The 144,179-nt window shown below is 38.7% G+C and overlaps 2 protein-coding genes across 2 annotated transcripts; one reads left to right on the forward strand and one right to left on the reverse strand.

Moving 5' to 3' along the window:
- Positions 1-8,116: 8,116 nt before the first annotated feature.
- LOC149275702 (harmonin-like) lies at positions 8,117-39,341 on the reverse strand. Its single transcript, XM_089504405.1, has 27 exons — positions 39,306-39,341; positions 34,614-34,681; positions 32,925-33,068; positions 32,270-32,408; positions 28,945-29,053; positions 28,825-28,849; positions 28,230-28,287; positions 26,734-26,837; positions 25,563-25,647; positions 25,280-25,339; positions 25,040-25,096; positions 24,562-24,704; positions 24,208-24,273; positions 23,664-23,788; positions 19,607-19,656; positions 18,373-18,525; positions 17,608-17,724; positions 16,424-16,556; positions 15,385-15,573; positions 13,451-13,566; positions 12,071-12,190; positions 11,571-11,633; positions 10,596-10,637; positions 9,191-9,244; positions 8,637-8,736; positions 8,290-8,399; positions 8,117-8,176 (listed from the first exon to the last, which is right to left on the reverse strand). Exons 1-27 carry the CDS (start codon positions 39,339-39,341, stop codon positions 8,117-8,119), a joined length of 2,526 nt encoding a protein of 841 aa, XP_089360531.1.
- A 3,715-nt stretch (positions 39,342-43,056) lies between these two features.
- Positions 43,057-106,175, forward strand: LOC149275703 (otogelin-like). The gene is made up of 54 exons (XM_089504406.1): positions 43,057-43,126; positions 43,438-43,495; positions 49,251-49,416; positions 51,230-51,308; positions 52,765-52,857; positions 52,947-53,101; positions 53,361-53,482; positions 53,988-54,193; positions 54,346-54,476; positions 54,918-55,024; positions 55,237-55,346; positions 55,746-55,871; positions 56,393-56,501; positions 56,920-56,966; positions 57,179-57,324; positions 60,020-60,152; positions 60,381-60,558; positions 61,068-61,192; positions 61,562-61,774; positions 62,018-62,183; positions 62,341-62,415; positions 63,074-63,117; positions 63,448-63,601; positions 64,721-64,828; positions 66,882-67,020; positions 67,484-67,615; positions 67,733-67,879; positions 68,324-68,443; positions 69,784-69,900; positions 70,570-70,726; positions 71,213-71,239; positions 72,498-72,665; positions 73,368-73,646; positions 80,229-80,343; positions 81,873-81,952; positions 82,447-86,447; positions 86,922-87,090; positions 87,454-87,599; positions 88,033-88,126; positions 89,329-89,508; positions 93,542-93,762; positions 94,136-94,274; positions 94,509-94,703; positions 96,206-96,316; positions 96,648-96,749; positions 97,095-97,193; positions 98,786-98,826; positions 98,926-99,001; positions 99,733-99,911; positions 101,069-101,173; positions 102,274-102,393; positions 103,735-103,780; positions 104,786-104,865; positions 105,975-106,175. Exons 1-54 carry the CDS (start codon positions 43,057-43,059, stop codon positions 106,173-106,175), a joined length of 10,707 nt encoding a protein of 3,568 aa, XP_089360532.1.
- The last annotated feature ends 38,004 nt before the right edge of the window (positions 106,176-144,179 follow it).

Consider the following 144,179-nt stretch of genomic DNA (forward strand, 5'->3'; position numbering starts at 1 on the left):
ACTTCCGACATGACTTCCATTATCTAAAATATCTGCTTTTACTTAACAAAAAATGGATATTTACATATTGCACCCAAAGAAAGTATTTGTTTTTTTTATTGGACCTGCTCTTAAATGTAGCCCCACCCATACAAATCTAGACTCTGCCCCTTTTGACTAGGCCCCTCCTTTCCCCTTCATTCTTACTTATGACTCTAATACCAAGCCTATCGTTTTACAGCATGGTGGAGCCGTTTGGTCCCCGGATTTTTCGGGCGGTCGTGCTTATCCATCAACTTGGATTAAAAAAAGAATTTTGTTCCATTTTTTCCAAATATATCATTTTTTTCAATGACAATTTTTGAGTTACAACCTTTTGAACAAATAAATCCCCCCCCTGAAAAATATAAAAAAACATGATACAATAATTCTGTGTCTACCTGTCTATAATATGGGTTAAATGTTGTATTAATATATATTGTATTTAATTATTTAGCAATTGCATTTCTTTTGTTTTGTATTATTAACAAAAACAATATATATTTTTTATATTTTTAAAATATTCCATCATAAAATGGTTTTACCAAGGAAGCTGCCTGTGGGCAAATACAGACCAGTTTCAGATGTAAAATATCAATAAATAAATAAAAATGTGAATCCGGGCGGCCTCCAATCAATACCCCTTCTCTACACCCCCCACGGGCAGTAAAACCACCCCGTCTACTTGTGTGTTGTTCTGAAAGCCGAACGTCTCATTATATCTCTGCCATTATTGGTTGGGATTTCTCCATTCTTCGAAGTTGAGAAATTAAGATGAGATTCTGTAAATTGACAATTTAAAGCCCAAATTAGATAATTCTGGTGCCGGGCAGAAGAAGGTGACACACGGCGTCTGTATCCCATGACAGAACGCTCTGATACTGTACATGTAATCGCAGATACATGCCTTAGAATACATTGTCACAATCACGGGGGCTGTAAATCTTAAGAATTCATTCAGGGTTATGACATCGAGAAGGAAGCCGGCTATTTGCTGTGGAATTCGTAGCATTGCGGCTTGCCGGATAAAATAAATGGCTACAAAGGTTTTATCATCATTCAGTTTTTATTTCCAGTAGACAGAATGAAACATTTACTTTTATGGGCTTTAAAAAAATAGCGGGCGGGTAATACGAACTGCGGACTTTGAAGAATAACAAGATATGGTTACAAGATAATTGGGAACATAAGTCCGCGGAACCCCCTGAAATCTGCCCCCGATCTCATTGATTTATTCGTTTTCATTGGTTTCGTTAAAATATTGAGTTGCAATCGAGCAGAACGTTGAGACACAGCTGGTGGAGGTTGGCGCATGTTCTAAGTATTTAGAGTCATTAAGTATTTAATTAATAAGGTATTTCATTAGCGGAATTGAATATGTGTCTGGCCCTGATGGACGGTGTGGAATTTGTGTAGTCCTCTTAGTATATAAGTATCTGGCGTGAGTTCCTCCACATTATCCAATAGGTCAAATATATTACCGTATTAATATTTTATATACTTTTATTATCTACCTTTTATAAATCTTTAATATGTTTTGCAGGCATCTTGAAAGCTATATTAGAAAAAAAATGCTGTCCTTCCAAAAGACGGAAACAAAAATGGAATTATTATATGTTTTTAGGGACTTCTTAATTCTGGTGTGTAGTCACATGACAAAAGGAACACATTCTTAACGGAAACACTCCATAGCAGAAGTTACATTTTTAGAAGAAGGCCTCTTTGTAGATATGATTCTCATCTGGAAATTCAGATACCCCATGATATTGGCGAGTCGCCTATGCAGACTTTCTGCCTTCCTCTTAATTTTCTGCCACAATAAAACAAAAAAAGTGAGAGAATGAAAACCCACTTATTCTGACTTTTTCTCATTTTTTGGTCAGTTGGTTCCTTGATTCATTTGGTGGTTAAACGAGTGACTTATTGCTCATTGTCGAGATTTGGCGATGATCGTGGTGACTTTATTGGGTCTTTGTTTCTATATTTAAAACTGTTTTCTAGTATAGTTGTATATTATTTTTCTTTATTATTATTATTATTATATTATTATTATTATTATTTCTTTATTAATTTCTTTATGTATTTATTTACCTATTTTGGTTGAGAATCCAAATTTCTGTTTTCAGTGGTCAGTTTTAAAATCATAGTCAAAGTCAAAAATCAAGGTTAAAATCATATTCTGTTGTACTTTCTGTGACTCAATCATCATAACACGCACTTTTTTTTATTTTTTATGTAACATAGAGAAATTATTATTTTTAATTATAAAGTGCCTATATTATCCAACCAGAAAGTACAGTGTCTGCTTCCAACACACACAGATTACATCAATATTGTTAGAACAAGAGGTCACAGCAAAAAACGACAGGGTCAGAGGCTTAGATGGAATGGAGGGCGGTTCCTGATACATGGAACAGCCTCCCAGCAGAAGTGGTAGAGGGTAATACAGTGAGGGTATTAAACATGCATGGGATAGACATACGGCTCCTGAATCTAAGACGAGACCAACGACTGATCTGCCAGCAGTTTCTATATTTCTAGGCACTGGTGCTTTTGAAATACATGAATAAAGAGTATTATTTTAGTTATTCTGTAATGAGGACGTTCGTGTTTAGCATGATAAAAACATTAAATTATAAGAGGTTATTATGAAGCCGTGTCTCGAAACACTTTTGCTTTATTATCTCAGTGATTTCATTCTAGCACAAATAACCATCTCGGTCATTGTGATCCTTGGAAGTGTTTTTTTTTTTTTTTTTTAACTAAACATTTAGTTAAACCGAGTTTCCTCCAATATCTTCCAAATCCCTAAAGGAATTGTGGATTATTGACAGCCCTGGGAAATCATGACACCAGAACATCTCATGGAGAGCGGGAAGCCGTACGCGGGTTTACTAAAACAAAGTCCTTCCAGAACGTGAGTTGTTCCCACAGAGGTTTTTAACAACAAAGGGTAAAAATAATATATACAAAAACCCTTTTATTGGATACTGGAAACATTGTAGTTCTCGTATCCTTTCAATCTAAACATTTTCTAAAATTGGGTGTGAAAGACAAACTTTGTCTCCTACAAACCGAGATAGAAAAATCTGATCAAGCGTTTTGGATCTGATCGTGGAATCATACATAATGAAAAAGATGGGATGACAAATAGTTGAATTATTCGTGTTAAATGCTTTCTTCATTAGATATGATGCTTACTGGTATTTAATGGTTTTCTTGTAGTCCTTGTGGTCTTTAAAGCAATTTAGTATGCTGGTAGTCCTCTAGGGAGGTGGGATTTGTATATAATCATTTAGAAAAGCCGTTAAGTATCTCTCTTTGAAATAATGTTTCTATTCTTTAGTGATAATGACATCATAACTCAACTCCCAGGGTGCTGTGCATTTTAGGCACATACAGAAGAAGAGAGATTTTGGGGGGATCATGTCTTTTTGGCTCTGGTCATCCAAAAAGTACACCAGATCGCTAGTAACGCCGCTCCATGCATAGCAGTCTATTCTATAAGACTTTTAGAATCTCTATTAGACTTTTATTAGACCGTTAGAGGTCTCGCTGCCAATGCCGGGCAGAGGCTGGAGGTCCACAGGGAGTCCAGTATAAATGGTGTTCTGGGGTGTGCTGTATCACGGCATTACTGTTAAGTATGATTAACCCCTTAAGGACAATTGGCGGTCCCTAAACCCATTGAGAACAATGCATTTTGAGCCCGTACATGTACGGGCTTTGTCATTAAGGGGTTAATATCCCTAAGAACATGTGTTGGAGGTATATGTATAATATTAGTACAGCCAACGATACAATGTTTCAGAGAAGGCGTTCAACCAAAGGGTTCCAAACAAAACGTATGTGAAGCATAAGCTTCTTGTGATAATAAAAATAACAATAATAATAATAAATTCCAGGCAGCACAGCGGAGATGGCCAGTGATATAATGTCCTGTTGACTCTTCACCTCTTGTTTCGTTCCAATTCCCGGTGGAAGGACCTTGTTGTTTGTCGTCTGCAGAACATCTGCTGACATCTGCGTAGCTGCGCATATCAGGGGACTGCAGCTCAACACAAAGGGTCATTAGACTAATTGTGTGGGAAAATGCGCACGGAACATCATCGCACCTGATCTTTAGAGTTTTTCCATGACTAGGACCATACGTTGTGCAGTCTGGCTGCCTTAAGAGTTGGTTACAGGGTCTGGAGTAACCTGATTTCCAATGGCTTCCAGATGTCCTGCATAAACCCATCACATTCATCCAATTCATTGGCCAACAATCAATGGGGCCACCTCCAATGTAACAAGATCATCGTGACATTCTAAAGTGTAACCAGCACTTATACGTTCCATGCATTGACCTCTTTATGGGGAACCAAGACTCCAGAAATATACATTTACCTATACATGATTCCCTAAAGAAAAAAAGCAAGAACATTATCCAAAATTTGAAAAAAAAGGAATTTATTCATTTTCAGGAGATGCTTTTGGGTTATGACATCACTGCTGACATCACCATCTTGAGAAATCCTGAGTTTTGACTACAACCAGTTAGTCTTCATGGCAAAGCCCCTGTCATTCATGTTTAACATTAATTAGTATTTTTTTAAATAAATACTATTGCATCTTTTTTAAACTATTGTAAACATGCGTAGAATGCAAGTTTTGATCAGACTAATATATATATATATATATATATAAAAAAAAACAATCACAATCTGTACTGTTTGCTGTGATTATGTTGATTTCCTCTAGAACAGTTCTAGACTCTCTTATCACTACAGGGTTATCTTTTAATTTGATTTGTTCAGCTGCATTGTTGGACGACAGCTGTGTTCATCCGTCTACAGACCCCTCTGTTTTCAATGGTGTTTCTTTAGTTTTCCTCTTTTCCACTTTTTTTTAGAATAGAGTCCTAAAAAATAAATTAAAAAAATCATCATAAATAAAAAAATATTTAATACTTATTTCTAAGCATTAGAATTAGCAGAATCAAAAACAAAAGTGGCCAGAGAGTCCCGTTCGATTATTTCCTTATCTATAAGTCAGGTTAGCTGTATAAATACATTGTATTTTCATTATTTCTACATTTTAAACAAAATAATGTTAACCCACAATGCGCTGGACGCAGCCAATGAGCATTGCGGTACATAAGCGCATGATCAGCTGATCATCTCCAAACCCGCAGGAAGTAGTAGAATTCTATCTGTCTAATTATAGCAACACACATTATTTGTTAATATGCCCTTAAAGGTCAGAATACTTTAAAAATGTACCATTTAATTGACAAAAATAACCTTCGGCTTCAAGTTCTATACAATTCTTTTGTCGTCTACAGCAAAGGCTAAGGAGTTCTATGATGTGTTTGCGGCGGATGAACAATCCATTAGCCGGGATATTCGTACAAATGTCGTATCGTCTGCCCGAGGCTTTGACTAAATGCACCGTTGTGCTGGAAACCAGTTTTATTATGACTGATAGAGGCGCGTGGAAAGCCCCAGACCTTCTCAAATATAGAAATCTAGGTTTACAATCTACCTATTGTGCTCGGAAGGCAAATTATGCCTTTTTTTTCGCTTGCGTCACAAGCTTTTCCCTAGCAGGAAAACATAGATTAAAACCAATAAATAATTATTACCCAGCGGGCAGGCGATATTTACATTTCTGGCGGGTGCTAAGTGGGTTGGAGTAAATGGAAGAGGCCTCGATACGAATACATGAACATCATTTGGAAAATGTTACCAGAATACATCATTTTTATTCGTTCTAGCGCATGATGATAATTGTTTCATTCTTCTAATAATTCTCATCTAACTTAAAATTAAATATAAAAATTAACAATTAATGTTTTTGAAGCATAGGTGTGTTTAACAAAAAACCCCCCCAAAACCCCCATGCAATCTATAATTAGTTCTTTGGATTGTTTTATTTATTATTATTTTTATTATTATTTTATTAATATTTAAGGCTGCAAATATAGGTCTAAAAATAGGCTGCAAATATAAAATGTACTTCCGTCCCGTATTAATCTTGCAGTAAATTGCTCATAACAAATAAATATTAAAAACTCATAATAATATTTTTTACACTAACTGAGTCATTGGACGGTTGGGTGGGTGTCTGGGTAGCTCCCTTGGGTGAAGCCTATGGCAGCGCCCAGTCCCAATATGCCATTGATCTTATTCTTCTGGAATCTCAACTCTTTAACAGCATTGGGAAATATGAGAAAACCCTCCCCAAAAACATACCGGCTAATGGGGGGTGGGTGGCCCATGAATTGCTGCGCTTTACCATAAAGCAGTCATCGGGAAGGTGGTTTTTGGGAGGTGGAGGCAACACCAAAATATCACATAATAACCTAAAATTGCAGCTCAGAGCAAAAATGTCTTCAAGAGAAATAGCCGATACATGTAACGCTGGGAGACAACAATGTTTGCTCTGACTTGATTAACAAAAGTACAATTAATAACACAAACTGAAGTAAAAACGGCATCATTTCATTTCTGCCAGGAATAAAATCATCCCCACGCTATTCAATCAGTTTAATTCCATTTCCAGCGACTTGGATAAAAATGGACGGCTTTCAAATTGAATGTTTACAGCCGGCGTTGACTTTTCTTGCCTTATCTCAGTGATTAATTTGTTACTTGGAATTAACCCAGAAATTGAATCGCTTAGTTAGGTTGTACAAAAACTGGAAAAAGATTATTTTATTTTGGTTAAAAACATGCTATTATTTATTGTAAAATCTGGGCTTCTCATCTTTCTCTCTTTTTTTTCTTCTTAATATTTTTTTTTTAGTTTAAAATAAATGTAATTTCTGTTTTTTCACATTATCCCCCATGTAATGTATTTGGAATAAGGGTGGAAGAATGTTTAAAATGTTTTAAAAAAAAATTAAATAAGAATGTACGGAACTGTGAGGATTCCAAATATCGACAAATTTGCGTAGTTACAGGCACATAAAACTGTTGAAAGAGTCGATTGTTATTCTAGAGATTCTAGAACATATAGGTAGACGACATCAATCAATTTATCAATATTGCCAAGTTAAATATTACTATGGATTTTTAGCACTGTAGAGTCCGCCATTGCTCTATTAACCCCTTAAGGACAATGGCTGTCCATTAACCCGTTGAAAAAAATGCATTTTGAGCCTGTACATGTACGAGCTTTGTCATTAAGGGGTTAATAAAAGTAACTTCTTTCATGGTTGTGTAACGTGCAGCCCTGAGTGTTTACGAGGCAGAAAATAGATTCTGCGTTATCATAAGAGTTAGGAAACAGTCCAAAGAACCATGTTCTGCTTGTCACACCGAGCCGTGCGTTAGCTACGGAGACGCATGCTTCACACAGACGCCGTAGCGCAGAAACCTGGTCTCTCTCTCTGCGGTCCTCGGTGGGTTATTGCTCGGGTTATTGCAGTTGCATGAGAAACCCTTGCCTGTACACAGAGTCGCCGTTACCAAACGGCGTTGTGTCTGGTGTGATGCGGACCTTGGTAAGGGGGCTAAAAAAAAAAAAAAAAAAAAAGGATATAGAGAAAAGGGAAAAGGTCGGTAAGTCTATGGCCAGTACTGGCAGAGGATGCCGCCGAGATGTCCACTCTATGACATCGTAACGTAGACCATGACACCGGGCAACCAATATAAACATAAAGGAATATATAGAAAAATTCAGGTTGCTACAATGGTATTGAAGACAATGGTATTTGAAAAGCCAGAGGCACACAAGTTAGACGTCCTCCTGATCTTGTCTGGGTCAACGTATTGCCCCCGGTGTGACGGTTAAGGACAAAGGAAAGAATTTTAGAGCCTACCGACATTCAGAAATGTCATTGACTTGGCCTAACCCCTTTTTACCAGTAGAACCTTGAGATTCATACCCAAGAACGTTTCCATCTTGTATGACTTTTCTTTAGAACAGAAGAACTAGAGAACTACGCGGAAATGGTCAACAACCTTGTTGGGGCTCAACATAAAAATGGTAATTAATACATTATAAATAAATATATGTTGTTCTGGGCTATTGGAGGAGTAGATTCAGAATAACGTAAATGGAATACGTTTGGTTTTAGCAATAACCAGCAACCGACGATGTATTAAAATACTTACACTTCGTCATCGTACTGTTTGGGTGGGGATACGGCAATGACTAGGTCTATCCAGTCCTGTAAAGAATAATAAATATACAAACAATAAGAGGAACGTATCAACCTTGAAACATCACGATAAAAGCTGCCTTGGGTAGATGGGGCCGTTGGCCGGGGCGCTAGGCACGTACCCCTCCGATGTTCCAAGCTTTCGCTAGCGTTGCTTGAGCTTCGGTGAGGGTCACATCTGTTAATATCTTTCCGTTCACAGCCAGGATCTCATCCCCTTTCACAATTCCACCTACAAGACAGAAAAAATATGCATTCTATGCCTTTTCTAGAAGACATTTTGGTCAATGCAGTCAAAAGTATTCTAGAAAAGTCATTGGATACAACGGTGCAGAAGCTTGTCTTGATCCCACCAAAAGAACGTATTAATATATATTTTAATATCAATTCATTTATGTTTTTCAGTTGTTATAAAAAAATATAGTAAACTAAGTCTATTTAAATGTCTGTAATTAGTAAACATTCTCACCGTGGCTGTCAGCCGCCCCACCGTCATAAATTGCAGATACCACTATTTTCCCGATCGGAGAATCGATGCCGCCCTCAACCGCAAGGTCCAAAGATCCCTCCTGCGTTAAATACGTTGTTTTTTTAAAAAAAACCATGTTTTTGCAATAAATTCTAAAGCACATTTTACTTGGGACTCTGTTTTCAAACATATTGACTTGGTAAAAAACATCAACAGTTTGGGGAAAAAGACCATTTCTATAATGGACTAATCACATGATAATAATAATAATAATAATAATAATAATAAATAATGAGTCTATATTACTTGCAAATTTTATGTTTTAGCCATTTTAGATAATTATAGTAAAATATTTTTAATTACGAAAGAAAGAAATTATTTAATGAGGGGTAATATATACAATGTTCTATAAAAAGCTACAAAAAATAAAATGTGCAGCCAATCAGGAGGAGGATGACAGCGGCAAGTAAAATTTTGTTAAAAATGTAATAAAGGATGAACTGTTCCAAAGAGAACTAAACTATTAACATCCTTTCAATCGCTACTATATTTACCTTTTTTATCCTGAGTAGGCGGACGTCCTTCCCGGCAATTTGTTCGGGAGTAAACTAAAAACCAAACGTGGTCCAGAAAAACATTTATAAAAAATACAGGGAAAAAAAAAGATCTATAATAATGTCATCATCTACATGATCTACACGAAATCTAAAGTTCTAGAGTTTACAAACCAACTTCCATATAGAATAAAAAGTTCATAAAAAGATCTAATATATTCTTTAGGACTTAAAATACAAAAAAAAAAAATACACAAGGAGGTTTTATAGAGGCCCTCAAAAAATTCAACCAAAGTGGTTTGAGTTCTTCTCGCGTTTATGAGATCAGAGGAGTCCGTTCCGGACAAAGATTGGATTTGTTGGCCAAATAAATGAGATAAGAGTCGCGCCGCTCCGCAGCTTGTCATCTGTCACCGAAGGAAAAGCTAAAACTTATGTTCGGCGTCAGCAACCTCAACGGTTTAATGGCTTTTAAGTCGGGTGTCTGAATGATAAGACGGCTTTGTACATCTGTTAACTCTTTTTGGGTAGAATGAAGAGGTTCCTCGTTACATTTCAGAATATTGGACAACAATCCAACCACCAAGGACTGAGATAAAAAGAGCTCGACGGCCTATGGTATTATGATACATAGACCATACGCATAAACATTATTCAACTACAATTTACTAACACCTCACCCGAGGACAAACTGCCACTTAAACATTTAGGGGGGGAAATAGAATGAATGGGAATTTTTACAAGGAATGCCACATTTCTCTTTAAAAAAAAATTGATGTTTTGGCCTATTTCAAACGGGATAAGAAAATAAATAATGAAACTGTCACATGATGTAGGATGTGCTCCTCCCCTCGCTGGGTTTGGGAAATGAAACAATGGGGTTTAAGTAAAAAAAAAAATTGGTTTGTGTTTTCACAAATTTCTGGTTTTAATAGAACATTCTGCATACCATGCTCATCTCTAAAAAAAATCTTTAAATCGAAGTGATCAGAGTGAAATGTATGGATGGTAATGATCTAAAGGCTAACCCAGAGCAAGTAATAATAATAATAATAATAATAATAATAATAATAGAAAAATAATAATAATAATAGAAAAATAATAATAATAGAATAATAATAATAATAATAATAATAGAAAAATAGAAAAATATTAATAATAATAATAATAATAATAATAATAGAAATAATAATAATAATAATAATAATAATAGAAAAAAATAAATAAATAAATAATAATAATAATAATATACAACCCTTCCCAAGTTTTATTTAACAAGACAGGCATATTGAGATGAAATAGTCTTGGCATTTTCCTTCTCTATTAAACACCAATGTATTTCTTGTGATTGTCTCCTAGCTGATACATATAAAGCACTTTAAAATAATCGATAGTTTGCTCTTACCATTGTGTACTGGTCAAAGTCCTCTACATACTTCTGGAAGCCCTCAAAACAAATGACACTAAAATCAGACACAAGCTCACGTTTGGCAGATCGGAGAGAACACCAAGAAATCGGGAAAGGAAATTAAAGTTAAAAGTAGAAAAAAATAAAAAAACGAAGGATAAAATCAGACGCGTCCTCCTGACAGCCAGAAATAATTTATCCATTTCATGAAAAATGACGATTTAATGATTTTTCTGTTTTCGGAAGGGGTTACAAGATTGTTATGATGGTTTGATGGTTTCTTCTGGATTCCGAGGTGGATTACATTTATTTGGAATGTTCGTATTAAGGTGAACATAATAAGATATAAATATATCCTTACATCCTCATGATCTTGGATGCATGTGATGTATTTAGTCGACCACCTAAAATTTTAAGTAAGCTTGGAAATCCCCAGTTGAGTTAGAATATGAAATAATTTTTTTTCTTTAAAATGTAAACAACAGTAACAACTTAAATAAGGAACTCACGGTCCCAATGTGGTTCTTGCCTGGCGCAATGCCAACCAAAAACCAAATTGGGACCCTGAGTTCCTTATTTAAGTTGTCCAAGGAACCCATCATTTATGACGAGAGGCCAGGGCACGCAACTTTTTCATTCATCTTCCACTTTAATGTAAAAAAATAATAAATAAATAAATAAAAAACACCAAGAGAAACCATTAAAGAAAACAAAGTGAGATGAGCCAAATGGTTCCTGCAAGTTTGAAATTAATATGAATTCTGCTGTTTTTCGGGATTCAATATTTCTAGTAAAAAAAAAAATGTTTTCGCCTATTACGAGCAGGATTAGAAAATAAAGAAGGTGATCATGTGATGTTGGATGTGCTCCAATTACAATGTGTTTTTGTTGTAGGTTTTCAGAAATCTTTGACGATTTTGGTTAAAACATTTCGCTCATCTCTAGAAAAGATTATCGCTCGTAGGTGGTTACTTGTTTTCGGCTTCCGCTAAATGGAGTGTTGTACACAACCATCCGTTTTAACATCTCCGGCGGCTATAAGTAAAAAAAAAAAAAAAACAACAACCTGGGAATTAAAACGGAGTTTCATTTGTAGCACAAGCAGACCGTATATAATAATATCTTAAAATATCTTATTATAGTAAAGTAAACCTGCATGGTGTTTCAGACTAATTGGCGAGCTAGACTGCCCATTCCTTATCTAGAAAAACACAAGCTCTAGAACGCACGTTCCTGATTGAATATCCCCGATAAGTTATCGCACATGCTGGCTCTTCAGGGTATTTCTTCCCCCACAAACGTAACTATCGATAACAATCAATGGTCGAAGTTTCTGTCTGATATCAGCTTGATCACAAGATGGAAAGCATCGGCTGATCTATAGGGTTTATTGTTAGGTGTAATAAGCAATGATTTCTCCCGGGCAGGTGGACGCCCTACGAGACTCCGAAAATTAGAAATAAGGTTCTCACCAGGGGGTCCGGCTTCACCGCTGGTCTGAGCATAAAATTAGACTCAGCAGACAGCATGACCGGCTTCGAAGGAATCGGGGCGACAGGACGTCGGTGGGTAGGTGGACTTGGAGCAAACTGCTACATTAGAGACAACAGTGGGTTTTATGTATTGTAACACAATCCAAAGCACTGCAAACAAGCATGCAGAAAAATCTCCCACTCCCAAGTGTCCCTGTTCAGAAGGGCCAGTCCCTCATTGGGACATTTGGGCATTGCAGTACATACCTAAGCTTTAGCAGATTACAATGTTAAATGGAATGTAATGAAGATTTACTTTACTAAGATGGTGGTAGTTAAGCGGAACAGCCTCCCAGCAGAAGTGTAGAGGGTAAACATGCATGGGATAGACATAGGGCTCCTGAATCTAAGACGAGACCAACGGCTGATTAAGGTTTGAGTCTTTAGAGCAGGAGAAAGGGGGAAGACTAGATGGGGCCGAATTGGGCCGATCTGCCGGCGGGTTCTATGTTTCTGATTAAAAGACACGGCAGCTTTTGTAATAACCAGCATTTAATAAAATCACAAGTGCTTTAAAGCAACAGACGAGTCTTATGGACAGGGCCGGCCCTATAATGGGGCAGACTGGGGCAATTGCCCCAGGCGGCACTTTAGAAGGGGCGGCACTTTGCCGCCCCAAGCGCTTTTTTTTTTTTGAAGCGGAGGAGAGAGAGAGGGGCACCGAGTGGTTTTAGCTTACCCGCTCGGCGCCCCTCTCTCTCTCTCCTCTGCGGCGAGTCTCCCTGTTCGGTCCCGGTGCCGGCTTGTAATGCAGAGCGCCGGAAGTGACGTCAATTTCCGGCGCTCAGCATTACAAGCCGGCACCGTGGCAGAGCAGGGAGACTCGCCGCAGGACTGTTTAAAGGTAAGTACCGGGGGGGGGGGGTCGTAGATTATGCCGTCGGCGAAGTTTAAAATGCCGCCCCCCCCCCCCCCGGCGTCGGCGGGGGGGGGGGGGCGGCGTTTTAAACTTCGCCCCCCCCCCCGGCGTCGGCGGGGGGGGGGGGGGCGGCGTTTTAAACTTCGCCCCAGGCGGCGTTAAGTCTTCGGCCGGCCCTGCTTATGGATCTCATTAATGTCCTTCATTCCGGTCCTGGGATTTCTCATTCAGTAACATAAACTATTTTAATGTGAGCGCTGGCACCGGCAGCCCAAATATCCCGCAATAAAAAATCTATGTCCAATTTGTCAGCGCCGTGACCTTTCCGCGCCCAACGATACTAATAACAAAGGAACCATTTAAATGTCTCCAAAGGGGGATTTCAGAAGCAAGCAGCCGATATACATGCGGACATACTGTGTGCTTACGGCAGAAGAAATCTGTGTTCCCCAAAACGTTACTTTCCCGCCAGCATGCACTAAGAATTCCCAAACCGTGCACGAGACGGGACGGGACGTACCAACGCGGAGCCGGAGGAAGACGAGATCTTGCTGACATTTGACGTATTTCTGACGACCTGTGAGATGGAACCTTCAGAATGACTGATTTAACGACTGACAGATACAGTTTATCGCCGTCAGGCTGGCTGACGTTTTCCCGTCTTGGAGGAAAGGGTCGGAATAACTGCATTGAAATACGGCTACGGAAACAACAATACTGTCGGGGTATGAAAGTACGGCAAACTAAGGTTTGAGTCCAGACTAGATGGGGGCCGAATTGGGCCGATCTGCTGAATGGGGCCATATGTATGTTTCTGTGGGTCCAAGAAAGATTTGCAATTTTAACCCACAAGGAGGCAGCCTTAGATTTCGCTCCCTACGGTGTTATCACAACTCCCCGCAAGTCCCTAGCTGAGCATGATGGGAGTTCTAAATCACCAATTCTAGTATAAGATTGCCAATCCAATAATTCTTAAAATCAGAAGAGAACCATCAGCCATCTATCTATCTATCTATCTATCTATCTATCTATCTATCTATCTCTGCAGTATATCTGTCTGTCTGTCCGTGTTCCAGGCTCATTGTAATGTAATGACGGTGGCTGACGTGTAACAATGTTTCCAGATATTTAGGGTTTTCTTTTCACAGACACAATAAATAAATAAACTGAAATCCCGTATCGAGGATCCCTCTGTCCCGACACGTACTCCAACATCCTGCGTGCGGCCAACATTCCGCGTTCCTCATTCTGTGATGGTTACCACGCTTTCATTATTATTAATTATTATTATTATTATTATTATTATTATTATAATTTCCCCTCTTAAGTAACACGTTCTGAAAATCGCATCACACACTTAAAATCTATTTTTTTCTTTTGCGCTGCGGGATCGTTTCCAGAACGTGTTACTTGGCTCGGACGGCGACTCGTCACAACACGTCCCAGCGGAAAGTTTCTCTACAAATATTCTTCAGCTGCAGCATAATAAACAGCCGCGTTCACATGGCTTAAATGTCACGGGGCGAGAAAATCCCTGTTTATGGAAATGAAAGATGGACGGCCCCCTTCACAACTAAACGTATTTATTAAAATCGCCTGTGGCTACTGTCGAGTTTATCAATCACCGTAACTGTCTTGCATATAGTTAAACACTATGAGACTGGTGGCAGCCCGTGGCAGAGCCAGGACTTATGATCAATTTCCTAAACTCTCTCCTTTCTCCTCCCTACAAAGGCTGCCTGAGCCAATCAGCATCAATCAGTAAATAAACAATAGCTGGGGAGGAATAACTATTCCGATCTCAATATCTCAACTATTCACACAAAGTAGGTTTGAAACGCACTTATTTTATTCTGTAGACACCATTGCCACCAAGAGTCAGTTGACAATCTTCCCCTGTTTTCAACAATTATTGTTTATTATTTATATAGCACCATCATATGCCACGGCGCTGCACAATGGATAAATCTCATGGTATCATTATATGTGAAATAAAAAAAAATTGCTAAGATTTGGGCAAAATTTGGGCAAATTCCGTGGAATATTTCAAACAAATATATTGTTGTAGTTATTCGTTGTAAGTGAACAAAGCAAAACACCCCGCGTTATATAAATATCGCAAAATCCTACTTTTCATACCCAAAACGTTCTTTATTCTGATATATTCTAGAATAAAGGCGTATCTTCTACATATTCCATGACCTGTATATAATATGTCACCGCGACATTCTACGTCATCAAAAACAACGTAACATGTCGAGAGCGGAGCACTTATCTAATTTCCACCCGATCGACTCCGATCATCAATCTTGTCGTTTAAACATTAAAAAAAACAAATGACAAAGCGCTTTAATCGCAATGTTTAGAACACAAAGCAAATTAATGAATTACAGACCGAGGTCGGAGTCGCCGGCCACCTGCTCTAAAATGTACAATACGAGAATGAAGCGGATTGCACCGTTACGCACGCTTACACCGATAATGTCATTGGGTGACTCTTCTGGACCCGTTTGTTGAGAGACATTCTGAACACAGAATGTATCTGCCGTGTCATCAGCGACCGCTGGCTTCCCGTTTACAATAACTTACAGGCCACAAGAATAAATTAGGAGTCACAGCAGGTAGAGTCCTGTTTGCTTAATCATGAAAGCAGCTCTGGGGTGTGAAACTGCGTGATTATCGTGATTATAGAATTCCTTTTGTGGATATTTATTTCTAGGCAACCAGGCATTCACTTATGGAAGATTTAATCAATTTTTCTTTTCCATTTTCAGGTTTCTTTTTTTTCTTTTTTTTTTTTTTTTTTTCTAAGTTTAATAAATGGATAAGAATCTCAAAAAAAGATGATTAAATATGATACGAAAGTACAATTTTAACACTCTTTCCAAGGCGGATGTTTAAATGATAAAATAAATGACAGGGCATATTGGAAGATATTAGTAGATTGTAAGCTCCCTTCTTCTACTTGTTGTCTTAACGTGTATTAATCTTTTTTGTTCATTGTTCATTTTAATGTTATTGTTCATTTTCACTCTTTATTATAATAGCGCTACAGAATCTGCTGGAGCTCTATAAATAGAATGTTGTCTAATACCAAGAATGCCCGATAGACCATACCTTTGGGCTTGGAGGATAAGAAGGTTCTGGGTTTGAAGACCTCAAAGCTGGCCGTCCCCGGTAATTTCTCAGCTCATCGGAAAATGGGAGTGGTGGACGTCCGGCTACCATGGATGGAGAGGGAGCTGGAGACGGTGAAGAAGGCAAGTGCATCCAGGATGGCTGCATAGGAGAAGATTTGGAGGGACCAGGCGGAGCTGGTGGGGCACTTCTCCTCATTAAGGTAATGTTAGGTGATGGTGACTGGTGGGATGAGGACGATGAAGGCAACATGCGCGGTGAGGGAGGAGGGGGAGCCATCCTTTTAACAGGGCGACTTGCTTCGTCTAAGTTGAGGTCATCCAAGTCTGTAGTGTGAAGCTGCAGCCCGCCGGCAAACCTGCGCATGGCAGTGGCGGGAGATACCGCTGCAGGAGGAGAAGGAGCAGCAGGTGGACGCCCGCTGGACGCCTACGCAAATATCATAGAACGGTTTCAGCAGCTACTAAGGAGTTAACATTAGGATGTATAGAACTGGAAAACATGAAACAAAAAGCAACAGCACATCTACATGCCACAGTTACACATTATAATATATATATATATATATATATAGAGAGAGAGAATATATTATATGGAATATATATATATATATATATATCATAGAGAATATAATATATGGTATATATATATATATATATATATATATATATATAATCTCAAAGTAAAGACAGCACTCACGGTCTTCAATAATGCTTCATTTATATTATATGGAATATATATATATATTTATTATATGGATAATATATATATATAATATATCAATAACAGCCATTCATTCAAGAATGAGAAATAAAAATATCACTTGGGTCCTTTGGGAACTCTAGAACATGTAGTTAGGGAGTTTAATGAACTCACTATTGAGAAGGAGAAGTTTTAGTAAAGGCGCTTTTGGTTTTCTTACAAAATCTAATAACACTTTGAGCTTCCTTGGCAATTTTTCTCTTTTATTTTGCACTTTATCTCGCCTGTTCCGGGCGCTGGACCGTAGTGAGCAGAATGACGAAGCCTTTAACGTACTGTGATCATCACAAAAAGTAATAGAAAGAAACTATGTTTCTATGTACTTTGTTTAAAAATGTGAAAACTGGTTTGAGGCTACAGAGCATTACAATGTGTCTTGTCTTGGAGTGCCCTATCAATTTTTAACAAGTGTCTCAAGCAGGACCCTTTGTTGGCTCCTTCTATAATACACCTCGTGTTCTGGACTTTTTGCACTAAAGCCTAAAAATGTCGTATTAATTAAAGCATAAAAGCTTTTGATTTTCTATGGCTGAAAATGTTATTGTAAATAAAAATGTTTCTCGGACGTGGCGAGGACACATGGCGAAGGGAAAAGTAGATTTGTCTTACATTGATAGTTATTGACTACATTTGGCACAAAAGCCACACAACCACAGCACACCCCGCCAAGATGCAACATGTCTTGTGATTAGGCGGACATCCACGGCACTCTGCATACCTCGTGGGTATCGTTCTCTGCTGATGAGATTTGCTCCAGCCTCGTCTGACAGAGCCTTTCCACCCAATGCTGGACCTTTTCTGATTCCTCTAGATCTTCTCGTTCCGTTTCTGACACCTTGACCAGGTCACCGATGCATAACAGGTTAGAAGAGCGATTAAGTGCATGAGACAACCCCATTTTGAGGCAGAGGTGTGTTAGATTTTAGACCCTTGATATATTGCAGGACAGATTCTTTGCAGGCTTTAGGAATATCTCTAGAGTGCTGCTCACTAATTTGGCCAGTTCTTCTTTGCTCCACGAATCCCCATCCTCCTCTCTCCTCCCTTCATGCTCCTTTCTCTTCCCTTGATGCTCCTCTCTTCTCCCTTGATGCCCCTCTCTCCTCCCTTGATGCCCCTTCCTTGAGGCCCCTCTCTCCTCCTTTGATGCTCCTCCCTTGATGCCCCTCTCTCCTCCATTGATGCTCCTCTCTCCTCCATTGATGCTCCTTTCTCATTCCTTGATGCTCCTCTCTCCTCCCTTGATGCTCCTCTCTCTCCTCCCTTGATGCCCCTCTCCCCCTCACCCCATGAAGCCCTCTGTTCTAGGTTCTCAGAATGTTGGGTATGAGGGTATCACAAAGTTCTACAGCCCAAAAAGACACAATAAAGTAACTCCTGCTTTCCTGATCTCCTCTCCTGGCTACTCCCTGGTGAAGGGCTATCAGGTCCTCTAACCCACCTGCCGGACCGGCCGTCTCCCCACGCCCAGGCAAAGCCGTACCTCTTGGACCAGACGGTTGATCTTGAGCTGTTTTTCTTTTTCAAGCATCCCTTCTTTTTCTTTTGCGAGTTTTTTTTCAAACTCCACCTCCTTTTTATTCTTCTTTTGTTCAAACAGACTCTCCACTTTCGATTTCTTTTTCTCTTTCCCTTTCTAAGCGTAGACAAAGCTTTCACGTAAAAACAGTTTCCCAAAAATGTTTCAGAAACACATGCAGTGTCGCATCGCGTGGTAAGGCACACACCGCATAACACCGCACCCCTCCAGAAAAATAAAAGGGTAATAACGACTTAAGGACAGGCGGCGGCCAATATAAGCTATAAACATGAACAAAAAGTATGACTACAAGCTGAGCACAGAAGGATACAGCGTATATAATCTGTGCTACCGGTCCACGTATAGAACAAAAGGAAGATTGTGGGAAATGTGTCCCTTTCTCTATTGTGAGGCCCGCCTATAGCCCCCTGTGAAACTACATTTTACATTTTATGATAAATGAAACAGCCTCCAAGCAGAGGTGGTAGAGGGTAATACAGTGAGGGTAATAAACATGCATGGGATAGACAGGGCCGGCCCAAGGCAAAATGCCACCTGGGGCGAATTTTAAAATGCCGCCCCCCCCCTTATCTACCCTTCCTCTCCCTCCGTCCCTGCCTCCCTCCCCTTATCTACCCTTCCTCTCCCTCCGTCCCTGCCGCCCCCCTATTATCTACCCCCCCCCCCTTGTACTTACCTTTCAGAAGTCCTGCGGTGAGTCTCCCTGTTCGGTCTCGGTGCCGGCTTGTAATGCTGAGCACCGAGACCGAACAGGGAGACTCGCCGCAGAGGAGAGAGAGAGGGGCGCCGAGCGGGTACTGACAGCTTGGTAAGCGAAAACCACTCGGCGCCCCTTTCTCTCTCTTTCGCTTTAAAATAAAAAAAGGGCTTGGGGCGGCAAAGTGCCGCCCCTTCAAAAGTGCCGCCTGGAGCGGTTGCCCCACTCGGCTCCATTGTCGGGCCGGCCCTGGGGATAGACATACGGCTCCTGAATCTAAGACGAGACCAACGACTGATTAAAGTTTGAGTCTTTACAGCAGGAAAACTAGACAGGGGCCAAATGGGGCCGATCTGCCGTCAGATTCTATGTTTCTATGTTACATAAAACGATTATTTGTAACGCTGGTAAAAAGTAACAAGGAGTGAAACACCCAGAAAAACCACACAGGGAGAAGCCAACACACCAAACACACCGTACCTTTCTAAGAGTTGGAAATTTCCCATCATATCGATAAAACCAGCCAAATGCTAATTATAAAGAGAGACAAATCTCTGAATGAACTCATCCTTGGGTTAGAGAACCTTTATGAAACATAGTTACAACAGATCCCAATGTTACAACAGATCCCAATGTTACAACAGATCCCAATGTTACAACAGATCCCAATGTTACAACAGATCCCAATGTTACAACAGATCCCGACGTTACAACAGATCCCGACGTTACAAACTATCCCGATGTTACAGACTATCCCGATGTTACAGACTATCCCGATGTTACAGACTATCCCGATGTCACAGAGTATCCTGATGTTACAAACTATCCCGATGTTACAAACTATCCCGATGTTACAGAGTATCCCGATGTTACAGACTATCCCGATGTTACAGACTATCCCGATGTTACAGAGTATCCCGATGTTACAGAGTATCCCGATGTTACAGACTATCCCGATGTTACAGAGTATCCCGATGTTACAGACTATCCCGATGTTACAGAGTATCCCGATGTTACAAACTATCCCGATGTTACAAACTATCCCGATGTTACAGAGTATCCTAAAGTTACAAACTATCCCAAAGTTACAAACTACGTCGCAGCCTATCAGCCCCCAATTGGATGTGAAAGGCACAAAAGCGAAGAACATTTTGTGTTCTGGGTAAACATGGTTTTTCTCAACAAATAGTTACAAAAAACTCCAGCTTTGCTATAAAGTTTTTAAAAAAACAAACAAAAGTTTTCTAATTGAAAGCAATACCGTCCTCACGCAATTGATAATGGAGAAAACAAATTCAATTTTCACCTTGAGACACCATTTTTTAAAGTTCTTTTTAACAAAATATAGTTGAAAATCAAATTTCTAAGCCACGGACAAATCTTGTTTACTCGAGAACATTTCTGAAACGCCACAATAAACCAGTTTAAAAAACAATATCATCAAATCAATGATTCGGTCAGTGACGGGGTATTTGGGTTTTTTTAAATGGCTTTTTAAAAAGCATTTTATTTCTAAAAATGTTTAGAATCCTTTTTAAATGAGCTCAATAATTATATATTATTTGTTAAATAGTTTCATTCTACACTTGATACATTGTATATTTCTTATATGAAAAAAAAATATTTTCACGACCAGAGAAAAAAAATCTCTATGATGATTTAAGAACATAATAATTCAGGAGTTTACGTATTTACAGCTGGAAGAAATTTGAAATTTTTTTCCCGCAGGAATTACAGCCGAAACCATGCAATTTCGGTAACTTCCATGGGAACAAAGCCTCCTGCATACTGTCAGCGTGACATGAATGCAATGAAGGATAAAAGAAATAAAATAAAATATAAAAATAACAAAGGATAAAATAATGGAGTATTTTTATATGCAACAAAAATTTAATAAATACATTTTTTGGAAAAAAATTATTACTTCTGGCTGTCAGGAGGTAAAATAAGAAGAAAGAGTAACATAGAAAATACTTGATTTAATAAGGAAATTATTGCATTTAATAAGGAATATATTGGAATTAATAAGGAAAAAAATTTAATTAATAAGGGAAATATTGGATTCAATAAAGAAAATACTTGATTTATTAAGGAAAATTTTGTAATTAATAAGGAAAATATTGTAATTAATAAGGAAAATATTGGAATTAATAAGGAAAATATTGGAATTAATAAGGAAAATATTGGAATTAATAAGCGGACGGAAAGTAGAATTGCAAACCTGCTTGATCTGACTTCCGGCAGCAGCAGCTGCAGCCTCCTCTGTGAGTTGATGTTTTTCATCAACTAGGAACAAAAACGTGGAAAATTGTGAAAATGTAGCAACTGCTAAACAGAGACTAAGATGAACCATGAATTTTGGGAAAAGGACAGTAAAACAGATCTTAATTTTATATTAAATTCACTCGGTGTATAGACTGCCCCCGGTACCAGATATCTGTTATATAGTTATATCGTTTTATTTGAGTCACTAATAATCTGACATTTCAGTTACAGAAAAAATGACCAAATTCTAGAATCCTGTGAGAGACGCCTGTTTCCGTTATAAAAAAAAATAGTGGGAGTTTTCTGCTTTCTATCCGCCTTAATAGAATAAACACATTTTATTTTTTTTTCTAAGTATTTTTTTTTCTTTACATGGACAAACTGTAGAAAAATCCAATTGAATTATTTTTATTTGTTTCGTAATTCATATGTCTCTGCTTTCCCACGCTCTGTTTTTAGTTGGATTACAGCTCTGGGGGGGGGGAAAGGGTGGATTTGACCAATGGGTAAGCAATCAAGTAGCGATTTACAGAGAAAACAGCGGCTGATACGACCGCTGTCATAAAGTAACGAGAAATAATATTTATAGGAGCTTTATGACATTATTCGGTATTGTTAGAAATGGTACAAAATGATTTCGTGAAATGGAAGGCAGTGATAAAAATTGTTCTTGGGTTGTTTACCATCTAGAACCTTAAGGATTGTTCTTGATACATGCGGTGAAGAAGAAGACAAGCTTCTCAATAGTAAAAACATTATAGAAATTCTAGTAAGTCTAGTAAAGTATTAAAAGTAATAAGCACTTTTTCTAATCGGCTTCTTAAGGATGATGGGAGTTGTAACCCCATATAACTGCGTAAACCCCGGTGCTCACAAATAATTTGGTTACATATGTTACAATCCAGATTCTGAATATGGGTGTTTTATAGAAGCCAAAAAAATGTAACTAGAAAAAATATTTCTATCTATTCTGCAAATAATGGTATTTTTGGTAAAAGCGTAAAAGTGAAAAGGAATAAAAGTGGCCGGTTCCAAGTGAGATATCGCTAATAACAAGAAGGCTCATTATCAGCACTGGCCAACGACAGGCAGTCAAGGCTCCTGGTTCTTTTGGCATGAATGGGACAGCGCTGCGGACTATGTTGGCGCTACATAACACAATAAATAATAATAGGAAGGTATCCTTAATCTATCAGGATAAAAGGAGAATGATCCCTATGGCTAATTAAAGCCCAGCACGGGATATGTACATTGCTGACTATTCATTGCTGAAACCCAGCAGATATAAAGCGGTGGTCCTCTCCTTCTCTCATAGACTATTAGCTACACACGCTTACACCTAATAGTCAGCCGCCCTTGTTTAATATTCACCGCACATGATCTAACGTACTTGGCCAACGTGCATGAGGAATGAGGACGTCTCCCACTGAACATGCGCGGGGGCGGGGCAGCAGCTAACACTACACCCCAATAAGGTAACAATGTATCAAAATGCTGAAAACCTGCTTTAGCTGTAGGTGACGCAAGTGGGGCCAACGCCGTAGGAATGGTGACGGCACAGAGCATGCTGTGCTTCTCATGGAACGCGTGAAACGGGTCATACAGTGGTGACGTGAGATGATATTCACTAAATTCACTAATGGGGTGGCGGAAAACTCGTTATTTACCCTTCCTTTGGAACAACTGTAGACATAGCAAGTTGTACACCCCGTTACACTGGGAGTAACGTTCAGAGATCCAAGCTACAGCGTGCGGAAGACAAAGTACTGTTAAAATGGTGCTGAACCGTGAGCTATGTGATCAGAAACAGCTTTAGCCACATTAGACTTAGGTAGAAAGATACATTTTTGGTGCAAAGCGGCAATAAAATTCCCATGGAAACCAATTAAAAATATTCTACAGCTTGTGGATAAAATTCCATATACATAACCCTCTTTGATTCTGTTATCCCAGAAGAAGATATCAAAAGTGCTGAAACTAAAAATAAAAGTCTGGATCAGCCTTCCAGCAGAAATGGCAGAGGCTAATACAGTGAGGGTATTAAACATGCGCGGGATAGACATACGGCTCCTGAATCTAAGACGAGACCAACGACTGATTAAGGTCTGAGTCTTTAAAGCAGGAGAAACGGGAGACTAGACGGGGGCCGAATGTGGCCGATCTGCAAGCAAATACTTCTGTCCTTAAAATGCCAGCAGTCTGGTGGTGACCATAACACAGACTCTTAATGTGCGTCTCCCACGTCCAGCTCCAACTCGTACAAAGTACTTACTTTTGTGCTTAGATGGGGGACTGTGACGCGGTTGGGACGTCTGAGGTGGGGGGCTTTTTGGCTGCTCCTTTTGCCCCCAGTCTTCCTCCCAGTTTTTCTTTATTTTTTGTTCTTCGACCGATATCCTCAAACACAAAATTAAAAAAATAAGACAGTGTGAGTGTTTCCTCTACCACGGCCGCTTGGGCTCGATGTACTAACTCCATACCAAGACGGTTACTTTTCTCTAGGAAGAAGCAAACAATTTGCTTGCTCTGCCCAGTTCGGTGTGAATTTGCCTCCTCGATTTTGTCGAGTCGGGACTGTATTTCAACTCAACTGGCAACTCGACTCAGCCCATATTACTGGGACTCAATGAGTTCCAATGATTTGTAACTGAAAGAAAGTTGGGCATGACGTGGTCTTGAAACTTGGCCGACTGGAACTGGAAGAAGAATCGAATAAATGGAGAATTCTCAAGACCCGAAGTCAGCAAAGACTCTACTCTACCCTGTCTTACGTTTGAACGCTCCCGGCAATCAAAAGGTTAATGAATGTCCATTACTTTTCCATCTCCTTGCGGTATCTTTCTTCTTCCTCCACGACCTTCTGAGAGATTTCCACTTTCCTTCTGTTAAAACACAAACGCGTTGGAATAATCTATAACTGCAGACCTTCCGATGGAAGTCAGAGTATCCAGATTTCCATTCCAGCTTCTGAATGTTAAGTTAAATGTAACAAATGCACAGAAAACGGTTCATTGAGAACGCAATTGCCTACGGTGATCAGAACAGAAGTTAAGTGGATAGAGAAGGTTTCATAGAAACAAAACTATTTCTATGTTGGGTAAAAAAACTATATATATATTCCTATAGAAACATTTGGACTATGAAGGGCATACAGCAGGGCTGACTCTTACTGTCTTTCTTTCTCTTGTTGCTCTTTTAAGATTTTATTGGTCTCCATCGCCATCCTTTTTTGCCGCAGAAGTTCCTGGCGCTCCAGTTCTCGCTGTCTCTGTTCTATCAGTTTTTCGTCTTCGGTCATAAACAGCTCTCGACCCTTTGAGCAGGAAACAGGTCAACGTAAATCAACTGGTGTTTCCCATCAACCAACACGGGGTATGTCCCATTAAATGTAGAAGAACTTTCAAAATGGCACCCATTATGGTCAAATACATAGTACTCGATGAGTCAAAGGGAAAGCATCCCACCGCATTCTCTTTTACCATTCCATTCATCAATATACTGGTATGTAAGTGTAGAATTAAATTATGACCCAAACATTAGCGATCAGATGGTCAACATTTGAGATTCATCAACTATCTTGGCTGCGTTTCTCTGGAGAGAAGCCTGCATGGGTTTTTTTACTCTGTGTTGAATGTTCTCGATACTTACAGCCCCCGATATGATGGTGAAAGTCAAACTTCGACTGCTTTTTAAGACTTTCACTGCCTGGTCAAAGAGAGAAAGGGGTTACACACAGCACTCACATGCTGATGAGATAAGAGTAGCTTATTATATGCGCTGCAAAATGATATCCAACAAGTATAAGATCACTTTGAAGACATCACAATGCTGATACGTCAAAAAAACATTGGTTTTTAACCAGATAGTTCCGAACATGTAGGAATTTACCTCTTTATGATCTATATTTGAGAAATCCACTCCATTCACTTCCACGATCTGATCCCCCACCTAAGACAGCAAAGGTGATCAATTAATATAACTTTTTTAGTCATTTCCAGCCATATTTCATAACATTTTATATGTTTAGGCGGTGGCATGGATATTATAAATGTATTATCGTCCGTCCACTGATTTACAGTACAGCTCCACAAAATAAATAGCAGCTTTATTTATATTTCCATGATATAGCTGCATATATATAATATATATAATATATACATATAAAACACACCTCTAATCCGACTTCAGCAGAGAGGGAGCGGGGTTTCACATTGCTGATGAAGATCCCTGGTTTCTGAGAAGGTCCACTGGAAATACTAAATATAAGAATATCTGGTTTGTGTCAATGAATGACCCTGAAAACCCCCATCTATACATGCAAAAAAAAATAACTAATGATAATAATAATAATAAAAAAATAAAAAATAAAAAATAATAAAATAATAAATAATAATAATAGTAATAATAAAATCCCCATCTGTACATGCCAAAATGAATAACTAATGATAATAATAACAAATAAATGTAATAAAATAATAAATAATAATAATAAAAATAAAACCCCCATCTGTACATGCCAAAATGAATAACTAATGATAATAATAATAATAATAAAATATATATATATATAATAAAAAATTAAATAATAATAATAATAATAATAAAACCCCCATCTGTACATGCAAAAATAAATAACTAATAATAATAATAATAATAATAATAGTAATAAAATAATATTAATAATAAAATATAATAAAATAATAAATATAATAATAATAATAATAATAATAATAATAACAAAATAAGCAAGTTTTATAGCCCAAAATTGACTGCCTTTGTAAAACACATCCAGAGCATTTATTGGATTTTTGAGACTTTGTATGGTCGTCTAAGCTCGTTATCCTTTGCTTTACACTCACCACACGATACATTAGTTAGAATATACAATGTATTGAATTTTTTAAAAAATGCACGTTGAATATTAGGAGATACGGAGTTAAATTCGAATGAAATGGATACGTATCCCAGTTCATTCCAAAAATTGTCCACTAGATGTCATACGAGTTTCACTATCAAAGGGGGTAGTTTTTAAATGTTAGTGGGGAAAAAATATCCCCTTACCTAATATATATATATATACCGGTATATATACATATTTATATATATTCTATGTGGATTTTAGGTGCATTTTAACCGTTGTGACCATAATTTGAAAACCGGCTAGTAATGAAATGAAAGAGTTAACCAATCGCAAAAATGTATCACATGCGTTGGCGTAAGAAGGACCTGAAGGTGGATACAGTTACATTTAATCCAAATAGTTTTAATTCTAGTCTTTGATTAATTTAATCTTTTTTTTTGCTACATGGAAGGATCAGGGAGGGGGGGGGGGTTATACAGACCTACATCCTAAGCCTGTCGTTCCAACTAGACTGATAAATACTTTCTTCTCCTTAATGTCTCTCCCTCCAGCCGACGCCAGACCCGCAACGCTGCTTTTTCCATCCTGCAAAATAGATACAATTGTAGCTATAACAGGATCCGCTTTAAATATTATTATTTTTTCTATATGGCGCCAACTATTCCCGCAGCGCTTCTTACAGTCCCTACATTTAAAGGGTCTGACCAAACTAGAATTGACGAGATATTAGGTAAAGAGGTCTCGTTTCGCAATCTTTTAAATACATGGTACGTTATATATGTCATCCTATGAGTTTGATTAATATCCCTTGGCAATATTTAACCCCTTAAGGACAATGGGTTGTCCTTAAACCCATTAAAAACAATGCATTGTGAGCCGGTACATGTACAGGCTTGGTCATTTCTCTTTGTGCTCTAGTTGAGTCCCATTGAGAAGACTAGAAGACCCTGAAATTTAAATATTAAGAACAAAGCATGAACTTGTAGGGTGTCATATAATGGGGAATACTTAGCACCTTGTTTAATAAACTAAAGAATGGCACTTTGAGACCTTTAATTAATGCGTTCTTCTCACTATAAGGGCCTTCTCCTACCACCGTATTGAGAATGATGAAAACTAGGCAGCTCAATGCCAGGCAGCAGCCATACAGCCGGCATACCTGGCATTAAAGAGGTTATTGACGTGCATTTAGTTTTAATTTTGTGATTTGTAGGATTCTGGTTACTGTTTGGCTCCCATGCCACGCTTCTGAGCACTTTTATTTTCTTTGGCATAAGACATCTAACGAGCCAGTCGCTTACGTGACCCATCGCCTTGAAAAGCCAACTAAAAAAAAAAAAATAACGAGCGGAGGATACGTTGGAGAAAGGCGTTTGAAAATGATACGAGCAGCCGCCTGCGTATTACTGAATTTCTGGCATCTGCAGAGGACAAAAGAAGAAATCAAAAAATACTAGAGCTTTGGGAGAGCTTATAAGATTTAAAGAGCTGGGGTTTCAGACATGCAAACTGTTACGTGAAGACTTAGCGTGTATCCCCTGAGCTGCAGAAAGCACTGTACATAAAGGCAATAAAGCCTGACCGCTGATGCATGTCCAACATTTTAAACGGGGAACAATGTATTAAATGTGAGATACCCGATAAACCCAGTTTTCTGGCAAGAATCCACCTAAATGTGTACAACGGCGCTTTGTTTGTTGCGAGGGTGCCGAAGGGGTTAATTAAGCACATGGCTGTTATAGCGTCTCTGATCATTAAAGCTGAATTTTCACATTTTCCCAGATTCTCATTATTATATCTATTTGCGTTTTAGTTATATGTTATTTTTCCCATAAATATTATCATTTCCCATTGTGCCGCCATCTTGGTTAACGCTCAATTTTTCTCCAATCCCATAATCAAGGTGTGACTTTCTTGGAGCCGTCAAACTCTGCGATCGCTCGCGAGTCACAGGATGCGGACGCGAAATTCACTTACTTCTGTCTCCGACACGAATTGATCGGCAAACTGCCACTTCAAAGGCTCCTCCGCCAAACTGCGGGGAAAGAGCAACATTTTTGCAGATTTTTGTAAAAAATTCTCATGACGAATATATATATATATATTAGGTAGTTTATGTAGCAAGCATTACTTAATCAAACTCAAGATTAATTCCTTCAGCAGCCTCAGTATACAGGTATGTACCACGGGCGGAAACTATGGAAACGTTTTCTATGGGTCTGCCTATGCTTGAAGTGAAATTAACACTTTTAAGACATTATTAGGAATGTCTGAAGATAGTAATGGATGTTGCCGAATTACAATGAGTTGGGACACAGCTTGACCCAGAGCAGCGCCCCAGCCGCCCCTTTACTACTTACCTTTGTGGCCGCCATCTACCAAGCTGAGCTCCGGCGGATGACGTCATATGATGTCATTATGGAGGTTGTGCCGGTTAGGAAAAGCACTCCATTGTGTGTTTGGATTGGTTACAAAGGAGGGCTCTAATCACCCATTAGGACAATTAGACACCTGATTATACAGCAGACCCCCCAGGAACTGTTACCCCAATCGCAGCATTGGTATTTATTACCTTTTAACGGGGATCATTCCGACATCTGTAAAAATAACGAATGAATGTGATGTCAGACTAGCAGCCACCTCAACGTCATCAAGTAATCTTATTGTCTCCGATTACAGAAGGAAGACTTACGTCTGACTTTGATGGACACAATCTTTTTTGTCCGGATGAGGTTGATTACTTCCTCGTGGGTGCAGGAAGATATGGAGTAACCGTTTATCCGTACGATCTCATCACCGATCTTCAAGGAAACAGACAAGCGACATTGGGAATTAATGAATAAAGTCAAGCGTATCCATTCGGCCCCCGTCTAGTCGCCCGTTTCTCCTGCTGTAAAGACTCAAACCTTAATCAGTCGTTGGTCTCGTCTTAGATTCAGGAGTCGTATGTCTATCCCATGCATGTTTAATACCTCACTGTATTACCCTCTACCACTTCTGCTGGGAGTCTCTCTCTCATTACCCTTGTTGCCCCACGTCCGAGGAAGAGAAGAAAGAAAAGAGAATAAAGAGAGAGAGATCCTGCTGCGGATTGTCAGCCTCTAACGTATTTTGTTAGGGGTTATTTTAACTGTAAATTATAAATAATTGTAACTTAATAATGATTAATTATACAGCAAACATTATATTAAAAACTAAAAATGAAAACTAAGAAAGTAGAAAAAATATATAAAAATCGAAAAACGATATTCACATGGATGGGAGTTCTGGGCGTTTGTTTAGCGAGACACGTGAGAGATTCAGCCTTTTGATAAATAAAAGTCTTCCTTGTTGTGAAAATGGTATGATCCAACTTTTACCCGACAGCAGCCATTGTTTTGGTATAATGGAAAAAATTCACCGGACGGACAAAAACACGATGGTATCACGATGCTTAATCATCGCCATTAAAGGAAACAGGACAGGGAAAGAAAAGATTCCGCGATTGGAACTCCTCAGTAATGCTGGTTCCATTTTATTTCGAATGGTAACCACATTATCCTCCTGCCTTGATGTTCTAAGAACAGAAAGGAAATTGAGAAGACGTTATTCCGCTGGGGGTTTTACAAAAGGTAGTGAATAGCGAAATTTTAGCATGATCTATAACAAAAAGGGCTGAAGACTAAAAACGAGAGACCCCCGACGAGATATAATTGCCATGGGAATCCAATTACGACAAAGAAGAATGAAATTATATTAAAGCCCGAGAATCCCGAGAACGATGTTACAAGAAAAAAGTGGTTATTTTCTTCTTCTTCTTCTTCTTTTTCTTCTTCTTCCATTTTTATCTATATTTGAGGGTTTAAAGACCCGTAGAGAAATTATTACGTTAGCCGGGTGGAATTTCAGCACTAGCTGGATTTACCGTTAAGAATGTTTTAGAACAATGGAGTGTCAGTTCACTTTCTTAGGAAGGCTTAGAAAGGACTGATTATTGTCTGTTGTGAAGTTACCTAAAGCCGTTTCTTTACGCATCAAATGAGACTTAATAGAACAGACCGATGTCTGTAAGTGACTAGAGATGAAATAATCAAAAATATTGCAAAAAAAAAATGTTTTTCATTATTATTATTATTTCAGAAGACTCTGGGAAAGACTTAAAGCTTCAGGACCTTATCAGGAAGTGATATCCAAACACAAAATGATTGCGTTATTGGAAAAAATATCTAAATTTAAAGGAGAACAATATGGAGGAAGCTCGACCCTAATCGTCCCATCTTCACCAGAGTCCAAGGGTTGCAAGTCCAGGAAGGTGGCAGTCGGTGCCGGGATATAACGTCAATATCTTGGCAGAGATGCTGAAGGGGGCATACCCAGACATTTTGGACAATGCTCGGCTTCCAACTTTGGGGAAGAAGCTTTTCTATTCGTTATGGCTGCGCCCCAGCGTACAAAGCAAGCTCCATAAAGACATGGTTGGATGAGTTTGGGGTGGAAGAACTTGACCGGCCGCACAGAGCCCTGACCTCAACCCCATCCAACACATTTGGGATGAACTGGAACGGGGATTGCGTTACGGGCGTCTCGTCCAACATCAACGCCTGGCCTCACAGACGCTCTACTGGATGAACGGGCAAGAAATCCCACAGAAACTCCCCAAAATCCTGTGGAAATCCTTCCCAGAAGAGCGGAAGCCGTTATATCTGCAAAGGGTGGACCAACTTCATATTAATGTCTGTGTATTTAGAATGTGATGTCATCAAAGTCCCTGTTGGTGTAACGGTCAGGCGTCCCAATACTTTTGTCCATATAGTGTTTTTATATATATATATATATATATATATATATATATATATATATATACATGCATTTAAACCAGGAATACAGAACGGTTATCGTTAGATAGACAATGGAGATCTTTTTATATTGAATGTCATGAAAGGCAAGAAGGTCCTACAAAGAAACCATCTGAGTTCCTTTCTCCGCGGAGCTATCTGTGTGTCTGGATCTTGTTTTATGTCTGGATCTTTTTATCAGACTTGGGATTCCCTGAGTGAGACTCGCCTGAGGCTTTCTTTGCATAAGTGAACTCATAGCGGACTTTTATTATCACAAGAACAAAGCTTTCATTCAATCTCGCCCCGCGCCCACTAAACTATAAACACTTTTCCAGGTGGTTTTGCACAGAACCTGCAACATTCTTTTTACGTACAAATCTAATTGTCTTCGGGTTAAAAAAAAGAGATTTTTCATATCACCGATATCCACATTTTTGGTTAATTTGTAAGTCGGCGCATGCACGCTTCTATGCTGCTTTTGTGAGGTTGATGTCACAAGAATTTGCTGTCCCTTTAAATATTTTATCTGTCATCTAAGTGGTTAAATCATCAACGGGGCAAATAAAACCAAGAATCCGATGCATTTATTACGCAGAGGTAATTAGTCCGGCTATTCCTCCTGTACTTTGAACGCCCAATAAAATAACAGAGAAATTAAAAGAAAGGTTCGTTAAAATCAAAGCGGGTGTTACAAGAAAACTCCCCCTGTCGTCAGCGTGCAGTCCTGCCAGAGCCCCACAAGGGAAGGCTCTGGGGAAGAAGTTCCCAGGTAAGCCTATAAATTAAATCAGTGTTAAGCCCCTGGCGGCCACAATTGTTATCAGTCATGGTATATTTTATTTGGCTTTCCCGGCTCAAACACCACGCTGAGCTGATGCTTTGTGGCATTGCTAATGAAGTCCATTGCTCCATAGACTTTCATTAGTCAGAGAGTCCGACTGGGTGACTAAGACTGAGCAATTCTATTGCTCCCCGCAAGCAGTATGATAAGGAGTCGGGGTGTTTAGTAGATCGGGGATCAGATAACAGAGCGAGAATCATACAAACGGCTGATATGCAGCTGCCTGAAAACTTTATATTATGGGGCAAAAACTACAACTGGTTAAAAAAACAGCGCAATATTTTTTTAATCTGATAAAATAAAAACTTAGTATGATTTCCCTTTTAAAACAACCCGGTCATTCGATGTCAATGTCTTACCTGAAGTCCGGCATTATCTGCCTGTCCCTCTTTCATTATGTGTGAGATATAAAGTCCGCAATTAAACTCCAACCCGCCTCTGACGCTGAGCCCGAGCCCGTCAGGGTGTGAGCGATCCAGCTTGACTTCCCTCAACTTCCTGAGAAAAGGAATCATTTTTAAATATTATTTATATGATACAATATAAAAACTTTACAATTTCTAAACTTTACACCTCTTTAACTTTACACTTTATAAACTTTACACTTTTCACTAAATCTCTTCCATCAATAAGTAACTCAAATTACTTTAAAGTATTATTAATACGCATCATGTACGCAAAAGCAGTGTAGGTATTTTGTCAAAAACACATCCTAAAATGGACAGACAGGCTTCTGAAATTTTTTATTTTACACATATTAGGTTAAACCAGGGGTAGGCAATCTTCTGCTCTCCAGATGTTGTGAACTACATTTCCCTTGATGCTTTGCCAGCATTATGACTGTAAGAGCATTATGGGAGATGTAGTCCACAACATCAGGAGAGCCGAAGATTGCCTACGCCTGGGCTAAACCATTTTAAACCAAAGGTAGACTGATGGCAAAAAGGAAAAGGGATAATTTTTCCTCCAAATACATAAAAACGACATGCAAAATAACATCAGTCTTCCCATTACCTTGATCGTTTTGGCGTCAGCTGGTCATACTCAACTTGATGTTTTAATGGGATGAGAGGGCGAATGGCATCAAAGAGAGGCAGGCGAGATGGGTCGCTGATAACGAGTTTTAGATCTCCGACTAATACGGGGAGATTCATGGACCTGAAAGTTTAAAATAGCTTGTAAAACAATCATCATTCCATCTCGCTCTCTAAAATTAACCAAACGATCCCGTCCTTAGAAACCGGTTCTCCCAAACTCTTCATTGGCCCAACTAAAATAGATTGACAGCCGTCAGCCTTTAGTGATGAACAAAATGGGGAGAAGAAGACGTTATAATCACCACCCTCCAAAATGTCTAATTCTTTTTAGTTTATTAACCAATAACCATGCTTTCTATAAATATGAAATACTTTGACCCAAGATAAGTATTAGAATATGTACTTGGGACTGCATGACCCAAAGAGGATATTAAATGATATTTATTTAAAAATAATATCCCATAAAAATCCACATATTTTAATAATAACCTATTTCATTGAACTTATAAAAAATACCATATACATAAAATATATATAATTTATTTTCCATATTTTTCTGTTACTTTAATATGACTTTAATAAGATGTTGTGCCAGATGTTTAGATTGTATGATGTCATAATACCAGAAACATTATTTACATTATACCGGTACTTTTGGTTTTAGGTTGAAATCTCTATGAATGGTTGAAGTCAAACTGATACATTTGCTAATCTTGGAACATTGTGAATTATTAAGAACCCCAATTCACGGCGGCTTAATCAGTCACGGGGAAGGCTTTATTCATACAGAACAATCGCACGCTCTGCTCGCTGAAACTGAAACGGGTCCGCGGTGCTTCATGGAAACGTCAATCTCCCAGAAGAATATTAATTAAGCCACAGACAGGAGACACTGTAACAGGTATCGTTCAAAGCGGCAATAACGAGGAACGTCTGGCATATTTTTCATTTGATAAAAGTCTCATGGATTGAGAAATGGCATGGGCAACGTTTACTAATTCTATATATATAACGGAAATTCCGAAGCCGAAACGCCATGACATAGAGGCATTAAGGAAGTAGACCTCATTACTGGACCATAGGTGCCAAGAGTCTCCACCAGCTTTTGGTCGTCCAAAGATTTGTAGTGCGAGAGCTGGACTCCCACCCGTGAGTTGGGTCTGTCTCAATCTTTAGACAAAGGAAGGGTTTGACTTCATTCTGGTAACACAATAGGTGTCTAGAACGTTGGTTCTAAAACAAGGTTCTTCAGAAAGCAACGATCTAACACGAGGGGAGCCCCAAATACTAAAGGGGTCCAAGAATCCTCTTTTAGAGCCATACGTCTCGTTATTATTTCTTGCGGCTCATTCAGCAAGGGGTCCAGAAAACAAAAGAAAACTTTACTAATAATTAAGAACAATAAGTGAAAATTGCTTCCATTATTTCAAAAATTTCCCTATGAAAAAAGATCATAAATTTCTATAAAATAAAGTCAAACTTCGAACATTTCTATATTTTTTTAAATCTTCGACGGTTTCTTTTTTTATAGCATTCCAAACTTGATCGGATTCTAATTCCAAAATAATCGAGAATTCTCAATCCTTTTTCAATTTACCGGTACTTTTTGAGTTTGAAAAGTCATAACTTTTGGCAAGAAAGAATGAGACGTAAGATCGTTACTTACTGGTAGTACATCCGGAGTACGTCGTAGAGATAATCTTTTTCTGCATCGTTGTCGATACATTTTTCAACCTAAAACAGACCCGATTTTGTCATTACGGACCCAAATATTTTGTTACATAAACATCGTACATAAATATTTAGAAATTCAATAAACGCCCACCATCTGAAATCTGCAACCACGTGAGAGGCGCATTTAATATATCATTTTGATAAATTTTCTTGCACGTTGTAATTAGCATTAAGTATTTAACCCTTTAATGCATTCCCCCTACCTGACGTTGAATGTATTGTTGGAAAAATATTTTCAGAAATCTTTTCGGCCACTGATCGATATAACACATGTTTCCGATCGGAAGGGGACCCCCTGAAACCCAGGTCCGGGGAGCAGATGGTAAAGGAAGGATCGGTGCAGAAGAACGTTCCGGAGAATTGTTATCGTCTTTGCGATGCCCTCGTCCGGTAAGTGTTTTTTTCCAGCTCCCTTTGGTGTGCAGTGATGGGAACCGGGATCGGATTACCCCTCATTGACCGACGGGTGGAATATTCAGAATTCAGCTTTGGAGCATTCATTAGGATGGGGTTAACGGTGACTACTTATACTTAACCCATGATTTAAAAGAACCCTCATTACTAGTAAATACAAGTAGGACTGGGGTGGCAATAATAAAAAATATTATATTAAAATTAAATAATATATTTGGTTTTTTTTATATTTTTTTTATATTTTTTTTACCAGTCTGTTAAGTTTGGGACACGGATCAGTCATACGGTCCTTATGCCTCTAAAATAATCTGAATAATCCCATTGAATGGAGCAGATAAACTGGTCTATACACACATTGTGCTTTCATTAAATTGTATTTCAAGTATGATGTCAGATAAATGTCATAGCTAAAGGTTCTTGGGTTTGCCGTGATGTCACAACCTTGTAAATAAGAAACGTCTATAAGAGCGTCATAAATTCCAAGCCGCTTCAGTGGTTGAGGTTAGATGAACCCAGTCTTCATGTTTTCTTTTTAGAACCTGGCTAATCTCGAAGATGTTGCCAAAGACGGATTAACGGCTATTTGGATACCTCAACACCCCCAATGGCATCAAATAAACAAAAATGGGGGCTTCCCAAGCCTAGGAGAGCGGAGTCGGCCGGTATCTGAAATTCTTCCAGTGGCAGGACCTATGAGAATGGGATCTTTTTTTCAATATTAGGAAATTACAAAAGTAATCAATTGAGCTTAAAGTTCTCTAGAATGTGCTTTTTCTGAAAGTTGGACCGCGTATCAATAAACGACGAGATCAGTAAACCAACCATTAGTACAAAGCAACCAATAATTGTGACAGTAAAGTAAAAAACAAATAATATGTATAGACATCGCAGGTAAGTGTCCTATAGATATCACACAAATGTATCCTAAACACGTTCTTCTATCTCAAAGTCTCTGAGAACAAAACAAACTGATTCTAAGGGGACCTCCTTCAACACAACAGGACAAACTATTAATTAAATACTTAATGTTCAGTAGAGGAACCGATGTCTCCAGTAAGGGCAGTAATGATACGGAATTCACAGATAAACAATCCTGTTATGGTTAAATGTGTTAAATAAATGTGGCTAAATCTGGGTAAAAATAAACCAATAAATAAATAAATATATTTCGAGCTGGGAACTTTTTTTTTTGACCCGTTTGTTAAATGTATGTTAGGTGAACAGACTCAGTTTTGATTTATTCAGCAAAATAACAGAAAACGATTAATAGACCATATTTTTATATATATAATAAAATAATGGGAATTATTACTTATTATGACCTTCGCAATCATGCCAGGAAACTCTCTGAACTTCACCAGGAGGCTTCGAAATCAGAGGGGAGACGTAAAGCTCCATTGGAGCAGCCATAGATAGTTTGCCTTCACTTTCTGTCTTGAACTACCAAGATGCTGCTACTGTTTCCAATAGTGAAATCCCTGCTTGACCTCAGGTATCTCAATTAAGGATCTTGGTTCCTTGGTACCATGAGGACCATTGTTACATCCAACTGGTTGACTCATCTGGAAAGTCACCTTGTAGAATCTTCATCGTAGATTATAGAAGCTCTCGTTATTTTTCTTGCTAAAAATATCCCATTTTTTTTGTAGATAAACCGGAATCAAAGGTTTACGGAACCTCGATGGTTCTGTTCTCATTGTGTTCAGTAATTGCTATTCTGAGCCCAATCACAAAAATCTGAATTTCAATGAACATTGACCATTGTGTACAGACGGAGCAGCTGATCCCAGCCCTGACCCATGTGTCCGGCAGCCTTTCCTATTACGCAATCATGATTAGAATCACAAGGGGCCAAAAGACCGGCCACCCAGTCCAATGAAATCTATAAAGCAAACAATATCGACCCTCTTGTATTGCATTTAAACCGGGATTTGTCTGCATTTCAATGGTTGGCGCAAAGGGCAAACCCATCATTCAGAAGACACTCGTAGGACTCGCTCCACAAAAGCCCGTTCAATTTTCATCTGTTCTTCTTACGGCTACTAAATTACCTCCGGGGCAATTTCTCTGCTTTATTGCTCTGCGTTAGGCCGTTAACATTTATATCGCTCCGATGAGATTTAATCGCTGCACCAAATTGGCAATAAATTAGGTTAGGAGGGCAAAATGTCGACAACGTAGGAATTTATTAAAGATATTTAAACGAGATCTGCCCGGAAAAAGGCTTCTATTGCCCCCACCCTATGGTTATTTTGTAACATTTTGTGATGTTTCAGTGAAACCTGACTTATCTATTTTTAATTTAAATACATTTTATGTTGTTTCTGTTTTGTGACATCATCAAATGACATGAAAAAAAGATTTTAGAAAGATCACAAAAAATCTTATTTCTATGCTGTATAGTATGTATAAAAAACTAATATTTTTACATTTTGAATTTGAGAATCTCCTTTTATTTTGCTCTTTGCCCCTCTTACCAGCCTTCTTCCATTTACTAATGACACTACATGCGCCGTATGATGTATCCATGTTTGTCAGCCCCTTACAAATGTACATTTTATTTGTTTGCTTAAATTAGTACATTATGGGATATTTAACTATTACACAGTGAGCAGGTAAGTTTACTGACAAGCTTTTAACCCTAAAAATGTTTTCCAAATTGAAGCTGAACCGGTTCCGTTATAATGATTAATGAAAATCAATGCACAAATGACATCAGAGGGACAGAAGTCGAGCCATCTTGGGTCTCGACAATCCTGACGCTCCACTGAAAGCAGCAGCGTTTATTTTCATCTCATTTCATAAATTAAGAGCAGGGCACGCATTATAAAAGCGGATTTAAATCATTTGATCAAATATGTGTCTAAATTCATCTGCCATTGCTACAGCCCCATTGGCTGAATTCTGCATTACAGCGACCAATAGGATCCAAGTACAAGAAATTAACTCGTGTTTCTTCATCCTAACCAGGTAGATCACCTCTAGATTCCATGGTTAGATCCCTAATCCACTTTCCCCAGTGGAAACACATCCAGTCCCCCGTTTCTCCTCCTGTAAAGACTCAATCAGTCATTGGTCTCGTCAGGAGCCGTATGTCTATCCCATGCATGTTTAATACCCTCACTGTGTTACCCTCTACCACTTCTGCTGGGAGGCTGTTCCGCTTATCTACCACCCTCGCAGTAAAGTACTTCCTAGCACTACATGTGCAGAAAAGACTCACCAAGCTTTTTTGCACACCAACAGACTATATTAGCACATTTATTTCTGTGTTTCTGAAACTATTTCTATGTTGTTTATGGAAATTAAATTTCTTTAGCTTCGATCAATGCCTGTCGTATCCTACGGGACATCTGATATATATAGATATACATATAGTACATATATATATATATATAGATAGCTATACATATATATATATATAAATATATATACTGTTCATATACCAAATACCAAATCGGGAACACTAAGGGATTTTTCTTTTCCCATTAAAGTAGATTGTATGGCACTCTCTGCAAAAACACATACACAGTATCCGCATTACCCTTGGTAAAAGAACAAAGAAAGGGTTAACTGAACTATTTATTCTATCATTTGGACTGATCAATAATTAAATCTCACTCCTTATTAGCCATCAGCAACACAAGTTAAATTATATAAGCCGTTATATAATTATATAATTATATAATCTGCCTTTTAATATACAAAGGGTTAAATTAATCTTTTTTATTGTAATGGTTATTATTGTATTCCTGATTTGATCTGTTCCATGAGATTTTAAAGGTAACACTGTGCGTGCCGGCTTGTAATATTTTTGTGCATATTCCTTATAGAAGGCGTTAACCTATTAAATGCCAGACTGTGCACATCCCATCTGTGCGACCGCTGCTACATATTCCTCGGCCCAAGAGCTTGCCATTTGAAAGCTGCGTTCTATTTGATTTCCGAATTAAAATTTAAAAAATAGAGCTTCTATGAAGGCGCGTCGCTCCTTAAGAGCATGGCGTAGAAAGGGTTACTTCTTAGTCATGCGCAGGTAATTGTAGCTGCTATGGCTAACAGATAGCGCAGGGTCCATAGGTCAAGTCAAGTGTCTTGAAAGCCGGAAACATTCCTGGGATTAAATAAAAACCCTTAAATTCAACGTTTATGTATTTAAAGGACCCGGCTTGTGATGCGCAGGCCTGCTGGGGGTCCGCGGGGCCCTTACCTTATGCCTGAACTCTCTGGCTATCTTCTTGTCCATTGTTGTGAGGCTGCCGGGAGCAGCTGACAGGTGGATAGAGTATCACAACAGCAACGCTCTGCTCCGGCCTCCGGGCTGTGTATGCAAAGCAGCCTCCGAGCCTCTCGCACAAGCAACTTTCCCATTGGTCGGGGCAGGACTGCTCCCTACTGGCCTATAAAAGCCGGCTTGCGATTGGCCAGAGATACTCCCCCCCTGGGTGGCATTCTCGGGGCTGGTGTCAAAAGAAAAAACTGCCCCTAGCCTGCCAGAGAGATGCAGCCCTTCCCGGGAATTGGGGCTGTTCACTGACCTTCTGATACTTTGTATCCATGCGAAGGATTCTATCCCAGGAAGAACAATAAGAAGAGCATTTAAAGACACAAATGAAACATTATATTATAAACACGACAATTAATGATCTAAACATAGAGAATCCCTCCAAATTATTTTATTTATTATTTATGAGAAAAATATGGGGTTTTTTTCATCTTTTAATCAGGGTTTACTGTCCCTGGTATCCCCACTAAAGAGTAACCCTAACCCTCTGTGAGTGCTTTAATATGTATTCTGCACAAATAAAGGGCTTACCTGAGGTAGAAGCTGCAGCTTCCCTCCTTCTCCAAGGTCTGGCGATTCTGGCCACTGATTGGCTGCTTGCATGTGCACAGACAATAGATGGTGAGTGGTGGAGGGGGCAAAAGCATATGGGGGTATTCTGCAGATTCCCCCTTTGCATTTACAAAAGGGACATAATGAGGGTTTAAAGGGCAGCTGCCCCATGCTTTAAAGTGTATATAATAGCTAGACTGGCCCCTAATACCTTTATGGGTATTATAATGTATAGATCATAACCACGCTGACATCTTTGCATAGCAGGATATCTTATAAGATGACAGCAGCCATTTATTATTATTATTATTACTATTATTTATTTATTATTATTATTATTATTTATTGTTTTATATAGCCCCATCATATTCCATAGACTATGCAGAATACCAACCTTAATGTCCTATCTGCTCTGTATCATACTGACCAACATCCCAAATGGCCAAAGAGGAGCTATTTTGTTTTATTTAGATGTTAGTTACAGGTGTTGCTAGGACAGGCTGGGGTTTACCGTCTTAAGAGTTGAAATTCCAATTTTCCAGCAAACCCACACTTAGTAAATAAGTCCCAATATATTATTATTATTATTATTGTTATTGTTATTATTATTATAATTATTATTAGGTAATTTAAAACATTGGGCATTCACACATTTTAATGAACAGATGCACTTCCCAGGTATCTCCACCAGGGGGCAGGATTCATGTGCTGTTGACCTGATCCGTAGTAGCAGCTGTTTTTTAGAGCTCTTTTGCATTAAAGTCCTCTTGGAGATGACAGAAAGGAATGTCCTTTCGGAGTTAATAAGACACACTCCTTGGCCATGCACAATACACGCTGAAATGGATTTGATAAAGGGTTCTTTGGCTTGTTAAAAATAATAAGGTCTACTTGCCAAAGCCACATACTTGAAAGGTCATTAAGCTCGGCAAAATATTTAGTTTTTAAAAATGTGTTTTAAAAAATAAAATAATATTTGGTGGGATGTTTACAAAAAAGTAACAACCTCAGCAACCCAGGTACCGTCCAATGGAAGCTTAAGAGGGAGCTTGAGACCCATAGTCTTTTGGTTAAATTGTTCAACGCTCTATTACCAAAAAGTGACTCAATACAACCCCCTAAAGGATGCACAGAACGGACCCAGTCAGGGTGTGAATGCTGCCTAAAGCCCCTGCTATTTTAGATAACAGGTGGCTGGATATAGAACTGTAAATGAAACACGGTAAAAAAAAAAAAGTTAAAAAAACCTGCGTCAGTAGCCAAAATCTTGAAATCTAACAAGCTCACTAGGTGTGAAACGCGTTGGATGCTGCTGCTTTCTCTGTCCTCGCAGTGTCCTGCGCCCTGCATGTTTATGGATCAATAAATACGTTTTATAGTTGAACTCTTGGTGTATAAATGCCATCACTAGTCAGGGTTGAGTGCCATCCGCATTTGCCACCTTGTGGGGAACACCTAGGGGGATTAGACCAATTACCCTCTTACCCCCCCCCGGACAATTGCTATCAGTCCGGTAAATTGTCTGCTCGGCGCCTTCTACTTTTCTCAATAATGAGGATTTTCGATCCCGTGTCCTGGTATGCAGAAATCCCCAACAACCCCCTTCATTTATTATTATTTTCTTTAATTTTACAGTCAAACAGCGTATGGTATTGTTGTGTCTTTAGTGATTCACTGTAATAAGTAACCACCAGTAACGTGGATAAAGAAATGTAATCCTCGCCGTAAAAGATATTTTTAATGACTTTCTGTTAACAGACTTAGAAAAGCATTAAAAATAGAGGCCTTTTCATAAAACTCCTTTAGAAAGTCTTGCGGGTGGCTGGGGTTTTTTTTTTGGTTTTTTTTTTACAATTTCTGTTATAGGATATCCGATACCCCACGGCTTGTAACCCAACCAAAGGGAAAGGTCAAAGATCAGACCGAAGGACTTTGGAAATGCTTGGGAATTACAGCAGAACAATTTGTACATTTTTTTTTTACATTTGTAATAACTTTTCTTTGAATTAGTCCTGAAAAAAATAGATATTTAACTTGCTTAACGTTAACCATGGATAGAACACTAACCAAAAGCACATCAAACACCTATTTTTCTTCTAGAAATTTTACCCAAATGTTTGGAAAAAGAATCATTGTCATGGGTTGTATGGAACTAATATTTTTCCCAGTTTTCTGTTTTTTTCATGACTTTTGCAGCTAATGTCAATCAATGTGGCTTGGTTGAAGAATGGGACGGAGGTTTGTGTCAAGTGGTCCAAGGATGTACACAGTGACATTGACAGACCCCATAACCTCACCAGTTTCAACCAATTCCATTCAATATGAGGTTTTTTCCCCCAAAGTCTTCGTTATCCCAAGTTCATGTTTCTGATGGAGAATTGGAAGGAAGTCAGCTCGGTCAATTATGTGGTCAGAGAACCCATCTGTTCTTCTCGATTCCTTTCACGTTCATCAACGTCACACAACCCATAGGATCTATCTGTTTAGCAGCCGCTGAAAATTGTTCATTTTTTTATATTTTAATAATTTAGCTGTTTCGTCTCCTTGCTTTTATCATCATTCTATTATTTAGTTCACAAATAATAACACAAAAACAAATGATGTTCTGTAGATTTCCCTACTCCGATGCTCAAAAGGGGGCAACTTTTGGGGGTCAATAATTGCCCCAATAAGCTCACCTGAAGGTCCTGCACCAGTTTAGTGAACGCTAAAAGTTGTAATAACCAAACATAACTTAAAAATATTAAATTTTTTGCTAAACGCCATTCTTGGTCCTCAAACCCCCCCCCCCCCGACAGCCCCGGTGTCTCCCCAAATCGTCAAACCAGTTTTATCTTTATTGGATTAATTAAGAAGGTTTTTTTTTTTTCTCGGGCTACTCCTTTTTGCTTTTCAATAAAGCCCCCGGGGGGGGGGCAAAAAAAAAAAAAGGCATGGTGGGGATTGGAGCTGAAATCCTAGCCCTGCCTTGTAATGTAAGCCCAAAGCATTGGCGAGCGAGAGAGAGAGAGGCGCAGTACTGCATCCTACCTGGCCGGAGGAGTTCATCTCTGAGATGTGTACCTGGCGCTTGTAAAGAGCAGCGCACTCCTCAATCTCAGGGCTGAAACAGAAGCGAAGACGGATGGAGCTTCAAATCACAAACCCAGAAACTCCACTCAGCGTCCTCCTGCATTTTATCTGGATCCTACCAGGTGAGCATCCCTTACTTAGGACTTTCATCCTCTTCTTACATCTTTTTCCACTCCGACTGCCCGTGACCTCTAACGAAGGATACGAGACGCACGGAGACCCCTTGCAGGTTTTAGGTACAGAGTAGAAGCAGACATTGTATATATATATATATAAAAAACGTATTATTTATGGCAAAACCTCCAAAAAGCATTAACGCTTTCTCAACGATAAAATCTAAAAAAAAATTCAGATTTTTTTCAAATATTTCGTCTTTTTGGAACTTTTAAAAACCACATTGTCTAAAATAATAAATATATTTCTTGTGTTACAGCTCTGTCGGCCGCCGGCACAACCGACTCCTTCTCGGCCACCGGCCGCGCCGTGGTGAGGTGAGTGCACTCTCTCAAAACATACCTTTAAGGAGCGATGGGGTTTTAGAGGCTGGGGGGGGGTAGATGTGTTGAAACTGCGTCTCGATAGAACGCTAGAGTTTGAGAAGCGCCATCAAAATGTACGTCAACTGGGGCGTCAACTGACTGTGATTTTCGATTTTTTTTTATAATTCTGGCAATTCAGACAGTTCCTATTTATAGTAAATAAAACAACTCTGAAATTTCTATAAAACATGATAAATGTCGTTTATTTTAAGGAAGATCGCTTAGGATACATCGGTTCCATATAAACCTTTCTAGCACCTTAAATACGTCGGAGGACGGAATCTTCTCTTGTTCAGCTGCTAAAATGTATCAGAATGTTTACAAACATAAATTACACGATTCATTCATACCTGAACACATTTCGCTAACGCCCGACAAAAGCCACGCAACCGTGGAAACCAAGCTGTTTTTTTTAATCGTTATTAACCCTTAAAATTACAAACCCATATCTTACCTTTATTTATAAACAACGGGGTTATAATCACATTATAAAAACACAGAAAACCTCGGAAAAGGTACATAACATCGTACTGATGTTGGTCTTACGGAAATTTATTTGAACTTAATTTTTTTGAAACCTGTCTTACTTTTTTTGGGTAAAAAAAAAAATATTATGGGTTTTTAAAAAAAAATAAAAATAGCCAGACTTTGTATATCTGCTTTTAGTTCAACAATCCGCAGACGTGGACGCAACTTTCTTATGTTTGAAATCACGTAAAGCTCCGAGGCCTTTGTGTCTCGCGTAGAATGTGTTCTGCTTGAACAGAAAGGTAGGGATTACTATAACAGAACAAACCAAGCCTTGTTCATTTCCTTCCCCAGTAACAACAGAGGTGGAATACTTCAGAAAGAAGATACCGCTTCGGAAGGAAATCAGGTACGGAGACTTAGCCACCGAGTCTGACACCAAATCTATAGGTTAACGTGCCTGGGGTTTAGCAAAGCTGAACGCGGAATCCCACAAAGGTCCAGCTTGCAAGACAAGTTTTCCTTGGGGGGGGGGGTGAAAAGAACGATTTAACGTTATCTGGGATCATTCGATGTATACTCGTGTATTACATTAGATTAGCCGGTGTTTTATTAGATTAAAACCGCTCAGGATTTATGTAACAAGAAAGATACAAGAGTTCTATTGTGTAGAGAAGGCTTTTTTTTTTTCTTGATTCCACCTACATTCAAAAAACATTTGGGGGGCGGGAGTGCTTTTTTATTTAAAACTAAGAATCAGTATCTATAAAATCAATGAATTCAAATACATTATTTTTGGGGGGATTTTATCTTTTATTTAGAGATTGGACAAAAAATGTATGTTTAGAACAGAAAATAGAATCATTTAGTTTTAAAGTTTCAGCTTTTGTGAGTCTTTCTCTTCTGGGTTAGGGGAAATGTATACATTTTATCTTAAATTGTATTTGTTTTGATAGTTAATGGGTTAGTGTGTTTTATGCGCTAAAATTTCATAACGACCAACGTAAAAACATACAAAATATTTTTAAAATGGACCACAATGTAATTAAGCAAAATGCAAAATGCTTTTGGCATGAAATAATCCAATTGCGGAATGCTTTCTCTAACCCGTTACTTCCAAATAATTATCTGCAAAAATGATACATTTTATGTTAGAACTAAACATTTTTTGATGTACTTGGTAAACGCTGATACTTTATCTGAATATCTTTGCTTGTTGCTCCTGTCTTTTTTCCTTAACTGATTAATGTTACAAACATCGGTGATTGGAGCGGAATTCAGTGGCAGTTGATGGCAAATTCTGCAAAATAAAATTTGTTCACTTTTTCCGAACTTCCCTCTCCTCTTCCCATTCTAAGCCTTTTTTAAAACCAATCGTCGTTCACCGAAGGGGTGGGGATAGGAAGGATTAATTTATGCAAATTCTGAGAACAGGAAGTTAAGGTCATTGCTGCCATACAGAACCCGCCGGCAGATCGGCCCCCTTCAGCCCCCGTCTAGTCGCCCGTTTGTCCTGCTGTAACGACTCAAACCTTAATCAGTCGTTGGTCTCTTCTTAGATTCAGGAGCCGTATGTCTATCCCATGCATGTTTAATACCCTCGCTGTATTACCCTCTACCACTTCTGCTGGGAGGCTGTTCAACTAATATGTAAACATGCATTAGATATCTTGCAATTGAAAATGTAGGATTATTATTTATTTATTATATAGTGCCATTATATTCAGTAGCGCTGTACTGTAGACTATAAGAAAGCGTCAGTCTCATTCTTGGCCATCTACTATGTTGGTGGTCAATTCATTTCAGGGTACAGATAGGGTTAATATCGGTATCCTGATATTGTCCCACCTTTACTCTGTGTTGAGTTGCGCACTTTTTCTGATGCTCTGATGGTTGACAATGATCTTTCTCTTGATAGCTTTTATTGGGCAAACCTCAGCCATTCCATCTGAAGAAGAGGCCACTGAGGTCCCCAAAGCTTATGTAACAAAACCCAACCTATAGCTCACTATCGGTATAGGTAGCAAAGTGATTACTAAGTGGCTAAGTGTATTTTTAACCCAGCACCATTAACACAAACACATTTTACAAAATTTGTATTGCGGAGAGACAGACCTTTCCCTCTGACGTGTCATCATTTTTATTGGTTCAGCATATTTTAATTGCCAATCAGAAAGAGGCCAGTGTGTACTGGAGAGTAGCAAATGGAAGGGTTAATTTAAGTAACAGTAATATTTAACATTTACAACCTTTCTGTATTAATGCTGCGCTGTTTGCCATGATATATTGCAATAGCAAAGGTCGCCACCTAGAGGTGACCAAGGTGAACAGCAACTCCTTGCCCTGAACTGCCAGCTTTGAAGCTTTTCACCCATTTCAAGCCTGTAAATTTAATATTTCTTGTATCTTTTATATACAAGAGAAGCCCCCCATTCCAGAATGAACTGTGAATATGCCAATTCCTAGCATTATTTACGCTCTAATGTTAAATATCTGGAACTGAATAAGTTGTAATGCCATGATGGCAAAGTCCAGACTGATTACGCTAGGAGAAGCACCACCTGTGTGACAGGTGAGAGGAACTTTGGGATCCCAAAATGATGCTTTTTCTTGGTGTATCGCATGTCTTTGCGATACACCAATGCTTTTCCTCTATATTAACCCCTTAGGGACAATGGGTTGTCCTTAAACCCTTTCAAAAACAATGCAGTGTGAGACCGTACATGTACAGGCTTTGTCATGAAAGAGTTAAATTAAATTATCAGGCTGCAATTCTCAAAGCAACAGGTCAGAGGAGGAAGAAGTTAACATTTGGGATATTATAATGTTGGCAATATCAATAAAAAAGAAGAGAAAAAAGCTGTTTTGTGTCCTCCTCCTTAGAGGGGCTTCTTGTATCATAAACCTCCAGAGAGAAAGTCTTTATCCTTCTGGGGTATATATACTGTATATATTATATATATTGTATCAGGAAACCTTTTGGGGGCTCCAGTTGTACAAACCCCTTATGGAGTGTAATATACGATGTGTAACACTTTCTTTGAGCTCTCGTCATTTGGTGGCCCCCGTGGAGGTCTTGGCTGTTTGAAAAGACGACGGTCCAAACTGAGAAAGCTCTAAGCCAACTCAATGAGTAATGAATTCCACAACCGCTGGCAGCTGAGTTCAAACTGGGGGCATCTAAAGTGCGCCCCGCTTCCCCCCCTTCTCAGAGTAGAATAAAATCCTTGATACTTTCTTGCAAAACATCCATAAGAAGAATCAAGCAAATTGCTCAAATTAAGCGAACTAGGGGTCTATTCATACAGTGTTTCACGCTAATGCCTCGCCGTCTGGATCCGTTTGCCCTCGTAAGAAACCGGAGGCTTTTATTTTAGTGGTTAGTCAATTAGAGTCAGGAACGTCGCCAATCTGCCGCCCCGTGCCATCTTAAGAGCTTCGCCCTCTTCCTCTTCGGACGCCCTTTCATCTTTCTTTTAGTTTGGGCATGTTGACATTTCTTATCTCCTGGAAGAGGCTATCGCTATGGGAGAGAAAGCTGGAAGAAATCCCAAAATATTTTGTTTTTTTGGAAATGGATATGAAGCTCATCCAATCAAAAATGCATTAAGTGAAGGGTAATAGCGGACCCGGGAGAACACAATCCGCCGAGACTTTAACGAGAAATATTAATGGGGTTCCTGGGATCAGGCTGCACGTCTGTAAATTAATTGCCCCTCTGGCCAGTTTGTGTTCTTGTCTAAAATGTCATTTTGTATCTTATTTTAGTTTTATTTCTTTCTTATTATTCAGAGCTACCAGCTGTATTTGTTCTCGGCTACCAATTCCCTATCATTACCTCCGGTTTTAACTCACTTTTCTAATCCGATAACGTTAATTCTTATCTTTTTCTGGACCATTTGTGCTTTGTGTGAATATGTCTATCCCATTCTGGCTCATGAAGTTTTAGGGTGGTCTACCTAGGCAGTGGTGGGCTTGAGCGAGATAATTTTTGATGCCACCCGCATTATGTCCCCTACAGTCTCTTATATGAATCCTTGCTTCTTACCTCTTGGGGCAGTTCCTATGGCATTGTACCCCATCTCCTTCTGCCATTAGATTTTTTATTTCCCATCTAAAAGGTTAAACCTTCAGTGGAATATAATAGGTTTTGAAGCCACTTAGTACAATAATAGAAACAGATCGGCCCCATTCGGCCCCCGCGTCTAGTCGTCCGTTTTTCCTGCTGTAAAGACTCAAACCTTAATCGGTCGTTGGTCTCGTCTTAGATTCCCCTCTGTATTAGCCCCTACCACTTCTGCTGGGAGGCTGGTCCACTTATCCACCACCATATGCCCACCCAAGCATATTTAAACCTATGGATATATGAGGTTATTGCTAGAATAGCAGCTATAGACACACAGCCTATCTATAGTCTTATTTTTGGGTGGAAAGCCTGGGCTCTAGTGACCTGATCATGCCTTCCAAGTGTCCTTAAGCCTCCCCTCCTTCCCCATCTCAGCATAAATCTATATTTGACTTGACCAATGTGGTACATATTGGAGGCCGTGGCTGATTGAGCGTCATAGGAGTTGCAGTCCTTCATAGGATCCGACAATACGTTGCAGCCACTGCTGGTCTAGGATTCAAGACACTAAAGTCAGTTCTTCCACTTGGAGTTCGGAGCCCTGAAAGGAGGGGAAGGAGAAGGGATTCCGTTTCAAGCCCTTTGCGTTTTGTGCGTTTGGCTTATTTTTGTTGTGTGCTTTTGTGGAACTGACAATCACGCGGACTGCAATCAGATACTTCGAATTACTAGAGACCACGGCGCGCAGAAACGACGGGACCCTTAAAGTCTCCGACAAAGAAATTCTAGGGTCCTGTTAACTTTGGAACTTGAAATTAGAACCTTATAAATGGTTAAATTAAAACAAATTACATTAACGTTGTTACAATATAAAGGATAATATTTAGTTTCATTTAGGGCTGATTTATTACAATTATATATTAGATAATTTCTATATATATATTTCTATATACCGATTGGATATAAACGTCAGCCGCACTTACATCTTCAGGCGGACGCTGGCCTTAAAGGGCCAGGGCCCCCTTTTTATCATCGGTCCAGCCTTGGGAAGAATAATCATTCTTAGTACAGAACGTTACGACGGATGCTGTGTTATCACGTATGATGATTTTGACTCGAGCTCCGTGTTCCAAGCTTTGCATGTTGAGTCTCGCGTTACCTTCTTACTTTAAGTGCTGAAGAGCAACTAATATCAAACTATAAAGACTTCTCACATCACGAGAATGGAAAGATTGCCAGTGGGTGCATGAACCCCCCGTACTGGTTTCGAGTCCCAGACCCAGTTCACCCAGGGATAACAGTAACACGAACATGCGCTCGGTCCTTCCAGAAGGGAACGGTAACTCTCTAGAGAGCATCAATGTCCAACATGTGGCTGCGTGCAAATTGAGGCACGACTGGACATCAACGTGCGTTACATGATAGACTTCAATAGAGAAATATTAGCACATTTGTGCATGAAGTCCCCTTCTTAGTACACAATACTGAGGGGGTGGCAGATAAGTGGAACAGCCTCCCAGCAGAAGTGGTAGAGGGTAATACAGTAAGGGTATTAAACATGCATGGGATAGACATACGGCTCCTGAAGACGAGACCAACGACTGATTAAGGTTTGAGTCTTTAGAGCAGAAGAAATGGGCAACTAGACGGGCCGAATGGGGCCGATCTGCCGGCAGATTCTATGTTTCTTTGGCTGTTTCTACGTATTGTTTGAAATATCTGTAGGAATCTAGAAATCAAATGAAAGAATCACCTGTCCCTTCATGTCTCTACTATTAAACCCCCACGTGGTGGCCCTCCAGCAGACAGAGAATGGACCATAGGTCTACCTGCCCCACATGCTCCGAGGCGAGCGCCGTAAACCTTAATAGCGCCTTAGATCTCATTGTTGTTACAATGTATCCAGAGACAGATCAGATCTCAAAGGATCCAAGCTGTTAATCACTAATTATATGTTTGCTGGCAAGAATATATCCGCGACTTTCACATGGAGGCAGATGGGAGACTACGTTCCTTTATAATATGGAAGGAAATACTCTCAAACCGGGTAACCGAGAGGTTTTTAGCAATTATGACCCCAGGTGCTCAAAGAGGTCACAGTTTACTAGTTATTATAATTATAGGTGTAGCTGCGTCTCTCAGGCTACTTTAAATTGCAATACTTGGCAACCTTGGTTATTTTGCCAAAAAATATACTTGTTTAAACTAAAAGACTGCCGATTGACACGAGTAAATAACCAAGTATTTCAATAAATTTGGTTCGTCAATATTTAAAAATAATAAAGTTCCATGAAAAGTTGATGTTTTGTCGGTTGCTAAATATTTAGGATTTTTTATCAACATGACCCATTACGCATTGATAAATAATAACATAAGTTTCAGGGATTTAGTGTAATATATATAGCAATTTTTTTTCAATATATAGAATATTCTATATATAGAATATAGAGAATTTTTTTTTTTTCTGATAAGAAAAATAAGTATAATTTTTCATGATTTTTAAAAATAAGAGGGTAGTTTTGTAAGTTGCAGAATTTGATGGTGCTAAATAAATCAAGAAATAATAATAATAATATATATATATATATATATATCGAAAAAAATATTAATATAAAATAAAAAATCATATATAAATATAATACATTTTTTAAAATGTTATTCCATTCTGTGGTCTTAGTGAATTTGCTGCTTCTTGCTGCATTTCTAGAAAGACGATCAGATAAGGAGTATCTGTGTGAGCCCGGATCGGGCGCCTTTGATTTTTAAGTGGTAGCACAAGCTTCGAGCGTTGGATTAAGTCCATTACAAATTTGTCTAAGATCCAAAGATTACTCGGGAAAAAATGCCTCCTTTGGAAGTCGGGAGTTTTGTCGGGGATTATAGACGGCTTCTCTGATTTCCCATTTATCCTTGAGGGACGAAAGCCGGCGGAGAGCAGAGAAAAAGAAAAAAAAAATCACAGAAACAATAGAAAGATAAAGTGAAACAAGAAAAGAAAGAAAAAAAACCTCTAAATTTGGGACTGAGCCGACTGATTTTAAAATTTGGCTGGAATTTTAGCAATATGTGTACTGTGATATAAATAATAGCAATTTTTTAAAATTTTAGGTTAATATTGTGTTAATATTTTTTTAATGTTTCTCTACTTTTAGGAATTAGGAACGTCAGACCTAAAATTCCAACCAACTTTAATTTCTCAGCTGGAAAGGAGGATACAAAAAGCCAAGTGTGGTAAGACCCGGGGTACTTATTACACGCAGCTTGTCTCCGTTAGGGGTGGGGTATAAGTAGAAAGGGATGGGCTAAGGCAGAAATGGGCTGGGTATAATGAAAAATGGGTGGAGCTAACAAATAGTTGGACCCATTGGTCTGTAATGGAATTTATTCAGAAAGACCAATTTTGATGAAAAATGTTAAAAGTATATAACCCCAATGCATGAACTTAGATTATTTAATGGAAACATTGTTTTTTTAAATGTTACAAATAGAATTATTAATACTTTGTGGTCATTTATAAATTTCTTCTAATAAAGAAACATTAGTGACTTTTACTTTTCTTTCTCTAGACAAACATTTTTCTTCTTTTACATTTTAAATTAAATGATTTTTTTATGTAAAAATAATAAAATAATTTTTTTTTTTTCAGAAATGCAAAATCTATGAGTTCTTCACCTAACATTATTATTATTATTATTATTATTATTATTATGCACTCATTATCTGATGTATACAATATTCATATAAAATGTGTTTAGATTGTAAGCTCACAAGGACAGGGCCCCCTTCTTCTTAATATTGTTGTTCGTTTTCCCTTCCGTTATGAAATCTTACAAGGATCTATAAATAAAATGTAATGTCATTCTGGGATAATTTCCATGAAAATTTAATTACAAATTTAATTAATAGATGATCTAACCTCTCAATGATCTATAAAACCGGTGACTCTGAAATAAAAACTCCATTAATTTGGGTTTAAATTGGTTTAATGAAATCTTTTTCATGGATGACATGATAGTTCAAACGCTTCTGAAAAACCACCAGCACCGTCCTGTCCTTGTTGGCTAAAAATATTTGCCATCAAACTACGAGGTCGGGGGGACTGCGAGCGCACCTGCCGAGCCAGGTGCGGTAATAAAGTGACCCACCTTTCAAGGAATTTTCCCTCGGACCCTAAGAAAAGGAAACATAATCTCACTAAGACATTTTGACATGAAGAACAATACATTTTCTCTTGGTTCTCTTGGGCAAAATTCTAAATGTTGGAGCAGTCACCATGGAAACCATTGGGACTTTGTTTCGTGGAACCTAGGTTACAATCTATCACTTAACAAATATGTTTTATTTAAAAAAATATATTAATCCAATATATTGGTGATTCCACAATGTATGTCTGAAACTATGTCTCAAATAACAAAGTCAATTTACACAAAAGGTCAAATTATTGGAAACAATGCATCTGTATCAGTAACTGTATCCAAATATCTCTTGCATTACATATAAGTAAAGACTTGTGGTGAGTTTTGTGCTCAATGTCAGTCTGCAGCTGTAAAGGCCAAAATATATAGAGAGCAAAATACTTAATCCTTATAATAATAAACAATATCCCTTAATCCATGCCATTGGTCAGAACCTGAAAGCTATTCCTATGATGATTAACAATGAGAACTCCTGTCTGTGTTCTTTTTAGAAGGCTTTCCTTGTTTCAACGGAGGTGAATGTGTCCAAAGGAGACTTTGTGACTGCAGTCGGTATAATGCATCTGGATCACAATGTCAGATAGGTACATATATAAAAAAAATGACCTTTATGAGAAAACCTTAATTGCTTTACTTTCTTATATAACATTGATATATTTGTCCTTTTTTTTAGTATACAACACCGGCACTGAGAGAGACAGTATATGTCGAACGTGGGCACAATATCATTTTGAAACGTTTGATGGAGCTTATTTTTTTTACCCCGGAAGGTTCACTTATGACTTGTTACGGCAAAATGAACCAGACGAGCAAAGTTTTTCAATACAGGTGAGATACCAGATGAATTCTACAGAATTCCGAAGACGTCAGCCTAAATCACCCTAAGTCTGGGGTAAAAAACCCTGAAAATCTGCTCATTCGTTCAGCGACCCTAGGACTGTTCCTCAAATATATCTGTATGCGTCTGTGAACATTTTAATGTTTAATGTTTTATGGTTTAACACATATATATAAAATATATATATATATATATATATATATATATATATATATATATATAAGCCTTCTTTTTTTCCCTTATATTTAGGTGCACAATGACCCCGCTTGCCACTCCTTTCCTTATTCATGTAGACGCTCGGTCAGTTTATATTTTGTTGGAGATGGAGAGATAAAGCTTCAAAATCAAAAGGTTCTGCACAACAATATCAGGTAATACCGGTTTATAGCTCTATATCCAAATCTATTCTTCAAGGTTCCAGACCAATCTCGGGTTTCCATACTGCTCTGGTAATTCTTTTATTAGCATGAAAAATACACTGAAACCCTCCAAAATAATCTGATTTACGAAGCAACATGCCATCAGCCTGAGCAATGGCGATCCAACTTGGTTCAAAAAGTTGCGCAACACTAAATGACAAGCACGTTTTTATCTCAACATGGGTTGTACATAACTCAATAGTTTATCTTTGCGTCTTAGTGAATAAACCTTCCTTAGTGTCTTTATAAAATAACCAATACTAGAAACATGCTTATGATATGTTTTTTTTCTTGGCCAAGTTGACCCTATTTAGTATATGCTGATTTAATGGGGAAAAAGTGTCGTTCCTGGTGAATTTATGGGGCTAATATTTCAATAAGACACTATTTAATGGCACTAATGCCCCGGTGCTTTAGCTTGTCCTGTTGATACTGATTTTTATACATTTCTGTTTAGGATACAATTGCCTTATACAGTCGGGAGTTTGCAAATACAGAAAATCTCCGGATATGTGATCATTAGACAACAGTATGTGTTTAACCTGGCATGGGACGGAAATTCTTCGGTTTATATTAAAATGAGTCCAGACTATGTTGGAAAAACCCAAGGACTCTGCGGCAACAACAACGGGATCCTACAGGATGATCTTGTGACCAGTTATGGTGAGTTTCAGTCAAAACTCGACAAAATTTGAAATTATTTTTAGAATTCTATTTCTTTATTTTTTTCCATACGTTGTAACCAATCCTCTTGTCCAATCCAAACTAAATCCAAATAAAAAAAATAAAAAAATAAAATACATTCTTTTTTCTAGGAAAGCCAACAGAAAATATTGAAGAGTTTGTAAATAGCTGGAGAGAGAGTATTCCCCATGAAGAGTCAACAGAGAAGGTCATCTCATCCTATGAGCCGCCATGTTTGAAGCAGAGCCATCATGTAAAATCGGTATGAGATCATCGTGATATTTCTCATTAATGCTGAATGATGTCATCTATTATATTTGGAGAGAGACACGTTTCCCAATGAGCTATGTAGACATGGCCTCTGGGGTCTGGGGTCACATGGCTACCAGATGAAAGACGAAATGGTATTGCATCGAGACACTTCTAGTGGCATATTCTGGGGTGGTAGATCTAAGGGGGTCTCTTGGGGCAATCTCTGAGATCTGTTGTAATTGGTCCATTTACACCAGTGCTCAGCCGGCACACAGTGCGAAGTATTACTTCCTTTCGTCAAGCGACCGCTATAGGCGCAGCGTTGGGTTATGACATGACGCCCTCGCGTTCTGAACGAAGAGGGTGCAGCAAAGAAGCTAACTGTTACTCTTGTCACATATTTGTATTAAACTGGCTACCCATGTATTATCTCTTTGATTTTTTTCTCCAGATGGCCTATTCTTTGTGTAGTTTGCTGTTCAATTCACCATTTCAAAGCTGTCACGAGTCCGTGAGTCCCCTGCCTTTCGCGGCCAGCTGCGCGAGTGATTTGTGCATGTAAGTACTGCGGAGCAAGGAAACGGCCACGCCAATTTAGCATGGTGAAGTCAAATATTTAGGCACGTGTAAAGCAAAAAAATGGTAAAGGGCTCAGCCCAGGTTGTCCTCTCCGTTTTTATGTAAAGACAGTAAGACATCTAGTAGATGGGGCTCCGCCTTGGTTTCAATGGATGTCTGCCATCAGATAAGTTAATGGTTGTGTTTTTAAGGTCCGAGGTGGATGTGGCGACCTGGTGCAGAGCTGTGACGGAATATGCCAGAGCGTGCGCCCACGCCGGGCACCCCCTGCTGGACTGGAGGGCAATACATAAGCAGTGTGGTACGTGGCATTCACGATACAAAAACATGTTCCGCCTTATGTTTGTAAAAAATAAATTCTTTAATTTTTAAGTAAATATGTGGAATAAAATCTTTCAGGCAGGTGTTTTATTTTGGTTCTGACCAAGAGGGGTGTAATGCAGACCCCTACAGGCACCAGAAAGGGTCAAACTTGTCTAAAACGGGATGTGTCTTGGTGGCTCCAACCTAATTACTTTGACAGTTCCTACACAATAGCTGCCTTGTATGTCACGCAATATAATAGACTGTAAAGAGTGCAGGATAAGATGCCATTTTTCTCACCTGTGTTTCATGAAACGAATCTGTGAAATATCGGCCAAACACGGAATAGTCACGGTTTCCCTCGGAGTTCTAAGCGTCTGCATTTTGCTCTTTACAGAAGTCGCGTGCGGAAGCGATTTGGTTTACAGCGAGTGCATTAACTGCTGTCCCAGCAACTGTCAGCAGACCAAGCCGTGCATCGACAGCCAAATGGCCTGTGTGGATGGATGCTACTGTCCAGAAGGTATGAACATTTATTTCTGAGCCTTTTATGTCAACCGTGATGGGTTAGCCATGGTTACGGCGATCTACTCCTGTCACCTTTGGGGAGAAGATTCCTCCATGTTGGGCTTGTGAGAGTTACCCTTCCAAACCTCTTTGAGGTGAGCTATTGGTGTTGAACACCCTTCAGAAAAATGCCCCATTGGTGGTGAATGGAAGCCTAGAAACTTAGACCCAATTTGCCCTTCTGCAAATACTCAAACCTTAATAAGTCCTTGGTCTCCACTTAGATTGAGGAGATATACCTGGGAACTCTGCGGTTTTCACTCGGAGATTCCGGGTAAATCGGAGCTTCTCTGGGTCTCCGGGTCACTGCGGAAAATCTCTGGGTCGCGGGAGTGGTGTTGAGACACGCCCACTCCCCGCCCACTTCTCCTCCTACCACTTGGGGCTATCGACCCTGTCCACTGAGGTCAGCGGGACTTCCTATTGACATCAGCGGACTCATCTATCTACTCGCCGTCTCTATTTAATATTTTACAGGTTTAATTTTTGAAAATGATGCGTGCGTCAAACCTCAGGAGTGTCCCTGCGAGTTTCACGGAGCCGCGCATCAGGCCGGGTCTGTGGTGCAGGATCAGTGCAACAACTGGTGAGATAATTGGGTGAAAAATGCTGAAATACCGCGCCACGACTTTTATGTATTTAAAATGTCACCTTTATTTTGCTTTTGTATGTAAAGCACCATTTAAAACAAAACTCGAATTTTTCTTTATATGGTGCAAATCATGGGGGTTTATAACAAAACTGGGGAAAATAATCACATAAATAAAACACATTTTTTTCCAGTTTTTCAAGAATAATAATGAACAGAAAAAAAAGAAATAAAAATGAGACACATTTATTAACAAACAATAAATTAGTGAAACTTTGTGAAAATATTATTTACATTTTATCAGGTTCCCTTCCAGCTTGGCAACTATTCCCATGATGCTTTGCTACCCATAGTTATTTTAGAGGAATCGTATCTTAGGGATTTATTCACTAAACCATGTGCTTTCCATCCCTAGCACATGCACTGGAGGAAAATGGAATTGCACTGAGATTGTCTGTCCGGGTGAGTTATAAAAGGACTCTTAATCAGTCGTTGGTCTCGTCTTAGATTCAGGAGCCGTATGTCTATCCCATGCATGTTTAATACCCTCACTGTATTACCCTCTACCACTTCTGCTGGGAGGCTGTTCCACTTGTATTCCTCCCACAACATGTAATTGTTAGTCAATGTACTAATGTGATTATCCTATAATAATGTACGTCTTTGTTTTGTAGCTGAATGTTCCGTCACAGGAGATCTTCACATCAGAACATTTGACGGACGCAAATACTCCTTCCAAGCTCCGTGCCAATATATTTTAGCTAAAAGTATTTCATCAGGAGTATTTACCGTTACCCTCCAGAACAGCCTGTGTGGACCGGTAAGACTTCATTGTAATGTATATATATATATATATATATATATATTATCTAATATTAACATTGCGTAATGTTACGATAAAATGTATCTTTACCCAATGGTTGAGGTTGTAAAAAATCAATAAATATAATGATGTAATGTTTCCACAAAATAAAAAAAAGAACAGAAATTTTTTTTTTCCATCATAGGTGGTTAAGATGTTATCGGTGGTAATATTATTTCTTTTAGCGTACTTTAATTCGTTTTTATCTCTGAAATTTAAGTTTGTTAGTAAGGTTCTTTATATAATTCGGTGAACGGTAATTTTTCACTTGGCCGGTTTTGGTGGTCAATACTGGGTTCTTGTCGATCGTTTCGACACCTTCTTCCTTTGTCACTCAAGGTTATTAACCCCTTAATGACAAAGCCTCTACATGTACAGGCTCAAAATGCATTGTTTTCAACGGGTTTAGGGACTGCCCGTTGTCCTTAAGGGGTTAATAACCAGTAAGAACGTCTATTGCCTAATTTTCAGTCCTTATCTTTTCTGTACCTCCTAACAATATGCATTTAAGGCCTTCACCATCTCATTCTTGACCGGCACGGCGATGAAGGATTGTGTCGAGTTCAGTCTTTACTCGATTTATCGTATAGTTCTTCAGAAGAGGTTTTTTTTCAGACCATGAAAGTCTTCGTCGGGCATCAGAGTTCTTGGCTCGGAACGTTGAGCGCGGCCACAATTGTACCAGAATGAAAACATCAAATAACCCCAGGAACCTGAAAGCTGTTTTAGGTTCCATCACAAAGCTTCTAGTGATCCCTTTTTGGACGCGGTGACACAAAATGTCATCGGGCTATAAGTGGCTTCGGAATTATGTGAAATTTCGCTGAAACGCTTTCTGGAAAGTGAATCGGAGGAGCAATCAGTCCAGCTTAACCTTATCGGGGTTTCATGTGTCCTCATCAGTGTCTTTTGTAGTTTCCCCGAGATGAGAAGGGTTTTGAAGATAGGAATGTTTTTTTGTCAAACGCTCAGTACGAAAGACAGCGGCTCATGTGAAAACACCTGCTTAGAATGGCCCGAGGCAGATGTATGAAAGAATCGATTCATGAGAACAGAGAATTATTGTCATCTAGAATTTCTTCTTGTCACAAGCAATTGATGATAAAAGTGTTGTGTCTGTCTTTACACCATAGGATAAAGTAAATAACGGGTAGAAACCTTGTTTACTGATTATTTGTAACTATGACAAGTGACGGCGGGAAGTTCTGGAACGCTGAGGACTTTTCAACACCTTCTGGGTGTATTGCGGTGGGACAATCCAAGGTTCTCATGGATGGGCGAGTCAAACAATGAGTTAGACTTCCCAGCATGTCAGAATGTGGCTTGAAACCGAGATAAGATTATGTGTTTCATATCCTTGATTATTAAGAAATTGATGACTAGCCAATAAAATAATTATTTATTATTGGCCGCCATTTTGAACTTGATGAAAAGCCACTAAAATCATTATTGGCCGCCATTTTGAAATTAAAATCATGGATTGCCAGACAAATAGTAATTTTTAAATTTTAATAACCAATTGTTACGTCGTTTCCTGAATTTGAAATATTGACAAATAATAATTATCTTTTTTTAAAAATGCAATTACTTTAGTAATCCATGAATGGCCTCCCAAAAGAGTTGAGCAAGTCAATTTAAAACTTTTTTAAATTTTGGTGACATTAGATATTGTTTACAATAATCTAAAAGTATATTTTATTTTAGAGTGAATAACTATAATAAATAACATCCAAATATGTGAAACAAAATAAAAAAAACATTTCATTGATTGCAAGGGGAGTCTTAATGTTTACAGATCTTTAAAAATCTGTTTTGTTTTTAATTGAAACAAAGTTTTTTTATTTAAAATAAAGCTTACAAAGAAAAAGTCCAAATACATCCTAAATGTCCTTTCTGTATTCATTAGTTAGTTTTTTCTTTAGGTTATTATTAAACCTTTATAGGAGCCGGAATGTACAATACATTTAACGTCTAAATAATAATATTAATTAAAACTATTTTAATAGTAAAAATAATAAACAACAAAGAAAATGTTTGAAAACAATTTATCTGCTTAAAAATCAAGGATGTCCTCATTGAAACGGAATCTCTTACCCTTGGAGTGTTTGGAAATAAATGTCCCTCGGGAAGGATAAGAATTCACTCGTAAACTGATAGAATGTTAGAAAAAAGACAGAGAAAAAATGTTCCCCATAGACCTGGAATAAAAATACTACAAAATATAACTTTTATTTCTTTAACTTTTTCTTCTTTTAAAAATATCTCTAGTTTTAATGAAAAAAAAAATTGTATAAAACATTTTTGTATGAAAAATTATTTTTTTTAAATAAAAAATCTATTACATTTTTATATAAAACTGTAATAACTAAAAAAGCATAAAGAAGATTTATTTTAGTTATTTAGCAGAAAAATCTCGCCTTATAACCTGTGAAGAATTCTTGAGAGAAGAAGGTGATATTTGTGTTTTTTGACTTACGTTACAATAATGAGTTACCCCACATTTTTGCTGATTTTAATCAAAATGGATAATAAAAAAAAAAATATATATTTTTCTAATTAATGCAACATTCCCGTAGGAGAATACTACTTTTTCACACATTTTCATCTTGTAGGGTGAAAATGTCATTTTTTTCATTATAATTTTTTTTTCTAGAACCAAGATGGATCCTGCATTCTGTCGATAAACCTCATTCTTAACCAGGACCCGAGGAGGCAGGTGACTTTGACTCATTCCGGAGACGTCTTGAAGCTTGACCAATATAAAATCAATCTTCCGTACACAGATGGTACGTCATATGACCCAAAATATATATTATATTAAAATATATATTTTTTTATATTAATTTAACTTTTTAGAATCCCAGACGAAACTCCCCATTTAATTTAATTTTAGTATTTGTTTTATTCATTTTGGAATTTTCATTTAAGAATGAAAGTTAAATAAAATTGTTAATTATCACAGTTTGCGTTATTAATAATCAATCATTTTTAAGTTTTTTTTTTTTATTTTACAGATAATTTTGAGATCAGGAAGCTGTCGTCCGTCTTTGTTCAAGTGAAGACGCGCGTCGGGTTAGAGCTTCTATATGACAGGAATGGTCTAAGACTCTATCTCCAGCTGGATGGAAGGTGGAAAGATGACACCATTGGGTTGTGTGGGACCTTCAACGGAAATACGGAGGATGATTTTCTGTAGGTCTTCAATATCGCGAGTTGGATCTAAATAAGGTTATAATATAGGATAGATATAAATATATATATATAATATATATATATATATAGAGGGAGAGAGAGAGAGGGGGAAAGAGAGAGAAAGGGGGGAAAGAGAGGGGGGAGAGAGAGGGAGGGAGCGGGAGGGAGAGAGAGAGAGGGAGGGAGAGGGAGAGAGAGGGAGAGAGGGAGAGGGAGAGAGAGAGAGGGGGAAGAGAGAGAGAGAGAGGGAGAGAGAGGGAGAGGGAAGGAGAGAGAAGGAGAGAGGGAGAGAGAGAGAGAGAGAGAGAGAGAGAGAGAGAGAGAGGGAGGGAGAGTTGTATTTTATTTTAAAATACTTTAAGGCCATGTTATTTGAGGTTTTGCAGTTTTTGGGTGGTTTTTGTTCTTATGTCGAATTTATAATATTTTTGCCCACTTAGAATTGGAAGTTCTAGGCTAATAGTGACTGTTTTTTTTTTTTTTTTTTAATTCCATGTTCAAAACTAAAGATCTCCCGTTGGGATACCTGAAAGTACCCCGCAGCTCTTTGGCAACGCTTGGAAGGTGTCCTCGGCCTGCGCGTCCGACTATTTCACTTCCCCGCTGGATCCTTGCGACGTTCATTTGCAGGCTGGTGAGACGTTACAGTTTTGCTACAATCAGTAAAAACATAATTATCAACATCCCAGTAATGTCGATATTCTCTCAATTCTCCTTCATGGTTTAAATCATTTTAATATCGCGATTTCTAGGCAACTCATTATTCCAGGGGCAATTTGGGGACTCCGAGTGAGAGGGGAAACCACAATTTTTTTCATTTTCACAAATAATTCCCCCTACCACCTACATAAAACATGAATAAACACCGAAGTTACAAAATACAATAGGATTAAGAGGATTTTCCAAAATATTCTGTGTACTGATATTTTATATTTTTTATATATATATATTTTTTTAAATGTACATATTATTTATTAATATTTATATTTTTTGGGGGGCGCAGCCTCTTACGCCTCCGAAAGCTGCAGCATCCTGACCAAGGACTTGTTTGCCTCCTGCCACCCGTACCTGAGCCCCGTGTCGTATTATGATCAGTGCCGCAGGGACACCTGTAAATGCGGCCAGGCCTGCCTATGCTCGGCGTTGGCACACTACGCCCATCAGTGCCGCCGCTTCGGGGTCACCATCAACTTCAGGCCCCTCGTCTCAGACTGCGGTATGTACGCTCCGTTAAAATTATGACCTCATCAGTAATAAAAACACTGCTTATTGTCGGAAAAATTGTCTACATGTATTAAAAAATGTTGAGGCTCAGCTGGACTAAATTAATTCTCTTTAAATTCCCTAGACAGGTATTTTCTTTAAAAGTTGGCATTAAAAAGGTATAATTAATCTAATTAATCAAAAGGTGTTTTTTTTTCTATTTCTTACATTTTTTTCTTAACATTACGCTTCATAGAGATTGTATGCGAGGAGACAATGGAGTACGGCACTTGCGTCTCCACGTGTGGCCAGACCTGCCACTCTCTGTCCGTGGCGGAGGCCTGCGCCGAGGACTGCGTGGAAGGCTGCGCCTGCCCCAAGGGAAAGTATTTAGAAGCCACCTCGGGAAGATGTGTCCAAAGGTACTAAGAATAAACTTTTCAAACAATTTTACGAAAGACTATAAAAATATAGTCAGGATAGTGATTATTATCGAGCCAACTGCGGGGCTTTGTTTTTATGTATGTGGATTTTATGTCACACACAATAATAACACTTTTTTTTAACCCTTCTTTGCAGACACGAGTGCCCCTGCTATTACCAAGGAATAGATTATCATCCTGGGGAAAATGTAATGACCTCCTTTGGCACGTGGTAAGGTCCGCTCAATATTTTTAAGGTCCGGTAGGATTTATAGCAAGGGCTACGTGCTATTGAGGGGCATCTGCTGGAGTTATGATGAAATTATTTATATAATGCAATGGGGCAGATGCATTTTAAAGGCAAAAAACGTGTATTAAAGAACTTTGAAGGGCTGGGGATATAACGCAAGAAAATGAATCATGAGAAAGCCGTAGAAAAAGGAGCATTTGGCTCAGAAAAAAATACGGGAAAAGTATTGCGGCACTGTGACCACAACTATAGTTCTAATGAGGTCTAAATTGGCTGCCAGACGCTCTTGGATCTGGTCATCTCAGCACATTCCACCGTGATGCTCATCATGGCTTCGGAGGAGAAGTAGACTGAATAACCAGAGCAGAAAGATTCCATCGAGCGCGCCAAAATATCTTTCTGTTCTGAGTATTTAAACCCAAGGATTCTGCGTGCATTTTATTAATCATAACGAGTTGTAACAGTTGTAGAATTTAGCTATTTATGATCTAAAATGCTGCCGGAAGAGCTGGCAGGGGTATTGGTGGGTATTGGTGTATTTTTGTTATTATTGGTCACCGACTAAGATTTGAGTTTGACATTTTTTTTACACATTGGCTGACGTCAATCACCTGCTAATTTTGCATTTTATTGTTTTCAGTCATTGTAAAGATGGAACAATGAGCTGTGACAGCTCTTCTGATGGTAAGAATCGGAATAAAACAACTTTACACGTATATTAAAAAACTTTACATGATATATCGTCGAGAGCATCCCATTAACACTACGGAGGGCTTGGTTGAGTAGGAGGGCTTTGCCTTCGTGCCACACTTCACTTAAAAGCAGGGAGTTGCGATATGACATCATATCCCAACTCCTGGAAGTAAGGACAGTGGAGGGGGGGGTCAAAGATAAATACCTCTCTGCAGTAAAGTCAGAGCAATAAAGTGACGTTTAAAAAAGTTAAATACGTCTATCGCTATCTGACTGTCCCATTCTGGCTTATCGTCCCTTTCTCTTATTCCTTCCCAATAGTACATAATTGCCCTGCTGGACAGATATATTATAATTGCAGCAATCCAGAAGAAGACTTAGAACTGAGTCAGGAGAGGACCTGCGAGAACCAACTACTAAACATGACAACATCAGCCCACATGCCCTGCATTTCCGGCTGCGTCTGCCCCAAAGGGTTGGTGAATACTTCTTTTATGTCGTAGACTTCATTTCAAACCCAAAAGAAACTCTGTGGCCTGGGGCCTCGTTTCTCTTGCTCTCCATGATGAAACGGCAAGGGTTAAAAATACAGGGCTTGGGGTATTTTGTTGTGTATGTTCGGATATGATATACGTAATTGTTTTTGGGGGAAAAAACTAAACAGTAAGTAAATAATAATAAATCACTAAAGTAGAAAAGAATACATTTTTGTTACGGCTTTTAACTCTTTTTCCCCCAAACCCGTCTCGTAAGTGTGTTTACCAAAGGTGGTTTACGGGATCAGATGTTACGGTAAGAAGCTTAGACAGATTCCTTGGAAGTCATCACTTTTTAATTTACTACCAGATATAAAAAAGGTTTGATTTCTAAATGATTCTAAGTGAGTAATTTTGCTTGACAATAGCCCAGGAATCCGGTCAGGGCCGGCCTTAGGGGTGTGCGACCTGTGCGGCCGCACAGGGCGCCATGGTAACAGGGGCCCCGTACGGGACTTAAATTAAAACATTGTTGGTTTTTTTTAACTTTATTTAACACGGAGGATGTTAAATAAAGTTTTTTTAACTTTATTTAACACGGAGGATGTTAAATAAAGTTAAAACAAAAAAAAAGAATTTCGATACTAAGACGAGCTGTATTGGTAGAATTGACACGAGCTACAGAGATGAGATAACGGGAAGGGGGTATCGACATTTTAATGACTAATAAACATTTTTTGCAGACTTGTCACGGGCCGAATGGGGCCGACATGCCAGAAAGTTCTATGCTTCTGTGAACAGATTAATAAAAAAAAAAAATTAGTTTTGTTATTTGCAAAAATTGCCTATTATTCTAAAAACGTTTTAGATTGTTTACGCTGGTCTTTTCTGTATATTTTTAAATATTGGGTTCAAATATGTTCGGTCCTATGAATCTTCAAAAATTCTTCATATATATATATATATATATATATATATATATATATATATATATATATATATGACCGCTTTAGACGTGGAGAGGAGAAAAGAGGAGAAAAGTGATTTATCCCGGTTTTTACCCCAATTTCCATTGAACGAACGCCATTCTTCTGACCGTCTCTGTCTTGCTTCGGCAGGCTTGTGAAGCATGGAGATGAATGTTTTAACCCAGATGCCTGTCCTTGCTCGTGGAAAGCCAAAGAGTACTATCCAGGCGACACCGTGAACTCTTCATGTTATAGCTGGTAAGCTCTCTTTTCCAGCCGGTGCCAGAGTTCGCGGGTTGCAATGGGTTAATTACTAGACTTGGGCACCAGGGGGCTCTTCGTGTTCGTCTTCGTGCTCGTCTTCGGGGAAAAAAAAATCTTCGTATTCCGCGAATATTCGCCCGTTCCTGTCTTCTCTTCGGGCGAATATTCGTTTTTTCTTCGTTTTTTCCGGTTAAGGGGTTAATACGGGGTTAACGCAGCTCTGGCGCCAGTACTTTAAATGTGTGTATCAGCAACTCCATTGGTCGCCAGCAGGGGGCCTCCTGCTGTCGACCAATGATCACAGTACCATATATAGCTAATATATTCTGGGGCAGAATATTCTGCTACTCAGTGTAAAACCAACAGAGGGCAGCATTCTGTCCGATGCTATATTAGCCATATGTGGCAGTGTGTTAATTTTCATTTATTAATTATTTAAATAAAATATATTTCCATGATCCGCTGGTCTCCCCACTGCAACAGTTAAATGTCCGCACTCACGGACATTAATTTTGTCGAATTTACAAACTCTTTTTTTCTATTTATTTTGGGTTTTTTTGTATTAAACTGTTAGACGAAAGGATCATGGGAATAAATGCAAATGAGCTCACGGCCCCATATGACTTATATATCTTTGGACAGAATGCTGCCCTCTGTTGGTTTTACATTAAGTAGCATATGTTTGAAATCCAAAGTTATTCTGCTACTCAACGTAAAACCAACAGAGGGCAGCATTCTGTCCGAAGATATATTAGCCATATGTGGCAATGTGTTCATTTTCATTTATTAATTATTTAAATAAAATATATTTCCATGATCCGCTGGTCTCCCCGCTGCAACAGTTAAATGTCCGCACTCGCGGACATTAATTTTGTCGAACTTCCAAACTCTTTTTTTCTATTTATTTAGGGTTTTTTTTTGTATTAAACTGTTAGACTATGGCTAATATATCTTTGGACAGAATGCTGCCCTCTGTTGGTTTTACGTCGAGTAGCAGAATAACTTTGGATTTCAAACATATGCTACTTAATGTAAAACCAACAGAGGGCAGCATTCTGTCCAAAGATATATAAGCCATATGGGGCCGTGAGCTCATTTGCATTTATTCCCATGATCCTTTCGTCTAACAGTTTAATACAAAAAAACCCCAAAATAAATAGAAAAAAAGAGTTTGGAAGTTCGACAAAATTAATGTCCGCGAGTGCGGACATTTAACTGTTGCAGCGGGGAGACCAGCGGATCATGGGGATATATTTTATTTAAATAATTAATAAATGAAAATGAACACACTGCCACATATGGCTAATATATCTTCGGACAGAATGCTGCCCTCTGTTGGTTTTACACCGAGTAGCAGAATAACTTTGGATTTCAAGCATATGCTACTTAATGTAAAACCAACAGAGGGCAGCATTGTGTCCGAAGTTATAGTAAGTTATTTATGCTAAGTTAAATGTCTGTACCGGCGACTTTGTTGGTCGCTGGCACTGACATTTAACTGACACAGCGGGGAGACCACTGGTGTCTCTGCTGTGTCAGTTAAATGTCCGTACCGGCGACTTTGTTGGTCGCTGGCACGGACTTTTAACTGTTGCAGCAGGGTCCCAGGTTATTTTTTTTTTTCTGCCTAGCAACTAGTGGTAAGGGGCCGTGCGAGTGAGCCTATTGGTCGCTTGCACAGCCCTTTACCCTACGGATTTCTGCTCCCGTTATCCAACGCAGCATCGCAGGGGTTAACGGGAGCGGAAATCCCGCGATGCTGTGAAGATAAGGTAAGTTAGATGGGGAAGGGACCGGGGAGAATAGTAGACGAAGGCGAAGATTCTTCGTGTGTGAGTCTTCGTCTTCGCCTACGTTTTACCGGCACTGTCTTCTCTTCTTCATGTCTTCGGAACGAACACGAAAACGCACTCTTCGTGTTCGTTTTCATGTTCGCCCGAAGACGAATGCACAAGTCTATTAATTACTATGCGGGACAGTTTAGTTTGATACATTTTGATACATGTTTGGAACAGTAACAAATTATCTGTGCATCTATTTAATTCAGCGTTTGCCAACGTGGGTCGTTCCAGTGCACTTTCCATCCGTGTCCGTCCATGTGCACGACCTACGGAGATCGACACTACAGGACCTTTGATGGGTTGGCTTACGATTTTGTGGGAACCTGTAAAATCCATCTAGCCAAGGTAAGAGCGCTACCATAATGTTCTCAAGGATGGATCCACCTCCATTCTTCTTGCTGAAGTTCCTGTGATGGTCACATTTGGTTTGTGGACATCTTTTCCCAATTATTCATGGTACTACTTGAATCTCGGTCCCTTGGGCCCAGCCCAGATTGGGCTCTGGGTAGCTTCTTGGTGCGCCTAATGGGACATCTAGACTATACGACTATCAACTTTTGGCAACGTTCCACCGGTGTTGGCCACGCTTCACCCATTTATTATCTGTATCCATCTGATGTTCTTTTAGGGTGGGGGTAACTTCATGAGTCTTTGTTCCTAGGGGCTCCGGAACATAAATTTGTCTTGGCATTTTGACCTTAATTATTTTTAGTATCTCTGTGTATAGATAATGCTATATAGTTAAGTAAGTAGACTTGATTTTTTTTATTTCCTGGACTTTTTTTAACTGTTTTACGTTTCCTCGCAGGGACTGTTACCAACCAGTTTTTCCATCACAGCAGAAAACGTGAATTGTTACGGTGGAATAATCTGCCGGAAGACAATATCGATCAGAGTGGGACAGTCCTTGATTATATTTGATGATGAAACGGGGAATCCGGTATGTCTGAGTATTTGCTGTGGGTTAGGACAGCGTTCATAGCACTTGGTGCTGAGTCTATACGCTGACTATATGTATAGGTATTGATCCCTGTGACCTCTGTATTGTGTCCTACAGAGTCCTTCCAGCATCGTAGATAAAAGGCAGTCGCTGCACGTATGGCAGGCCGGCATCTTTACGTTCGTCCACTTTCCGTCGGAGTTTATTACATTGTTGTGGGATCAGAGAACTACAATCCACGTACAAGTGGGACCCCAGTGGCAGGTAAGTAACTGAAAGGGTTAAAACATTTTAACAAAATCCTCTTTTTTTTACCCTTATTACCCTCAAACCAGTTTTCTGGCAGGTGCTTTTTGGTTACTTTGTGGTCAAAAAAGTGTATAATATTCCATATAATGCAGTAACAGGTTTTAGATAGTTCTGATGTAAATATTATTGAGAAAATGCAAATATTTTACATATATTCAATGTATATTTAAATAGTTGTATTTTGTACCATAATTTTACATACTTGATTGATATTCGTATTGCTAGAAATTGTTAAAGGGTTTTATTATTTGATGTTTTTGTTTTCCTTTTTATAACTTTTGTGGACAAAGTCAATATTTTTTACACTGCCATATTGGCTAAATATTTAAACAGCATACTATTAACCTATACAGTATCTGAATTCTACCACGGAATATAGAAATGTATTTCTTTTTACAGGGTGAATTAAGTGGACTTTGTGGAAATTTTGACCTGAAAACCGTAAATGAAATGAGGACTCCGGATAATTTCGATTTAACAAATGTTCAGGAATTTGGGAACAGCTGGACAGCCGTGGAGGTAAATACATTCATAATAAATATAATAGATAATAAATATAAGGTTCTGGGATCTCTGAGACCTTGTTGGGGTTGTACTGCTTACAGTAAATACATAAGTAATTGGCAAAACTCAGCTGTAAGGACTGTTTCTCGAGTTTAGTGCGTTAAGTGAGAACTCTGCTGAGTTCCAAACTCAGCACAAAGGAGGAACTGACTTGTTTAATTCAGCTGAAGGCTGCAGCTTTCTGTAGACCTCTAACCCTATAGATTCCTGAGTGCCTTCCCTGCCATGAAGATCCCTGAGAGCTCCTTGATTAGTAGAGGTGGTCCTAGCCCTATAAAAACATAAAACTTAAATATTTTGGACATCTCGACTCTCTCCTTTACAGTCTATCCTAAATGCCGCTGCTAGGCTCATCTTCCTTGCACGTCGCTCCTCTTCTGCTTCCCCCCTCTGTGAAACCCTCCACTGGCTCCCAATTACCTTTAGAATTAAATTTAAGATCCTGGTACTGACATATAAGGCCATCCATAATACTGCTCCTCCGTACATTTCTGACCTCATTAGCAAATACTCTCCTACTCGATCCCTACGTTCCTCCCATGGGCTAAGGCTCTCCTCCTCACTCATCACCTCTTCCTTTTCCCGTCTACAAGATTTCACTCGAGCTGCCCCATATCTCTGGAATCTTCTCCCAAGGAACCTTCAGCATTCTCCCTCCCTCCCAACTTTCAAGAAACATCTAAAAACCCACTTCTTCAGAGAAGCATACCATCTTAGCTGCTAGAACTTCCTTGTCATCGATACGACCCCCACAATACCTCTCACCCTTTCTCTATGCCTTATGTTTGTCACCCCATTTCCCTCTAGATTGTAAACTTGCGAGCAGGGCTCTCTCCACCAAATGTATCGGTTTGTCTTAGTCTATCAATTCTTGTCTTGTCATATCCCTTGAATTTATGTACTGTATTAAGCGCTGCGTAAACTGTTGGCGCTATATAAATAAAGGATAATAATAATAATAATAATAATAACATTCTAAACAACAACACAGATGAGTACGACCTACAATGAACATGGAAAGTGTGAAACTGGGCAGCTGTACAAATTAGCGACGTCCTGCCGGGTTCATCATTGTTTACTTATGACTGAATCTGATGCAATCTTAATTTTTGGTAAATGGTAAATTTTTGGGGGTTTTACTTTTAATTTAATCTGTAGACCTACAAATTGTTGTTAGGAAGGCTGTATGTTGTCGTTGGGAGTCGCTCACGTTTAGTTTATTTTTTGAATGTATTGAATTCTTGGCAGACAATGAGTCAATCTTTGTATCACAGTCTTAACTCTCTCTCGTTCAGTGTGCTGACAGCTCAGATATTAGGAACCCCTGCCTTACCAACCCATTCAGGGAGCCTTTTGCCAAGAAAGAGTGTGGAATTCTACTGAGTGATGTGTTTGAAGACTGTCATCCAGTGGTGAGTTGGGGGTATTGCAGGTATCTGTGCCGTTGCACTTGAAACATTGTAAAAAACATTTGCAGTAGCAACAACCAATCGATACATGTTTTTTGTGTCACATGACAGCTAAGCATTCCCTAAAAAAAATAAGTAATTATTTCTGGAAAGGTTTTGGGCATTCATTTGAGCAGGGCCCTCCTTACCTGTTGTTTTTGTAAGTCAAATTATGTTATATAGTACCTGTTATGTCCTGTTTACCCATTGTACAGCGCTACGGAATATGATGGTGCTATATAAAACAAAAACTAATAATGCTGCATTTTTATTTTATTGTTAAATTCATCAGGCAGACACAATAATCTAAAAACACAAATATATTTTCAGTCTTCTTAAAATATGTGAAAAAAATAAATAGGCACATAATCTTTTTATAAATTCTGGATCTGTTTTTAAGGCTAATAAGACAAGGTTAAAACATTTCCATAGACTCCCCATTAACACGCCACATTCCATTTTAGTCGAAATGTTTTCTAGAATATGAATGACCTTCTTTGAATTGATTGATACAGACTAATTACATTTTTCTGGCTTTTTTTCTGGATTTCTTATGCTGATTTAGGATCTCTGATCTAGATAATAAGAGTAAGGCAAGCCTCAATTTCCATTAATATATTAATTGTACCCTAGGTGGACGTCACCTGGTTTTACGCAAACTGCCTGTCGGACACGTGTGGTTGCAATCGAGGTGGAGACTGTGAATGTTTTTGCACCAGTGTGTCAGCTTATGCACATCAATGCTGTCAGCATGGAATCACCGTAGACTGGAGGTCTCCGAGGGTCTGCCGTGAGTAACCCTTAACCTATTACCTAAGAGCCGTCACGTATTGTGAAGATCCAACCAGTGAGTTAGCCTCTGGCTGCCAGGCTACTCATTCTGGATACATTCTAATATGTTTCACATTCTTCTAGAATGATACAAATGTTACCGCTCAGAGCTACAGAATTCGATTGGTTCTAAAGGTTCATTCGGGAAATTCCAATCCCGCTGGCTTTATTGGTCTTGAGGTCAACGAGAACCACTGGTCTCTGAAACGAGATATTATATTTTGTGTTTATTAAAGTTAATATAAGCAAGATAAATATATTTTTAATGATAATAATAGGACGGTAGAAAGTTATGACACCTAAAGATACTTTAGTTATAAGCAACGAGCGCTGAAAAGCAACGAGAAGAAAATTAAATGTTTTTTGTTTTTCATTTGTTCATTATGATTGTATTAAATGTCTTACTAATTTGTGACTTATCTTTTTTTATTTTTTTTTATTTTAGCATATGACTGTGAATACTTTAACAAAGGTAAGTCTTCATCTATAGCTGGAGTTTTTAAAAAAATAAATACTCTCCAAAAAAGGAAAATTTTACTATTTTTCTTATATTTAATTTTTTACATTTTGTAATTTTATAAAAATCGACAATTTTAATAAATACACTTATTTACACAGGTAAACGCAATATTACTGGAAAAAATATCCCATTAAAAATATCTAAATGAATAAATAAATAAAAACAGATTGTATCATTGTAAAGTTTCAGTTGGATAAAAAGCGCCAAAGAACTGCTAGCTGTTCTCTCCGTCAGGTTTCCTAACAAGGTCATGGCTATAATACTTAAAAAAGTAGGAAAAAAAAAAAAGAAAAAAAAAAACTTGGGATAGAGGTAAAATATTGTTCATCAGAATTGGAGCAACCGTGTCAAAACTAACCTAAAAATAATGATAAATATTGGGATTATTAAAAAAAAATTGTGCTACTTTTAAAATTGCTAAATTATTTAAAAAAATTGTTTTTTTTATGATTAATATTAGGTTTTAGAAATAATACATGTAAAAAATTGCCTAAAAACATGTGCTAATAACAAAATTATATTTCTGAAATCCGTCTCTTGAGGGCAGTAGAGATTCACAAAACAGAACGCAAATCTTTGTAGTTTGAATATGTCTACTAATAATGTCTGCCCATGTGAGCTTAAGATAGGTTTGGTTCACCGGTAAGCTTTATCTGTAATATTCTATGCGAGGGACACTATTTAATAAGAATTTTATTCCGCGTAGACTAAAGGTGAAACATATTATATGTGTAAAAATATTAATAAAGCTTCATTGTGGATATTTAAAAAAAATGGAGATAATGGTAATTGATTAATGAGAATTTAATGAGAATTTATAAGGCTAATTGCCTGTATATTAAAGGGTGGCACTGAAAGCGCAAGGCTTATCGGAGGGGTATTGACTGAAATCAAAGGCCAAGGGGCACAGGGGTCTATTGGGGTGGAACGGGTCAGCACAAGGCCCTGCATAGGGGCAAGAAGGCAGCATATGGTTCTGCTAGGCACTATAAGACATTGCCTAGTGGAAAGTGGATTTGGAGGGCATGTAGATGTAAAGAAGGCAGGGTGAGAGTCTGTAGACCGGATGTCACAGGATGAGAAATGATTGACAAACCGGTGGACTGTTCATGTTAAAAATGTATGTTTTCTTATTTTACAAACTCTGTAATTTTGTAATTCGAAGGATGACTCCCCATATGGTGAACTTGTTGGGGTTTTTTTTGCCCAGTTTTAGGGAAGGGGCCATACAAGCTGGTCAGCTACTTGGACAAGAGTTTAGTGTTGGCAGCCAGGATTCCCGACGGCAATGTTTTCCCAATGAGGAGAGACTATCTAATCCCGGAAGAAACCGCCAGCTTCATGCTAACGCCGGGCCTGTACAAACCCAAAGCACATGGTAAGGTCGCAGGCCCAAAATAAACCTGCCGAGAACACTTAACCGTTAGAGTGCCTCGGTGGCGTCAGAATGCACCCCAAACTTCCCCAAAAACTTAAGTATTTTACTTAACAAGTTCATTGAAACATCATACGCAGCCGCACATAGTTTAGAATGACCAAAATCACGGGGGTTTTTTGGATGAAAAAAAATATAATCAATAGAGCGCGAGCACTTATGAGACATAGATCCTGGCCATACTTTTATGTGTCAAGAATAAATATATGATAAATTGATAAATAGGTATCTTAGTTTGGTGCGCTAAAAATTATCTTCCTTAAAAATGCCAAAAATTATTTTAAAAAGTAATTTTTATCCCTAATTATGGGACAGTATGAAGGATTTATCTTAGGCTTGGGAGACAATCATGGTTGTAGCTTTGAACAACACAAAATTATGTTTTGTGGCTTTAGCAGAATGGATATATTGATTAATTATTCAATATTCTAGTCTATAGGGACATTTTTATTCCAGAAAGACTGAAAAACCTTTGCATTGATACATTTAGCACTTAATAGGTTTATTCACATTGAAGGGTAGTGTGGCGATTATTCACTAAGTAATGCGTTTTATCAGCTGAGGTCTTTAGGGTCCGACAACACTTTCAGTAAATGTTGATCTCTCTGAATGAACCGTTTCTTGACGTATGACTCTATTTCCCAGACAGAAATCTGGTATCCATTGAGCTGGCCGATCGTCCCAACTTCTTCCTGCATTTAGCCAGAAATGGTACTTTTTTAATATCTAAGTGGCAAAAAGACGGAGATTTCCAGAATCGCTCGACATTTATCATGCACAAAAATGCGTGGATTTCCGGCTATAACTCCTTCGAATGCTTTGCTAAACCGGGATACTTTCTGCGCATTTCCGCTTCATATATCTTTTTGACGAAATACCATCATTCTGCCGCGTTCCGGCTTTCCACGCTCTTCAGATTAACAGGTGAAAGTTTGATTATTCTAAAAATCTGGGTTTTTTTTAGTTTTATTTCCTTGTCTCATGCTATTGAAAATTTTTTTTATTATATAATGAGTATATGATATTAGTAAGGAGCTTAAATATAATTGTTTTGTAATGACATAGAATAAAAATAAGAAGTCTCGAGAGGATCGCATGTTACCATGGCAACAGAATTGCCAAAAGCCAATGCCTTCTCAGTCATGTGACCCAACAGTCAAGTCTGAACCACTAAGGTTAACAGGATCCTAATATAACGGGTTTTTATTTATATATATATATATATATATATATATATATATATATATATACTTACACAAATATTTATATATATTTATATATATATAAACAAACCTAGAAATTAAAAATTTTAATTAAAATGTATTAATAAGGAATAAGAAAAATCAGTATGTTTTCCTTAAAATCTCAGGTATGTTATGTGCCTCTGTATAATAATATTTTAGATGAAAACTCTATTTACAGACTTCTGGTAATATTTAAGTGTCTCAACTTACTAGTAAAAAAACCGACTAGTAAAATAATGAGCATTAAATATCAGATTTTCTAGTAATGTGCCAATTAATGTATAAGTTGACAATATATGGCGGTAGGACACAGATCGCTCTAATTGCAGCTCGTTTCCCGGAATGTCTGGGAACGCCTTCCTGACGACGTTCGGAACCTTTTCACATAATGTATTTCTGTAGCGTGAGATCAATGCTTTGCTATGCCGAGTGTAGATGGCGGTAACTTGCCTCGGTTATTTTTATAAAAAATTATCACAGCTCAATGTTTGTCTTAAATGACAAGGATACTTTGTAACTGGCTCGTTACTGCTCCCCGATATATATATATATAATGCACCTTATTCTATAGCTATAACTCATATAATGTACAGAATTGCAAAACTTTTCAAGCCGCTTCCCTTGTAGCCAATGAGAACTCAGCATAATATCGATTAAGTCTCTCATTGGCTAATGAGAACTCAGCATAATATTGATTAACTCTCTCATTGGCTAATGAGAACTCAGCATAATATTGATTAACTCTCTCATTGGCTAATGAGAACTCAGCATAATATGGATTAAATCTCTCATTGGCTAATGAGAACTCAGCGTAATATTGATTGAATCTCTCATTGGCTAATGAGAACTCAGCGTAATATTGATTAAATCTCTCATTGGCTAATACAACTTTGCATGTCACTTCCTCTAACTCCATACGTTCCAGTAGGCAGTATCCAACACCAGAACCCATTTGGATCTTCCGAGTGAAAAGAACTTTCCTATAAAAATGAAACACTTATAATTCCAAAAACAAATCCATGGAATCATCTAGAAATGTTTTTTAAATCTAAATTATTTTTTTTTTTAAATGTACTTATTGAATAAGTTGATAAACTAACACGGTGTCTTAAAATGAGCCAAACATTGGCATATTGTCCTGACGCATGATAAGAAGCCCCAGCTGTCCCGCCATCCGATCGGTCGGGGGACGTGTTAACAGCCCCCATTGTGAATCTGGGGCTGTTTCGTGAGGTCCAGACTGACGCAGCTGTTACGTGGCACACTCCAATCTCCCCAAAAATGACAGATTTTGTCATTGCCAAATTCCTGACGTCTCCTGGCTAAGTTCTGTAATCACGGGCTTTAACTAAATTGTAACTCCGTGTGTTAACAGGGTATTTAAAGCTCGGATCTGTTGCTCTACAAACTAAACAATTGTGAGCGGCCGGGCTTTTAATATTGTTTTCCATATCCCTGCCTTGTCGCGGTATAAACATTGTACGGCGCTGCGGAATATGATGGCGCTATATGACAATAAATAACAATAAACATGCATTGCGCGTTCCTATGTATTCTACCACTTAATAGTTAACACAAATATTGTCTTTGTCGGTAAACAACAACAAAAATAAGTAGAATTGGGCCAAATAATTGAGAGACGTTTCATTAATCACTCAGTTAAGGATCGCGTTACAGAGTTTTATAAGCCCCGGGCATCGAATGTTTCTCAAACCTGCTTTTGGAGGGTATCAGAACTCTTCTGCAGGGCAATTACAGGCTCTAAAAATACCCCCCGGTATTTATTTAAGTTAATGGAAAAGTTACACCGGCTGCAGAGTGTAGGAGCAAAGGCAGATTGGGTTTCTTGCTGACTGTTGGAAATGCTGAGTATGTTAGATCAGAAAAGCTAGAGCTTGATTCCAGAAGTGGGGGAACAGAATAATAGAACCCCCCGGAAAGGTCTCGCTAATGTCATCAGCTTCGTAGCCCATGACGCACATTTAAAAAAAACTAAACAGCCCGTGGCATGCGCAACGACGTGATGAATACTGTCTTAATGACATACAGGTTACAGAGAGGGTGGTAATGACGGTGTGATCCTTCTAAACCAATCTCATGTCATAGACTTGTCCTCATTGTACAGCGCTACTGAGCATGATGGCACTATATCAATCAATAACAATAATTCCACTTGGTAAGGGGGCTGAGAACAGGGACGGGGTGATAATGCATACCTCCCATATGTCCATTTATATTAGGACCCCAAATCCCTCTACCCTTCTTTCCTCCCCCTGATGCCCCCTCTTTCTTCTGCCTGATGCCCCCTCTTTCCTCCCCCGATGTCCCTCTTTTCTCCCCCGATGTCCCTCTTTCCTCCAACTGATGCCCCCCCCATTGATGCCCCCTTCCCCCCCCCCCCTTGATGCCCCCTCTTTTCTAGGAGCTCAGAATGTTTGCTTGGTTCTACAGCCCTAAAAGCCCCAATGCAAAATCTAGAGATATTTTTAATGCACGATACATAGAAGCAGGAAAGATACAATGTATTTTGCTAATAAGGAAGAAATGTATCCCTAAAATTGTTTTTTTTAGGATTTAATAAAATAAATAATAAAAATAATATATTTTTTTTTTTTTTACAAAAAAACCAATGGTGATCATTTAATGCCATCACATGTACACTGAATAGAGACAGTTTTTGTGCTGAATTATCGATCAGGGAGTGTCCACTGAAAATGGCCCTCTAGCCGGGGCAAAAGTCCAAGGCTTGACCGTCTCCCCGTGGGTATTTTGTTTAATCTCCTGCCCTTATCTGTCGTCTCTCGTATCTGTATTTAAAAAAAGTCCTTACTTAAAAGTTTTTGTCATTAGTCCTTTTTACATATTTTGCTAATAATAGAGTTATTTCTAAGCAAAAAAAACTACAGATCAAAGTTCTTCAGATTTGTTTTTGTTTTAAAAACATCTACAACAGCAGGTGAAACGCCCCCCAAAAAATCCTCCAAATCAACTTCAAGTAGACGACAGGAACGCTTCACGTGATGATTGTTAAAGAACAGATACATATGTCGGGTCACCAAAAGGTTCCAAAAACATCTCTGATAAACTAAGATCTGGAGTGAAAGTTTAAAAAAAAAACAAAAAAAAAAGATTGTGCGAGCGTGAATTATCACACCTGTTTGTGTATAACACAAAATCCTTTCATTTTATAGAAAAAAATCCAATTAAATATGAAAGGCTTTGGTGTTTTGAAGGGTTGAGTGTATATTCTGATCGTCTTTCAAGGAGCATCACTCCATCGCTTTGTATGCATTTTATATTTAAGAGCAGTAGGGTCGGTTTGGTGGCTCCATAAATCGCTTTTTCATTATTTGGATGTTTTGTCTATAATTTGATGATAACTTTACTGTTTCTTCCAGATGGTTTTTGAAGATGTGATACCGTTACAAAAGTATCCATTAATAATTATAAAATATATACACACTACCGTTCAAAGGTTTAGGGTCACTGAGCACTGAGGAAATTAGCCTTTTAAACTTAAACTTGGATCAGCGAACACAACGTGCCATTGGAACACAGGAGTGATGGGAGTGATAAAGGGCCATTGGAACACAGGAGTGATGGGAGTGATAAAGGGCCATTGCTACACAGGAGTGATGGGAGTGATAAAGGGCCATTGGTACACAGGAGTGATGGGAGTGATAAAAGGCCATTGGAACACGGGAGTGATGGGAGTGATAAAGAGCCATTGGAACACAGGAGTGAGGGGAGTGATAAAGGGCCATTGGTACACAGGAGTGATGGGAGTGATAAAGGGGCATTGGAGCACAGGAGTGATGGGAGTGATAAAGGGCCATTGGAACACAGGAGTGATGGGAGTGATAAAGGGCCATTGGAACACAGGAACGATGGGAGTGATAAAGGGCCATTGGTACACAGGAGTGATGGGAGTGATAAAGGGCCATTGGAACACAGGAGTGATGGGAGTGATAAAGAGCCATTGGAACACAGGAGTGAGGGGAGTGATAAAGGGCCATTGGTACACAGGAGTGATGGGAGTGATAAAGGGCCATTAGTACACAGGAGTGATGGGAGTGATAAAGGGCCGTTGGAACACAGGAGTGGTGGGAGTGATAAAGGGCCTCTGTATGCCTATGAAGATATCAGACGTTTCCACCTACAATAGTCATTTACAACATTAACCCCGTCTGCGCTGGATTTCTGATCCATTTCATGTTATTTTAATGGACAAAATGTGCTTTTCTTTCAAAAACAAACTTCTAAGTGTCCCCAAACTTTTGAACCAGTGTGTCCATAAATCTTTTATATCTGAAAACCTTAGAATCAAGAACGGAGAAAGATCTGGACCAAAAAATAACTTTACATTATATTCTGTTTCTAGAGCTCCAGTAGATTCCGTAGCGATATGACAAAAGGGGACTTTAAAAGTAACTATAACATAAACACACATAAAGACACTAATACAGAAGGAGAATAGGGCCCTGCTCTTGTGAGCTTACAATCTAATGAGGGGGAATGGGACAGAAGGAGAGGGGCTGCTTGAAGATTGTTAGACTGAAGCGAGGGTCACATGGAGAATTTGTCGGCCAGAGATCTCGAAAGGTGGATTCTTTCAGGATGCAGGTCGAGGGTGTCAGGGGAATAGATTGTAAGCTCTGGACTTGTATGGTTTTAGTGACCATTTAAAGCTAGAATTAGAATTGTTAAATAAAATCCCAAAGCAGACCTATAAAACACAAGAGGACATTTCTGAAGGTCTGCTCTGCCGGCAGGTTCTAGGTGTCTAGGTTTCAGTAGGGTGTTATTTCCACCGCCTTATGCAATGTTTGTAGATAACAGTAAAGTCTCCCCATCATCTTTAGATGAGTTAGGAGGATAAAAATGTCATTACTCACTGCAGTCATATTCGGTGACCCAGATGAACTGGTTTTAAACCACTGGAATATTCACGTCTGTTTTAGTGAAAGGTCATTTGGAAGCCCCAGATTAGTCCTGTGTGACACAGGGATTCCTATGACAAATAGTAATAAAAACATTAATAATACACGATGGTAAGGAAGAAACCTAAATTAGCAAATACAGCACCCCAGAACTATCCATCTTTTAAAGCTGGAGTTCCTCTGATGTCTCAGATGCCCCTTTTCAGGTGTCTAGATTTGAGCTTTTAGTGTCCCCCCCCCCTCATAAGAATACATTTACAATAATGTTTGTTTAAACGGCACTTGTGTTTGGAAATGTATAAGAGATGGTAACATAAATAGCTGCTAGTGGTTCATGACATCACCACTCAAAATTAAACCTGACATCTCGGTTGCACGCAAAAAAAAAAAAGTTAAAAATTGTCCTATTTTTGCTTTTACAATACAGTGCAAAGTATTCCCGTGTACAAATATTATTGTTACTGCTGTTTAATAAAAAAATAACAGTAATGAAATGAGAAGAAATCATTTAGAAAGTGAAACAGATATTTCTTCAAATGTATAAAAAAATATTTTCTATAAAAAGGAATGTAAGTTCCTGTGCGTAATTTGGTAAAGGTCACACCTTAAACTTTATTTGTAACATAAATCCATTGTCTGCTAATTACTTTTTAAACCAACTGAAAATTAATCCCATTCCCTCTGTACCTAATGTTTCCGTTTGTCTTAGTCTGCCGGCATTGTTGGTGCTAATCAAAAAAAGGAAGGTTGCATTTACTGAATTATTATTATTATTATTATTATTATTATTATTAATTCTGCAGAGCATGACATACACTAACTGTAACACTAGGTGGCAGTATACTGTGAGGTTGATTTGAGCTTTTGGTTTTCTTGTGAAACATAATATCGCTGCTTTGTTGTATATTATTATTATTATTATTATTATTATTATTATTATTATAATTCATTTAATGTTTTTCCACAAGAACTGGGGGAAAAATAAATGATAACATGTATGTGGATCAAATTTACCAAATTCATTCTCATATTTTTAATTTTACACTTGTAAGAGTTAATATGTTTAACAATAATTACAGTACAGATGCCATGTTTGATGGAAATGTAGATTCCTATTTACCAATAAAGCCACTAATAGGTAACAGCGCTATTTGAAACCAACATGGTTTGCTTAACAAGATGTCACGTGCGTAAATAAAATTAAAAGAATGGTTTCTTCAAATATTGCTTCCCTTTATGACGTACTGTATATTTTTTCACTGTGGTCTAAATAGATTTTTATAAAGAAATGTGCACAAAATGTAAAATTAATTATTTTCCAGATTCCAAGCTAAAATCTCCTCGTTCCACTTGCGAGTGGAAATACGACGCATGTTCCACTGCCTGTTTCAGGACATGCAGAGACCCCGAGGGCCAATACTGTAAAGATATCCCAAAGTAAGTAACAATCTTTTCTATTGGATACAAAAGTATTGGGATTTTCTTTATTTTTTTTTACAATTGAACTAATTGAATAACATGACCAGTTACAAAAATCTCCATGGTCTGGTATTTGCCTGTTTTAATAGCTCATTTTACTAAATCTAATTAAAACTAATTAAATGTGTGGGTAACCATATAGAGCATACTACATACCTAATTTGATTATAGTTAATTATAGTTAATTTTACTGCTGAAAATAAAAAATTTGACCACAACTGTCAAGATGTACTACTTCTTACCCAAATCCCATAACAAAACAGGTTACAACAGGTTAATTAAAAAAATGAACAAAAATAATATTTAATTTATTCAATTCAATTGAAATGTTTTTTTTTACTGTCAGTAACTAAAACTATGAAAGTATTAGAAGTAGAGATTTATCTTCAAACTGTCCAAAAATGTAAATGAAATCCAAGGACATTTTTCAAATCTAATTTCAGATTTTTTTTTAATATCGCGGACATTTAAAAATAAATAAATAATAATAATAATAATAAAAAAATATATATATATATTCAGTAAAAGCAGAATGGCCGGTTTGTATTTTTACAATGACACTGACTTTGCTAAATACCTTTCATAGCATTAAACATAAGTAAGTTATGCCTAAGCAGTCCGCTGGGGTATTGCGTTACATGCAATGCTATGCGTTTTTTGGCACATCCATTAATAATATGATTTCTCGCAGGTGGCAGGCTTCAGTTTTAATCCGGCAACATTTTGTTCAAAATAATAAATTATAATGCGGCCATTTGTTGGTGGGTAGTCATTCCTCACTGCGCGTTTGCTGAAAATGTGATTGTACGGAGCAAACTTTGGCTTCCAGAAAGGATTTTGCCTGCCAGGATCTTTGATTTGTGATGACTGGTATGGAATGACAGCAGACACGGCTATTAGGCAGCCTTCTTCAATAACATTTTACTAAATCAAAAACAAGTTCGTAAATCATATCTTCCAGAAGTTTTAGCACAACGAGGACTAATGTTAACAATCTGTAATTAGCTTTAGTAACGGCTTATAGATGCAGAACTATATTTCAACCGGCAACCCTGCCCCAAAAGTGCATTACGCAATACTATACACCTGCTCCTAGTTGGATCCATAAGGTGGATTCTTCCCCATGTGCAAAAAGACGTGGCGGCCTTGGTGGGCATAGGGACATTTTCCCCTGGGCATATCGAGTTGAGTTCTATATTTTGACTATTAACTGTGTTGGCCATGGTGGTCGTATAGTATGAAGGTGTTTCTCGGTGTGTGTGTGTGGCACGTGGACCCAATGGGGTATCTTCATAAGTCAAGAGGGTTCTTCAACGTTTATATAATTCAAAAGTAATGGTGGACACTTGCCTAAAAGTGGGGAATCAGGAGTCATATAGTTTCATTAGACATTTTTTATGTTGGTCTGAAGGCCATTTTGGTAAAGAATCAAAAAGCTTTCCCATTTCTGTATGAAATTTTTGTAATGACTTTGTATGTTTTCAAAGAGTGGAAGGTTGTTTCCCGTCATGTCCGCCCCACATGGTTCTGGATGAAGTTACGAGGAAATGCGTCTACCTAGAAGATTGTAAGTAGCCTCAATAAATTTAAGCAGGACATACGCTTTATGGAACATAAAAGTTTCCAATAATGGTGTAGCAATCAAAATGGCATCTCTTTACATAGACATATCTAAATGTCCCCATAGACATGGATGAAATTCCATAAACATGGGATTCTATTTGTATTTTTAGAAAATACAAACATTTTCTGAAAATGGAAAAATTTGAGGATTGGATTTATTTTTCAATATCTTGGGGAAGATGGGTCTGTAAGGTACAGCAGGAAGTTCAAAAATTTGAAAATAATTGTTGATTTTCAAAAAAAAACACTTTTGTTTGCCTTATGAGGCATCAATGCAATATTTATTGATGATTTGTACAGTTACAGAGGCGTGATATAAATCTATAATTTCAGCATTTTGAGCTAGGAGAAGATATCTCGCTTTGGCTTTTGTTAAAAGCTAATGCCTGAAATAATAATATTGATTTATAATTGAATTTTTGTCTTATTTAACTGTAGGTATTGAACCTGCGTTTTATATATCAGCTTCACTATCTACCCCAGCTCCTACAGGCCACCATACAGTATCTACAACATTTAATATGACCTCATATTCCAGCTTGTCTTCGACATCAGTATCCACAAGTAAACCAGAGATCACCATACCTAAGGTGTCCAAATGGAGCTTTAGCACCACAGGGCCCCTTGGGCTTGTAACAGGAGTTGCGCCCCATACGGATATGCTGGCAAATGCTTCCATGTCTTCTCCTCTAACAAAAGTAATAAAGATGACACCGCAGAAACATGAAACCACATGGTCCCAAGCAACTCATTCTACATCTGCTGAAATGTTGAGTTCGGGAGCCACAAGTGGAATCTTGACCAGCAGCCAAGCTTATCTGGAAGGTTCAACCACTGCACCATACTCAGCAAGAGTTACTGAAGTGAAGGCTGATACCGATACATTTACATCCCCCCAAACACCCCTAACTACAGCTGAGATGTCAAAAATGACTCTTATGCCAGTAACTATAACCAAGGAGACCTCACAATTACTGACATCTGACAGGATCACCTCGTCAAAACCCAAAATACCCACCGCAACTACCGAAAGAGAGGATGTAACCACGGCAGTGGAGGTTTCTGTGCCAACATTAAAAACCACTACTTTGGGGGAAAGAGCTCCGGTTACAATTTTACCCAATTTTACAACACCGTTGATTTCTCCATTAATTACTACAATTCTCACCAGTAGAAGCACAACTTCTACCACCTTTTTACCCAAAGAAGGACTGAGTACGCCAACAGTTTTAGCTGCAGTAACCACAGAACTTCCAAGAACGTCTTACACAACATCGGCTACCAGCCTTGCTTTCTCGTACACAGAAAGTACGGTAAAGGGAGTGGTTTCAATGGGAGAAATAAGCAAAAAACCAACAAGGTTTCTGCAGACAGAGGGGGTTTCACAGACTTTGCCACACAGCACCATGGCTGTTCCTTTTACCCCTTTCTCTAGCCCATCCACAAAGCAAATGGCAGCTACTGAAATGTCTACAAGAAAGGGTTTATCAGCTCCGTCCTTGGTAACAGAGTCTACAGAATTCCCAAGTGTGATTAAAACAGTAAAACCAACATCTTTATTTACTACAGAGCTTGTGTCCTTAAAAGAGGAGAAGACTACTCTGGTTCCTACAAAAATGTTAACAACCAAAGTGGAGCAAATATCCATTAATGCAACTCAGCAAAGCAATATCACAGAGACTATAACACTATTACCAGAAGTAACTATCCTGCACAATGCTACGGTACCAACAGTGACGAGTAAACCTGCTTTAGCGCAGACATTCCTTACTACTGAAATGGAACCCAAAATAACTACAAACATCTCTACAACACACCCAACATTTACTTTGTATCCTGTCCACCCATCCTCACATGAGACTGCAACTGTTAAAACATCAACTACAGAAAGGATCACAAGGGTTCCCCAAACATCCAGCATAGAAAGTATCACAAGGGTTCCTCAAACATCAAGCATAGAAAGTATCACAAGGGTTCCCCAAACATCCAGCATAGAAAGTATCACAAGGGTTCCTCAAACATCTAGCATAGAAAGTATCACAAGGGTTCCCCAAACATCCAGCATAGAAAGTATCACAAGGGTTCCTCAAACATCTAGCATAGAAAGTATCACAAGGGTTCCTCAAACATCAAGTATAGAAAGTATCACAAGGGTTCCTCAAACATCTAGCATAGAAAGTGTCACAAAGGTTCCTCAAACATCAAGTATAGAGAGTATCACAAGGATACCTCCAATCTCCACCACAGAAAGTATCACAAGGGCTCCACAAACAACTAGCATAGAAAGTATCACAAGGGTTCCGCTGACATCCACCATAGAAATTATCTCAAGGATGCCTCCAACCTCCACCACAGAAATGGTCACAATGATACCTCCAAAGTCCACCACAGCAAGTATCACAAGTGTTCTTCAAACATCCACTACGAAAAGTATCACAATTGTTCCTCAAATGTCCACCACAGAAAGTATCACACGGGCACCTCAAACAATTACCACAAAGAGGACAACAAGTGTTCCGCATATATTCCCCACAGAAACTATCACAAGGGTTCCATCTTTGATGTCTCCTCTTCCATTGTTAACAATGGAACCAAAGATAGAGTCATCAAAAGCAACAACTACAATGCACGTGCTGCCTGAGGTAATGAGTAATATGACCACCAAATTGTCTGTTTTGACAGAAGAAGAGCTACATATAACCACTAAGCCTGATCAACGCACTACAGAAAGGGAGGCCACATCTCACACATCCAACTTTACGACACGAGTAGACACATTGAATTATACGGGGACTACGTTACATGCGTTTTCTCAGCCAACAAACAAAACGTCAACGACGAAAACATCCACAACAGAGTATAAATCTCCTGAAATCACTGCGACGTCTCCATACATACTTAATGCCACCAAGACTTCAACAAGCAGAATAAGATACGTCGAAGAAACAGAAAAAGCAACCACTGAGAGTACGTCTACAATTAAAAAATTAAGCAACATCACAGGTTCATTAAAATCCATCCCATATACAGATAGGACGTTGTTTCCCACTGAATTTTCTGGCCTTCACACATTTTCTTCTCCTGCCCAAACTATATCCCATGAGGCCGTTTCACAGCCGTTATCTACGAAGCCATCAACGACCCTCTCCACTAAAAATGTAACAACAGTTCTTCTCTCAACAACTATCATGTTTCCAACTATTAAAACAACTGTATCAATGTACAAGCCGACCTCCAAAAGTCCATTACCAGATATCATCAGAGCCACGCAGTCCACTACTCAAGGACCATATCCACCTTTTACTACCTCATTATCTACATCTTATCCAGCTGTTCCGTACCCTACAACAGCCCGGTTCACAACACACCTGACCACAGAAGGAAAGGTTTTGCTAACCGGAGCAGTTAATATAACGCATATTACAAGCTTAGTGTCTGTTTCGAACGTGTCTACACCAGCTGGACACTTCACATCGATGTCTTTGCCCTCTGGCACAATTTCTACTTCCGCGACAGAAAAAGCAGAACCTTCCGAAAGCATAAGAACACATCCTCCATCTACGGCAAAAGCAGAAACGTTGTTTGTGTCAGCAAAGCACCCAACTGGATTGAAAGACTTGTCATCAACTGAAATCTATAAAACAGCGAGTCAATTACCTTCTCAACCAAGCACTCAATCTAAGGGTGTATCTGAAACATTAGCCACTTATCAGCCAACACCCGCAGAATCAACGTCTGCTGGGCTAGTCACCAAAGAGACATCGACACCACCGATAACAATAACAAGGGATACTGTTTCACGTTCACCTAAGACGATGTCTCTCTCAACCACAATGCATAGTCCTCCATTTGTAACAACCCAAGTTGCAACTTTGCCTGTTTATTTAACTCCACAAACTGGTTATACATCTGTTAGGACATCACCTAGTGTGACCCATGGATTAGCTCACGTATCCAAAATATACGATAAAAGTACGATTGAAAAAGCTCTCACTCCCCCAGCAAGGTCTACAAATTATTCCACGGGTCACGAAGGGACAGAAGGACTCACTTCAACAGAGACCCCACTCCAAACATCACATGTTACCAATGCCACGGGCACAAAGTATCTTACTAAACCCATGAAAACGACCTATATTTCTTCCACCGAAAGTCCACATATAAGTTATCTGACCGGCAGCATTCAAACTATTGCTCCAACCGGTCAAAAACTAGAAACATCATCGGCGACCCCATCCTCGGACTTAACTACCCCGATGCAAAAAAATTTAACGGTTGTGCCATCAATTACAGAATTTTTCTCCACTGCATCAAAAACACTACAGGAAACTCTCTCTGCTTATTCCGGAGACCAAACAAAAACAGAAGGGGTCTCTGAAGGGATTTCTGTCTCCATCGTGATACCATCTAGAGAAACAGCCACGAGCCAAGCTTGTGTGGTAGGTCCAAAAAACACCATTAGCGTTTATTTAATTAGGATGAACACACAGAAAAATAGAATATTTTAACCATTGTACTTTAGAGTAATAGGATAATTCATATATGACTATTATAATTAATATTATACTAATTATTCGAAATGAATTAGTATAATATTAATATTAATATATTAATATATATATATATAATATATATATTAATATATTAATATTATATCATATATTATATTAATATATAATTAATATAATATATATTATATATATTTTTATATATTAATGATATATTAATTTTACCCTTTTTAATTACAGTTTTGTTAATTTCAGTAATAATGTTTTGTAAGGCCAGAGTAGGTCATTTTTTCTTACAGGGTGTTGTAGACCGAGGACACTATAAATGTTTTTGGTTTGATTCCTTTGGATTGTGTTAGTCTCCGAAATTAAGGCTAAACTTTTTTTCTCTGTTTTTTTTTTAAGCCTTATACAGAAAACGATTGCATTAAACACATCTGCGTGGATGGACAATTGATACAGGTCAACAAATCGCAGCATTGTCCATACAACGCGACCCAGCCGAGCTGCGGACTATTGGGGTTTGCCATTCCAATAAACGGGGACAAGTGTTGTCCAAAATGGGAATGTGCTTGTAAGTAATTGACCAATTTACCTTTCTTAGATAGTTTATAGGGTTACGTTTTTGTTATTTGTTAGTAAACCACCTGACATTTCACAAATGTTCGTTTTTAATATTATATTTCACATTGAAAATCTATAAGGTCAAAGTTGCCACATCTTTCAACAGATAATTATTTTTTTTTAAAGCACTAAAGTTTTAGTTTTAGTTTAATTGCATAGCTGTGAATATAACTTGAAATTAGATGCATTATTATCAAAATAAATGTATTAAATGTTGCATTCCGTTATAAAAACAAATTCAAAAAATACAATTTAAAAAAATGTTCAAATATTTTTTATGCATTTCGTAACAATTTGGTTATTACTCTTCAAGGTCGATGCTCAATCTTCTCGGACCTGAGTTTTGTTACATTTGATGGTCGCTACCTGGCTTTGTATAAGGAAGCTTCTTATATATTCAGCTTGACTGAAGATGAATCTATAACAGCTCATGTCTCCAAATGCAAACCAACAAATCGAGTAAGAATTTTCTTTATTTTTCTTTTATTCATATTTTATTTATATGGTATAAAGCCCTTAAATATTCAAAAACAAAAATCTATGCTATATCGGTAATAACGCTGGTCTATAATGTTAATATTATATGGTTTTGTTTGCTTAAGCTCATTGAGTCCATGGTGAAATCAGAGACATCTTATTTGAAGACAGAGACCGGAGGATATTTATTTAGTGGTTAATACCTTAAAATTATTGACTATTTCCTAACGGCCTTAAAACTTAAGATATCAACCTATCTGTTCAATTATAAGAAGTCATTAACAACATTAATAATATAAGATGACGCATTTGGCAAATAAATCCACAAAAGTTCTACGATTATCCAATGCCGATTTCAAATATTTGCGCATGATAAATATTAACCCTTTGTATTCTCGTCATGTCTCGCATACAGGCCAACAGAGACGAAGTCACCTTATGTCTGTCGGTGCTAGAACTAACTCACTTGTCCAACCAAATTATCATCGACCGTTTAAACAGAAAAGTAAGTGAATTTCATTTCATTAGCAGTTTTTTTTTAAGTATTTTTTAAATTTAGCTTTTTATTTCTGGTGGAAATATAATGCGGCGTTTCATGCCAGTATTTAATGCAGCTGAGAATAAAGTCTTGATTGTTTTTACATTAAGACACGTGCAGACTCAACGAGTTGGCAAATTTTTAGGAACGGGTGTTGGAAGGAATTTACCGCTCAGACAATAATGAATGCATTCCTAGATACTCAGTCTTGAAACGCCCTTCTTAGAATTCCACGTTATGTGTAGGGTTCTAAATGAGAACATTATCCCCGATCCCAATTCTAACATCTATATACAAAATATTAGTATCATTTATTTATTTAATATCATTTATTAAAAAAAATCCCCTCCGCTACTTCCTGTTCTGTACTATAAGGGAGCCACCATCTTGCTGCCCCGTCACAGGGTATAAATCTCCCCGTCGCCCTGAGATATTTCTGATAATAGCGTTACAGAGGGACCTGCGCGGCTGAAAACAATCTCTAGTGCTAGAGGCTCATGCGCCATCTGCAGGGAGAGAACAGGAAGTTGCTTACAACTTCCTGCTTGGGCTGACGCAGGGAGAGAACAGGAAGTGGCTTACAACTTCCTGCTTGGGCTGATGCAGGGAGCGAACAGGAAGTGGCTTACGACTTCCTGCTTGGGCTGATGCAGGGAGAGAACAGGAAGTGGCTTACAACTTCCTGGATGGACTGATGCAGTGAGAGAACAGGAAGTGGCTTACAACTTCCTGCTTGGGCTGACGGACCCTGCGCCGAGGGATCATGGGAAAACGGAAGGGAATTTGCATGTAAGTCTATAGCTATGTCTTTGGCAGATGACAAATATACACATAACTAACAAACCAAACAAATGTGATAAAGGTTTTCGGTGCGAGATTCAGTTTTTATCTAAAATACATTTCTGATTCTGTTTTTTATAGGAAATAAGCATGGAAATCGTTATGTAATAGAGTTATAGAACAGTAAAAAAGACATTATATGTGTTTTCTATATAAAAACATAAATTTTTTAATTTTGATGTGTTTTCCTTTTTACCGTTGGTGTTTTTTTTCAATATAAGAAATAGTAAAAAACATTCTGCTAATCCTATTAAAAAGCTAGAATTTCTTTCATTTAAATTTTTTTAACTTATAAAGTTCCATTTCAGTAAAGTATTTATTTGTTTCAGGTAGCCGTCAACTCCAGATATGCCTGGCCAATGATTAGAAAGTACGGATACAAGATTGTGGATACAGGAAATATGTATTTAATCGATACTCCGACAAATGTTAAAATTCAATGGTTCCACAGTACTGGTCTGATGATCATTGAGTCCAACGCCACCAGTAAACCCACATCAATGGGTCTTTGCGGTAAGTATGACAAGGTTTTCACCGGGCGTCTGTGACCTCCCAGGCTCGGCTGGGAATGATGGAGAAGGATAGAACCTGACTGTTTGTATTTACAGCTCTCTAGTGACGATGTGAATTATGGGGCGTTGCTGGCATAATATCTGATGCCTCTTAACACTTCATTCATTCACAAAAGGTGAGCCAAGGGTTAATCTGAGGAACTCGGTGTATTCACTAAAGTCTTTGAAGGATCATCCCGGCTGAGGGATGACAATCATTGGCCTGTCGTGTCTCAAAGAACACGGAAGAAACTTTAAAGTTAGCCAAGCGTTCCGCTCCAAACTTGAGTCACTAAATAACCGAGAGCCCCCAAGACCAGCTACAGTCATGGATAAGTGAAAATACCCCCTGGGACAGATTTCATGTACTTTCTTTTACCTTCCATTTAGTAAGTTAGGCACAAATAGTCATTTTTTCTAATACATTATTATCTTCTTTTGCACTTCGGTTTTAACACTGCAGGTGGCCAACGTTCACTTGCAGAAGAAAACAGCTCGTGTTTTACTTTATGGCTCTTGTAGATGTTTGATACAAAGGTCAACAAGTTGGGAAGCAGCTCCTATACGTCAAGAGCTTCTCGGCTCAGCTTTACCCCAAACAGATCAGGTTACCCAGTGAATGCATAGATTTAACGGCGGGCAATAATTAGAGCCTGTGCTAATTTAAGTTTTATCGCCAAAAAAAGTTCCAAGGGAAATAAAATGAGTGCATGAATGGCGTTGGAATGCTACCATTATACAACTTTTAATTTGGGGGAAATATTTCATAATTAGACAGACTGGGAAATACTAAGCGTTAACTACAGCTTTTTTTTTAAAAAAAGATCGTTTTTGGACACCGAAGTATCAGAATTTTTTTTTTTTCAGGCATTATTCCCCTTTAAGTAACAGTTCATTATTTCAACATTCTAAATTGTTTCCCTGCAAGAAACTCCTGCTGCAAATAAATTCACCTTGTGGATGCACAAAAAAAAAACCCCTCTGCACCTGACTTTCCCCGTCACTTGGAAATGCTATCTGCCGTTTTAAATTTAGGATGGTATTTACTCTTCAGGGATCAAACTCTAACTTCGCAACCCTTCCAGAACGGGGAACATCAGAATCCCGAGTTCTCCAGGACCCCCCAAAGTTTTGGAGACTTTGAATCAAGTCAACATTTGAATCCCCCCCCCCAAAAACAACATTTTAAGTCAACGTTTTCGACTCCCCCGCCATTTATTTATAGGGATAGCGGCATTTAGCACCTCGTCATGTCTTGAATGAATACGTGAGTCACTTCGAACGCTGTTGGCCAGAAATTGCCAAAGCTATTCAATGATGCATCAGTAATGCCAGATACAGTATGTGAAACACAGTATCAAGTGACCGCACCATCATAGATCATCTTTCCCTGCATGGATTTTCAAATATGTCCCTTTGGATACAGAACTATTTGCTTCTCGAAGTTCTCCTTGGTGGGCCCCATAGGCCAACGAAGAGCCCCTTTTTCATTTAATCCTCTTGAGGGCATATATTAACCCTGTAGATTTTCTATATCTCTCACTGGTGTGATTTTCCTAGGATTTTTTTTTTTATTAGATGTTTTATGTATATAGTAGTTGGCTCCTGGACGATTGCTACATGTTGGCATTCTGCTCTTTATCCAGATAAACACACAACTTCCAAACTCCACGTCATTGTTACATGGAAAGTCATCCAAAGATCTGTACTCAAAATATCAACTTAAAGCCAGAGACAACTTTTTATTCTCATCTTTAGTATTCCTCACTCTTAATGTCCATAGTATGGATGATAGTATGGTTTATTAATCTGTGTCATTCTATAAAATTAGTTGTAGAGGTTCCAAAATAGACCAGATCCAAAGCATTTTAGTTTATTTTGGGCAGTTTTCAGTATATATAGTCATCGGCATACCCGGGAAGCGCTTCTTCGGGTCTCCAAGTCATGGCCCAAAATCTCCAGGTCGAGGGAGGGGCATTTGGACACGCCCCATTCCCCACCCATGGCCACTCCCCCTCCCACCCCTTTTTATATATAAAGCGGCTGGGGCTAGCCCCGTCAGCAACATCACCGAGCCTGCCCGTCCACATCATTAGCCCCTCCTACCAATGAAGTCGGCCCCACCCACCAACGTCATCTACTTATATTACTTATAATTAGATAAGTGACATGCATGATTTAGGAATACTCTCTGCAGGGTTTGGAATGGATTGGAAACCATTTAAAGAAAGAATACTTTTTATTCATTTTTTTAAATTGCTATCATTATTTTTTAATGGCCTTTTTCAAAAATTCTACTAAATATATATATATCTTTATTTTCCGCTTGTCGGACTGAGATATAAGTATGAAAAATATTGTCTAAGGAACAAAATATGTATCTTATGCCATACCAGTCAACAGCAGTTTAGCAAAGCCACGCATAACCAAATTGTAATCATCGAGGCTCCTCTTTGTAGACAAAACAGTTTCGCTAAACTCCCAGTGGCGTTAATTAAAGATCTTTTTTAAAAACAAATGCCCTTCGTTCTCTGTAAAGGACAGCGATACATTTGTTGCTCGCATTAAATGTTATCATTCAAACTAAAACCATCCTGGTTATTTCTATCAGTAACACACCATTATTTTTTTCTTTTGCTTCCTTCCTTTTTTTTTAATACCCGGCACAGATGTATCCCTGAAACAACAACAGAATCGCAAAACTGCTCAGCGATGATGTCAGATACACATTGGTTCAAAAGTTTGGGGTCACTGAGCTGGAAAACAAGAACATTTCTGGCTGTAACATAATTGCAAAAAGGGTTTCTAACGATCAATTAGCCTTTAAACTTAAACTTGGATCCGCGAATGTAACGTTCCATTGGAACACAGGAGTGATGGGAGTGATAAAGGACCATTGGAACACAGGAGTGATGGGAGTGATAAAGGGCCATTGGAACACAGGAGTGATGGGAGTGATAAAGGGCCATTGGAACACAGGAGTGATGGGAGTGATAAAGGGCCATTGGAACACAGGAGTGATGGGAGTGATAAAGGGCCATTGGAACACAGGAGTGATGGGAGTGATAAAGGGCCATTGGAACACAGGAGTGATGGGAGTGATAAAGGGCCATTGGAACACAGAAGTGATGGAAGTGATAAAGTGCCATTGGAACACAGGAGTGATGGGAGTGATAAAGGGCCATTGGAACACAGGAGTGATGGGAGTGATAAAAGGCCATTGGAACACAAGAGTGATGGGAGTGATAAAGGGCCGTTGGAACACAGGAGTGATGGGAGTGATAAAGGGCCATTGGAACACAGGAGTGATGGGAGTGATAAAAGGCCATTGGAACACAAGAGTGATGGGAGTGATAAAGGGCCGTTGGAACACAGGAGTGATGGGAGTGATAAAGGGCCATTGGAACACAGGAGTGATGGGAGTGATAAAAGGCCATTGGAACACGGGAGTGATGGGAGTGATAAAGGGCCTCTGTACGCTCATGAAGAGATTCCATAAAAAATCACCCAAAATCTGATTTTCTTTCAAAACAAGGACATTTCTAAGTGACCCCAAACTTTTGAACAGTAGTGTATGTACGAACACAACAATGTTTTATGAATTTAAATTTATTAAAGGACATACAATATTTGAGTGTATCTGCTATCGTCATAGAACATCTCTTCACTATTTTGCTTGCGGAAACCATTATTTTTGAATAAGATTGTTATAACGTTTATGGTTTATATAAATGTTTATTTGCGGTTACATTACAGAAGTAATAGTTTTGCAAATAATGTGGAATGGGGCATATTTTTAGAAGGTCCAAGCCTCGCTTTAATATACCACGGCACGCTACAGAACCAACCCTATCAGCTCCAGTTGGGTAAATCTCCTACATGCGGCCGGCTCATTTTAACAAGCGCCTCGCTTTTGAAAGCCTCTCTGCCTTGATTGGCGAGTTTTGTATCATTGTCTGTACGTGAAACAATAATGTGTGTTACTTTATTTGCAGGATATTGTGACGGTAACACAACAAATGATTTCATTCTGCCCAACGGTAGAGTCCTCGGCAAAAGTGATGACGCCGCGGAGTTCCTGGACAGCTGGCAAGTCCCCTACACGTTGAAATATTCTGGAAAGGAGCGGCACCAAGATGTTAATTGCTCGGTTGCGGACTGCTCCGAGTGCTTTGGAATGATTTTAAACCATACATTCTCCAGCTGCCATGCTTATGTATGTACCATTCATTGAATAAGACGATGTCTGGCAGGCGATTCCGAAACATATTTGTTGTTGATGAATCTGGTAACGTTTGGTTCAATAATTAAGTTGAAATAAACAGTGATGAGGGATGTCTTTAATCTATTCTAGCTTTAAGTTTTCTGTATTGGCCCAAAACATGTCCATTATTTAACGGGAATTGACCAATTTTGAATTTATTTCCCAAGTATAGAATGCTCGTGACTGTCGAATGGAATGTTTACTGTAAACTGTTGGCCAATCAGATGGCATAAAACTGATTTTTTTAATGTGAGCATATGAAGTGCTAAGAAATAAAAAGTTTGATGAGTTGTTTTTTGGTTTTTTTTGATCCACATACCGGCAGGTCTCTCCGGAAGCTTTCTGTGAATTGTGGGTCCAAGACACGGAATTCATCGAAGATCCTTGCAAAGCCTTAACCGCGTATTCCTCCATGTGCCACAAATTCAACATCTGCATGGAATGGCGAAGTCCCGATTATTGTCGTAAGTCAATATCCAGAGATGATACACAATGTAATTTTTTAACCCTTTGAGGGCTCACCATTTAAGACTTCTTCCCAAGGCCCATCAGCTTCTTAGGGTCCTGGAATGTCCGCAGAACATCATTGCTGATGAGGACCGGGTCGTCGGAGGTGGCAGATATGTACTTCCACCATCTTTTACTAACGCATAGATGGCCCCTGCCTCTTTTTAGTGATAATATTTCATTCATTGCAGCATTCGAATGTCCAGAAACTCTAAGGTACCAACCATGTTTACCTGTCTGTGATGTCCCCCGAACCTGTCAGAACAATGAGATTGATCTTCATGATACTGAATCTTGTTCAGCGTTGACCGAGGGCTGCGTCTGTGCAGAGGGTGCCATTTTACATCGCCCATACTCAACACTGTGCATCCCCGAGGCCAAATGCGGTAAGGATACCTTTTTTTTTTTACCTACCAATTATTGGCCCCCAAAACCATCTTTGAGATATTCAGGATTTAGGGTTAAATTAAAAAAAAAAGATGGAAAATGTGTACCTGCGCTTGTGTTAGAACTTATTTTTTTGGCACATTCGATGAGAATTATAGTCGTGATCTACGTAGTGTCATGATTTCATTATCTGATCCAAGACGTCCAGCTTGGGTATTTTCCCATCCTTGGCATTCTAATGGGACTTGTGCTGAAAGCTGCCCCAAAACAGCTGGAGTCACAAGGAACTCCTGAAAGAACTGGCGACTGTTCACTGCAGGTCAACATGAGCTCAACACTGTAACATTCTGACCTATGGAACTTGGTGAAGTTACCTTGTAACCAATGTCCAGTTACAATCAACACCTAAAACTTGGGTACTCATAAAAGTAGCATTTTTTGCAAGTGGCAAATAACTTAATTGTTCTTTATTTTATTAGCTTGTACCGATAGCGCTGGAATTCCGCGTGCCATCGGAGAGGTCTGGAAAACGTCTCTTTCGGGATGCTGTATGCATCAATGTATCGATAACGAAACAATTATCCCGGTGGAACAGAACTGCTCCGGCATCGTAGAGCCTCGCTGTCAGAGATACGGGGAGGTGGTCGTCTCTATATCCGATCATCAAACCTGCTGCCCCCAGAAAGTCTGTGGTGAGTACCTAAAAAACACGGCACCGGAAACGTCCTCGCAGAAGAAGAAGCACCGTTTAGAATGCGTGGATTCTGGACGTTCTTATACCTTTTTGTGACCCATGGAAATGCACTGTGCCTACACGCATCACGCGCAATTTTCTGTCCGTCGTCAGCTTATTAGTTTTAACCAAAAGAAACATCAACATTCTCAGAGGCGATGAAAAGTCAAAGCCAGGTTCAAATGCACCCAACCGAACGTCTTTTTGTTTGGAACGTTAATTGTCACGATCGTTCCGTCCTAAAAACGAGGCAGACAGGTGCGTTTCGCTGGGTGAAAAGTATCTTTTACTGTTTTGAAACCTAAAACATTTCACCCGATCTAAATCACGTAGAGAGAACTGTGAAGAGAATATTCGGACTTTGCCTTTGTCTGTCCCGCTCTCGATACGCTTATGCTTCTTCTGCTATCTCCACTGAAACTAGAAAACTAGCAGCGACTTCTGTTTAAAAGTTAACATTTTCGTTAGAACCAAAATATTTAGATTGCGTATGTTTGCGTTTCAGTTTGTAACCAGTCGGCATGCGACAATCTCGCTCCTGAATGTGGGATTCTGGAGAAGCTTTCCTCCTATTACCAGGAAGACTCTTGCTGCCCCAGATACATTTGTGGTGAGAAAAGTGGGCAATTCCACCTTCACTGTGCGCAGTAACTTCATGATGATACTTCATCTCGCCTCCCGATAACCCGAGCCGCTTCCCGTATCGCTGGCCCATCTCTCACCGCATTCCTTTTTGGCCAAACATTCTTCATTTCCATCTTATTTTAGAATGCGATCCAGAGAAATGTGAACCAAATACACGAGAACCAACATGTAGGGATGACCAAGCCCTGGTTTTCGCCCATACCAACAATTCGTGCTGCGTCAAAAGTTTTTGCGGTAAGAAGCTTTCCTTTGGCGCCATAATCTCCCAGCCATCAGCAATGACTTAATGATGACCTCATGACATGAAGTACAGATTGTAAGCAACTTGGCATACATAGGAAACATTGTATCTGCGAAGGAAATGTATTTATTATATGGATTATATGTCGGAAGGTCTTGGGGTGAGGACTGGCAAGCGTCGTGTAGCTAAGACTCACTTCATCGGTCAGCGATCGCAATATTCCATCTATTGAAATAGTAACAAAGTAAACATTCAAACAAAAAGCTCAAAAACAGGGAATTCCGATTACGGTGACATCTGAAACTTGGTATATTTTATTTGAAGCTTGCAACATTTGCACCAATCACATCCCGAAGTGTCAGGAAGGAGAAATATTGACCGTGGAGGGGAATTTTACAGAAAAATGCTGCCCGTCCTACCAGTGCGGTAACGTGCCATTATTCTTCCAGTGTTTACAAGCAGTGAATCTATTCATTAAAATAGTAGAGATTCAGGTTTTATCATTTTATAGACATTAAGCACTTGCCTATTGCTAAACTAAACACATTATTCATCTCGCCTCCATTCCTAGCTCTTAAAGCGAGGCTTGAGGTTAATATGTGATTTTACAATAACAGCCCAATATTCATGCTTAAAAAAAAAAAAACTTTCAAAAAAAATGACAACTTGCCAAACTACAAAAAAAATGTACAAAAATCAGGGAGTCAAGGAATACGTTCATTTTCAAAATTCTTTCCCTAATTCCCTTTTTTCTTCCTTCGATACACGCAGTTTGTGAAACGTCTCAGTGTCCTGAAGTGACCTGCGCCTTTGGAATGTCTCCGGTAGAAATCTGGAGCCCGGAGTCCTGCTGTCCTTATAGGACGTGCGGTAAGTTTTTCTCCAGATTTAACTCATTCTTCTACGCCAATTGATTTCTTTTCTGACCAAATGGATCACTGGGGTTCCCTATCTGCCCCGGTCACCCCTTCTCTGCCTACATGTCTCCGGTCCATCCAACGTGGCCAGCAGCACCCGCTGGTTTCAGCCCTTTTATTGACTCCTGACCACTTTTTAAAAAGTTCTGGTCGTCTTAGAAGAAACTTTCTAACTTTTCTTTCAGTTTAGCAATTAATATTTGCCGTCCTAGTTTCTACACCAGCAGCCTATCAGTGTCTGCTTTTTTTTTGACACATGACAATTATGTATTCCCTAAACAATTATGAATGATATGATTAATGATATGATTATGTAGAAGTTCTATGAATATTTTGGGCATATGATAATAAGAACAATAATGTTTTTTCCAGCACTATTAAGTTATAAAGTGTTACTTTATGCAAGGAACCGTAGAAAATGTGTATCTCACGTAGAACTCCCCAAAAAAGTAAATGAATCTGGTTACAAGCTGTACATTTTCAACACGTATTCAATTATAAGAAACACTCGTAACTTCGAGATAACTGACCAAAGCAGAATCTATAAAGAGTGGCGTGTAAAACATGCCGGTGATAATATAATGATGGGTTTTATATTTCACCGAGCGCAGCCTGAATAAACAGCGACGGAATTCTGTGTATATTTCACAAGCAGAGGAGGGAAAAAAACTGAAATATCTTAAACCACGATATGCAATTATAATTTTAATTTATTATTGATTAGCCGGGCCAGAGGGGTACGGACCTAGCCCCCTATATATTGATTTTCTTCACTCAAATTATCTCACAAAATTGCTATTTATTTTGACTCCATTCATTCTATTTCATGTTTTAAATTATTTCAAAAGACATCTTATTTAACTTATTTCAGAGATAAATAGGGCTTTGTTGTAACGATATAATGTTATGACAGCAAGAAAATATATTTGAAATGGAAGTTTCACATTTTAACCCCCCTGACCTTTATCTACTTGGGTACGGGTTGATATAAATAATTGCCCCATCCCACCACTCACAGTGTAAGGGAAGAGCGGGTCATCAAGATCACTTTCCCTTTATTAACAGAGGGTCTTAGGACCTATTTTTTTCAACTTAAATTTTTTTTTTATTATTATTATATATATTATTATTATTTGCATTTATTATTTATTTTAATGTAAATTATTATTTTTTATTATTTACATTTATTATTTATTTGAATGTAAATTATTATTTCTTTCAATGTAAATTATTGTTGACATTTATTATTTCTTTCAATGTAATTTATTATTGAAACTTATTATTTAAATATTTTGCTGGGAATATGTAAATTATTTTGTAAGCGTTATCATGCGAGGGCATGCGATGTAGTTGAATCAAGTTGGGACTTTTTATTGAATTGACCCTAAAGTAATAGCAGCTCTTCTGTCTATCCAGGTAATGGTTTTGTGAATATTTTGAATTAGAATTTTTAATTTATCGATAAATCCTTATATGCCCCAAAAAATGATTCTGCATCTGTCCCATTGCCTGTCTCTGGCTTATCTTATTTATCTTTGCCCGCAGAATGCTCCTGTGACAATATAACAAAACCAGACTGTAAACTGGTACGTATGACGTATATTGTGCTTTATTTCCATGATCCCGGCTGTAACATAGATAAAAACCCTCAATAACCTCAACCTTCTTTTTTTCTTTTATGGCAGGGAGAAAAACTGGAAATAGACGAGGATTTCTTAAACAGTCCTTCCAATGTTTGTAACTGCACCGTGTATAAATGCGGTAAGAAAGTTATTATTATTATTATTTATTGTTTTATATAGCGCCGTCATATTCCGTAGCGCTGCACAATGAGAAAATATTAAATACCGGCAGAGTATATCAAATATTGTTAAAAACATGCACTCCACCTCCTGATTTAGAATTTTCTATTAATTATTGTTTAATTATAGTATAAGTATAGAATAAGTTAAATATTGTTCCATGTGGATGTAGCTTCATACCACAAAATGCAGGACCACACGCTGTGATTGGGGCGGGGGACCCATCAATGTATTGGGTTTACTGGGAAGAAGGTGGATAAGTGGAACAGCCCACCATTAGAGGGGGTAGAGGGTAATACATTGAGGGTATTAAACATGCATGGGATAGACTCCTGAAGACGAGACCAACAACTGAATAAGGTTTGAGTCTTTACAACAGGAGAAACGGGCGACTAGACGAGGGCCGGATGGAGCCGATCTGACTATGTATGGAGAAAGACCCTACGTATGTTTAGATTTCTCCTTTGGGGTCTTTCTCCAAGGCTTGGCCGTCCTGAACTGAAGTAGACATTTTTAATTTAGATTTTTGGAAAGATGTGGTCGTTAGGGACAAAGTTCCTTTAAATGGGTCAGAGTTTGAAAGCGCTGCAGAAAGTACACGAGATAAACGACTAATCCATCTGTTGTACCGAGTTTCCTTCACGTACGCAGAATGTTCTCCACGGAATTTGTCATTGATTTTTATTTTAGTGAAAGGCGCCGTGTGCCTGAGCAAGGAGCGGGGAGTCCTGCGGCCGGGACAGACGATCGTCGAGCACACATCCGACGGCATCTGTCACTCGATACATTGCACGTCTCTGGTCGATCCGGTTACCAAGTATCATCTCATCAATGTCACGTCTTTAAACTGCGCAGCCAAATGTGAAGCCGTAAGAAGTTCGCTGGTTTTAAAATAGACAATGGAAGATCTAGAACGCGGGACCTGGGGGGGGCCCTATCGGCCCTAACAGATATTAATAACATTATTCGTACATTAAGTTCAAAAGGGTGCTCAGTTCTCATGATTTATTTGATATTCTATAGAAGCTCCATATAAAAAATCTGAATTATTTAATTTCTTTGAATAAAAGTTTAATGTCTGCATACCCGGGAATTTTCTAAATGAGCTATTAACCCTTTAATAGCTCCCATCACTCCTGTGTTCCAATGGCCCTTTATCACTCCCATCACTCCTGTGTTCCAATGGCCCTTTATCACTCCCATCACTCCTGTGTTCCAATGGCCCTTTATCACTCCCATCACTCCTGTGTTCCAATGGCCCTTTATCACTCCCATCACTCCTGTGTTCCAATGGCCCTTTATCACTCCCATCACTCCCGAGTTCCAATGGCCCTTTATCACTCCCATCACTCCTGTGTTCCAATGGCCCTTTATCACTCCCATCACTCCTGTGTTCCAATGGCCCTTTATCACTCCCATCACTCCTGTGTTCCAATGGCCCTTTATCACTCCCATCACTCCTGTGTTCCAATGGCCCTTTATCACTCCCATCACTCCTGTGTTCCAACGGCCCTTTATCACTCCCATCACTCCCGAGTTCCAATGGCCCTTTATCACTCCCATCACTCCTGTGTTCCAATGGCCCATTATCACTCCCATCACCCCTGTGTTCCAATGGCTATTTATCACTCCCATCATTCCTGTGTTCCAATGGCCCTTTATCACTCCCATCACTCCTGTGTTCCAATGGCAGGTTGTGTTCACTGATCCAAGTTTAAGTTTAAAAGGCTAATTGCTGGTTAGAAAACCCTTTTGTAATTATGTTACAGCCAGAAATTGGCTTGGTTTCCATGAAAACAACTCAGTGACCCCAAACTTTTGAATGGCAGTGCATCGCTTTATAAAACATATTATTATATAACTTGGCTGTTTTATGACAAAGTATTTCATGATATTAATGTTACACTTGAATTAGAATCTTACATTCTACATTAATTCTTTTTTGATAAACCAGCACTTGATTGCTTCTATCTCTGCGTTTTGAGAAAACAAATTTGAAACACAAATTGAAAATTTTGTTTTCCAGAACCAAGTGTATGAACACCCTCGAGATCTGTCAACGTGCTGCGGGCGCTGCAAGAACACGTCATGCGTTCAGTCTTTACTAAATGGTACTCTTCTCGCCCACAGGGTAGGTGCAGTTCCACTGACACGACTTCTCTCTACATATACGGTATACTGTATATATATACATATATATATATATATATATATATATGTATTCAACATGGAAATTACCAAACTAAAATAGAAACTGAACTTCTTTTAAAGTAAAAAAAAAAATTCCTTATTTTTTTAATGTTGGAATTATAGGTTAAACATTATAAAGTATTAATAAAATGGTGGTAATAATGCTTTTTATTTGTTAATGGAAGATCTATAGTGTGTGTTGTAGGGTCACCTCAATGTAATAACACATTAGTGAAATAATAATATGAATATATTACTCATTTTGTTCTGGTTCTGGGACCCCCTTATTATGGGTTTGGTGGGACATTTTAATTATTACTTTTTTTATTCCTTGATAACGCAGCGTAATATAATATTATTAAGTCCTCCCCCGGGTCCTTCTCATTTCCTTTCAGATTTTTTTTTGCGATGTCCAAGCCTCACAGCATTCTAGAGTTTGGGTTCAGTATATGGTGGGATTAAGGGGGTTGTTGGGCTGGAAACACCGTCGGGGGCAGAGGTGGATGGAATGATTTCAGTGACGTAAAAATAGTTTCTATTCATAGGGGTACTTTAGTTTTTGGGTTTGGGGGAGAAGGTCGGGGTCTCCAGCCTTCCACTAAATAATTATAAATGAATTGATGATTTTAATGAAAAGCAACTAAGTAAACTAAAAAGAATGGCAGAGGTATTGGGACATTTATGGGGGGGGGGCATTTACTAGGAGCCGATCTGTGCAGACCCCCATAGTCGCTCTTTAGGTAGAGACAGTGTATGACATCATATGCTGCGGGTCCGCATGAAGATGGGCAGAAGACAAAGGGCCAGGCTGGAGGGGGTCGAGAATATTGCCCTGGGTCAAACCATAAATATAGAATTGGATCTGCCGCTCTGTGCCACTTGTGACAATAACGACACCGCGTATCAGCCTCTTCCGTAGTAACTGGAGCCGGGCGGCAGGCTTCCCATCATTCTCGAAGATTTGTTTATTGTAATTCTGTCATTAAATCTGCTTCGTGTGAAATGATTCATCTGTTTATCTATGTTTTACTTTTTATGTAGCCGGGTACTTCCTGGAATTCTAAATGTGTCAAATATGACTGCACAAACACACCTGTAGGACCAGTATTAGTTACCTCTGCCATCAACTGTCCACCTTTTAATGAAACAGAATGTATAAAGGTCAGTGCTCGCTGCATGGACAGTGCCGCTAGACGCTTCTAGAGAAACATGCAGTAGGTTTGTAGAGTTTTCCACCCGATCCTACTTTCTAAGCAAATTAATACTAAACGCTACTTATCATCTATTCAATAATTGCAGTAATGAGGCAAAGAGAACCCCAGCCTACGAGGTTCAGGAGACAGACAGACCTGAGAAACATCTTCTTTTTAATGAAATTAGGACTGAGCGACCAACCTCCATAGGCTGACTGTCAGGCCCCCGGATTATGTCAATGATATAACTTTTATATAAGTTTATTTAAGACACAGCCTGTAACCAGATTAGTCTAGCCTTCTACCGTTTCATATTCCTGCCCTCATTTAGCTAAGTAATGATAATTCCATTCACTGTGCATAATAAGTACAATAAAACCACACAAACATGTATACAAAGACTATAGAAGATCTACTAACAGGCGAGGACGATGGCGAGGCGGAGGGCTGGTAGATGCATGGCGAATAACGGACTGGCTTATCATATCATTTCTTGTTTTGCTTTTCTCTTCTGCAAGGCGCTGTTTATGAAACATACTGTAATTTATCCTTTAAAAAAAATAAACTGTGAGTTTTGAAATCAAAATAGATGTTTCGTTCAAAAATAATACATTTTTCATAATCAAGACCGAGAGTATGACTTTTTACCTGTAGTTTCATAAACCGCCCCCCCCCCCCAAAAAAAATGGCTGCTTCTTCCAAAAATTATATTGTAAAAAGATAAGGTGTGATAAAGACGCGGGCTTCAGACTGTCTTTTTTTTTTTTTCTCTCGAAACGAAGCTCTCTTTTTGGTATCTTGAACCTTATGGGAATTACTAACATTTTCAAAATCAAATTGTTAAAGTGGATCTGTCATCTGAAATCGAATCTGTAAAAATCGTCTAAATCAAAAATAAAACGGAAAAAAAAAGTATTCTTTTGAAACCATTCAGCAGATTTTTAGACCGTTTTCTAAAATGATTACTTAATTAGTCTCTGAAAAAAACTCTAACCATCTCTTTTTTGAGAAGAGATGATAGGCTTGCGATATCAGGACCCTCTTTTCTTTCCGCCAACCTTTATCACTATTATTGTTCATTTTGTATATTGCTATTTTTAATTATGTTAATTATGTCCTGTATTGTAATAGCGCTACGGGATCCGCTGCAGCTCTATTACTAAAGCCCCAGTTAGCGTTGAATCATTTACTTTTTAGCTTCTTTGAATGACAGATCTGCTTTAATAAGCCGAGCATAGATAAAAAAATATATATATAAACTTTATATAGTTTCCTTTTTAAAAAAGTAAATTCTACATTTTTTTTGCAGATGGGAGGATACGTGGTATCGTTTTTAGATGGTTGCTGCAAAACATGTAAGTTAGTATTTAACGCTCGTTACGTTATTATTGACACTATTTCTTAATGCGTTGTGTACCGTGGCATATATTGCGACATAACGTAGACGCGGAAGCACCATTTTTTTTCAATAGGGTGAATATGACTTTTTCCTGCCGTTTTTAACCCATCACGACGCAGAGCTTATACTTGCCTTTAAAGATAAAATTGATATGCCATTATTTATATTTCCAACTACAGCCATTAAACGAGATCCATATTTCATAATAAAGGTTATTTCGCTGTATGTGCCTCTAGTCAAGGAGGTCCGGAGTTAGCTCAGAGTTTAAGGGGTTAAAACATGAAGATTTAGCCTCTCATATCTTTTTCTTCTTCTACATCATTTCACTTCTTCACGTTGTTTCCGCTATATTTAACTACTAAAATAAATGGGAATGGAGCTATCTCTGTTAACAAAATGCCTAGTAAGGATTCCAAGTGTTTTTTTTTCATAAATAACAAACGATATCACGTTTTTCACAGGTTCTCAGAAATCTGTGCTCCCATTTGCTGTTAGCAAAGTAATTCCTGCAATTAGCTATAACTGCAAGCAAGGTACATATCATCCAGACAGGAACAGGTTAAATTTGAAGGATATTGTTTTTTGGATCACAGTTTTAACGATGTTTCCATTTTACTGTAGACAGAAATATCCCTGCTTGACTACAGGTATAACTGTACAATCGCAGATAAATCATTAGATACAAAGTGACAAATTTTGTATTATCATACTAAAGTTTTGGTTAAAAAATTACACTGGAATACATGAGACGGAAAAATAATTTATTACAAACTTTTTCAACAGCTAACTCTATTTTGCTCTCTTTCACGGCTTAAGCAACTTGGTCATCACATTGGCGTTTTTTTCCAAAAAGTTTCCACAATCCTATTTCAGTTTTGTTGTCCTCAGAGTCACAACATTCAAACAGTCCCTCCTTATCTGTTATATATATCAATGTTAAAAATGTTGCTATCTTTTTTAGGCAAAGAAGATGGAAAGTTCTGTAAGAGAGTGACGGTTCGTATGACCATCCGAAAAAACGACTGCAGAAGTAATACGCCGGTAAGGCGCTGGGTAAAAAGGTGTTACCACTGGCCAAAGATAGTGGGATCGTTTCCATAGTGACAGGAATGTTAGAATTTGTCTGTCCGGTTTTTTGGCATCAATAGATATTATGAAGAGGCGCAAGACAAGGTCGTCCATTAGTCACAATGCGGTTTTATTGGCTCACAAGCTTATAATATGTTACTTAACAAGATATTATAGCTGCAAAATATACTTAAATGAAATGTCAGCTTCCAACATTTAGGGAATTTAGATAAAATTACATTTGCACTTGTTTTCTAGCAACATGGTATTGAAGCAAAAACAAACACTATACATAAAAAGCTGAATAATAATGCAAAACAATGCCTACAATGCCAATTAAAAAAGTTTTAGGAAACCTAATAGTGACCAACATTCAGCGTAAAATGGGGAGACTTTGAATATAAGATGTCTCATTTTGAGATGTAAAGTAATTTCCTTACATCTAAATGGTTGACCTCTAAGGTCTTATGTGACTCTATAACTCTATGTACATTGGTCCACTAAAAAAGTATTATTAACTTTTTAAAACTACGTCACTAGGGCCAATGTGGCAATATCCATTTTTGTTTACAACGAAAGATGTGATACTTTGTATCACTAACACACAACGTTGGACGTGTGAGAACATATGTTTTCTGCAGAAGAATTTACATGGGGGGGGCTGATGTATAAAACAGAAATCCCAAAATACAAGTTCTGACCATCATAAACTCGCATAGGTTTGTAAAGACGGGTCTTTACGTTGATTTATCGGAGCATGTGGTCTGCGCTTCCTTTTATTTGTCTATAGTTTCACTGTGTGAGCGGCACATGGCGGAAACGCAATTTAACAAATTATTGTACAGGTTTCCTGAGAGGCTTGTAAATATTTGTTACACCTATAAAGAGGAGAACTCTACCAAGTCAAGGTGACCAAAGTCAATGCCACTGAAGATTGCAAGGGTATAACTCCTCAGAAAATTGGAAGCAACTGCAACATAATTACTAGTGTTAGGCTACATGGAATAATTCATCTTCTAGCGAATATAATAGTTTTGGGGGGTTTTTTTCTCTAAGATCCGTCTTCTCTTTTTCCTTTCTAGGTAAATATTGTATCTTGTGATGGGAAGTGTCCCTCTGCCAGCATCTACAACTACAATATTAATACCTACGCCCGGTTCTGTAAATGTTGCCGAGAACTTGGCCTCCAGAGGCGCGTCGTGCAATTGTATTGCAGCGGAAACTCCACGTGGGTAAACTATTCCATCCAGGAACCCACGGATTGTTCTTGCCAGTGGTCTTAAAACAGGTTCTAACTGACGGAACATTTGGACAAAGGAAAAAGTAACTTATAATAGTTCATTGTAAGATGCCCTCTACGTGCTGTTCATATTTTCCCATGTTAATAAATAAAGACCTTTTTGTTATTTTCTGGTTGTTTTTGCCACATCACCAAGACAACCAACAATTTTACTTTTTTTGGAAGCCTTATTTTTAAAATATGTGCCAATGTTGGGACAGAAAAATCTAATATTTACTATTAGGACCATACTAATTAAGAGTCACTCTAGGGATTTGTGAATATAAGGGCTTTGTATTTGTCATTGAACATATCTGATGATCCATTAGTGTTTTAGAACAGGCTTCGTCTACATTCATGCGCTAATTAAATTTAAAACTATTACTGCGGCTGAATAAAAACTTTTGGTATACTGTATTAATCACATTATTACATTATTTAATGATTGGCATCTATAATACAAGATGAAACTCTAGCAATTTTATTTAAGAAAATAATTCTGTGCATAAAAAAAAATCCATTATTTTTCCCGATGGTTTACAGAAAAAATAATGTTGCCTTTTTTATAACTTTTTTTATAGTTTATTATATCCATTTTCAGAGTTCCAACGTCTTATTTTCATCTGTTTTAGACATAATATTAAAAAAAAAAAATACCCTCCATGTAATATATCGAACCAACAAAATACACTTGAATTTTTACCGTATAATATTTTTGACAGTGTAGCGGGATTGTAAAATGCAAATTTTGTTAAATATAAAACATAATTTACAATCTAGATACAGTTTAAATATTTCCAAATTATGTCCTATTCGATTGTAAATAACTTTTCACCTCCAGGCCATCCACCCGACCCCAACATGGAGAGATCTAAGGTTATATTTTCTGTACTTTCACACCTTAAGGTTCTACATTTGGTTTTTAATTATTTTGCTCGTCAACGTGAAAAAAACTGCTGGTTATTTAAATAATTTTCGTTGTGTTTGTGAATGTCACAGTATAAAAATGTCACAGAATTTTGTATATTAATACCGGCTACCATTTGATTTTCGTGTAAATTAAATTTTGAGGTTCATCAACAACAAAAATCAGTTGATTTTGTTCTGTTGTATATTTGACAACAATGTTGTTTTCTAATTTTAATGATTTTTTATTAATTAAATCTGCTTTTATTTATGACGAGTATTCCATTTTTTTAAAATTCCAGCAAAGTTGAATTTTCTTATTTTTAGTCCCTAAATAAGTTAGTTTTCCTTCCCTACTTAGTTTAGTATTTTTTGGAGATAAGGGTTCACCAGTCATCGGTAAACCACAAAAAAAATCTATTTTAATTTCAATTATTTATCTTCTAGATCTAATTATTGCAGGTTTCAGTGTGATATTTAGAGGCCACTCTTGCCCCAAGACCTCGCTGGGTTGATTAGTTTATGGTTTTAGAAATTATTGAGCAGGATTACATTTCGTTTTTTTTATTTTTATTTTTTACATTTTTTTATTTCTTTTTTTTATATCATAATCATTTTTTTAAATATTTTTTTTCTCAGAAAATAAAATATTATGGAACATTTAAGCATTCCCACATTTGATTATTTATCTCAGCTACTTAAAAAAATATGGTGCCAGCAGTTTCCTTAATACCCGCTACCGTGTATTTTTCTACCACGGAGGTTAATTTTGTAAATTACGTTTTTTGACATGTTCTAGTGTCCTGGAAATCCTATGTCAACAAAAAGCATTATCTGGATACATTTTAGCGAGCTATGTCTGTTTAATGAATACGCTGAGGATTTAATATAATTTAGCTGCTTTTGGAATCTCCGCTTGTATAATCAGAACATCTCAGAGGTTCAATTAAAATCAATTGAAATACCTTAAAGCCTTTCAAGAAAAAAAGTCCAAGTTAGTATGCAAAGATTTTTCCGTCCATGGAATTTCAAGAAAACCTTGATAATTGGAACCCTCTCCTTAAATTAACAAGTAGTAATTTAAATAAAATATTTTGAAAGGTCCGCGACAGGATTATTCTCTGTTGGATAAAGATTATCAGATTATGGCGGTCGAAATGCGTTGGGATTGGATCGTCTACCTGTTACCACGGCTAAAAGCCGTATAAATGCAGCTCTGCACCTATATAAATCACATTAATGGTTTAATTCACACAAATTCTTCCACTGTTTTTTTTTACTATGTTTAAAAACCTGTTTGATATGATAAAAAAAAAACAAAAAAAAACGGTGTCTAAATATTTTGTTCTAAAGTATTATAAATATAAAAGATAAATGTCACATTTTCTACGCTCCAGTTTCGGGTAACAAAACCAATTTTCTGCACCTAATCCTCTCCTTCCTGTGGAAATCAATAACTATATTGTAATAGAGTGATTCACGGTCAAGGTTGAACCGTAGAAAATCCAAGGCCACATGCCAGCTTTACTGCCTTTGTTGAAAGATGACCCTCCAAAGCGTGCTCTGAAATAAAAGTTATTGAGCTGGGGGGGGGGGTTTTTTTTTTTTGCATGTTGGAGATGGATTAAAACACAGACTAAGCGTGTACTTTGCGTGTTGGCACGTGGTTTCATTTACATATTCTAAGGCATTAATGTGACAGACGAGCTGCAGAGATATTATGTAATCTGTGTGCCATTAACACCCCTGTGCAGGTAAAAATGGGGGAAATGTACATTATTAATGAATTATGGTAATGTCTATGAGCACTAGAACTGGCTAGGGAAAAATGAGCTTTTTTTCCTAATAAAGGCAGGCAGAATCGGACACAAGATACTTACCTAAAGGAGAAGCTGCAGCTCACTGCTTTACTTAATGCTTGCATTAAGTACATCATGCGCCAGGAGATAGAGTGTGCGTGTGGAAGAGTGTGGTGTTTTGCATCGATGTTAGTTAGGGGGGGAGGCAAATAAATACTGCACCCTAGGCTCGTCCTTGGGCTGGAGGGGCCCTTAAGCATTCCATCTTTCTTTTTAATTTCAGGTTCCAGCAAATAATTACGTAAAATACATAAATAACCCTCTATTTGTTCTACTTAACTCCTCTCAGTTAACTCCAATTCTACTAATTCCCTTTTATCTCCAATAATAATGGTTTTGGTTAGGCTTAAATTGGTTAATTCCCATGGATGAGACCTTTTTTTTTTTAAAGGGATTCATATGGATTTAAAATAAATTGAGTTTTTGCAGAGTGAGCTTAACTGAGACAACCATGAGATTCAGAGATCAGTGCTAATAATAATAAAAATAATAATAATAAAGGATGAGGTGGAAGCAGTGATCTATTTCATTAGAAATAAGACCATGAAAATAATGTCCTTGAACATAACCCCCAGCGCTGTATACAGTAATATAACCCCCAACGCTGTATACAGTAATATAACCCCCAGCGCTGTATACAGTAATATAACCCCCAGCGCTGTATACAGTAATATAACCCCCAACGCTGTATACAGTAATATAACCCCCAGCGCTGTATACAGTAATATAACCCCCAGCGCTGTATACAGTAATATAACCCCAGCGCTGTATACAGTAATATAACCCCCCCAGCGCTGTATACAGTAATATAACCCCCCAGCGCTGTATACAGTAATATAACCCCCCCAGCGCTGTATACAGTAATATAACTCCCAGCGCTGTATACAGTAATATAACCCCCAGCGCTGTATACAGTAATATAACCCCCAGCCTCTATACAGTAATAATAACCCCCAGCGCTGTATACAGTAATAATAACCCCCAGCCCTGTATACAGTAATATAACCCCCAGCACTGTATACAGTAATATACCCCCAGCGCTGTATACAGTAATATAACCCCCAGCCTGTATACAGTAATATAACCCCCAGCGCTGTATACAGTAAAGATAACCCCCCAGCGCTGTATACAGTAATAACCCCCAGCGCTGTTTTTTTCTCATTTTGCTCCAATAAACTCCCTTTATCTGCAGAGCTGGAGCCGCCGTTGCTGTCAGTCGTGATATTTTGGGTGACTTTCCCTTTTCACCACACTGAGCTGATGCTTTATGGCAATGCTAATGAAGTCCGTTCCTCCATAGACTTTCATTAATCACAGAGTCCTGGTGGTTGACTAAGACTAAGCCATCCTATTATTTCCCACAGGCAGTATGATAAGGAGTCGGGGTGTTTAGTAGATCGGGGATCAGATAACAGAGCGAGAATCATACAAACGGCTGATATGCAGCTGCCTGAAAACTTTATATTATGGGGCGAAATCTACAACTGGGGTAAAAAAAAGTTAACAGGACAATATTTTTGAAAACATCTTTATAATCTAATACCGGGAATAAATGAAATGATGGAAGTTCCCCTTTGGGGGTTCTGTTGGGGTTATACCGTATATCAGGCTAGTCCGGTGACGCTGGGTGTTACATGTTTGTGGCTACAATGTTTCCAGGTGAGAATTCAGTATCGCTGATCCGGGGTGCTGATCAGCGATGAGCGTTCGCCATCTACAGTGGCAGCAGCTGGAGCGCATCAGAAGAGCCCATTTCTTTCCTGCCCGGTGTTATTAACTTCCCAGATGACTTGCAAGTGGGGCCGTCGCTAGGATTTATAACGGTCGCATAACTGCTGGTCATGCCGGGGATAATTAGTCACATTTTTAGGTAGCTGCGTTTTGGACACAGGATTATGATTTCAGGCATTCTTGATTTTCCACTGAAAAAGATGTTTGAGACAAATTTCTTTGATTTGCTTCCGTGGTAAAAGAAGCCTAAACGCTTAACCCTTCGAGACCCAGATATCCATCAGTCAGGCTCTACTCTTGGCCCAGAGGTCGTCTTTGGGGTTTTTAGCGCTCCGGGTGAACCGTGTCTCTGATGCCCCGTCCTGCGTTCATCTGTTCGCTAACCCCATGGCGATGCCTCTTTTAAAGTCGCCTTTATCGTATTAGGATAAAAAATATTTTCTTTCTCCCCATGAAAGTCTTTGCGAACACCATGTGAATTCTATAAGTGAAACGGCCAACAGGAACACCTGCAAAACAAATGTTGTCTCTCTAATGTCACAATGCACACGACAGCTCAATATATTTACAGAAATGATGTCATGATACATGACATAACTGGTATCCCCCCCCCTTAACATGGTTTGAAGTTTTTGCCCCCCCCCCCCTGTACATTGCTGGGGCCCTGAGAAGGTTCTCTAAGTAACCCCAACTTCTACCACCCCCTAAACGTAACTATTTCTCCGTCATCAAATCCCGTTCAGGGCTTTTGGTGCCAAACTGTAAATGTATTGGCCCCTGTCTTCCCCTTTCATGTACCCTCCTCCCAGACTCCTATACCTGCTGGGGTATATTCTGCCCCCAGATCTCTATTCTGCTGCCCCCTGCTGGTCTGCTCTAGTATTTTGCCCTCAATCTGCCAGGACATCATGGTCCATGCTTCTGGCACTGAAAGGGTTAAATGTCTGTGTACGACGCACATACTCTCCTGTCCATGGCGCTATCTGAAATCACATGTAGTATTGCAATCACAGGCAGTACGTTTGCAGACATCAGGGAATAATAGGAGTTGGAGTTCAACATTGTCCTCCACTTTTACCCACTAACACTGGAAACCCGGTTAGGTGACGGTATTCTCCTACCCCAGAAGGAGGGCTTTGCTATTTGCTCCGGGGGCAGATCTTCTCCAGACATCTCATTTAGTTACCCATCTGGCGATGGCTACCCCACCATAATGAGGCAATTCCTCGCAGCAGCGTTCTAAGTCATTATAGCGCGGAGGATAACATTACAATTAGCTGCAGTGAATTTCCAATTCTAAGAACACAAGTCGTCTTTGGATCCAGATCCGACAGGTGCTCCCAAACCTTCGCTCTGCAACCGCTCATAAATGAAACTTTTGACAAGGTTATGAAAAGTTGAAGACTCCAGCTGTGATTGGCTAATCCCGCCTAAAACAAACTTCAAGACGTCTTTCTATCCTCAACGATCGGCTACCATCAGAAAAACAAACACTAAAGACATTGTTACTGTATTGCTACAATGTAACAGAAAAGTGCATTTACCTACCTTCACTTGTTACACTCTTCAACCAATAGAAATGTAGGAAAAGACGGGGTAAAACAAAATCAAGGGCAATGAAAGCACTGAGAGGGTGGTAGATAGGTGGAACAGCCTCCCAGCAGAAGTGGTAGAGGGTAATACAGTGAGGGTATTAAACATGCATGGGATAGACATACGGCTCCTGAATCTAAGACGAGACCAACGACCGATTAAGGTTTAAGTAGGAGAAATGGGCGACTAGACGGGGGCCAAATGGGGCCGATTTGAGATCAACTTTTTTGTTTTCAATATGAAAAAAACACTACTTTTAGACTCTTCTTCCAAAAATATATTTTAATGGGTAAAATACCCCATTAACTATTTATTTCCATTTGAAAAGAGGAAACGTCGACATTTTCGAGGACTGATACTAATAAATACTAGTTTTTATAAAATGCTTTTGATGGGTAAACCTCCTGGGTTTTTTCCCATGCTCCACCCACTTTCATCGCATACAAAAACAAAACATTTAAGAAGCTATGGCCACAGCCAATCGCTTTCTTTCGCATCACATGACTAATAAGCATTCCCTAGGGGAAAAAAAGGTGAAAAAGGCAATATTTTAAATAATGTAATAAATATTTTTTGGGAAGGATTGAGACATTTAAAGGTACTGGAAACATTGTTTCTATTGCTACATTTAATTCTGAAAGTGTAACATTTATTAACTCTTTGTTAGTAACGCAGCGCGTCAAGCCTCGTGTCCTAAATCCAAATTTGGAAATTATGTTTATGAATTTTTTTTTTTTTTAAATACCCCATTGCCCCCTTTCCTTCCATACACAGGGCGCACTGTACTCAACTAATCCCCGCAGAAAGGGGGGGCCAGGGTACTTCGCGACACAGCTGTCCCTTCTTGGAATACAGTGAAATCTGCCTGCATATGGTCAGCCGCAAGAACAAAAGTCTCTTGCAAATGAAAAACACGAGACATGGGCCTTGGGCTCTCGCGCATGCAAAGAGGGGCACGTGAGCCGGGGGGCTGCTTTCATTGTTTGAATCAAACTGTACCGCACGGAGGGGTTTACCGCCCGGCTTATGGCCAAGTGGGAGCAGCGTGTCAGCGGTAAGGAAAGAATCCCGATGATGGAAGCTTAGCTGATTGGCATACGGTGGCTTCCAAACGCACAGTCATTCTATTGTTTGGCTACAAGGAGGGGGGGGGGGAGTTAAGAATGATGAAATGATTTTGCGGTCATAATTCCTGACCCTCTGAACAGTTGGAAAAAATCTCATTGTCCCCGGAGGAATCCACGGGCCTTCGACGATACCAGGAATTCCATTTAATTCAATAGATAACAAACTTATGGCCGGGGGGGGGGGGGGGATAAAAAAATATCCAAATTCAATCAGTTAAAAAACTGTTTTATTAAAATTATTTTTTACATTTAAAAAAAAAAAAATTACTAAATAAATTTGCTGAAAAATGCAAAAGTTTGGGAGAAACCTTCTTGTATATTTTTTGTACAGCGCTGCGGAATATGATGGTGCTTTTAAAAGTAATAAATAATAATAATCACCTGGTTTACAGGATGAATCTGTTTTGGGACAACTAGAATTAAATAAACTGGTTTGTTTAAAAAAATGTGTTTCTGTCTTAAAAAAATTTTTTTTTTATATATATATATATTTTTGGAGGCAGTTTTATATAAAAAAAAAAAAATCCAAAGGACCACACAAAAAATGTAATTAAATTAAATGAAACCCATTAAATTAGTCATTAAATACATCGTCCATGAATTTTCACACAAAAATTTGTAATAAAATATTTTTACAACTACCTGTTGTAGGGGCTCCTGGATATAAAAAAAATAAAAAATCCAAAAAACATGCGAGATGGGAATTTTCTCAGAAAGAGACACCTATTAAAGCTGCAGCTGTCTCACACAGAATATATAAAAAAACAAAACTAAAGTTGGTCATATTCTCAAGGTTTTTGGCAGAAAGGAAGATTTTATTAGTGCCAGGAGCAAACACGCATTAGGGACGGTCAGAAGTTTTCTTGGGAATTTAAAATCCCTTTTTATTTCTTACTTTTTCTGATTTCCCACAAAATGTGGATCTTTATTTATTTATTTATTTATTTTTGTACGCACATAAAGCTCACATTCGGTCGAGTTTTTTACCCACAATTAATAATCAAATAATAATTCATATTAACATCGTAATCCTGGCTGGGATCTCCGGAATGCAGAGTAATATGGATTAAGGATTCAATAAAGGCCACTCCAGATGCACCGAAGATTACTTAACCATCAGGGGTTAACAAGATGGACATAGGGGAGAGGGTGGTAGATAAGAGGAACAGCTTCTCAGAAGAAGTGGTAGATGCTAATAGTACAGTTGACTTTTGTTAAGTCCCAGTTACCAAATATACAAAGACAGGGAGATAGTTGTATGTTCGGACTGGAAGACCGGATTAGGCATTTTACCATTTCCGGTTGCCTCGTGCCTGTATCCACTGACCTGTTTGCCCCAGTAACTATGATGGTGCATTTGCCCCGTGTGTTATATGAGCACTATGGCCGCCTGTCTCATACGCAGTGGCAATAAGCTCAGGTTTGTCCTGGAGAAGACAGGGATGGACGTCATGCATTCACGGCATGAATAATTCCCATTCTTTCCATCAAGCACCAACGAGCCAATCAGAGCTTACCTTTGCCTTGAGATGACATTTGAGCCAAAATTCATGATTTTTTGTAACATTGAAAGAAAAACATCAAGTTTTGTAATTCTTTGTTGAAAACCTTTGGGAGCATCTCTTGGAATGTTCTGAAATATCCTCACAGTATCGACCCTTCTAGATCATGAGGTCATCGCAGTGGTCCTCCTCCCACCTGATTTTTCGACCCGTTATTTTTTAGCCGAGGTGCCGTTACCGGGACTCAGGAACGAGTATTACATTTTAAGCGTTTCATTGTCAGCCGATGATCCGTTCCGACCACCAACCAACACGTCGGGGTCTATAACGCTATCCGATTTCAGTCCCGAGCAAAGTGGTAATGCCTCTGGAGGAGGGAGAAGAGAGAGGAGATGGCAGAGAACCATCTTCATACGCAACGGACAGGAGGGAAGTTTATTTCAAAGGAGGAGAACAGTTGGAACAAGAGGCCGTCATCATAAAACTAGGTTTAGACGGAATGTGAGGAAGTTTTACTTTACTGAGAAGGTGGTAGATAAGTGGAACGGCCTTCCAGCAGAGGCGGGTAGAGAGAAATACATACGCGTACACCTGCACAGGTTGTATTATTTTTTTTCCTGATGTATGTTGAGGTGTTCACGGCTCATCATGATGTAAAACGAGGGTTAAAGCAGCCCCAGCTGGCTAGGAGAAGACGGGCTTAGTAGTCCTTATCTCATTGTTATCCCGAGCTATTAACTGGTCACAATTAGGAAGCGTATCGGTTACTGCCATCTGTTATCCACCCGGCTCGCTCTGCATCATAACCAGCTAAGGGGGGATTAAGTGGAAACGGGGAGGAATGACAGCGGTTTGGTAGCGCGGGTACAGTCAGCGCTCTTGTGCTTTTCCTTGCATGCGCGGCTCTGAGGTCAGGAACAGCTGCAGAGAATTAAACACAAAGATAAACTGTGAAGACGAGGCCAACCTCAGCAAACAAACACCCCCCCCCCCCAATATCACGGAACATGCACTGCTTTCACATAATGTTATTGGGGCGCACTGTGATATAATCGGGGTTTCATGTAAACTGGCATGCTAATACTTTACACTACTAATGGTGAATAAATAGAACAGCCTCCTGGCAGAAGTGGTAGAGACTAATACAGAAAAGTACCCTTCTAAGAGGAAATCTAACCTCCTAAGTGTCCTTAAGCCCCTTTATTTGCCCCTGTGGCCCCTCTTTTCTAGGCGCTCAGAATGTTTGCTGGGTATGAGGGGATCGCAGGGTTCTACAGCCCTAAAAGCCCCGATAATGTGTATAGAAACAGCAGGAAATGGCTAAAGCTAAACAGGATCACCTCATCCAGCCATTTAAGACTATGGAAGACTGTGTTGAGTCGGCGCATCCTCCATAGCTCACTAACATGCGGCACCGCGTGGGCGGGGTATGATGTCATATCCTGTCACTTAGAAGCACAGCCCAGAGGGAGCAACCACCGGCGTAACTACAGGGGTGGGAGGGAGGTAGGTGGGATGTATGTATATGTGTTTGTATATCTTTATATATGTATGTATGCATGGATGTGTACTTGTACTTTGCATGAGTCTGAAATTGTGTGTGTGAGTATGGATGTGTAAGCGGGGTGAGATGGAGTGTGTGTTAGTGAGTAAGTGTGTGTAATTTGTGTGTTTACATATGTTGTATGTTGGAAGGGGGGTACGGGGCAAAGAAGACACAGACCAGTGGTGCGGGGGTAATAATTGCACAGACTAGCTGTTGAAGTTGGGAGTCCAGGGGGAATTTTCGCACCATGGCCCCGTGGGTTCTAGTTACGCCCCTGGGGGCAACAGTGGTGCTGCCCTGCTTCTTTTTTAACCCTCTGTTTTCCCTTGATGAAGATCCAGTTTTTTAGAAATGTATGTCGTCATGTACTTACTTTGTATGATGTCATAAATATATGTGCGTCTGTTTATTCAACTACACAGGGTGCAGGGATTTTAATTTTTCTTATTTTCTAGCACTCAAAGTAAATACGGCCCCGCCAAAGGGTACTTCTTTTTTGTGAGAGGCGGCCTGGGGTTTAATTCAGCTCTGGGGCCGTCCCCGCTAAATATACAGCCGCAGCATCTAGAAATAGCTGACCGCCGCGTTGAGATAACGATACAGATCCTCCGGTCCATCTGATAATGATTTACAGTCTTCAATACGTCGCAAAGTCGCGTTTTTTAGGAGGAGGCATTTTAGGAATGGTGAGACTGGGACTTGTATCCCTCTCGTGTCACATTCCGTCGCTTTAAATAGGAATAGAGCAGGCAGGACGGGTGTCCCTTACACCTTTTAGTAGAGAGAGAGACTCGGGTTAAGCATGAAAGTGACATCCTGAGACACTAAGAACTGTGCATTATTCTAATACGGTTTGATACATATTATTTATTTATTTATTTATAAGAAACTGTCATTTGGAATTCTGATACATAGCCAGTACGCTTAAATATTAGTGCACTTATTCAATTTCTTTTGAAAGAAAGGCGGCAGGAGAAAATAGATGCAGAAAAGGGGAGAGAGAGAGAGATTGAGGGAGAGAGAGGGAGAGAGAGAGAGAGAGAGAGAGAGAGAGGGAGAGAGATAGAGAGAGAGGGAGAGAGAGAGGGAGGGGAGTTAAAGCGAGAAAGAGAGCAAGAAAGAGAGAGGCAGGTGAGAAAGAGAGAGGCAGGTGAGAAAGAGAGAGGAAAGAAAGAAAGAAAGAAAGAAAGAAAGAAAGAAAGAAGAAAGAAAGAAAGAAAGAAAGAAAGAAAGAAAGAAAGAAAGAAAGAAAGAAAGAAAGAAAGAAAGAAAGAAAGAAAGAAAGAAAGAGGGGGAGGGAAGGTGAGAAAGTGAGAGAGGGGAGGGAGAGAAAAAGAAAGAAGAAAGAAAGAAATAGAGAGAGGGAGAGGCAATGACTGAGGAAGTGACAGAGAGAGAGAGAGAGAGGGGGGGGAGGTGAGAAAGAGAGAGAGGGGAGGGAGAGAAAAAGAAAGAAGAAAGAAAGAAAGAAAATAAATAGAAAGGCAATGACTGAGGAAGTAAGAGAGAGAGGGGGGGGAGAAAGAAAGAGATTGAGCGAGAGGGAGATATGAAGACAAAGTCCACTTGTTTTGCTCAATTCCAACAGCCACGAAGAAAGACAAATCATGGGACACAAAGTGAAAAGGAGAAGGCCCACCGCTGACAGACACATAGAAAGTGCGACACATGGACTGCTTAATGCATGTACAGCTAATTTACAGTTACATGTATCGGGATTCTGCTGGTCTGCATCACTGATGGAATGGGAATAAAAAAAATCAACTCTGGCACTTTAAGGCCAGTGGCTAATAAATGACGTGTGTGCAGGCTGGAGTCGGATGCGCAGGTCCATGTGCTGCACTCGTATGCGCTTGCTGCATGCACCAGAGGCAATAAGCGGCCCAAAGGCCGGTCCGGAGATGGTCAGCATGAACCATAAACATTTCCTCAGGCCAGGAAGAGGAGCCGTTTTAGGCAGGATCTATATCACGTATCATTCGGTCCACCTTAAAAACACTTCAATTCATGAAAATTACAAAATATTTTAACATTTGTGTGATTTGGTTTTTGGGACCTTTGCCTTAAATGTTAGTTTTTAAAAACTGACACTTTCCTTTTTTTGCCTGATTTCTCAAATAATAACAGGATGTGTCTAACATCGACCAAGAATTGTTTATTTCCATGGGTTCTAAGTCGGGATTTGCAGAGTTCCTGGTGAGATTATCCAGCGCCTTGAATAGGTTTCCCCGGTACGGCCCTCGGCTTTCCTAGAAATTAGTAATTAATACCTTTGGAATTTGACATTTTTATAACAAAGTGCCTGGTTGCAAAACAGCTTGGAAATACACCAGCGTGAAAAAAAAAACCTCCATTCTGAGATCAGAAATAGATTCTGGTATATTTTTTACAATTTAAATTAAAATGTAAAAAAAAAACTTAATTAAAAAACCTGCAATTTAAAGGCATAAATCTTATTTTACTAGAATATAAAAAATCTTTACATTTTGTATTTGTTAAAAAATGCTTACCTGTTCTTATTATATATATTGTATATTTTTTAAGGATATTAAACATCCAGCATGCACCTGATTGGCTGGCCATTCTGGTATCTAATTTTTCTAAGTTTAAAATTATTACTTTACAATTTTAAAAATCTAATTATTAGTACTGATTTAAATATAGTCCACTCACACGGTGTAGAGGGTTTCTTCCGCTATATTGACCATGTAACGGTTTTTTTTTGGTGATATAGAAACACTGTTGCAACCTGTGTCTTATTATCCAAAAAGATTAGCGATATAAGATCAAATTAAATTTCTTAACATTTGCATAAAAACATAAACAACCTAAGATTCCGTGTGGACCCCCTCCCCCATTCTTATACTTTTAACAAAAAAAAATAATAATAATAAAATAAGATAATTATTAAATAATGATTATAATGTATCGATTCATCTTAGTCTTTGAATGTTTTGTCAGACTGACTGTAAGATCGCTGGAGGAATTGGTGTTTCTATATCAATAGATAATAATACTAATAATACTGATAATAATAATACTAATAATAATAATCATATTTATTATAATAAATGACAAGGCAAACTGAGTCTATTATACTTTACTTGGTGGTGAAACTGCTCCCCCTAGTGCTAAAAACTAGAACTGCTTCTAATAGGTGGCTTACATAGAAAATGACTAAGATTAGCATTTTTTTTTTAAAGAGCTGCAACATGTTCCATAGTGCTGTACAAAGAAAAGGCTGAACACATGCAAAAGGATGCAAAATAAATTTAGAGCCTGGTATATTTTAAGAGGAAGAAAAATGCAAAGCCATTGCAAGGGTTAATTCGAAGGGTTAAAAAGCTAATTGTTTTAAAATGTTTCCCCCGTTGATGCTGTTATACTTTTGCGATTCTCTTAACTATTAATTAATGGAGTCTCAATTAATTGGATTCTTTAAGGACCTGATATACTCTACATGTCCATGGCATGGTTTGGTGTAACTGACCAGTGGTAGTCATACCCCCAAAGGGCTCATTTACCCCGCTCCATCGTCAGTCTGAATGATCAGCTACCATTGCTTCCTAGTGTCCCTGTTTGGTTCGTTCAGTCCTTCCATCAAATCCCTGTGCTCCTTTTCTTGCCTTGTGGCCATATTTACTCCCTCAATGTCCATCTTTGCTCCCCTGCGATGCCCCCTCTCCCCTCGGTTGCCCCTCTTTTCTAAGAATTTAGCAGAGTTTGCTGGGTATGAGGGTATCACAGGTTTCTCCAACCCTAAAAACCCCGATAATGTGCATAGAAACAGCAGGGAATAGTTTAATAAAATTCTGTCATATGCTGATGCACTTCGTCCTCGTATATATATATATATATAAATAGGAAAATGAATGGAACCCAGAGAGGGGCAGAACCATTGTTAAGGGTCTTCAGACTTAACAGAGCTCCACATCGTACTTGTTCATTTTAACCGATTTCTAAAAAAAATCAAGAAATATTTTACAGCGTGAAAAGTGAATTATCCCTTAAAAAATCAAAAATTAAGGTTTTTTTAATTAAAAGGTTTTATTGATCCTCAAATTATTTGATCTGTATTTGCCCAACAAAAAAGCACGAATTAGGGGAAAAAAGCAATTTGTTTCAAAAATATCATTTAGGTTCCGCTATCTGTTACTGACCCGACACGATTAGCGTGCTATAGCCTCCAGTATTAAATTCATCCTCCCCTTAATCTGTTCATTGTGTTACTCTCTTATAATCCACATCGGGGTATAATTTTCATCACCCAATATGATCCCCGTAAGCCAGTTAATTAAATTTTATCTCTTTGGTGCCAAAACAAATGCACTAAGATAAAAGTAGGCTTTTTTTTTAAAAAAAAGTAATTGTTTAACTTAATATCGATGAACAGACAGCAGTTGCCCGGAAACCGCGGAATCTTTGGTGTGGTATGGCAATTGTCTTCCATTTAAGATAACCTTTCAACGCGGACCATCGGAAAACCCAAGGATCAGCCGGTTTCCATACGTAGAGCAGGAGGAACTTTGAAACTAGTTTGTGATATTCGAGACCGGCGTGAACTGTCGAGGCTTAGGAGTGTGCTTCTTCAAATAAAATCCGGCACTATGTATAATCTAATTAAATACAAGATCATCTCCTGAAGCCCCTGTTGATACCACCAGAGCAAGAGAGGGCCTCTTTTCTATAAACATGGACCTCGCTATAGACAAACGTTGTCCAGACTGGGCCTTTTGGCCCAAAAACAAATCGCCCGGCTTTATAATTGGAAATTTAAGAATGTTTTGCTGCTAATTCTATTCTACTGAAATAACAGAAGCGAGAGACTGATTTTTGAAGGTCGACCTTCTGCTGGGCACGACTTGTGATTTGTTTTAGGTATATAAACCGAGACACAGTTTATTGAGGCGTTCCAGAAATATTACATGGATTTAGCTCAATGCGACCAAACAGAAAGCTGGCGCCGACGGGGGAAAGAGATCTGGCATGAGAAGATCCACCAAGGGCCAAGTTGGTCCTTCTGTAGGATTCCTAAGGGGATCCCTTAAAGGCTTTTTAGAGCAGGCATTGAGGTTCTCCCTTATACTTGGGCAGTGGGTAAATTTGTGACATTACTCAGTATTGAGTAAGTTAGGTCCGATGCAGGCTGGGGCCGGGTTACAGGAGACACAATAATGTCTCTTTACTGCAACCCTTGCCAGGTTGGCTCTGGAAGAAGCCAGCTTTTCAACAGGAACTTTACTAGAGATCAAAGTAGATGGAGCACATTGGCCTCTGGGTTCGTCTACCGGTCTCACGGGATAAGAACAATAACTTTACCCAGAGTATCTGAGACCTTGGAGTTTTAAGGACCAGAAGGTTCTAAAACTCGTAAATCCGATACATTGTTAAAGTCCATTTTAACAGCCAATTAAATGCAAACACGCAACACAAGTTCGCTTTACTTCAACTTTGGCTCTTGTGCCGAGGCTCGCGTCCAGCGCTTTGCCGAATAAATCAGCCCTGATCAAAAGAGGAGGAAAGTATGATAAAGTAAGCTGAAAATTAAGATGAAAGGGGTCACTAATTAAGTGTATCTATTACTGAAAGCAAGTCAACTTTGTGACTTAATGTGGAAAGGCCAGCACATCTCTGGTGAGTAAATGTGATTAGTGATGGGTATGAGTGCAGCGTGCGAGGGAGGGCACAGACTCGGCCGAACTAATGGGGACGTCAGTACAAAGGGACTATATGCCATTTAATAACACGCAGAGGCCCTAGGAGAGCAAACCAGACATAGAATTAATTTAATAAAGCATTCTATATATTAGATTTTTTTATTACTTTATTTAAATTATTTTTAGTGAAGAATAAAAGCGGTCAAAATAGTGAAAAGGGGCCCATTATGAACCGTATCCCCCAGTCTTCATCTTTAGGATCGCACTCTCTGAAAGGATAATAAATGTCATATTCACTGGTTAACTTGCAGTGCATGATGGGAGTTGAGGACAGAAGCCACCCAGTCTTCTCACAATATCTGATGTCACAGAAAACGTATTACATTTATTAAAGGAACGGTGCAATTTATACGCAAAAGACTCAATTTAAAGGGACAGTAACCCTAATTCCCTGTAAGAAAATAAAGTTGAAGCTTATTAGCTAAAAGAATCTTTACCATAAACTGAGGCCACTCAACAGGATAATATTTGGGGCGGAATATATCCCCCTTAAGTATAATGCGATTATAATGATTTTATTATGACATTTTGCTTAGATTCTGGACTTCTTTGCCTTATTATCCATTTTATCTGGGAAAAATCCAATTAAAAATCAATTAATGGGGTTTATGCGTAATGCAGGGTTTCCCTTAATATCTGGCGGTCAGCGACACAGAAAGATTGAAGAACAATGGCTGATACGGCAACCCAACGAGCTATACATTATTTAATGACAGCGTCCCTTTAAACAACAAACACAAGCTGGCGGCTCATTATGCAAATGAAGTGGCAAGCGAACAGAGTCACTTTGGGGTTAGGTTACCGCAGACAAGGTGCAACCTTCTTCTGACCCCAGGTCACCATGGCTTTTACTGTCTGAGAGATCACAGGGTCTTCCAAATGAATGCAAATGTTTGGAACAGAAAACTTGGTTCACAACAGGAGCCACTTCTAAAGACCCCCATAAAACAACATCAACCCGTGCCGCAACCACCCAGGAGCAGTAATTAACTCTACATTAAGAATGCTAATGAGGTTAATAATGAGATCATCTGAACAGGTCCGTGGTCACAGTAGGAATTTGCCAATCCAATAAGAAGCAAATGAAGTCCAGTAGAGAGGACACGTCAAAGGAAATTGTCCTGGTGTCTGAAGTGGCCGCGTTTACTCGAGTGGAAAATCTCTGCTATTGCCGTCCTTGTAAAATCTCACACTTCTACTTCCCTGATACCTCCCTAAACCTCACGTGGCCAAACAGTAGCCCAAAAGACTCCAAAATCGGTAAAAAAAATGAACTGCAAATGATATATTCATCGATGATACCTGGGAACATTCGGTCTCAAGAGGCAGATCGGAGGATAAAAGGAAAAACAGAGTCTTTGGTTGAAGTAGAGATATTTTTTATTGGGCCAACGTAGAAAAAAGATGGAAAGCTACACAAACTTTCAGGACCTCGGTGGTCTCTTCTCGAGATGGAATTATTCTGAGGTCTCGAAAGATTCTGAAACGTCACCTCTTTTTTTTGGTGTTGGCTCAATATAGAGTAAAAAGGAGAATCCACAGGGTTCACAGGATCCTGCAGAAGGCCTGGGTTTCTATGATGAAATTATAGGCTTCCACATTCGGGGAGTGGTAACATAAATGATGACCGAGTAAAGGGTTAACATCGTAAAGAGAATGGAGTTCTGCTTATTTACTGGGGTATACGCACATATATATAATATATATAACATAAAATATATGCTATATATGAATGTAACAAGACAAGGCGTTGAGAAGGTCATGTTCGGACATTCTTTCAAGAACCCCATCACATAGTGAAGCTAATTATTATTTAATTATTATTATTAATAATATAAACCCCCTTAGCATTCCGTGAAGTCTCCACTATAGGGAGGCGAGTCCATGAATCCACAGCTTGGTCAATCACCTATAGCTTCCTTACATTTCCTGTGACCCTTCAGCGTCCGAGCTTCACAGCAGGACATCTTGTTTTTACGCTTTTATCTAAGCTACTTTTGTCTCCTCTGGAGGAGATAAATGTTCCGGGGTGTGAAAGATGGAAATGAAACCAAATGTCCCATTAGCCTGGCAGCCAACGCTGAATCTGGGAGAAGGAGGCCCAATCTTTTTCGCATCCCATTGCTTCACGCGGTGTCCGCTCTGTGTGTGGTTGGGAGGTAGCACCGGACCCTCAAAGGAAGTATGAAAACAGTAGCTAGGAAATTCAAGGGACTTAGCGATAACGGATTGTCAAGAGGCCTGCAATTTCACATCCGAGTGGCCTCCTTCCAAACCTTCACCTTGTTACCACGTCCACCAGCAAAACAAAGCCAATTAGCCTTTAATTTACGAAGATCAAAGTGCAAAGGAGTTCACTTCTACCTCAAAGCGATGAAGAAACCACAGACTAGTGTTTGACTCTACAGAACGAATGAGGCAGAACTTAATATGGGAAATATATACATTGCGTAAGGCAGCCATTTAGGGCTCCATTATCTAAACACCAAGGTTTAACTACTTAGCCAAATAGGTAGAACCCATAACAGTTGTGTATAATTTGGACATTCTCAGAAGATATCTGGTTTTGGAGCTACTGTCAACGAGAGGCCTTCCGTCCTTCCATGGAGTCTTGGCTTTATAGAAGAACTTGTTAGGGAGATGTGTCCTTCTAAAAAGTTCCTAGTTATTTATTTCCCTCGTCTCCATTCTCTCGTAGTGTAATTTGTTCTTTGCTTCTAGCAAGGACTGAGGGTATTGGGTATTTTTGACATTGATGAAGACCTCCAGTTGGGGACAGCCATGTTTTGTTCAACAAATACGTACTTTGTAATTTCCACTTTAAGAATTCTAAAGTCAAATAAGTGTAATTAAAAAGACTAATTGGACAGAAATTGTTCACCTTAGCTCGTGGTACATACTAGCCATGATACTCCTCCCTTCATAGGCTACCGTACCCAAATCGGTTCTCTGTAACTCGCGTGTCATTGATGAATGATTCAAGGTTTTGAGCTTGGACCGGGCTGATGATACATCATGTAGAGCTGGAATAGAATACAAGCCATTGATGGGCTTCCAACTGCTCTTCAACGCAAAATGATCCATCGACAAATTCCTTGTCGGCTATTTTTTATCTTCTGCCCATGACCTGTCTGGTTAACTCAAAGCCCATACCTGATACTAGAAAAACAAAGGTTAACGTCACGGCAAAATGTGTCTGCCTCGGGTGTAATTTCTCTCCCCCTTGATTCCGACATCAAAAAGAAGGCTGACACTTTGTAATTGAGGAAATCATCTCGACCTTTTTTTGTATGATGGGAAATTTCCAAAACAGAACCAAAATAAGTTAGAAATCAAAACAAGCTTTTAACTAATTGAAAGTTTTAGAATGAATAATAGATTATTTGGTATTGAAAAGTGACCCAAAAAGATTTGCAAAGTGCACCCCCCACACACCTTATACATTATATTCTAATATTCATTAGAAAAAAAAAATTCTGAACAAATATTGCTATACAATGCTTCATTATATTATCAGAAGTGTTGATGGTTCTCAGGAAATGGCAATTTATTTAAATCTGGATATTGCTTGTTGAATTTGTTGGATATTCCAACTCGATATAACATATTTCACAAAAATTAAAATTTTTTTTTTTTTAAAAAGTCTTTGCTCCATTATTTTCAGGAGTTAGAGAGTCCCACTGGGTGATTAAGACCGAGCCATTCTACTTTTTTTCCCACAGGCAGTTTGATAAGGCGTCGGGGTGTTTGCCTAGAAGATTGGGCTCAGACAACAGAACGGGGTGATTTGAAATGAAGATTTCCATCAAAGTTATAAAAACTTATCGGGATCTGAGGAAGAGCGACTTTCATGAAGCATCTCCTTTAATATTTTTGAAAACTTTTAATGTGATTCTAATATTTAAAATGATTGGAGCTCCTCATTGAAACATTGAATAAATATCATAAATATATAAAATATTAAATATATATATACGTAAAAATTAAATATTTGAGGTGTCCAACCCTAGAACTTTCCGTTTCCTTTCGTACTCCAGGTAACGGTCCTACTTTGCACGCGTCTCTAAGTTATTAGTTCTGGACAAATGCAAGAGTGGAAAAATCAGATATTATTGACAGGGCTGCCTGTTCTTGTATACTGCGTCCATTGTATTCACCACCAAAATGTGCTTCATGCCCGACATATTTTCGGATGAGATGCTTTATTGTGCATAACGAGGAGGCTTTGGCGGAGACAAAACATCGTTTGCTTACATGATAATGTCATCAATTTTGGAGAAACGCGGAGTGCACTGAAAGCCGGAGGGTGTTAGGCACGTGTGAGCGTGGTTCATGGCAAACCCCTCTTTTAATGGTTAATTATTCGTCACTTGAAAGAAAACCAGTAAAAGTTACAAAAATAAATAAAAATGTCCGTCCCAGCTTTATAAATAAACTGGACTAAAACTCTTTGGAACCCTCTTTGAGTACCTGGGGGACGCACAATGGCATTGATCTCCTAACGGTGGCCGGGCCGCCTGGCACACAAAGGGTTCATTAGCCATTCGCCTCTCTTCACACTTTGCCTGCAACATGCATGTTAACGTCTCTCAGTGCAATGCTCGGATTTCAAAGCCGGCTCTAAGGACCAGCTGCGGCTAAAAAAAAAAAAACTAAAAAAAAAAAATCTTTTTTTTTTTTCCAAAAAATCTTTTTTTTTTTTTTCCCTTCCAAATATAATGCCAAGCCTTTTGAAATGAAAGCTGATGCAGAGCCTACGATAGATTAATGTAGGGAACACACAAAAAAAATCAGCTTTATTTGCTAAGAGACAGATGTCTACGAGATTTGCTGAGGTTGTTGACGTTTCTTGACGATTCGCAGCTTGAACAAGGTCTGGCCCTTCTTGGTAATTACCGGGCTGCAATCAACGAACATTGATCGATTCCACTCCGTATTGAACTGGCTGTTTATACATCATCACGACTGAGCTGTTAAGGAAGGAGGAACACGGTTAATGAATCATTAGATTCTCATTGTTTTGGGGTATTATGGTTTGGATTTTTGCCATCACCTTGCAGTAAAGACGTGGAGGTGGCTATAGGGGATACGCTATAGGGGATAAGCTATAGGGGATAAACCATAGGGGTTAAGCTCCAACCTAAACCTTATTCCTACTCACCCTAGACCTCAAAGAGGGTAAATGTGGGCCTGTTGGCCAACAATGCTCCATACTCACCCGATCTGCAACTCTAGCAACAGAACAGAAGGGTGTCGTTTTCATCTAATGAAAATATAGATCCCTGATCTCAGGTTAGACCCCATCAAGAGTGTCGTGTAGAGACTAAAAGATCTCAATATATGCACCATATATAATAAAGTCTCATTTCGAAAGATGCCGCAATCTCCTTTTACTAAATAAAATCTTGACCGCCATTAAAAACAACCCAAAAAATGATTGTTTGACGATCTAGGGGTTTTTTTTCCCCCTCAAATTAATTGAAATAATGACTCACAAACTACATTTTAGAATAAAAATAATAATAATAACAATAAAGTTGCCAAACTGAGTATATGATGTTACAAATTAAATATGAACGTCTCCCCCCAGATAAATCGACACATTCTTCTTCTGAACGGGAATCTTTTTGATTTCTTTAAAATGATTAAGACTGGATCATGAGTTAATTCCTCCAGCGTCCGCTCCATGAGGAGTAATCGAGATCCAAGTGGAACTAACTCGAAAATAATTGGACTTTGGCCCCTTGAGATAATGGGTCTACAGGGTTCCACGGGACTCTTTCAGAACCCTCGGTGAAATCTAACGACGACGCCTCGTATATGATTTCTCTGCAGCTGCAAAATGAATGAAGAGTAATTCACATCAAAGGGCGTCTGGGAGATGCAGAACGCGAGTGAAGATGCGATATCCCGTGCTCCAGACGGAAAAGAAAACAATCTTCATCATGTCTGTAGCACAAACAAGAAGAACGGATCCCCAAATGATCAGACCTTCCATCTGCAGACTTAAGAACACAGGATAGAATGTACAGGATGCTAATTATCGTTTTTAATGCACATCTTATAATGAAAAACCCCAAAAGTTTTACAAAACTACGTTCAAAAAGACCAGGAGTCCAAGACTCACCGAGATGATCACAATCATACCTTCGATGAACCCAATGGAATGTTTGGAAGACTCAGGATTGTCTCTAGAACTTTGGACGATCTGGATTCCGATAATGACATTCCGTCACAAGGTCTAATAATGTACAGGGTTCCTCTCCATAAGAGCTAACACTCCAGAGGGCATATAAATCTTGCCCCGATTTGGCCTGTTTTGTCTACTCGGTATAAATGTAGACGTCACAATTAATATTTCTTAATGAACAAGCTATTAACATTGGACATTTATTGTTTCCAAAGAATATTTTACAAAAATGACTTTTTTTTTTATAGTTTAGAAGAACTTTGTCCACGGGCAACCCTTAAATATCCAACCACTGAGTTTAACTTGGGTGGTGCTGATTGGGGTATCGACCTGACGATGGTAGCAGAGGTGGGTGGAATTCCCAGATAATGTCTGATATTCACAAACATGATACTGATATGAACATCGATATTGTTAACCCATTATGAGTCAGGTGGGGTCACCATTGAACGACCATTCAAACCATCCAATCTGGCTAAAAACATATGCCATTCTAATGTGTTATTATGATTATCGGTAATATTTATGATGACAATATATTAATCTTAGCAGTTTTCTGATTTTTTATTAAATTTTATTTATTTTTTTATACAATATTGTAAATATTCTGAAGCAGCTGCTTGTTAATGTCAATGTTTTAATTACTCTGTTTTTATTATTAGTTAGTTACAAAGTGCCAACATGTTGAGGTTAAGGGTCATGGCAAAATACCCTTTGGAATTCCTTAATTGGGACTATAAATGATCTTTCCTCTTCATGCAAAATAAATATCTATATTGAAACATATTTTAATATCTATATTTTACAGTTTTATTTATTTTTTAACACACTTATGCACTCCACTCCTACATGCATTTATGTAAAGCACCGTTTTTAAGACCGATAAAGATTCTTTGCTGAGATTTAAAACTTTTTTTTTCTTTTTATATCCATTAAAACCATTGCTTAAAATCTTTGTAGCTCAATCTATTTATTTTTATATTATTTTTTTTAATACGCATTTTTTATTTTTTTTTATTTTTTATTTTAATTTTAATAAATTGTTTCCAATCCGGAAGACCGAGAATTATTTAATTTATATTTTATCTATCAGAAGGTACTCCATGATGAAATACAGAGTTCATTATCCACCGAGGTTTAATTAAATCCCTTTGCTTGTTTTTTTTTATTTTTTTTATTTTTTTTTTTTAAATCTTCCTTTGGCTACATGACCTTAATCCTCCTAAGAAGGGAAAAATAGGAAGTGTCTTAATCCATCCAAGGGATTAAATTCTCCAGAGGTTCATGCAGGAAAATTTGCTGATGACATGTCAAGTAAAATAGGGTATGATGTGTACATTAGCGCGAAGGCATGCAAAATCCACTAGTTATCCGTGATCATACCCACGGTACCAACAGCTTGTCTCTCATGTCCCTAATTAAGGCACGCCAACGCGACGTTGTTTTGCTAGAGCCGCATATCCGTTACCAAAGTTTTTGTTTGTACGCTTCGCCATCGATGTTTCTTCCCTTGTTGTTATACATAACAATCCATCTGTAGCCTTCTTTTGATCCAACGTCAAAAACACATAAACAAAAAAATAAGGTCCCCTGCCTCAAACCTACTCTATACAGAACAAAGCGCACTGAATTTAAGCAAATTTAAGGTATTTCAAGGCATATTTTTTTTTAAAAAATACTGTAATAAAAAATAGCATTAAAAAGTCTCTATGTTTTGTAAATAATTTAATGGTTCAGAATTTTTAAAAACATATTTCTGGTAAAAACATATAAGATCATTTTAAACCCATGTTTAACTCTTTAAAAAATATATATATTTTTTTTTTAAAAAAACAGTAAATCTACATTTAGTTTAGAATAAGGGAATTACATGTATTGACAAAAAAATCTTTACAGAAGAGGCTTCAAGAAATATTTTGAGTCAAGAATTTTACTTTAAATCTAGTTTTCTTTGGATAAGATATTTTATTTCTTTATTTTTATGGACGCTCTTCCTAATTTATTTCGATACATAATTTATTTAATATGTAACTATTCGATATTAGCCTGCATTCCATCTTCAGCATTTCGACCAATTTTCTCACAAACCCTTCTGATTTCCTAAAGATATTCAGAAACTTTTATTATTTTTATTATTTCATTTTTCATTATTTATTTATTTATTTATTTATAATTTATTGCTACAAAAAGCTTATAATATTTTACTGCAAGAATTTGTCACGAGTTTTAATGTTTTAGGAACCCCTGTAGTCTAGGGCTTTATTTTGTAAGATATCGGGGGACTCAGAAGTTTTTTAAATGGCCCTCTTTTGCCCAATAACGTTGCATCCATTTGGTACTAGATAGTGGGGTAACGTACGGCCCGTGGGTCACCAGGTGGTGGGATGGCTGCAGGTGTTCCAAGCTCTGTGATTTAGAGAGTCCTTTGGGTAATGCTGATAGTGTGTCTTGCGCCAACGGTTTAGAGATCCTTAGACCTCATGTTATTGTTTTGTGTCTACTGTTTGGTTTTGCTTGGGTAGCCCAAAAGAAAGCAAAACTTGACCTTATAGAATCCAGTAACCGTCGGCTTGTACCAAGAAAAGCCTTTTCAAAAACTAGATAAAAACATACTTCTTTTGTACTTTTTATATTGTCTATCACGCACTTGTATCTGCTCTTTAAAATGTCATCAGATATATTTTATCAAGTTTTTTAAAACCCAGAGAAAAATCCAATCATCATAAAATAATACCCAATCCCATAAATCTACTAATAAAGAACATACATCGATAGTAACATTTATATTCTAGGGGCTCCTTCCTTATTCTGTATGATGGGACCAGGAGATGTTTTTCACATCATGACCACCATGAAAAAATCTGGATCCAAGTTAACTAATTCGGTTTATTAGGTTTTTTTTGCTTTTGTAAATCTTCCAAGCATTATTACGCAAATCCTTCCTTTTGGCCCATCGAGCCACCGTTGGACAGGAAAAATATAAGGTGGAAGAACATAAAATTCTACAAGGCAGCAGGACCTGAAAATAATGTTCTGCTTTAGGAAAGACTAACAAAGCGTTTGATGAAAGTTGGATGGAATTGGATGAGGCAAGAGGGAGCCAACAGGGACAGGTATTCCAGGAACGTATTATTTTTACTTCCTAAGAGATAAAATAACTGAATAAGTCTTTATTCATCCAAAACTGTCTGAGAATGCTTTGGAGAACAGGTCTGATATACCCCCAGCATATCTCACAGTATCTCCTGAAGATCCTTGGTGTCTCTTCTTTCATGAACAGAGCAGGTGGGACCTTCTTTAGATCTTTGGTTGTCCTCATGGGAGGAAATCAGCAGGTTTAAGATTCCTCTTCAAACTTTCTCCTGCCAATACTGTAGATCACAGACATGTCCAAGTAAACTCATTAGCCCAAGCTGGAGTATAAAAATGATATGTTTTGGGTTGATAACTGACTATTTATTGAAACCTGAAGTTCTGGTGTTTCTCTATCCATACGAAGGAGTGGATGGTGACCTAAAAGTCCTTGGGAAGAGCCACGGGGCAAACAGGACCCCAAAATCTTCTAAGATCCCGGGGTCCAATAAGTATTGGAACCAATTTTTTTGATTCCTTTCTCATGAAAACCAACATTTTGGGGGGAAAAATAACTATTATTATTTAGATATTTTTATAACGTGTAATACAAGCAGATCGAGACAATACAAGTGTTCCGAGCTTTAAATTCTAAAATAAAATAATAAAAATCGAGACAAAATGATTGGGCATCCTAAAAAAATACCCGTTTTATAGATTTTATAACGTTCAAAATGCTGGATTTAAGTTCGAACGTTTCCCAGTCAGCTCCGGAGGGCTGTGCGATGTACGCACCCATATCAAATTCTTTACACATTTTATTTGAGCGTGTCTCGGTAGATGCACAGAAAGAAATATCACTTTTTATGTACAGAAAAGTGCTAAAATTGCAGACTTTTGCATGAAATTCAATTAAGCTTTTTGCAAAACCTGACCACCTGGAATAGCTTTCAGATTTCATTACTTGCAGACATTAAATCTCCAAATTTTCTGATGGTGTCACTTTAGCCGTTCCCTTGTTCCGTACTAAAGCGGTGTGATTTCCGAAAGTTCTTTGTATTTCAGAGAAAAACCCTTTCCAGCCAGAAATAGAATATAGAAAAAGTTGATTTTTTCCCAACATTTCCCCTCAACAGCAGATGGCAAACAACATGGCAAGCAGGCAGCTAATATTATTTTGATAAAACAGTTAAAAACATAGAGAAATAGAATTTGTCGGCAGATCGGCCCCATTCGGCCCCCGTCTAGTCTGCCTGTTTCTCCTGCAGTAAAGACTCAAACCTTAATCAGTCTTTGGTGTCGTCTTAGATTCAGGAGCCATAGTCACACTTGGGAACCCTTTGTGTTTCGCCCAGAGACTTCGGGGAAAGTTCCGCTCCAGGTTGAGGTATAGCGGCATTGCAGGACACCCCACTCCCTGCACACTTCCCCATTAAAAACAGAATGTGTCGCACAACGTCGTCGGCACCCCCAACTGACAACAGCGTGACCTTCTACCTGCACACTACAAGGAGGGTCCCCAGGTAGCCAGAGACAGAAAGCTCCCAGGTATGGGCAAATGCCTATCCCATGCAGTGAGCGAAGTAAGAGCAGTAAAGATGTAGAATCCGCTCCTCACAGAGGCTGCTATCAGATCCAACAGATGCCTTTAAATAGAATACATAATATATAATATGAGGAATATACAGGATATAACGGGTTATAAGGACGGGATTAGTTATACGGCCGGAGAGTATATAATATATAATATGAGGAATATACAGGGATATAACGGATTATAAGGACGGGATTAGTTATACGGCCGGAGAGTATATAATATATAATATGAGGAATATACAGGGATATAACGGGTTATAAGGATGGGATTAGTTATACGGCCGGAGAGTATATAATATATAATATGAGGAATATACAGGGATATAACGGGTTATAAGGACGGGATTAGTTATACGGCCGGAGAGTATATAATATATAATATGAGGAATATACAGGATATAATGGGTTATAAGGACGGGATTAGTTAGAGTCTGTTCAGCCAGTAAGAAATCATTGGCCATTTTGGAGGCACAATTGGAAATTGCTTCAATGTGGGTTTGTTTTGTTGGGTCTTTTTTGGGGTCTTTGATTACTATGTAACTATGTTAGAACGCTCACTCAGAGATAATGTTGTCCAAAGTTCTCTTTTTTTCTGATCTTCTCCCAGTTGAGATTTGGACTGGCCGTGCTTTGAAAGGATATCTCAGAACCGATATCTTTACTTCCCGAGCCGAGCGTAACCTTCTAGATGAGTTCGTCGGCAACAAGTAGAAACTTTTGGCCGCTGTTTGTGCTAAACAGGGATTTTCCGAGCTTGGCCGCTAACTCAACATTCCTGGTTTTGGATCACATTGCTGGTAGATTACGAATTGGCCGCAGAAGAGACGCCGCTTATGTGACAGATTTCTCCAACCTGCGCTGTATTATAGGAAACGTTCCGTGTTTTGTAACCCGGAGCTAATATTTTCCATCTGTAAGTCAGTTCAAGATTGATGGAACGACGAGGAATATTTTGGGAAAGGTCTTCATGATTTATTAACAGAAATCCTATCGCTGGCGTTACCTGCATCACAAACAACAAAAACAATAAATAATGTTAAAAAAAAAAAAAAAAAATACTTTTTTTTTTTTTTTTTTTAACAAAACTACTGTTTTTGGCAATGAGAATAAATCCACGTCACGGAAAACAGAATCAACTCATTTTTCATAGAGAATTTTCATGACCTCATTTATATTTTTTGTGAATACATTTTTAGTTCCAGAATAAATTGAACTAGTGCCCCAAAAAAAAAAACAAAAAAAAAAAAGGCATAAGTACTTTTTTTCGTGGGAACGTTAAAATATAATATGGCAAAATAGTTTAGGGTTTAGACTTCTGGATCAGGCCAAGAACAAGAAAAAAAATGTGTTTTTATAGGAAAAAAATGCTCGAATGCACAATTATGTAAGTAATATATTCAGTAAAGAATATTGTGTTTGGTAAGATGATCCCAACTGTAATTCACCAGCTGAATGTCACAGCTTAGCTCTGGGAAGGTGGTTGATAAGTAGAATAGCCTCCCAGTAGAAGTGGTAGAGGGTAATACAGTGAGAGTATTAAACATGCATGGGATAGACATACGGCTCCTGAATCTAAGACGAGACCGACGACTGATATTGCCTTATTGCCTGAGTCCCATTACCGCTATTTGTTGGCAGGGCATGAGATAGGGAGACGACAGGAAATCAAGGGTTAATATAATTGGACATTAAATCTCAGAGTTTTTCTCTTAAAATGACCCATTACTTTTAAATCAAATATCACTCAAGCAAGGCCAAGCTACGGGTAGTTTTAGTGAATGAGTTTACCTGCTAATGATCGCTGATGCTTTATCTGTTTACATTGTCGTTGTTTTAGGCTAATCCCGGTTAATGCCTGCATGTGTTCTGCGCATGTTACAGGGAAAACGGTCTTTATATTGGGTTTCAAATTGACTGAGCCAGACCATAAAGTGCCCAGTCCCCCGACTGTCCGAGGCATCGAGCAAAAATTTGATTCCTAAATGGAGCTGATAACCCAAAGATCCGCGAAAAAAGGCAAGTTTCTGTTTATTGTACATTCATAAAGAGCAATGAAAAAAATACAGTAATAACCCCCAGCGCTGTATACAGTAATATAACCCCCAGCACTGTATACAGTAATATAACCCCCAGCGCTGTATACAGTAATATAACCCCCAGCGCTGTATACAGTAATATAACCCCCCAGCGCTGTATACAGTAATATAACCCCCAGCGCTGTATACAGTAATATAACCCCCCCAGCGCTGTATACAGTAATATAACCCCCCAGCGCTGTATACAGTAATATAACCCCCAGCGCTGTATACAGTAATATAACCCCCAGCGCTGTATACAGTAATATAACCCCCAGCGCTGTATACAGTAATATAACCCCCAGCACTGTATACAGTAATATAACCCCCCCAGCGCTGTATACAGTAATATAACCCCCAGCGCTGTATACAGTAATATAACCCCCAGCGCTGTATACAGTAATATAACCCCCAGCACTGTATACAGTAATATAACCCCCAGCGCTGTATACAGTAATATAACCCCCAGCGCTGTATACAGTAATATAACCCCCAGCACTGTATACAGTAATATAACCCCCAGCGCTGTATACAGTAATATAACCCCCAGCGCTGTATACAGTAATATAACCCCCAGCACTGTATACAGTAATATAACCCCCAGCGCTGTATACAGTAATATAACCCCCAGCGCTGTATACAGTAATATAACCCCCCAGCGCTGTATACAGTAATATAACCCCCAGCGCTGTATACAGTAATATAACCCCCCAGCGCTGTATACAGTAATATAACCCCCAGCGCTGTATACAGTAATATAACCCCCCAGCGCTGTATACAGTAATATAACCCCCCAGCCCTGTATACAGTAATATAACCCCCCCAGCACTGTATACAGTAATATAACCCCCAGCGCTGTATACAGTAATATAACCCCCCCAGCGCTGTATACAGTAATATAACCCCCAGCGCTGTATACAGTAATATAACCCCCCAGCGCTGTATACAGTAATATAACCCCCCAGCGCTGTATACAGTAATATAACCCCTAGCGCTTTATACAGTAATATAACCCCCAGCACTGTATACAGTAATATAACCCCCAGCGCTGTATACAGTAATATAACCCCCAGCGCTGTATACAATAATATAGCCCCTAGCGCTGTATACAGTAATATAACCCCCAGCACTGTATACAGTAATATAACCCCCAGCGCTGTATCCAGTAATATAACCCCCAGCGCTGTATAAAGTAATATAACCCCCAGCGCTGTATACAGCAATATAACCCTGAATGCTGTATACAGTAATATAACCCCCAGCGCTGTATACAGTAATATAACCCCCCAGCACTGTATACAGTAATATAACCCCCAGCGCTGTATACAGTAATATAACCCCCAGCGCTGTATACAGTGATATATCCCCCCAGCGCTGTATACAGTAATATAACCCCCAGCGCTGTATACAGTAATATAACCCCCAGCGCTGTATACAGTAATATAACCCCCAGCGCTGTATACAGTAATATAACCCCCAGTGCTGTATACAGTAATATAACCCCCCAGCGCTGTATACAGTAATATAACCCCCCAGCGCTGTATACAGTAATATAACCCCCCAGCGCTGTATACAGTAATATAACCCCCCAGCCCTGTATACAGTAATATAACCCCCAGCACTGTAATACAGTAATATAACCCCCAGCACTGTATACAGTAATATAACCCCCCAGCGCTGTATACAGTAATATAACCCCCAGCACTGTATACAGTAATATAACCCCCCCAGCGCTGTATACAGTAATATAACCCCCAGCGCTGTATACAGTAATATAACCCCCCAGCGCTGTATACAGTAATATAACCCCCCAGCGCTGTATACAGTAATATAACCCCTAGCGCTTTATACAGTAATATAACCCCCAGCACTGTATACAGTAATATAACCCCCAGCGCTGTATACAGTAATATAACCCCCAGCGCTGTATACAATAATATAGCCCCTAGCGCTGTATACAGTAATATAACCCCCAGCACTGTATACAGTAATATAACCCCCAGCGCTGTATCCAGTAATATAACCCCCAGCGCTGTATAAAGTAATATAACCCCCAGCGCTGTATACAGCAATATAACCCTGAATGCTGTATACAGTAATATAACCCCCAGCACTGTATACAGTAATATAACCCCCCAGCACTGTATACAGTAATATAACCCCCAGCGCTGTATACAGTAATATAACCCCCCAGCGCTGTATACAGTAATATAACCCCCAGCGCTGTATCCAGTAATATAACCCCCAGCGCTGTATACAGTAATATAACCCCGAATGCTGTATACAGTAATATAACCCCCAGCACTGTATACAGTAATATAACCCCCAGCGCTGTATACAGTAATATAACCCCCCAGCCCTGTATACAGTAATATAACCCCCCAGCGCTGTATACAGTAATATAACCCCCAGCGCTGTATACAGTAATATAACCCCCCAGCGCTGTATACAGTAATATAACCCCCAGCGCTGTATACAGTAATATAACCCCCAGTGCTGTATACAGTAATATAACCCCCCAGCGTTGTATACAGTAATATAACCCCCAGCGCTGTATACAGTAATATAACCCCCAGCGCTGTATACAGTAATATAACCCCCAGCACTGTATACAGTAATATAACCCCCCAGCGCTGTATACAGTAATATAACCCCCAGCGCTGTATACAGTAATATAACCCCCAGCACTGTATACAGTAATATAACCCCCCAGCGCTGTATACAGTAATATAACCCCCAGCGCTGTATACAGTAATATAACCCCTAGCGCTTTATACAGTAATATAACCCCCAGCACTGTATACAGTAATATAACCCCCAGCGCTGTATACAATAATATAGCCCCTAGCGCTGTATACAGTAATATAACCCCCAGCACTGTATACAGTAATATAACCCCCAGCGCTGTATCCAGTAATATAACCCCCAGCGCTGTATAAAGTAATATAACCCCCAGCGCTGTATACAGCAATATAACCCTGAATGCTGTATACAGTAATATAACCCCCAGCACTGTATACAGTAATATAACCCCCCAGCACTGTATACAGTAATATAACCCCCAGCGCTGTATACAGTAATATAACCCCCCAGCGCTGTATACAGTAATATAACCCCCCAGCGCTGTATACAGTAATATAACCCCCAGCACTGTATACAGTAATATAACCCCCAGCGCTGTATCCAGTAATATAACCCCCAGCGCTGTATACAGTAATTTAACCCCGAATGCTGTATACAGTAATATAACCCCCAGCACTGTATACAGTAATATAACCCCCAGCGCTGTATACAGTAATATAACCCCCAGCGCTGTATACAATAATATACCCCCCAGCGCTGTATACAGTAATATAACCCCCAGCGCTGTATAGAGTAATATAACCCCCAGCGCTGTATACAGTAATATAACCCCCCAGCACTGTATACAGTAATATAACCCCCAGCGCTGTATACAATAATATACCCCCCAGCGCTGTATACAGTAATATAACCCCCAGCGCTGTATACAGTAATATAACCCCTAGCGCTTTATACAGTAATATAACCCCCAGCACTGTATACAGTAATATAACCCCCAGCGCTGTATACAGTAATATAACCCCCAGCGCTGTATACAATAATATAGCCCCTAGCGCTGTATACAGTAATATAACCCCCAGCGCTGTATCCAGTAATATAACCCCCAGCGCTGTATAAAGTAATATAACCCCCAGCGCTGTATACAGCAATATAACCCTGAATGCTGTATACAGTAATATAACCCCCAGCACTGTATACAGTAATATAACCCCCCAGCGCTGTGTACAGTAATAACCCCCAGCGCTGTATATAGTAATAACGCTGTAGTTTTGGGTGACTTTCCCAGCTCAAACACCACACTGAGCTGATGCTTTATGGCAATGGTAATGAAGTCCGTTCCTCCATAGGCTTTCATAAGTAATAGCACCCATCTATGTGATTTAAACTGAGTCATTCTATTGTTCCCCACAGGCAGTATGATAAGGAGTCGGGGGGTTTGGTAGATCGGGGGTCAGATAACAGAGCGAGATACAAACGGCTGATATGCAGCTGCCTGAAAACTTTTTTTAATTTGATTCTAAGAACAAAAGAAATTGGTAGAAGTTTCCCTTGAACCTCAAACGAAATAAACCAACAGGTTACCTAAAATAAGATATTCCATCGAGTAACCATTTAATGTCCAGCGGGGAATTGTTTACAAACTCTGGGGCTGTTTGTTTGTAACATAATAACACAGAGCCCAAGTTTGTTACGTTTAAAAGTCGGCTCATTACCAGATGCCAGCAGCGTCCCTCACCCCCCCCCCCCTCGTTACGTCTGATTCCTCGTAACGGAAAACACAGTAAAAGAGTGGCGTCCGAGCCGGGGCGTTTTGAAACTTTTCACGTTAATGAGCAGGAATTTTGCACAAATGGTGTTTTATCTTTTTTTTTTTAAAACAAAGTGATACCTTTGGCCTCAGCGAATTCTTTCTCCCTCTTCCTTCTGCTACATCTGTGACCTGCAGATCTGAAGATCCAAAAGTCAACAAAAAAACAACAACTATTTAACCCTTTAGTGCTCATCGGCCCATTTTTAATTTTCAAAGACGTTTACAGTACAGTAAAGTAAAGATATACTCTGTTAAAGGAGTAGCGCTGTATTGTGTTAGATACAGAAATAAAAAAAGACCATTTTGTTAAATATGATACCTTTATTGGCGAACTGAAGAATAATGGATTGCAAGCTTTCGGGACCAATTAGGACACTTCTTCAGCTATATTACATATATATATATATATATATATGTTGGGGTTTTTTTTTTATTAAATATTTATTCATTTATTTTTTAAATTAGGTGAAAAAATAGTTGGAAAACGTTTAATATTTCTTATAAGACAATTGTATTTATAATAATTAGAATGGGAATGTTGGCTGAACAGCCATTTCTATCTCATGGCAAATAGCAGCTAATCGGAAAAAAATTATTTTCCTAAGTATAATATCTTTTTTAATAATAATAATAATAATAATATAATAAATTTTTCTACCATCTTTATAGAGAAGATGCAGTAATAGCCAGGTTTTCTGTACACGCGCGGATGACGCGCTCTCCCTATGTAGTCTCCCCTAGCAGCCGGTTTATAGATTGGACCTTGACTTTATTATTTTTTTTTATTATTTTTTTTGTATATAGCGTCATCATATTCCGTAGCGCTGTACAATGGGTACACCGGACATAGCAAGTAGTATAGCATAACAATTTGACTCACAGGAACAAGAAGGGGGGACGGCTCTGCTTAATAGTTCATTTCATGTAATAAAAACGTGTTTGACATGACTGTCCCTTTAACAAAACTGTTCGGCTGTAACAATAGTTCTAGAATACCTGCTGAGCAAACATCTTGCAGACATCATGCATTGTTGTTGAATGTAATGGCATCAAATGTTCCAGAAACGTCCCTCCACCTTATATATATATATATATTAAGTGCTGTTTCCTTTTATATAACCGTTAATTTTTTTCTGTGTGTTCTCACTCTGTTACCTGATCTACTAGAAAAACACCCTGACCCTGTGGGGAACAATAGAATAGCTCAGTCTTAATAGCCCAGGTGGACTCTCTGACTAATGAAAGTCAATGGAGAAAGGGACTTCATTAGCATCACCATAAAGCATCAGCTCAGTGTGGTGTTTGAGCAGAGAAAGTCACCCAAAATATCACATGACTGCCAGCAACGGCGCCTCCAGGTCTGCAGATAAAGGGAGTCCTCTAAACAAGATGTTTCCCGACCTCATGCTGGGTGGATACAGATTATTAAACACGGTTTTCACTGCGGGAAGCAGCTAATGTGAAATTATTTGCCTATTTGATAGATATTTTATTACATAGAGAGATTGCATCTGGAATGTGACTCTTCAGATGCCTCTTCAAGTCCAGTCTACGGAAGATGCTGAGGGTTGCGGAGTGAAACGCTATCCGCAGTAATTAAAGGATATCATCAAAATAGACGCAGTGTTCGATTTAACGTGATAAATGATGTCATCACCTGAAAAGCAGCCAAGAAATCAACCGCTAGAGCTTCCAATCGTTTTGAATTGCACACTAGCAGACCGGATCATCGATTGGATTGGGGTATTAGCTAAAAAAAAAAAAGTGTCCAGGTTTTTGTAACGGAGAACGCATTAAATTGTTTTTTTTTTTCACAACTTTTGTATTTATTTTTTTAATTGTCATTAAAAACATCTGTATCCCGGAATTCAAACATTATGAATCGATCGATCAACATTCCAAAAATGAGATCTATCGCTCACTTTATGTTGCTGCATATAATTATTTGTCATGTGATGTCAAAGCAGGCACTGATAAGCTGGTGCCATACAGAAAGAGATCTTAAACATAGAACCTGCTGGCCATCCGGCCCCCGTCTAGTCGCCCGTTTCTCCTGCTGTAACGACTCAAACCTTAATCAGTTGTTGGTCTCGTCTTAGATTCAGGAGCCGTATGTCTATCCCATGCATGTTTAATCCCCTCGCTGTATTACCCTCTACCACTTCTGCTGGGAGGCTGCTCCACCTATCTATTCATATGCCGATCCCGTGCATGATTAAATCCCCTCACTGGATTGGCCTCTACAGAGTGCTTTTAATATTTTGTCTAAATGGGTCATATGCGTCGGAGTTGCTAATATCCAGCTCCTTCTCCATCCATGAGGTCCACCAGAAGACAAAGACGCTTGGACAACCAGAGTAAGAGGAACCCTAAGAACGTAAATGGCAGGCGAACGTCTCAGTTTGTCAGAAAGGGATTTGAGGTTTAGAGTAAAGAATGAATGACACCCCCCCTTCCCCCCCCCCCCCGAAATCGTATTCTGTTGAGATTAGCCGTAGAAGCCGGTAGCTGTAGAGTCCATACGTCAGAAGCCCGGCGATTGTTATTTCCTGATCATCGGGTCCCACTTGTCTATATTTTGGTTATAAATTCCCTTTAGGGCCGCGTCTTTCAAGAGGAGACTCTTCTGTGCCAGACGTGACTGCAATATATTTCAAAGCAGCGTTCCGGGGGAGAAAAAAAAAAGGGCTAAGATCTAAAAATGTAAAAAATAAATAAAAAATACGCCGTCTCTTCTGGTGCCCGATGTTCCATCTTTTGAAGTCATCTCCGAGGGCTGCCAGGACGGTAAAAGTGCATTGTGCCGTTATGAGAACAGGTGCTCCGAAGGATTACGGAATCCGCTCGTGCAACAACCATTCCAAATTCTATAAAAAAAAGGGGGAAAAAAATAGTCCGGTGTCATGTGTCCTTTGTGCGCTAAGTGAAGCTTTTCTTCAGTGTTTTCCTAATGATTAATAGGACACAAAAGTCTTTGTCTATAGAAATAACGCGTAGAATCCTGTATCCATTCCAAGCATACAGTCTGCCTTCTTTTTAACGACAGATACATAGTTATTTTTTTTTTGGCGGAGACACCAGTGGCCAAGCAGCTGTCGCTGGTAATTTGTGTTCATAGAACAGGTTTAGGGTCTTTCTCTTCTGTGTGTTTTCCTTTCCGCGTGGCACGCAGGCCACATACCAGAAGAAAAATGAACGTTTAGAAGCGTTGGCTAACTAGACCAGCGTGTTTTAAGAGCTGGAACAATGGCGGAATTGTTCGGCGGCATGATGTATTCGGCTTTTTAGAATATCGGAACCCACACCAAGACTAAATTCTAATCCACTGCATGCTGCTGTTCCGCCAGGTGGAAGATAAATCAATCTTACGCTCCGGCCGTTGAATAGCTTGCGGTATTTTTTACTGTCAGGAAGAGCAGCCGTATACAACTTCAGCCACCGGAGAAAATGATATCACATCTAATAAGGGTACGCACGCTTGCGGGCAATTTTAAATGACCATGTCTGGGCCCTTTCTGTGCTCCTATTACAGGACACTTCTCTATTCAGTTTTAAATGACCATGTCTGGGCCCTTTCTGGGCTCCTATTACAGGACACTTCTCTATTCAGTTTTAAATGACCATGTCACCCCGGCTCACCAAGCTCCAATCCTCATCATTTTAGAGCATTAGAAGAAAACCCCGAAATGCTTAACATCTCATGGCGCGTCAATAAAACAACCAAAACTGTCTAATAATCAAAGATTTAGAGCTTGCAGGATTTTTTATTGGCTGCAGAAGTGTCCGTGTCCTTAAACAGCTCATAGTGACGTTTATTGTGCTACAGAAAAAAGATTGAGTTGCTGTTGGCAGGACTGCTCAGAAGGAATAGGGACAGTTTAGTGTACAGAGACACATAGGAGATGGGAAACCCACCTCTGAGATAAACCTATATTAAATCACAGATTCCTATATGTTATGACCCTTGTAATATTTTATTCTAACAGATACATTGTTATTATTATTATTAATATTATTATTATTATTATTTTGTTGTTATTGTTATTATAGTTATTATTATTTTGTTGTTATTATAGTTATTATTTTTTGTTATTATTATTATCTTTTATTTGTATCATCAACAATATAGGCAGCACTTCTCACAGTACATCAGTGATGACGTACCAAGAAAACCTTTGGTGGTGCAAGTTGGTTAAAATTAGGCAGTTGCCATAGCAATGTATGGCCTACGCCTGCTCCATTCATATGAGTTTGCAGAATTACTTACTTACTCCTCATAGCGTCCACAAACTTGATGGTTATTGTTAGATTTCAGGCCGGGCTCTCTTAAACTAATGCATGGGTTTGTCTCAGTCCGTCAGTTTTAGTTTTTTCAGACCCTTTCAATGTAGGGACTGTAAAAAGCAATAATAACAATAAGAATAATCTGTAATTTCTGTACCATGGATTAACCCCTTCTTGTCTAGAGAGAGTTGCCCTCCTCCTAGAACCTGCACCAGTTTAAAAAAAAAAAAAAAAAAACTGTATCATTTAGATAACTTGAATACAATGTATTTTAAAGGCCACGTGAAAATTCAACGCTCTGCCCACTCGGCCGTTAAGTAAAAAATCTCTATTTTTTTAATGGTTGCAGGATGAGATGCTATTCCTCTATCTCACCATCAGGTGGCAGTATTCCCATCTCAAACATTAACTCCTTGC

Source organism: Sceloporus occidentalis, unplaced genomic scaffold (assembly GCF_023333645.1).
Source record: "Sceloporus occidentalis isolate IW3139 unplaced genomic scaffold, rSceOcc1.0.p SCAF_270, whole genome shotgun sequence".
NCBI classification, from domain to species: Eukaryota; Metazoa; Chordata; class Lepidosauria; order Squamata; family Phrynosomatidae; genus Sceloporus; species Sceloporus occidentalis.

What these genes read in the sequence shown, in the direction of transcription:
- LOC149275703 (XM_089504406.1), top strand. Translation starts at nt 43,057, where the DNA reads ATGGAGCTTCAAATCACAAACCCAGAAACTCCACTCAGCGTCCTCCTG. An exon ending in TGATCTTGTGACCAGTTATG is followed by an intron (nt 54,194 to 54,345) that starts GTGAGTTTCAGT and finishes TCTTTTTTCTAG; the next exon opens with GAAAGCCAACAGAAAATATT. An exon ending in AAGTGGGACCCCAGTGGCAG is followed by an intron (nt 67,880 to 68,323) that starts GTAAGTAACTGA and finishes TTCTTTTTACAG; the next exon opens with GGTGAATTAAGTGGACTTTG.
- LOC149275702 (XM_089504405.1), bottom strand. Translation starts at nt 39,341, where the DNA reads ATGGACAAGAAGATAGCCAGAGAGTTCAGGCATAAG. An exon ending in TCACCATCATATCGGGGGCT is followed by an intron (nt 24,705 to 25,039) that starts GTAAGTATCGAG and finishes TCCTGCTCAAAG; the next exon opens with GGTCGAGAGCTGTTTATGAC. An exon ending in AAGCTTGGAACATCGGAGGG is followed by an intron (nt 8,177 to 8,289) that starts GTACGTGCCTAG and finishes TATTCTTTACAG; the next exon opens with GACTGGATAGACCTAGTCAT.